This window comes from Scardinius erythrophthalmus (assembly GCF_964197995.2).
Source record: "Scardinius erythrophthalmus genome assembly, chromosome: 21".
Taxonomy (NCBI): domain Eukaryota; kingdom Metazoa; phylum Chordata; class Actinopteri; order Cypriniformes; family Leuciscidae; genus Scardinius; species Scardinius erythrophthalmus.
In genome coordinates this window covers 30,489,280-30,633,458 of record NC_138241.1, presented here as the reverse complement: position 1 = coordinate 30,633,458, position 144,179 = coordinate 30,489,280, and the positions used below count along the sequence as shown (strand labels likewise).

Below are 144,179 nucleotides of genomic sequence, written 5' to 3'. Positions count from 1 at the left end.
TTTGCACTGCTCCCTGAATCGAGGTGCTTATTCATTTGTGGATGTAAACTGAATCTGTAAGTCAGCTATGCTGTTAGTGTTTACTTCTGAATATTATATTTAGGGCCCGAGCACCGATGGTGAGAGGACCCTATTGTTTTTGCTCCGTTTATTATTATTCTTCTTCTCCAAAGTGAATCGCTTTTTAGAGGGCCTAAACATGCTCGAAAACTCATGAAACTTTGCACACGCTTCAGAAGTGGTGAAAATTTACGTGTGATATGGTTTTCAGAATTGGGGGGGGCAAATTCGGTAAATTATTGCCCCCACATTTTGCCCCGGCTCCTGGTTTCACGTACAGGTATGAAATTTGGTACATACATGTAATGACCCAATACCTACAGAAAAGTCTCTTGGAGCATAGCCCTAAACACAACAGGAAGTGAGCTATTTTGAACTTCCTCCTGGATTTTGGGCATTTTTCGTAATTTCCTGATGTTGTACTTTAACGAACTCCTCCTACAGATTTGATCTGATCCTCTTCAAATTTGGTGAGTGTAATCTTAAGGCCTTTGTGACGTTAAATTGCGAAGATCTAGAGTTTTCGTCGAAGGGTGTGCCCTCGGCGGCCTGACAAACATCTATCTATAAATTACAGGAACGTCTGTCTGTCTGTCTGTCTGTGTGTGTGTGTGTCTGTTCCTCGCATATCTCTCGAACCGTTAGTCCGATTGATTTCAAACTCGACAGGTGTCTTGCCACGGGCACGAGTAAGTGCAGTGCCAAGTTTGACATTGTTTGGATGAGAAATGCAAAAGATATCGTTAAATATATCATTTTTAGAAGGTTGTGGTTTAAAAATAAACATTCTGACATTAGAGAGTTGTATCGGTCAAAGAAGCCCCAAGAAGGCTGTGGTTTAAAAATAAACATTCTGACATAAACACTCAGTCAGCTACACTGTTTACTTCTGAATATTATAGTTTGGTTCCCGAACGTGATAAATCCATCTATCTATAAATTACAGAAACGTCCGTCTGTCTGTCTGTGTGTTATTCGCATATCTCTCGAATGTGAGATAACCACTAAATGTGTGAAAACCACTATTTTCTGTTTCAAACTTTCACATAGAATCTTTAGGTTATAACAACATTGAAAATCAAAATCTGGATTTGAATTTTTTAAGATTTATTATAAAAACGGATTATTTTTTCCCAAAAATGCAATAAATTCATGACTTTTTTTTTTTTTTTCAAAATGCTATTAATCCATTGAATCAATATAAAGTTATTTTTGATCATATTGCCATCGCAAGAAATATCTCCTGAACTTTTTTGACGGCGATCAGCTCACAAAAACTGATTTTGCACGGGCACTTTGCACTGCTCCCTGAATCGAGGTGCTTATTCATTTGTGGATGTAAACTGAATCTGTATGTCAGCTATGCTGTTAGTGTTTACTTCTGAATATTATATTTCATTCTGGTGCGCTTAACGTTGTCGCTACTGTGTAATAATAGCCTATGCTATTCACCAACTAAACATATCCTATTCAATGCGTTCACAGTCTCTTTCACGGGCATCATTTGTAGTTGCCTATTCACAAACTGTTTGCTCAAGCATAGCGTTTTCTCGGAGTTCACTGTGTGCTTTTTACCATGCACAAATAAAAATGTCACTGAACTTTTGCTGTGTAATTGTAACAATGAGCACACACCAAACCAACAATTACTAAAAACACACAAAAACTGATTTTGCACGGGCATTTTTTGCACTAGTTCACCCAATTTCGGCCTTTTGGTGATATATGCATGATCAGATAAGTTCAATATTAATGTTGCTTGCAGTTCTGATGTTGCTAGGCAACCACAGACAGCCTGCAGTAACTCAGGCATACAATTTTCAATCTGCCACAAACTTCACATGTTTGATAAGACTCCTGTCCTGAACACATGCCAATGCTCATTATGATTATAGCAATAGCACCACCTGCTGGTAGCAGGAAGTGTGGCAAATACAAAACGTGCTCGAAAAATCATGAAACTTTGCACACGCTTCAGAAGTGGTGACAATTTACGTGTGATGTGGTTTTAAAAATTGGGTGGGGCAAAATGGCTTACTTATTGCCCCTACATTTTGCCCCGGCTCGACGTTTCACGTACAGGTATGAAATTTGGTACACACATGTAAAGACCCAATACCTACAAAAAAGTCTCTTGGAGCATAGCCCTAAACACAACAGGAAGTCAGTTATTTTGAACTTCCTGTCAGATTTTGGGCAGTTTTTGCCATTTCCTGATGTTGTACTTTAACAAACTCCTCCTACAGTTTTGATCTGATCCTCTTCAAATTTGGTGAGTGTAATCTTAAGGCCTTTCCTAAAGGTGCCGGGTGGCGGTGGCAGGGGTGCGAGGGCCCTTTGCATCGCTGCTTGCAGCTTTAATTATTATTATTATTTGCTTTACAAAGATATGTAAAGGCAGTGGTTCTCAAACTGGGTTTGTGGTGGTTCTTAAACCGTGAGGTGACAGGAACGGGAACAAAATGCTGAATTTTGCCGTTCCTTAAACTGAGCATGCATTTCTGTCAGGTTAAATGCTGTAAATACATGACATCCGATCAAATTACCTCATCTTTTGCGGTCAAAACTGTATGCGTTTAAGCAGCGTGTATAGGCTATATGACAGGTCTCGTGCAGATTGCTGTCTCGGCAAATCTATACTGCCGTTCTCGACAATGTACCACGCGTTACCTTTGTAAAAGTAGGGATTTAGCACTTACTAGCATAAAGAACAAATATAGACACAGACTGTGCATGGAGATCGATATAAGATTCAAACTCTCTTCGAGACAAAGTCATACCCTGTGTGAGTTCCTGTGTTTAATGTTGATCACATTATATGAACATCCACACGATTGCAAATGTCACATTGATTTTATACAACAGTTAAACAAACGAAATATTAAAATTAAGTGATGTTCATTTTCAACCTAGTATTTTTACAATAAAATAATAGCTCCAACGAAATCCACAGCAGAACTGCAGCACACAGCAGTGTTTGTGAACGAATCTGCGGCTTTGAACGAATCATTAGAGTCAATGATTCAATGATTAATTCATAAATACTGCCACTTGCTTCATTACTGGATGACTCACCACTGGCGGTTTTAATTTAAAAACTAAAAGCATCACTTCGTTTTACCATCATTGCATATTTATCTATTTAACTTTTTTTTTATTTAAAGCATTATTTATTTTATAAAGGTCGATTTAAGGGGGCAAATTTTGTCCCTTACTAAAAAAGGTGTGACTGAAGAGTGTGGGTGCGCAGAAGGATATTAAGCATCTTGGGGTACAACTCTAAAAAGTTTGAGAACCACTGGGACTGGGTTAAGGAATAGAACAAAATAAACATCAAAGCACAATACACATAACATTACCAAGCGCAGAAAGTAGGCCTAATAGCCTACTCCCATGGTTCGAATATGACACAGCCCCACCTAAGATATTTTTCACCAGCCGCCACTGGAAATAACACAATGTTTAGAGAACATTCTCCATATCTTACTTTTACCAACTGTATAAGGTTTATTGAATAAGCTGACATGTATTTGCAGAGTTACTTGAAGTCAATCGAATGTCTTTTGGGGGACCATCAAAATTAAGTGTTACCAAATGTCTTAGCTTGAAAATGTAAACTTTCGTTTACAGCATCTGACCTCCTTGAGCAACAATGTTTCAGATCTGCAAGTTGGCTTGGCGTAATTTTACAAAACTGATTCAAGCCAATGATGTTGATAGGTTCAGAGGCACCTATTTTGAAGCACGCTATTTCCCACAAAGTAAAGAAAAGCCAAAAGAGCTGGTGACACGGTGACTTCTATGATTTGGATACAGGTCCCGGATCACATCCAGTATTTCCCTCACCTGTCGCTCTGATAACACCCCTTTCCAGCGCAGCAGACCAGGTACATACTGCTCACTGCAAAACATTCAGAAGACTTCACTGTTTGAAAACTCTCACACAATGAAAAGAGATACATTTAAAGACATGCAAATACATGTTTGAAACTGTAGTGAAGTGTTGATGACTGATCTGGGTTTACCTCTCATGTGGGAAATCTCTGAACAAAACACCACAGGTAATCTTCAGTGCATCTACATCACTGCAAAACAAAACTTCACTCATTCTCTGAAGGAGCTGGTTTTGCTGGGCAACACTGACATTCTGCATAGAGAAAACTCAAACCATGAGCTTTTTATTTATATAATGAATGTAAAAACAAACTGTTTTCTTATTTCAACAGTCAAGGATATGTGGAACAATTATGTTAAAGGGGTCCTATTATGCTTTTTTACATGATGAACTTTCTTTAGCTTGTAATGTTGCTGTTTGAGCATGAAAAAGGTCTGCAAAGTTACAAAGCACAAAGTCACTCCAAAGGGAGTTATTCTCTATATTAGTGCGCACTGTTTCTGAACTCCCAGAAATGCCTCCATCGAAGTCTTGAGTTTTCTTCTGTGAACAAACACATCACAATATTCCTCGTTTTGATAATTCCCGCCCAAGGCATACACAAACAAAAAAAAGGAGTGAGGCCTGGTTGAGTTGTGTTAATAGTGTGTTAAAACTCACAGTTATGGTAATAGGCGTGACATCTCCTAAACAAGCTCAAAACGGCTGACCAATTGGTGCATTCAAGTCCTCCTGGAAAGTTAGTATTACGAGATGTCAGGTGCATTCAAGCTGCTTTCATTGAAGCAAGACGGTGTAACGGAGGCCAGCTAGTAAGAGCTGTGCAGGTAAACCTCCCTCCTCTGATCTCAAGAGGCACACAAGCAGCTGATGCTATAGAGACCGAGGCCTTGTTGGCACACCTGCCTCCCATGACGGTGACCCGGGTTTGAGGCCCGTAGAGAGCAGGGTGAGTAGGACCTGAGGGGTTACAATGGTGGTGTACCTTCTCTTAATTAACTATGCAAAAATTCAGCAAGGTATATAAACTCTACTTCTGGAAAATGATGAACTAAGAATTTGCATCAGGTGCATTTTTTTTTTATGTTTTTAATTTATTTATGAAGCCACTGTAAACTTGACATATTATATTGTTATATTACAGTGCTATTATATTTTGTGCAGGCAATTAGCCTATTTAAAAAAATCCTGAGCTTCCCACTCTTATTTTATGACACTGTTAATGTGCGTTCAGCTCGTAAATCTTTCTGGCATGACTTCAATGCACCAAATCAAAACACACTGATCCAGCTGACCAATCAGAGCACATTGCACTTTTCAGAAGGAGAGGCTTTATAGAGCGTTACAGACAGACTGGCAGGAGAGGTGCTGCAATAATGTAAAATATGTGAAAAATAATGTTTTGTGAACATCCAAGCATGAAAGGCTATTCTAGACTCCAAAACCAAAATCAAGAAAAAGGGCATAATAGATCCCCTTTAAATATTGTTTGACCCTGATTTCCATCAGGAAATCAGCCCATAAAATAAAAAAATTCAAGTGTCATTTTCTTCACCAGTTTAGAGAATGTTTCATGAAAACGTTGAACATCCTCTTTTATCTTTTCCTCAGCATTTCCCCAAAGCTTCTCTAGCTTTCTGAACTTTTTCTTCATCAGGCATTCCAGGTACGCTTTGGAAACACAGTCGTAAGCTATTTTCACAATGATCTGTCAGAAATAAAGGAAGTATTGGAGAGAATGAGGGTGAGGTATGGAGCTTGAATCTTTTTGAATGGTTTTAAGGTCATATACAGTGCATACCATTTTGATCTCTAAGGCGGTCGGAGGCAGAGATGCACACTGCCCGTGGATTGCTTCCATCAGAATATCAATATGCACATTCTTTTTCTTGAAATAACTTTCTAAATTGGCCTACAAATGAACATTTAAAGACAAACAGGATTGCAAGATTAGTTTAAAATGTGTTAGGAAAGGTATCAGTATCCTTGGATAAATCTGGTATGAATTTATGCAGCTGAAATAACCCCAATGAGATGGATAGAGTTCATTTCTGAACAGATGATCATTAACATACTGTATATTGAAAATATTATAACATACCTGTGCTAAGCATGTCATGATCTTTTGAACAATGGATGAAGCCTTATCTTCCAGTTTCTGTAGCATGCGTATAGTGCTTGAGACATCATCTCTGTTGTTTTTATCTGGACTGATTTGTGTAGCGCAACATCTGTAGTAAAACAACACTGATTTTATAAAAGAAACTGCAGAACATTCTGTGAAATAAAGACTGTAGGGTTAAAGGAACACTCCGACTTTTTGGGACTTTAGCTTATTCACAGTATCCCCCAGAGTTAGATAAGTCCATACATACCTTTTTCATTTCTGTGCGTTCTGTAAGTGTTATTTGACGCACCCACCGCTAGCCTAGCTTAGCACAAAGACTGGATGTAAATGGATAAGGTAGCATACTAATCCCAATAAGTGACAAAATAATGCAAACATAATGCTATTTACATGTTGTGATCTGTATAGTCACAGCGTGTACAAATAACAAGGCTATATGAGACAGACCATTTTTAAATCGTATAAATACTGGGAACTATATTCTCACTTGGCGTAGGAGCACAGCTACTTGGGCGGAGTGGCTACTTGGGCGGAGTGATTAGCGCAGCACACGAGACGCCCTGTTGATGGTTCCGTAAAACAAACGTGACTAACTAGCTAGTAGCAAACTTGACTCGTGATCATGGCTGACTTTGAGGAATTGTCAGAGTAATTTTACTGGGTATCAAACCAAGATCCAGAACCATATAGTTTTGAGCCAGAATACACAGAAGAGGAGTTACAAACTTTGGAAGCTGTAAGACAAGATACAGCGAACACCCATGATTGTAAACTATAAATTTACTATCTAGTAATTGCTGACTCTATTACTCCAACTCTGAGTGAACTCTCCGCTCCTCACCACAGGGCGTCTCATGTGCTGCGCTAATCACTCCGCCCAAGTAGCTGTGCTCCTACGCCTAGTGAGAATATAGTTCCCAGTATTTATACGATTAAAAATGGTCTCTGTCTCATATAGCCTTGTTATTTGTACACGCTGTGACTATACAGATCACAACATGTAAATAGGAAAATGTTTGCATTATTTTGTCACTTATTGGGATTAGTATGCTACCTTATCCATTTACATCCAGTCTTTGTGCTAAGCTAGGCTAGCCGTGGGTGCGTCAAATAACACTTACAGAACGCACAGAAATGAAAAAGGTATGTATGGACTTATCTAACTCTGGGGGATACTGTGAATAAGCTAAAGTCCCAAAAAGTTGGAGTGTTCCTTTAACTCTTACTGTAAGCATGTGAATAAATACATTTTAGATAGGGAAAAAGCCTATTAAAAGTGCACTAAAAAGTTAACTTAAAAAGTTTTTGATTTGTCCCTAATAGTTGGCACAATGTTTTAGACAAATATGGCAGTCAAATATTAGTCACGATTAGTTTTCATGGACTTTTAGGCTTATGTAGCAGCAGGTCAGGCCAGTGCATGCCTGCACACAATGGGTATACTGCAGGTATTCTAGACCAACCGGCAAAGTCTGTTTGGAAGAGTCTGTCAGAAGAGATTCCTGAGGTCCCGTCTGATCAGGTGTGTGTACCGGCCATTAGATCCATGCCTGTGGGAGTTTTAGTGGAGCTGGAAGAGGAAGAACAGCTAATAGACAGGAATACGGAGGTAGTGCTTCCCATCCTGTCCACCCACAAACCTTCTCTGTCACTGGTCCCCTCCTGCACTAATGTCTCTTCATCACCACTGGTCCCATCCAACACAGAGTTGTCTTCATCATTGCTGCAAGTTTCGTCCAGCACAGTGTTGTCTTCATCTCCGCTGGTCCCGACCAGCACAGAGTTGTCTTCGTCACGACTGATTCTGTCCAACACAGTATTGTCTTCGTCACCATCATCCTTGTCTATCACCAAGTCTGTCTCTGTCACCAACTTTCCTCTCCTGTTCACTCCACCGAAGCCAGCCATTCCCTTGGCCCCGCCTCCACTGGATTCTTTCAGCCCTTCGGCTCCACCATGCAACCAGGATCCGCTTTGGGACTCTCAGTCACCAGCTCCGCAGAGGCATGGGGATTCCCTGGCTCCACCTCGGACCGTCGACCAGTCGGCTCAGTGGCGTGACGAGCCAACACCGGGCCCTTAAGCAGGATTATCAAGGTGGGCCCCCCTACTACAACACGTGATGACGCTACGCGCACCAAAAAACAAACAAAAAAAAAAACTGCTGGTGACGGCACAATAATAACACATTGTTACTGTTACTGTCACTGCTATATACACATAGGCCTAGGTCCAAATACATAAAAAAAAGATGCTCACTTACATTATAGCTGCATTTTCCAGGCTTTCCTCTGTGCGAAGTTGTCGATCATATCCTTAAGATCCAGATCGCTTCAGGTGCTCAATCGCTTCAGGTGCTTTACTCGCTTCATTCTCTTGCTCCATCTCAATCTCGATCTCCCACTGTGTCATCTTTTTAAAGAAGCTTCCTATTTTTGGTCATTTATTAATTAATTGATCAAATTCCTCTTCTCGTTTGCGCTTTTGAAAGCCACTTTTGTGTTTAAAATTTGACGACTCCATATCTGTCTCAAGTTCAACGTTTTTTACTGTTTTGCACGCAATGCGCATGTTCACCCGGGGATTCCCCAGTCCCAATTCGAAACAAATTACACCAAATTCATCATTGTTCGTTTCAAATATTTATTTAATGATCAGTCAAATATGTTGTTGTCATTATTTATTCAAATCAATTCGCAAAAAATGAAAATGCGATCAGACTAAAAGTAGTAAAATGCGATAGGGGGACCCGGCTATCAATCAATATCTTCCAGTAACGCGGGCGGGCCCCTGATTGGTCCGGGCCCGTAAGCAACCGCTTACCCTGCTTACCGATAGTTACGCCTGTGAGACGGCTCTGTCCTGGCTCCTCGTCCCCTCGGCTCCAACTGACACCGTCGTCCCTTCAATTCCACCGGGCTCCCTCGTCCACCGGCTCTGTCCTGGTCAGTCGTTGCTCCACCATCGCCTGGGACTTCCAGGCTGTCGGCTGCGCACCATCTCTCAGGCTCCACCGGGGTCCTTACTCACACCGTCTCAGTCCTCAGGTCCACTGGCTCCACCTCAGCTGCTCGTAGCCGGGACTCCGTCTTTATCACCAGGTCCAGCGATGGTGTCGGGTTTCTCGATCCAATGGACTTCACGCCTCAACTCCCTGTGTCACCTCAGTCGGTCACGCTCGAATTACTACTTTGGCTCCTCCCTCCATCAGTGTTTCAGTCATCATGGCCGTCTCCTGGGTCGCTCTGAAATCTCGTCAGATGTCCATTCCTCCCTGGATCCTACCACCATCCACTCTTCCATGGGTCCTTCCACCATCATCTCCTCCACATGTCATCTTTGGGCCACCTGCTCTGCCCAGGTTCCTCCCATGTGCCCCCCTATGGAAGCAGATTTCCTCAATCTAACCATCACTCTGAGAGGCCGTGCCTTCATGGGTGGGGGCGTTCTGTCACGATCTGTGTGTTTAGTTTAGTTTACATGGACTTTTAGTTTGCATTCATCAGTTACAGTGTCTCCAGTGTTTCCTTTGTACCTAGTATCCCACCAGTCATCAGTTGCCATGGAAACTCATTTAATCATCACACCTGTTCATTATGTTAAAATTATCAATGTGTATTTAAGTTCCTCTTTGTGCTCCTTTCAGTTGTCCGGTATTTTTTGTGTGTTCACTGTTATTAACTTCTACACACTGTCACGTAGCTTTTCTTCACGTGGATTACTTTAATTTGTTTGATTTCATATATCGAAACTTCTGAACTTTTCATCATTATCATCTGGACCAAATTGTTACAAATATTCCCACAATTATAATTAAACACTTTGAATAAATCAGTCAAGGGTGACAAATATGTCTTGACATTTTCATAATGCAGAATTAATTATACAATGTTAGTTTCTCAGCCATGTATACTTAATGATCATTGGTAAATACCTGAGTTGCAAACAAGTGTTGATAATCCGAAACAGATACACAGAGTTCTTCTCAGTGAACTTTAGTTTTTTTAGACGTTTATTCTCAGTATCCACATACCTAAGAAAACACATATTTATGTGTTACATTATCACAAACCTCCCCTCACACACAACCATGCACTAGTAAGATCATCATTAAATGAGAAAGGGTAATATAAGATGAGGAGAAACCTACTTCTGAGCAAAACCATGCAGCTCTTCACTACAGAGTATTTGTACTGCATGCATCAAGGTTAGACCAACTTTTTTTGCATCTAAAATAGCAAAATTCAGACACTGTGAAAGCAAAACATGAAATATGTGAGCAATATATCAAATAAATCCTCTGTACCTTTTTACATGAGAAAATAAAAATAAGTCTTGCTTTACTTTCTCTCTCCAAGACTTACCTGAGTAACATCTATGTAAAGTCTTATGAACGTTTCCTCATCCATTGAGTCCTCATTGTGTCCATGTGGCTCATCATAGTGCAGGATGTTCTGTAAAGTCCTAGAGATGTCATTCTGTTGCAATTAAAGTTGGACAGAGACATGTGTGTTACATCTCTCTTGTTTTGGGTCCATTCATGCATTATTGAGATAGTCATTATAATGAGAGTGAAATACAGTAATTAAAATAACACACAAACTGTGAAGTCGTACCTGAAGTTCTAGAAGCAGTTTCTGCTTTGCTCTCTCAAACCATCCTGTCAACAGCAGCGGGTCGTACACTCTCAGTTTTGAGTCTGAACTGAAACATACAGGAGTACATCATATGGTACGCATCAATGTTCAAAAGGTTAAGATTTTAAAAGGTTTTTCAAAGAAATCTCTTATGCTCTTCAAGGCTGTGTTTATTTGTTCAAAAACACAGTAAAAACAGGAATATTGTTAAATAATATTACAATTTTAAAGAACTGTTTATTTTAATATATTTTAAATGTAATTTCATCCTGTGATGGAAAAGCATATATTCGAAATACAATACGTGTCTTTAGTGTAATTTTAGATCAACTGAATGCATCCTTGCTGAATAAAAGTATCAATTTCTTTAAAAAAAGTGTCTCTAAACGTTTGAATGATAGTGTGCATTTCAACAGTTCAAAATTAACTTGTTTGTTTGTTATACAAATTTTACATTTACAACAAATTTGCAGTTCATACCTGAAGAAAACATCTTTTCCCCACTGTAAAAGGCAGAAGGTCTCTTTCACAGACAGATCTCTGTTTAGGAGCAGGTCCAACTTGGGAAAGAGGTGATGGCTGTAACTGTCAATCAGATGATCTAGCAGCCCAGTATCTTCCAGTACAGGTGTTAATCGAAGCACCTCATGGCGTATCATGCTCTGTGTGCTCTTTAGAAAGTGCTGTAACTGCTTTAACTGGGATCCTTGTGGTCCCTCTGCTGGCAGCGTGGGAATGTGGTTTTCCACAAACTGATCTATTTCTTGAAGATACTCACAGAGCCATTTTTGAGGGAAGCTGCCTTCTTTCTTGTCTATGGTAACACCGTTCAGTTTGCTCCATCTTTTCAACACCTCAGCTGCTTTGTCAAGGTCCTCAGGGTTTGATTGTTCACTCAGAATCGTTCTAAGAATCTCAAGCTCTTTCTTGCCACTCACTTCAACCCCTGAACCAGATGCCATTGTTAAATCAACTGTGCTTTCCTGTTCTCCTGCTGTGAATTTCTGTGCATTAATTGCTTTTGAAATTTCAAACTTGTATTTGAAACAACATGCAAAAGGAGAATAGCCTACTGCATTCTGCATTTAAAAAAAACAACAAAAAACTTTTTCTATTTAAAACTAAAATTTTGGTCAAATCATGTGGACTTATGATGACATAAATGTTTTTTATTCAGAAATTAATTGATGTTTTAGATTTATGTGGTGTTTTTGATTATATTTTGTTGTAAAAGTTGAATGATGTTTCAAGTCACCATTAGAGTGATAAGTGTTTGGTGAAGTTTCTTCCATTTAAATAAGTATAACTTGTTTTGGTGCATAATGGAAATAATTTTATCAGTTTGCTTAAAAAACCGACACTATTATGTAATTAATTAAAGGCAAATTTAAAAAAAAAATCATCATTTACTCACCCTCAAGTTGTTTCAAACCTGTATGAATTTCTTTCTTCTGCTGAACACAAAGGAAGATATTTTGAAGAATGTCAGTAACCAAACAGTTGATGGACCCATTTGACTTTCATAGTATTATTTTTCTTATTATGGAAGTCAAATGGGTCCATCAACTGTCTGGTTACTGACATTCTTCCAAATATCTTCCTTTGTTTTCAGCAGACAAAAGAAATTCATACAGGTTTGAAACAACTTGAGTAAATGTGTTTTTTACAGTGTGAATGCATTTTTTTCTCAAAGATGCTGACCATTTTATTTTACCCTCCAAAAATGTCTGACTTTACTCAATTATTTAAAAATGAAAAAGCATTATCTTACCATCGGAGGTTTCTGTGTGCTGCGTTGGCATCACAAGAGGCAACTGATCCTCTTTTTTCCTGGCTGTTTTTTTCCTCCCAAATAACCCTTTAAACATTTTTGTAGTTGTAATGTTTCTGTACATTAAGGGCTTTTAGATTCTGCAATCTGTTTGATTTAGATCTGTGAAAAAGTCAGCTGTAGTACAGGTGCTCAATAGTAAATGGTGAAATTCAACTACTGTATGTTGTTGCTGTTTCTGCTCTTACGCACAGGATATGATTGTGGTTAATTTCTTTGAAGTATCAGAGGTATGTTGCAGCAGGTTTGAGCAGAAAGTTTCCACAGTGTTTCATATTAAATTATCTATGCCATGTATGGTACCAGTCAGATGCTGGATATAAATTATTCTCTATTGTGATCAGTTGCTATTATTATTTCTCATCCATCCATTCTCTATACCTACAGCGATCTGTCACGTCATATTAAAGAGCGCCAAAACGATATTTATTGTTTGAATTTCGTAATAAAATTGACATAATTTGAAAGCTGAGACTATGTTTCATATCGAAAGGAGGGGCTTTTCTAGGTTTTAAAAACATCAGGGGCTGAGCCCGAAACGTCAGGGTCTGGGATTATAAGATAACATGATTTATCTTATGCAGGGGGGCAGACTGGTCCAAAATTCAGCCCTGGCACTGTAGCCATACCAGCCCACATTACCACACAAACACACGCATTGAAATGTGAGGTATTAAGGGGGTTCTAAAATTTGGATTTCTCGGACCTTCATATGTGCATTTTAAGGTGTTTGGAGACCAAAAAAATTGGATAACAATAGCTTTAAAAGCATGTCAGTGTGCAGCATAAATTATTTGTCAAGCAGATAACAGATTCGTAATGAGAATGAGGATAAATGTTGTAATGAATGATCCACTCTACAAAATGGAAATGCAGAATGTTTCTGCTTATTGTTGACATTACACAATCACATATTCCAAACAGGAATGGCCTTAAATGAGAAATCTTTCAAGGATTATTTTGCATAGGCCTAGATGTTACATTTCAATCAAACACCAGTGCAATATTTTTGTGTGTCCAGAGGCAAATGAGCAATTTATATATTAGCATTAAAGATTGGTTTCAGCAACTTTTTTCTTTTTAAAAGTTAGAAGTTAGAAAAAGTTGGTTTTCTTCTTTGATTAGTGCCAAAAACATTGATTGACTCAAGAAAGAAAAAAGTTGCTGAAACCAACTTCGTGGGCTGGTGTGGCTACAGTGCCAGGGCTGACGTTTCGGGCTCAGCCCCTGATGTTTTTAAAACCTAGAAACGCCCCTGCATATAGCCTGAAAACATCTCATCTGACAGAGGACTGTGCGGCGGTGCTGACTGCGTTATTTTTAAAAAAATTTAATTGCTGTGAGATTGTTTGCTGTTGCGCGCAAATGGAAATATTCTAGGATAGGCTGAAATCACTCACGTGGTGCATCTGCAGCGTCTCTGTGTGAGAGTTCTCTTACGAGAGTACTCTCGTGTTGCGTAAGTTTAGCTTACGCTACGGGAAAACTCCTTTTCTCGAGAATACTGAAGCAAAAAATGATCCTTTAATTTTTAGAATGTAAAACACATTTGCTGCAGCAGGCAGACATAGGCGAGACAGCTCGTGTGCCTATTGGCTGCTCTGCGGCAACTGCTGCAACCTATCATTGCGTCTTGGTATGACTCCAGCACCAATGGGAAGCCTTCCCGCGCTGTCGTCATAGCCCGCCAAAACAGGGTGTGGCCTTGCCTATAAAACCCCCCTGGCACAGGTTGCACAAGTGATTTCGTCTCCTTTCAGCGAAGGACTTTGCTGGATCTACGAGAGAGAAGCAACGCCGTCGAACAGCATCTCAGCGGGACGAGCTCAAGTCAAGGACCCGGCTGGATATTCGCCACCTTCGCTCTTCGTACCTGCTGCACTATCCGGCGCTCATATCCTTTTCTATCTGCGAGCTGTTCACAAAGTGTGTGCGCTGAGAGGCAGACACGTGATCTGCACTCACCACACTGCCAGCGCGCGCGCTCACACATTGAGGCTCTATGTGTGTGCGCGGCGCAGATACAGTCATATTCACAAGCGGGGGTGGGCGCTGTACAGCGGACACATCTCCTACACTCCTCATATGGAGCCAGCACAATCTGCGCTCGCTGAGAGCGGCGCACGTGCCGGGCGTCCTGAACGTGGGCCCAGATATGCTATCCAGGGCAAAGCTCTCCCCAGGAGAGTGGTCCCTGCACCCCCCCCACGGTGTGAAATATCTGGGACGTTTTCGGCAGAGCAGAGGTAGACCTGTTCGCGTCGCAAGCCAACGCTCACTGCCCAATGTTCTTCTCGAAAGAGATGGACGTGCTGGCCCAAAACTGGCCCAGACGCCCTCTGTATGCATTTCCCCCAGTCGCTCTGTTACCACAGGTAATCAAACGACTCAGGGAGAGCAAATGCTCGATACTTCTCATAGCTCCACTATGGGAGAATCAAGTCTGGTTCCAAGAACTGATAGAACAAGAGAGTGCGGCTCCATGGCCGATTCCGCTGAGGAAAGACCTGTTGTCTCAGGCCCAGGGAGCGATTTGGCACCCATACCCCGAGCTGTGGGCTCTGCATGTGTGGGCGATCAACTACCACCACTGCGCCTCCCAGAGGGAGAGCTGAACATGATCACAGAGTCAAGAGCTCCGTCTACTAGACGGCTTTACAACTCTAAATGGTCAGTGATTTAAACCCGCTTAAAGATGAGGTAACAGTGGTTCTTTCTTTCCTACAAGAGCTGTTGGACAGCAGGAGAACCCCTTCCATGCTCAAAGTGTATGTGGCGGCCATAGCAGCGGTTACAAACCCTGCAAATGGCCAGTCGCTAGGAAAGAACGACCCCATAATTCGTTTCCTCAGGGGTGCTAGGAGGATGAATCCTCCTCGGCCACCCTCGGTTCCGGTTTGGGACCTTTCCACGGTCCTCGAGGCCATGAAAGGCGAACCGTTTGAACCACTGCACACGGTAGAGTTAAAATACCTATCGTTTAAAAACGCTTTTCTGCTGGCGCTAGCCTCAGTAAAACGGGTGGGCGACCTGCACCTTCAGTAAGCGCTACGTACTTGAAATTTGGGCCAAATGAATCTAAAGTCATCCTCAAACCAAGACACGGTTATGTCCCTAAAGTGCTTACGACTCCCTTCAGAGCGCAAGTTATCTCCCTCTCGGCCCTCCCTATGTCTGATAGTGAGGCAGGGGTTAACCTTCTCAGCCCGGTGAGGGCATTAAGGATTTATGTAGAGCACTCCGCCGCTTTCAGGCAATCGGAGCAGCTTTTCGTTTCGTTTGGTGGCCGCATTAAAGGGCTAGCCATCTCGAAACAGACCCTGTCCAGATGGACGCTATCGCGTCAGCTTATGCATCCAAGGGTCTAAACTGCCCTTTGGGGGTGAGGGCCCACTCGACTAGAGGCATGGCCTCGTCGTGGGCATGGTCAAGTGGGGTTTCTATCCATGACATTTGTATGGCAGCAGGCTGGGCCTCGCTGTCTACATTTGTAAGGTTTTATAACCTGGAAGTACCGAGTACCGCGCGAGCTGTCTCGCCTATGTCTGCCTGTTGCAGCAAATGCGTTTTACATTCTAAAAATTAAAGGATAATTTTTTGCTTCAGTATTCTCGAGAAAAGGCGTTTTCGCGTAGCGTAAGCTAAACTTACGCAACATTCGTTCCCTCTCTAGAGAGAACCGAGGTTACGTTAGTAACCGAGTGTCGATTTCAACAATCACCAGTCAGAGACAGCAACAAAGCCAAAGCACAATGAAATAAGCAACTTATGATTTCGGGGGTTTACATAGGCTATTGTCCGGTTTCATATTTGTCAGTCAACTTTTCAAAATACATTCAGGGCCACACTCAAAACATTCAGGGCTGAAGCCCCGGCAAAATCGACTGACTCTGCGTCTGATCAAAAGTAACCTGCCTTGTCATGTCTGTTGGTGTCAGTGTGGCCTCTTTGCTTCTGGATTTTTCATTGCGTGAAAAAACGGAGAACAGTGTCAACACGATGCGTGAGATTTGGCAGCCCTGTCTTCACCAACAACATTTTGCATTATATTTATCAAACAACGATTTTATTATCGCACTGAGGGGGGGCCTGGGGGGGCCTACAAGTCATAATCCGTCCCTGCCTACAGCTCACTCGTACAAAAAAAAGTATAGTTTAGGGCATTTTCACACCTGAAAATCCGCACCAAGGTCCGAAGGTCATGTTTTGATACATCGTATACGTTATACGTTATTTGAAGTATGGTTGTTCAGTAGGAGAGCCAGAACTCTGATGCCCAATGCATGACAACCTACAACCAAAGGTAATTTACTCACAACAAGGGCAGATTGAAAACAGAAACTGTATAATATAACAGACATGCGAAGGACCTAGATCCTCTAAAATAGTGTTCTTCAACTCTGCTCCTGAAGGACCCCCAACACTGCACGTTTTCTTTGTCTCCTTAATCAAACACACCTGATTCAACTCATCAGCTCATTATCACATGGGTTAGACAGAGTCCATGGCTGAGTCCCAATTCGCCTACTTATACTACGACCTAAAAGTATGTACTTTTTTTGTGATGAAAAAGTACATACTTTTGAGTGTGTAGCAAAAAAGTATGCACGTTCTGGGACATACTTCGATGACGTCATGCAACGTGAACTTGAACGTGGTTGCCTAGTTACGCACACCGCGACTGTTAACAAAACATTTAACATTTCATTCATTCTTATATATGCAATATAATTTTATTTACTATTCCCATCTTTTTTTCCACAATACATTTACAAAGTGTTTACCAAATTGAGGAGTGAAGCAGGGCGTCGTCGTAGATCAACCAAACGCAGGTCGTTTGTGAGGCGGCTGGTTCTGACGTTCATGTGCAAATGTGTGTAACGAAAGCTAGCGCTACTTATTTTCTGAGTTAAAATATTTAAAGTTTATAGTGTAACTATTGTTTAACGTATTTTATACTTAATCTTATACTTATGCATAATACTTAAAAATACCCCGATGAAAATGAACCATGCTTTTACTATAGTAAAAGTGTAGTAACCATGTTTCTTTGGTTGGACTGATAAAGTTAACATATGTACAGCCACAGTATTACTACAAATAAGTCAGACACAAACATAAAAAGAAATACATAAAAAAAGACACTTGCATGACACTGTACTAGAGCCTATTTATTTATTGTTTTGTAGCCTGCAATGAGGCGCTCGGTATCTTCATCGGACCCTACAAGATAAACACGGTACTTTTTTGGCACAACAGAAACCCATTAATATTACGAGACAATAAAATATAACTTTAATTAGGGTTAAACATTTGAATTCTTACACTTAAAAACTGAGGGCGCATCTCCGTTGCTGCATCCGACTGCCAGGTTTACATCACCATCATCACCGCAAAGCTCCTCCCTCCCGCACGCAATGGGTTGTGGGCAATATTAGCCGTTAGAGTGTGCATTGATCTGCACTTCGAATTCTAACCGGAAATAGTAGACCATCCGGGTATCTTTGGAATACTCTTTTCAACATGCTACGATTTGGGACGTACTAATTCTAGTTTCACATACTATTTAGGACGGATAGTATGCGAATTGGGACTCAGCACATGTCCAGCCAGGAGAGCCTAACAAAACATGGAGAAAAGCGACAGTTGTGTAACCTGTGGACTACAGATCTTATGACGTCCAGCTTGACTCAGGGAACATTCTGAGGAGGAACCGCCGACACCTCAGGAAGGACAAGGCCACAGTAATGGAACAAACTGAGACCAGACAGCCTGCAGAAGTACACAGAGACAGGGTGACAGGCTTGAACTCAAGCAAGGACACTTCTGTTGTTTCTATTACAAAGTCTGGAAGAAAAGTGATCAGAAATTCCTACCTTAAAGACTATGTTCAGTAACCCAGTAATGCTTACCTCCAGTCCCCTGTGAGACGAAGAAGAAAAGAAAAAAAAAAAAAAAAGAGGTGGAAAAGATGACCAGTAAAGATGACACTTGACACTTTATTTTGTATATGAGTATAACACTTTATTTTGTTATAGGAGATTATAAACTGAGGGGAATATGTATTAGAATGCATTAAGGAGATATTACAAATTCAGTTAGTACAAAGTATAGTGAACGTATACATGCTGTTCTGAGTTACAGTTCAGGAAGTTCTTAAGTGATCAAATTGTCCTTAATATTGTAAGTTACTTAAAATAAAATAAAAAGGGAAAGGATGTTGGGATGGTTGTTGTTGCAGCATAGACTGTATTCAGTGTAACACCTGTTGACTTCCGTTGTTTACACCTATAGTACAGGCGGGTTTGTTGTGTTCAGATAAGTGTACATGACTATATTGCCGTTAACCATCCATTTTATGTATAGTAAAGAACAGAATGAAACACTACCCCTTTCAATAAAGGGTGTGTTAGAAGTAAGAAACTGATGACTTGCTCAAGGCTGTTGATCTGCTGAATTTCAAACAATGTTATAACTTATTGCTTCCCTATATTCTATTTCAGCTCTCTTTCCATTGCTAAACTGTATACATGTATGTGTGTGTATGTATAGTATAGTGTACTAAGCAATAAGGTACTAGAGGCTGTGCTGTACCTGAATAAGTCACAGCTGAAGGGCATTGTTAGGCACGAAGCGAAGCGCAACTCCTTAAGCCATGACTTATTCACGATACAGCACTAGCCTCGAGTACCTTATTGCTTTTATAAAACGGTTACCACACAATATAAATATTAAAGCCAAAATAATATGTATCTATACAACTTCCATGAAGTAAAATCACTAAAAGCCTTCTTGATTGAACCAAATATTTATAATTAATTATAACGAGTTGTAATTAATTATTCACATTTCCTTTGGGCTATTTTGAAGCAAGCTATTTCCCACAAAAAAAAGAAAGGCCCAAAGAACGGGTGACACGTTTATGATTTGGATACAGGTCCCGGATCACATCCAGTATTTCCCTCACCTGTCGCTCTGATAACACCCCTTTCCAGCGCAGCAGACCAGGTACATACTGCTCACTGCAAAACATTCAGAAGACTTCACTGTTTGAAAACTCTCACACAATGAAAAGGGATACATTTAAAGACATGCAAATACATGTTTGAAACTGTAGTGAAGAGCGTTAATGACTGATCTGGGTTTACCTCTCATGTGGAAAATATCTGAACAAAAAACCACAGGTAATCTTCAGTGCATTTACATCAGTGCAAAACAAAACATCACTCATTCTCTGAAGGAGCTGGTTTTGCTGGGCAACACTGCCATTCTGCAAGTAGAAAACTCAAACCATGAGCTTTTTATTTATATTATGTAATGAATGTAAAAACAAACTGTTCACATGTGTACAGTCAAGGATACAGGAACAATTATGTTAAAGGGGTCCTATTATGCTTTTTTACATGATGAACTTTCTTTAGCTTGTAATGTTGCTGTTTGAGCATGAAAAAGGTCTGCAAAGTTACAAAGCACAAAGTCACTCCAAAGGGAGTTATTCTTTATATCAGTGCGCACTGTTTCTGAACTCCCTGAAATGCCTCGATTTAAGTCTTGAGTTTTCTTCCGGGAACGAATACATCACAATATTCCTCGTTTTGATAATTCCCGCCCCAAGGCATACACAAACAAAAAAAGGAGTGAGGCCTGGTTGAGTTGCGTTAATAGTGTGTTAAAACTCACAGTTATGGTAAGCGGCGTGACATCTCCTAAACAAGCTCAAAACGGCTGACCAATTGGTGCATTCAAATCCTCCTGGGACCGTTAGTATTACGAGATGTCAGGTGCATTCAAGCTGCTTTCATTGAAGCAAGACGGTGTAACGGAGGCCAGCTAGTAAGAGCTGTGCAGGTAAACCTCCCTCCTCTGATCTCAAAAGGCACACAAGCAGCTGATGCTATAGAGACTGAGGTCTTTAGCGTCCTTGTTAGCACACCTGCCTCCCATGACGGTGACCCGGGTTTGAGGCCCGTAGAGAGAAGGACCTGAGGGGTTACAATGGTGTTTACCTTCTCTTAATTAACTATGCAAAAATTCAGAACTAAGAATTTGCATCAGGTGTATTTTGCTTTTTTATGTTTTTAATTAATTTATGAAGCCACTGTAAACTTGACATATTATATTGTTATATTACAGTGCTATTATATTTTGTGCAGGCAATTAGCTTATTTAAAAAAATCCGAGCTTCCCACTCTTATTTTATGACACTGTTAATGTGCGTTCATCTCGCCTCGTAAATCTTTATGGCATGACTTCAATGCACCAAATCAAAACACACTGATCCAGCTGACCAATCAGAGCACATTGCACTTTTCGGAAGGAGAGGCTTTATAGAGCGTTACAGACAGACTGGCAGGAGAGGTGCTGCAATAATGTAAAATATGTGAAAAATAATGTTTTGTGAACATCCAAGCATGAAAGGCTATTCTAGACTCCAAAACCAAAATCAAGAAAAAGGGCATAATAGATCCCCTTTAAATATTGTTTGACCCTGATTTCCATCAGGAAATCAGCCCATAAAAAATGAAAGTGTCATTTTCTTCACCAGTTTAGAGAATGTTTCATGAAAACGTTGAACATCCTCTTTTATCTTTTCCTCAGCATTTCCCCAAAGCTTCTCTAGCTTTCTGAACTTTGTCTTCATCAGGCATTCCAGGTACACTTTGGAAACACAGTCGTAAGCTATTTTCACAATGATCTGTCAGAAATAAAGGAAGTATTGGAGAGAATGAGGGTGAGGTATGGAGCTTGAATCTTTTTGAATGGTTTTAAGGTCATATACAGTGCATACCATTTTGATCTCTAAGGCGGTCGGAGACAGAGATGCACACTGCCCGCGGATTGCTTCCATCAGAATATCAATATGCACATTCTTTTTCTTGAAATAACTTTCTAAATTGGCCTACAAATGAACATTTAAAGACAAACAGGATTGCAAGATTGATATAAAATGTGTTAGGAAAGGTATCAGTATCCTTGGATAAATCTGGTATGAATTTATGCAGCTGAAATAACCCCAATGAGATGGATAGAGTTCATTTCAAGTGCATGATAGCAATCTTTTCTTCTGATGATCATTAACATACTGTATGTTGAAAAAATCGAGACATACCTGTGCTAAGCATGTCATGATCTTTTGAACAATGGATGAAGCCTTATCTTCCAGTTTCTGTAGCATGCTTATAGTGCTTGAGACATCATCTCTGTTGTTTTTATCTGGACTGATTTGTGTAGCGCAACATCTGTAGTAAAACAACACTGATTTTATAAAAAAACTGCAGAAAATTCTCTGAATTAAAGATTGTAGGGTTAACTCTTACTGTAAGCATGTGAATCAATAAATTTTAGATAGGGAAAAAGCTTATTAAAAGTGCACTAAAAAGTTAACTTAAAAAGTTTTTGATACAAAGAAATTAATATTTGCACTAATATCTTTTAAAATGATACACTCACAGCATATAATGACTCTAGTCATAACCTAGCCATTTTATTTTACACAAAGGCTGTCCCTAATAGTTAACACAATGTTTTAGACAAATATGGCAGTCATATTAGTCACGATCTGTGTGCTTAGTTTAGTTTTCATGGACTTTTAGGCTTATATAGCAGCAGGTCAGGCTAGTGCATGCCTGCACACAATGGGTATACTGCAGGTATTCTAGGCCAACCGGCAAAGTCTATTTGGAAGAGTCTGTCAGAAGAGATGCCTGAGGTCCCGTCTGATCAGGTGTGTGAACCGGCCATTAGATCCATGCCTGTGGGAGTTTTAGTGGAGCTGGAAGAGGAAGAACAGCTAATAGACAGGAATACGGAGGTAGTGCTTCCCACCCTGTCCACCCACAAACCTTCTCTGTCACTGGTCCCCTCCTGCACTAATGTCTCTTCATCACCACAGGTCCCATCCAACACAGAGTTGTCTTTATCATTGCTGCAAGTTTCGTCCAGCACAGAGTTGTCTTCATCATTGCTGCAAGTTTCATCCAGCACAGTATTGTCTTCATCACGACTGGTTCTGTCCAACACAGTATTGTCTTCATCACCATCATCCTTGTCTATCACCAAGTCTGTCTCTGTCACCAACTTTCCTCTCCTGTTCACTCCACCGAAGCCAGCCATTCCCTTGGCCACGCCTCCACTGGATTCTTTCAGCCCTTCGGCTCCACCATGCAACCCGGATCCGCCTTGGGACTCTCAGTCACCAGCTCCGCAGAGGCATGGGGATTCCCTGGCTCCACCTCGGACCGTCGACCAGTCGGCTCTGTCCTGGCTCCTCGTCCCCTCGGCTCCAACTGGCACCGTCGTCCCTTCAATTCCACCGGGCTCCCTCGTCCACCGGCTCTGTCCTGGTCAGTCGTTGCTTCACCATCGCCTGGGACTTCCAGGCTGTCGGCTGCGCACCATCTCTCAGGCTCCACCGGGGTCCTTACTCACACCGTCTCAGTCCTCAGGTCCACTGGCTCCACCTCAGCTGCTCGTAGCCGGGACTCCGCCTTTATCAGCAGGTCCAGTGATAGTGTTGGGTTTCTCAATCCAATGGACTTCACGCCTCATCTCCCTGTGTCACCTCAGTCGGTCATGCTCGAATTACTACTTTGGCTCCTCCCTCCATCAGTGTTTTAGTCATCATGGCCGTCTCCTGGGTCGCTCTGAAATCTCGTCAGATGTCCATTCCTCCCTGGATCCTACCACCATCCACTCTTCCATGGGTCCTTCCACCGTCATCTCCTCCACATGTCATCTTTGGGCCACCTGCTCTGCCCAGGTTCCTCCCATGTGCCCCCCCTATGGAAGCAGATTTCCTCAATCTATCCATCACTGTGCGAGGCCTGTGCTTCATGTGGATTACTTTAATTTATTTGATTTCATATATCTTAGTTTTATCGAAACTACTGAACTTTTCATCATTATCCTCTGGACCAAATCGTTACAAATATTCCCACAATTATAATTAAACACTTTGAATAAATCAGTCAAGAGGAACAAATATGTCTTGACATTTTCATAATGCAGAATTAATGTTACAGTTTCTCAGCCATGTATACTTAATGATCATTAGTAAATACCTGAGTTGCATACAAGTGTTGATAATCCGAAACAGATACACAGAGTTCTTCTCAGTGAACTTTAGTTTTTTTAGACGTATATTCTCAGTATCCACATACCTAAGAAAACACATATTTATGTTAAGTACAGGATCACAAAACTCCCCTCTCCTGCACAAAATATAATCACTGGATACTCAATAAATGAGAGTTTTAATCTGTAAACCTTGGCCAAAGGGTAATATAAGATGAGGAGAAACCTACTTCTGAGCAAAACCATGCAGCTCTTCACTACAGAGTATTTGTACTGTATGCATCAAGGTTAGACCAACTTTTTTTGCATCTAAAATAGCACAATTCAGGCACTGTGAAAGCAAAACATAAAATATGTGAGCAATATATCATATAAATCCCCTGTACCTTTTTACATGAGAAAATAAAAATAAGTCTTGCTTTACTCCACCCTCTCTCTCCAAGACTTACCTGAGTGACATCTATGTAAAGTCTTATGAACGTTTCCTCATCCATTGAGTCTTCATTATGTCCATGTTGCTCATCATAGCGCAGGATGTTCTGTAAAGTCCTAGAGATGTCATTCTGTTGCAATTAAAGTTGGACAGAGACATGTGTGTTACATCTCTCTTGTTTTGGGTCCATTCATGCATTATTGAGATAGTCAGTATAATGAGAGTGAAATACAGTAATTAAAATAACACACAAACAGTCATAAACTGTGAAGTCGTACCTGAAGTTCTGGAAGCAGTTTCTGCTTTGCTCTCTCAAACCATCCTGTCAACAGCAACGGGTCGTACACTCTCAGTTTTAAGTCTGAACTGAAACATACAGGAGTACATATAATATAAGTAGTACACATCAGTGTTCAAAAGGTTGGTAAGATTTTTTTACATTTTTTTTCACAGAAGTCTCTTACGCTCTTACGCTGCATTTATTTGTTCAAAAACACAGCAAAAACAGGAATAATGTGAATTATTACTTCAATTTAAAGAACTGTTTATTTTAATATATTTGAATGTAATTTCTGATGGAAAAGCATATATTTGAAATACAAAAAGTATTTCTATTTATTAATTTAAAGGATTAGTTCACTTTGAAATGAAAATTTACTGATAATTTACTAAAATTTACTGATAATTTGTCCATGTCTTTCTTTCTTCAGTCGAAAAGAAATTAAGGTTTTTGAGGAAAACATTCCAGGATTTTTCTCCATATAATGGACTTCAATAGCAACCAACTATTCACATGTTCAAAGAAGGTTCAAATGTCCGTCTCAATGCAGCTTCAAAGGCTTGACACGATCCTAGTCGAGAAACAAGTATCTAGTCTAGCGAAACGATCGGCCATTTTCTTAAAAAAAGATATATATACATATATATATATATATATATATATATAATATATATATAATTTTTAACCACAAATGCCCGTCTTGTACCATCTCCGAGATGCGCCACACTTTACGTCATCACATTGGAAAGGTCATGAAAAAAATAGATATATATACATTAAAATAAAGATGTCAGACGATTTTGAGGTTGCGGATAAAATAAGATTGGAGTTTTTCGATCGTTTCCGACCCTTATTTCTCGACTGGGATCATGTCGAGCCTTTGAAGCTGCATTGAGACGGACATTTGAACCTTCTTTGAACATTTGAATAGTTGGTTGCCATTGAAGTCTATTATATGGAGAAAAATGCTGGAATGTTTTCCTCAAAAACCTTAATTTCTTTTCGACTGAAGAAAGAAAGACATGGACATCTTGGATGACATGGGGGTGAGTAAATTATCAGGAAATTTTTATTTGAAAGTGAAGTAATCTTTTAATTTAATGCAACCTTGCTGAATAATAGTATCCATTTTATTTTTATCAAGTATCCAAAAAACTGTCTCCAAACGTTTGAATGATAGTGTGCATTTCAACAGTTCAAAATTAACTTGTTTGTTTGTTATACAAATTTTACATTTACAACAAACTTGCAGTTCATACCTGAAGAAAACATCTTTTCCCCACTGTAAAAGGCAGAAGGTCTCTTTCACAGACAGATCTCTGTTTAGGAGCAGGTCCAACTTGGGAAAGAGGTGATGGCTGTAACTGTCAATCAGATGATCTAGCAGCCCAGTATCTTCCAGTACAGGTGTTAATCGAAGCACCTCATGGCGTATCATGCTCTGTGTGCTCTTTAGAAAGTGCTGTAACTGCTTTAACTGAGATCCTTGTGGTCCCTCTGCTGGCAGCGTGGGAATGTGGTTTTCCACAAACTGATCTATTTCTTGAAGATACTCACAGAGCCATTTTTGAGGGAAGCTGCCTTCTTTCTTGTCTATGGTAACACCGTTCAGTTTGCTCCATCTTTTCAACACCTCAGCTGCTTTGTCAAGGTCCTCAGGGTTTGATTGTTCACTCAGAATCGTTCTGAGAATCTCAAGCTCTTTCTTTCCACTCACTTCAACCCTTGAACCAGATGCCATCGTTGAGTCAACTGTGCTTTCCTGTTCTCCTGCTGAATGGATGTGAATTTTTGTGCATTAATTGCTTTTGAAATTTTAAACTTGTATGTGAAACAACATGCAAAAGGACAGCACCAGTGTCCACATTCAAAGGAGAATAGCCTACTGCATTCTGCACTGTAAAAAAAAATCCAACTTTTTAGACAAAGTTTTGTATGAGCAACTTAAAATATTAAAAAGCAAAACCTTGAATGTCAAGTTTGGGGTAACATTTAATAACGGAATAATAGGCCTACTACTAATAATAACGTAATAATAGTAATAATAATAACGTTGTTTTAAGCCAAGTGTTAGTTAATGTTAATGATGAACTAATCATTTACAAAACATTCATAAATGATTAGCAAGTGATATACTAATATTTTATGCAGTGTTGTGCCTGAACGCGTTCATTGAACGATAGTTCATGAACTCGTTCATATTTTGGGCGAACCTGAACTGAACGTACTACTGCCTGATGACCGTTACTGTGAACTCGTTAATTCTAGTGTCTGTGAACGGCACGGTCTCTCAGTTTAACTTAGTTCAGAGTGCCAGATTTCTATAGAGCCTTCCAGGCGAAAACCCGGCTAAAACACACCGAAAACAGGCCTTAATATGTAGCGGAAAAAACACCCAATCTGGCAACACCAGCCACCAGTGTCTACTGACTCTCTTGTTCGATCTCGTTCATCAAAATGAACAAATCTTTTTTCGAGTTATTTCGTTCATTTAAGGGGCTTTAAATGTTATACTATTAACTGGCAAATTCCCAGAGCACATCCACCTACGCAATCTTGATCATATTCTGAATTAAGAAATCATTATAATGCAGTCAAAAATCTTTACAGGGAACATAAATAATTACTTTACCTTCCGAGTCTTTCGTTCATTTGTCACGTGACAGACGCAATGAACGTTCACGAACGATTCATCACTTACGTTACAAATCAAAACAAAAAGCAGGATGGAGGCGTCGTATGATCATTTAAACGAGTTTTATGACAAGGTCGGTGAGGATGGGAAAGTCTGACGCATAGCTTCAGTGTTAAAACTGCTAAAAATAATTGTCTGTGTGGTTCTATATGGGCTGTGGCATAATCATTTTGAAAAATAATATCTCGCAGCAACATATGGAAAAAAAGAACTATGAACTAGTTGGAACTGTGAACTTAGTTCAAAATTTTGAGTATGAACTATGAACTGAACTAGTTCATTTTAAAATTTGTGAACTGAACTTTGAACTAGTTCATCATGTAGAAAGTGAACTTTTCCAACACTGATTTTATGTATGTTTTGTACATTCCATTACAAGTCATTTACAGATTAGTAAATGATTGACTAATTATTTACGAAACATGACTATGCGTTCATAAATGATTAATAAGTGTGATATGTTAATTATTTTATCTATGCTTTGTATATTCAGTTATTTACAATTGATTAGTTAATGATTAACTAATCATTAACAAAACATGACTATACATTTCATAAATGTTTAATAAATTATGTTAAATGTTTTTCATTTACAACACTTTCTGCATCCCCTTGTCACGATTCATGGGTTCACTGTCTCGCCCTCGCTGTCTGTCAGTGTTTGTGTGTATTAGTGTTGTGGGCGTGTCTCGTTATCCCGGCTGATCAGCGGCAGCTGATCCTCATCGAGCACCCTATTTATTGTCTGTGATTTCTTCCTGTTTTTGTCAGCTCGTTGTGAGGCTTCACTAGGACCATTGAGCACCCGTCACTCCTGTTTCTGCTGGTTTCCTTCGAGTGGTTCGCCTTCCCGGATCTCTCGCTTCCTGTCTGGATTCTGCCTGGATTTATCTGCCCATTGCGTCCCTGCGTTGCCAGTGCCTCATCTACTCTGTTCTATCAACGCTGACCAGCTTCACTGCTTTTCCTGTTTATAATAAATATTGCTGTTTTCTCGCAATTGGATTCTACTCTCGTTCTTTCTATACAGAGTGTGACAGAACGATCTGACCATAACATGGATCCAGCGAAAGCAGCTGAGCTTCATGAATTTCTTTCTAACTACGTAGTTCGGATGGATCGTCAAGAGGAACAGATGGCTGCTACTGGATACGCGTCTTCAACAACAAGAGAGTCGATCACACCAGACCCTGATTCCAGAATTTGCTGAGTATTCCAGTATCAGAGGTTGGAACACGGTCAGCCCCCTGATCGATCAAGAACCCATGCAGGTTGGTCGAGCTCGGCTTTCCCGTGAGGAGAGGGACTGTCGGAGGACAAGAGGACTTTGCCTTTACTGTGGCACGGCTGGACACTTTCTCATTGACTGTCCAGTAAAAGACCAAGCCCGACAGTAGAACGGAGGTTACTGTCGGGTGGAATATCAGTGGCGAAATCCTCATCAGCGACTCTCCTCCCGGTAAGACTGCAATGGGCAGACCAGTTCCACATCTGCCTGGCATTGGTGGACTCAGGATCTGAGGGTAACCTCATAGACTGTTCCTTGGTCGAACATCTTCATATTCCGGTCACTTCACTTGAGCACAAGATTTCAGTCAAAGCCATTAAAGGACAGGTACTCCAAGGCATTACTCAGTCTACATGTGTTATCACTCTTATCACCTCTGGAAACCATACCGAAAAGACTTCTTTCCTCATCACCAAGTCACCATTCGCACCAGTGGTATTGGGACATCCGTGGTTGGTTCAACACCAACCCAGGGTGGAATGGGGTCAAAATACAGTTTCTGCCTGGAGTGACCGTTGTTATGCCTCTTGTCTTGTGTCTGCTTGTCCGTCTGTTTCTTGTTCTGTGTTGCAGGAGGAGCCAGTGAATCTGTCTAACGTGCCACCTAAGTATCTCGACCTGAAGTAAGTATTCAGTAAGTCCCGGGCTGCTTCTCTTCCTCCGCATTGTCCCTACAACTGTGCTATAGATTTACTGGCAGGTACGTCTCTGCCTAATGGTAGGTTATACTCGCTCTCTGTTCCTGAGAGGGAGGTCATGGAGAAATATATTTCTGATTCTCTTGCTGCCGGGATCATCCGTCCTTCTTCGTCTCCCACTGGCGCGGGGTTATTTTTGATGGGGAAGAAGGATGGCTCTCTGCGACCGTGTATTGACTACCGAGGGCTGAACAACATCACGGTAAAGAATACCTATCCTTTGCCGTTGATGTCTTCAGCCTTCGAGCGGTTGCAGGGAGCGTCTCTTTTCACGAAATTGGACCTACGTAACGCCTACCATTTGGTCCACATAAGAAGGGGGGATGAGTGGAAAACGGCTTTCAATACCCCCAGGGGACACTTTGAATACTTGGTTATGCCCTTCGGCCTGTCCAACTTTCCCGCCGTTTTCCAAGCACTCGTCAGTGATGTGTTGAGAGACATGGTTGATCAGTTCATTTATGTCTATCTGGATGACATATTGATATTTTCTTCGCCTCTCCAGGAACATGTTCAACATGTCAAACGAGTGCTTCAAAGGTTGCTAGAGAATGGGCTTTTTATCAAGGCGAAGAAGTGCGCGTTTCATGCACAGTCAGTCCCGTTTTTGGGGTACATCGTCTTGTCCGAGGGAGTGTGCATGGATCCTGACAAGGTTAAGGCTGTGGTAGATTGGCCAATTCCAGATTCCCGCAAGGCCCTGCAGAGGTTCCTGGGATTCGCCAATTTTTACTGACGTTTTATTCGTAATTTCAGCCAACTAGCCACTCCTCTGACTGCCTTGACCTCCACCAGAACGGCGTTCAGGTGGTCTAATGGTGCGGAAGTGGCATATACCAACCTCAAGAGCCGCTTCATTTCAGCTCCCATTCTTGTAGCCCCTGATCGTTCACGTCAGTTTGTGGTGGAGGTTGACGCGTCAGAGGTGGGGGTAGTTGCAGTACTTTCCCAGCGATCTTCCGCGGACGACAAGATGCACCCTTGCACGTTCTTTTCTCATTGCTTATCGACTGCTGAACGTAACTACGATATTGGTAACAGAGAGTTGTTGGCAGTCAAGTTAGCATTGGAAGAATGGCGCCACTGGTTAGAGGGAGCGGGGGAACCCTTTATCGCAGTGATCTCAAACTCAATTCCTGGAGGGCCACAGCTCTGCCCAGTTTTGCTCCAACCCTAATCAAACCCACCTGATCCAGCTAATCAAGGTCTTCAGGATTACTAGAAAATCCCTTGCAGGTGTGAGTTGGAGCTGGTTGGAGCTAAACTGTGCAGAGCTGTGGCCCTCCAGGAACTGAGTTTGAGATCACTGCTTTATCGTCTGGACCGATCATAAGAACCTAGAATACATCTGGTCTGCCAACGACTGAACTCCAGGCAGGCTCGGTGGGCACTTTTTTTCGGTCGCTTTGACTTCTTGCTTTCGTATCGTCCAGGTTCTAAGAACATCAAACCTGATGCTTTGTCTCGAATTTTTGACCGCTCCGAACGCCCGTTTACTCCCGAGTACATTCTACCTGAGAAACTCATTGTTTCTACACTCACATGGGAGGTCGAGTCGAAGGTCCGCACAGCCTTAGAAGGGGTAACACCTCCGTCCGATTGCCCACCGGGTCGGTTACTTGTGCCGGAGGGAGTCTGGTCCAACGTTATTCGGTGGGGTCATGGTTCCAATGTGGCATGTCATCCAGGAGTTAGTCGAACCAGATTTTTGGTCAAACAACAATTCTGGTGGCCTTCTATGGCTTGTGATATTCAGGAATTTGTTTTGGCCTGTTCAATTTGTGCCCGTAGCAAAACTTCCAATCGACCCCCGGATGGGTTGCTCCAACCGCTGTCTGTCCCTTCGAGACCCTGGTCCCATATCGCGCTAGATTTTGTCATGGCCCTCCCTCCCTCCCTCCCTCCCAGGGTAATACTGTTGTTTTGACGCTAGTGAACCGGTTCTCGAAGGCGGCACATTTTATTCCCTTACCCAAATTACCTTCAGCAAAGGAGACAGCGGTTACTGCTGTTAATCATGTCTTTCGCATTCATGGCCTCCCGACAGACGTGGTTTCTGCCAGGGGACCCCAGTTTATTTCCAAATTTTGGAGAGAATTTTGTCGTTTACTGGGGGCGAGTGTAAGTTTGTCGTCTGGATTTCATCCTCAAACTAACGGCAAAGCTGAGCGAGCCGACCAAGATTTAGAAAGAGTATTATGATGTCTGGTTTCTCAGAATCCTTCCTCCTGGAGCCAACAAATCTCTTGGGTTGAGTACGCTCATAACTCGTTACCAGTTTCTCCACAGGCCTCTCTCCGTTTGAGTATAGTCTAGGTTACCAGCCACCTATTTTTCCTAGTCTGGAATCTGAAGTCGCGGTTCCCTCCGCTCACGCTTTCGTCCAGAGGTGTTGCCACACATGGAGGAGAGCCCGTGAGACTCTCCTCTAGGTGGGTGCGCGCACTAAGGTTCAGGCCGATCGCCACCGGCTGAAACCTCCCGTATACGTCGTTGGTCAAAAAGTGTGGCTTTCTTCTAAGAACATTCCTCTCCGCTCCGTTAGTAATAAACTGGCTCCCAAATTTATCGGCCAGTTCACTGTCACTAAGATCCTTAGCCCAGTGGCAGTCTGCCTCAAACTCCCTCCTGCGTACAGGAGAATTCATTCCGTTTTTCACGTTTCCAAAATTAAGCCTGTGTTTCATTCTCGTATTAATCCGCCTGCTCCGGTTCCCCCCCCTCGTCGCGTCTTGTAGATGGGGAACCAACCTAACTTCCCGGTGGAGTGGAGTTGAGGCCATCAGGTAGATTAAAGGCAGCTGGCCATTGTCTCTAGATGGAATAAATCCCGCCCCTTTCTGATTGTTGGGGGGCTTGGCTGTTTGCTTCCTCCTGGTCCCCAGCACGATGGCGTTGTCCTTTGCTGTGTTTTGTTTGTTTAGTGTTTAGTTAATCTGGTATTATGTTTTGCTGGTTACGTTTGTTAAGTGTTAAAAGATATGAGTTGCTGTATTTTCATTCAATTAATTTACTTTTGTGAATAAACACCCTTTCCTGGTTATTTCTTGAGCATGGTTTCCTCTATTTGTTGTGGCTTTTGAGCCGGGCCATAACAATTGTCTGTGATTTCGTCCTGTCTTTGTCAGATCGTTGTGAGGCTTCACTAGGACCATTGAGCACCCGTCACTCCTGTTTCTGCTGGTTTCCCTCGAGTGGTTCGCCTTCCCGGATCTCTCGCTTCCTGTCTGGATTCTGCCTGGATTTATCTGCTGACCAGCTTCACTGCTTTTCCTGTTTATAATAAATATTGTTGTTTTCTCGCAATTGGATTCTACTCTCGTTCTTTCTATACAGAGTGTGACACCCCTAATCTAAAGTGTAAACTATTCATCACGTGTAAATGTGTTACACATCATTCGTAGGTAAGATTCGTAGATCTTATGCCTTATTAATTCTTGAAGTGGTAATTTACGAATGATGTGTAACACATTTACAAGTGATGAATAGTTTACACTAGATTAGGGGATGCAGAAAGTGTTGTAAATGATTTATTCATGCATTTACATATCATTGTATTGAACACTGTTACTTACCTGTTACAAATGATCTGTGCGTATATTCAAGGCATTTACAACACTTTCTGCACTCTCTAATTGCTATACAAAAACATTTAACATAATTTAGTAAACATTTATGAAACGCATAGTCATGTTTTGTAAATGATTAGTTAATCATTAACTAATCAATTGTAAATGACTTACAACTGAACGTTGTTATAAAGTGTTACCAACCGGCACTATTATATAATATTAATGCTCAGCTTAATAAGAAATGCAAGCTTATTGAACTTGGATCAATAAGTAAAAACTTTATTATTTTTTAGTTAACAAAATGTATATTATGTTTGACCAAATTCAAATAAGTTGATATAACAAGTCCTGCAGCTGGTTGCTTCAAGTTTTCCCTACTTCTGTGTTTTTTTGTTTTTGTTTTACAGTGTGAATGCATTTTCCTCAAATATGCTGACTATTTTATTGTACACTCCAAAAATGTCTGACTTTACTCAATTATTTAGAAATGAAAAAGCATGATCTTACCATCGAAGGTTTCTGCGTGCTGCATTGGCATCACAAGAGGCAACTGATCCTCTTTTTTCCTGGCTGTTTTTTTCTTCATAAAAAACTTTAAATGCTTTAAACATTTTTGTAGGTGTAATGTTTCTGTATATTAAGGGCTTTTAGATTCTGCAATCTGTTTGATTTAGCTCCGTGAAAAAGTCAGCTGTAGTACTGGTGCTCAATGGTGAAATTCAACTACTGTTGTTGTTGTTTCTGCTCTTTCCCACAGGATCAGTATCAGAGGCATGTTGCAGCAGGTTTGAGCAGAAAGTTTGCACAGTTTCAAGTCAGAAGCTGAATATAAATTATTCTCTATTGTGATCAGTTACTTTTATTATTTCTCATTCATCCATTCTCTATAGGCTACCGCTCAACATCTGTAAGGTCACGGGAAGACTGGAGCCTTTTATTATTCTTACAAAATTATGTATTCAAATATATTACAAATAATGTTAGGTGCGATATATATATATATATATATATATATATAATTTATAAATGCATTTTAAAAAATCCTTATAATAGGCCTACACTGACGTGCATAAGCTCTGAACATTTCTTATTCTCTAAAATGTTTCTGTATTGGAATCGATTAATGTTCTTTTAATTAGATTGAAATTGAACCGATGGACACGCATAATACTACGTGATCGTAATTTTACTCTTTTTTTATTTTGGAAACCTTGTTGTTGGAAACGTGTTTTTTTTTTTTTTTTGGCTTGAGTCATACTTAAATCTGCTGATGCAGTCAATGACGTGTGTAGCTGGGTCTTGATCAAGGACTTGACTCTATTTAATTATTAAATTTAGTTTGTTTTCCTTTAATAACGAATTGCAGAGAGAACATTAAAAGTAATTTATCATATTTAAAGTTTATTATATTGTAGACTAGCCACCCATAGACACTGACAAGTCTTTTTCAAATAATCAGATATGGCCAATTGTCGCCCCCTGTGCTCTGGGTCCAAAGTGAGTGTGACACTTGAGTGGCTGGCCAATTCCTCCTCCATCTCACCCACGGTAAACTAGGATCCACTCTTAATAAGTACCAGTTCTAAATACGTAAATTTCCATTGAGGACCAACCGGGCAGGGGAACAAGTTTTTTTTTTTTTTTTAGGATTTAAACCAGTCTAAAATATGAAATGAGGGTAGTGTGCAAGATAGGCAAGACCAAGAACTCACTGGTGTGGTCATCAAGGGAGCGATAATCGGTAACCTAGAAAACAGAAAGGAAGAACCAAATGGAAACCAAAAAGCAAATAAACAGTCCACAGACCATAATGTAAACCTGACATGCCACAAGTATCATTAAAGTCAATAGTCTTACATCTTCCTTTTTGTATGCCAAGTTAATGGTTTGCATGCAACCAGGGGGTAGGGGCCCACTAGGGGGGCCTCAGCAAACTTCTGGGGGCCCCAATAAGTCTTAAGATGATTTAAATTGTGTTATAATTCCGTAATCTTAATTAAAATGCAAAAAATAAAAATAAAAAAAACAGTATTGTAGTCAAAAAGGTTGAGAATCATAATCTAAGTTTTCTGATGGCATATGATACACAAAAGACATATGGAATACTTGGTGCTTTTGCATCTTTTGTGAATCTGATTTGGATGTGGTAGCCACATAAAGCCTAATTCCATATCATAGCCATTTAAGTTTTGCAATGACTATTTGGGTACAGTAGCCTAACTGCTATAGCCTGAACTCCCCTTACTATTTCTTTATTCAAAATTCTCTTTAAAAAGGACGTTGCATTTCCTTTGATGCAAAAAAGCCTAAACTAGGCTAACTTACATAACCTATATAATTCTCCATCGCGGGGTATGAGTTGCATGAGGGGGAAACGTAAAACGAAATAAATACTGATTATATATGATTCAGTGATGATTGACGTCAAAAGGAGCAAGTCAGCGTTAGGAAATTGAATACAGGAAGGGATTTTAGCCAATGAATGGCCACGGTAGGCGGGGCTATGTGGATTGCACGCGAGGTACACGCCCATCATCAGCACTCACAACTCATTCTGCCTTTGCGTGGAGCAAAGAAGGTTCTGGAAAGGTAAGACGTGACAAGAACCAATTTTATAACTACATGCTGGTAATTTAACACGTTTCCGACATATATCTGTAGTGTTTCTAATAAATGCCAAATAAGTCGTTGGAAAAAACATTTGTTTTCTTGTTATGACGAAGCGGGGAGCTGCTTAGCTTTATAAGTAGAGCATACAGCAAGTGTGTTGCCAAGTTACATTTGACAAATCTAGCTTTTTTTCTAATCCAGCTTCTCTCCGGAAATCCGATACCCCTCGACTGATCGGCTGCATCGCTCAGCACTTCCCAGGTTTTATCTCTCTGTACCGTTGTGTCGTGTTACATTCTTTGGATCACGACCCAACATATCCAGGCTTTCCACTGTCAACCCTTCACTCCGTCGGTGGACGACTAGCGTTGTGTTTATGTCTTTATTTTACGGAAACGGTGAGTATACGGCCGGTTATTTGCTTAAACTGCTTTGCAAATATTTATTACACATTTGTAAATGCGTTTTGGGTACATATGACTTGGAAACGAGTGTTTTGGTGGTTTTTATAACTAGCTAATGGGTGTGAACTAGCTTGACGGAGGGGAACAAAATGGCGTCATGGTGCTTTTGCGCACTCCGCTGCGCGCTAACCGTGACGCACTCTGCACCACCGCGACGATCACACAACTTTACGACTCTTTCTGAGGTTTGTCAAAGCAAACGAGTCTTTGCTGTGTTTAAATCATTTAGGGTGATATAATGGCAGTCGTCGATATTCGACGTGATTATTTCGATGTAAAAATAGCGTAATGGGTTTAGCTCGAGCGGGTAACCATGTGTACATCGACCTTGGGTGCAATACGTGTGACTCGGTAACGTTAGCTTGCATATCATTTATAAACGCATGTTAAAAGATCCTTATACACTGGCGTGAGCTCTAAATATTTATTCTTCTCTTAACGTTAATGTACTTTCAATGAGACTAACCGATGGACACGCGCACAATACTACGTGATCGTAATTTTACTTTTTTTGGTTTTGGTCTGTCACGTAACTTACAGCTGTAAAATTTTCCTCACCACGTGTTCATTTGGCTTGAGTCATTCTTAAACCTTCTGACGCAGTCGATGACGTGAGTATCTGGGGTCTTGATCAAGGACTCTATTTAATTATTAAAAAATATTTAATTTATAGTTTGTTTTCCTGTAATAATGGATGGCAGAGAGAATATTAAAAGTAATGTATTATATTTATTGTAAAGTTAATTATTTGTGGCCTAACCACCTTAGATGTTTTATGACTTATTTTATGCTCCTTGACTCATGAAATTAATTATTGAATGTGCCAAGACAATAAACATAACAACCTGTTTTTCTTCTTCATATATTATTAGGCGTAAGATCATTAGTCAATGTGTGTTTGTTAAAATACAGGTGTTATTGCTACACAATAAATTATATATTTTTGAAACTATTTCCTAAATTCCTAAAAATGAGAAACTAAATGGTCAAAAATGAATATGATCACAGTCTTGATTCAAGTCCTGAATTGGTTATATTGTTCAAATGTTGCACAGAAGAGAAATGATGCTGTTGTACTAAATATCTGCACAGCTGCGATTTTTATTTTTTCTTTACAAAAATTGGCCAGCTATTTTGTATATCTCTTCTGCCTACAAAATGGCTTTCAGAACAATCCAATGCATCAAGTGGAATGCCAAGTAACTTGTCTAATTAATGAAAGGAGTGGAAATAGCCTAACTGTTGTATAATAGTACATTTCACTTTGCATTTCAGAGCTGTTGCGCAGCTGTTGGAAAGCGAGCGGAGGAAACCTAGTCCACGAGCAAGGAGTTTGCAGCCACTGTGGCAAGATCTTTTTCATGTCAGAGACCGAGCACACTTGCAGTTGTTTATGTCATCCCCTCTTCTCCAGACAGAAGATACCCAAAAAATCCCATTCAAGATCTTCTTATCTTGCTGATAGTGTCTCAGATCACTCAAAATGTCGGTCAACGTCAACCGCAATGTGTCAGACCAGTTCTACCGCTACAAGATGCCCCGTTTGATTGCCAAGGTACACAAGAGACTTGTTTTGGTCTGAATGCTATATAAATATGATAGTTTCACTAATTATTTTTGCGTAGAGTAATAATAATTTATTATTGGTGTATACAGTGGCAATCTGATATTCAGTTGGAAAAGATTAAAAACATTTTTTTCCCACTGTCAATTTAATTTAATAGGTGGAAGGCAAAGGGAATGGAATCAAGACGGTCATTGTCAACATGGTTGATGTTGCAAAGGCACTGAACAGACCTCCAACCTGTAAGTTTGCTTTTACAATTAGTTATAACCTAGACATTATTCTTTCAGTAGTGTTTTATTATGAAAAAATTATGATTTTTTTTTTCTCTCTCTGTTATTTCATCAGATCCAACTAAGTTTTTTGGCTGTGAGTTGGGGGCGCAGACTCAGTTTGATGCTAAGAATGACCGCTACATCGTAAACGGATCCCATGAAGCCAACAAACTGCAGGACATGCTGGATGGATTTATCCGCAAGTTTGTGCTGTGCTCCGAGTGTGACAATCCTGAGACTGACCTGGTAAGTTGACGATCAGGGTTTTTGCTTGCTGGGAAGGTTTGTCCACTCATGGTTAAAAATTAAAGATTCTGTTTACTTTTTAGTTTTGCTGTCGGTCAGATAGTGTTTGGAGAACATTCTGAGGTGTACTTAAACTTGTTTTTGCCTTTTTGGGCAAGGGCAGTTGGTTTGTGGTGTTCTGTACACTTAACTTTGTCCTTTGACCATCATAACGCCTACACAAGTGTTGAAAAGATATCCACGGTTGTGAAAGCATTAGTTATTTGCTGTGTTCATATTCATAATTTAAAGCTCTAATTTATTTTTCTTATTGCAGTTTTAGTAATTTTAGTACTTTAACGTTTTATTTATTTTTTACTTAAACCTAATATTTCTTAGTTTTTTGTTTTACAACCTTTCATTGCTAACTTAGCTCTAATCGCATTTTAATTTACACAATTATTGGCGTTAAAAGTGTATATGTATTTTTTTTTTAGAAGCCTAAGAGAAACTACTGATTTATCTAATGTCAGTGAACACTTTAACGTCATTTCGAATAAACCATTGCAATTCCTTGTAATAGCAAGTTTCTTCCATACTTCCACATTTTCAGCTGTTATTTAAAAACACTGCAATCCAATCCTCACATGGTTTTTGAAAATCGAAACCTTTGTCAATTCAAAAATCCTTTAATTTTCAGAAATGGTCCTCATAGTATCTAATGTTTAATTTGCAGCATGTTAACCCAAAGAAGCAGACCATCGGAAGCTCTTGCAAGGCTTGCGGTAATCAGGGAATGCTGGACACTCGGCACAAACTGTGCACGTTCATCCTCAAAAACCCACCTGGTGAGTTGTGGACTGTTAAAATGCATCTGCTTCTGTTATTTACTATATTTAGTATCAGAAATGTATGCTTTGTTTGCTGTTTAAATTTCTAATTTTAGCTTTTCATTTAAGCTTTATAAACACAATTTTTAAGAGATAATCTGTTTCAAAATGCAGAGAGTGATAGCAGTTGTGTGAAAGAGAAAAAGGAGAAAGAGAAGAAAAACCGAAAGAAGGATAAGGAGAATGGCTCGGGGAGTGGTGAGGCTGGGAACCATAATGACATAGATGCACCAGATGCTGTGGTAAGAGATACCCATGGACATTTTTTTTTTTTTACTGTAATTTGTAACCAGTACATTGAAGTGTATGTTTGTGGGGATTGTGTAGGATGGTGAGGAAGATGACGATGACTGGGCAGAGGAAACCACAGAGGAGGCCCAGCGTCGGCGTATGGAGGAGATCAGTGACCATGCTAAGAACCTGACCCTCAGCGAGGACCTGGAAAAACCCCTGGAGGAGAGGGTCAACATGTTCTACAACTTTGTCAAAGTAAATAATGCCACTCTTGGTTTCCAGTGTAAAAACATTTTCTTATGATGCCCTTGCATCTGGTGAAGTTACACTACTGTTCAAAAGTTTGGGGTCGGTATGTTTTTAAAAAGATGCTTACTAAGGCTGCGCATACTTGATTTAAAATACAGTAAAATGGCAATTTTGCTAAGTATTATTACAATTTAAAATAGATATTTTCTATTTGAATTTATTTTAAAATGTAATATATTCCTGTGATGGTAAAGCTGAATTTTTAGCATCATTACTCAAGTCTTCAGTGTTACATGATCCTTCAGAAATTATTCTAATATGCTGATTTGCTGCTCAAGAGACATTTCTAATTAATGCTGAAAACAGTTCTGCTGTTTAATATTTTTATGGAAATTGTGCATTCAGCATTCTTTGATGAATAGAAAGTACAAACGAACAGCACTTATTTGAAATATAAATATTTTGTAGCATTATAAATCTCTTTACTGTCACTTTAGATCGGTGTTAAGTGTTTGTATTTTTGTAATTTCTTGTACAAAACATTTTACTGACTCCAAACTTTTCAATGGTAGTTTACCATACTTCTGTAAATTAGATTTAAATCAACATGAAGGTTTAAATAACCAAAGATCTATTAATGCTACTAGGACTCAAACATCTCTCTCTTCTCAGCAAAAGAAAGAGAGTGGAGCAATTGGCTCTGCCGATAAGGAGATTCTGGCTGAAGCAGAAAGGCTGGATGTGAGAGCCATGGGACCGCTCATCTTGAGTGAACTGCTCTTTGACGAGAACATTAGAGACCAAATCAAGAAATACAAACGTCACTTCCTGCGGGTACTTTTTCAGAACAACACCAGTTTTAATTTTAAATCTTGACAGATGGGTCGCACAGGATCTGCATGTACAAGACTAATTGGAACACCCCTGTAACTTATACATTTTTTGCCTCCATTTTAATACATTTTACCCCCAGAATTTGACTGATTTTGCCCCAAAATTACCACTTAAAATGCTAATAAAAGTTTCCATCTTGGCCTAGTGATAGATGAATATTTATAGCAGGACACTGAGACCTGCCTACAAGCTGAGATGATGGTGTAAAGCCATGCTAAAAATAAGTCTTGACTAGCAATTTAAATGACACTTTTGAATCAGCAGCTTTGATATCTACCAGTTTTCTCTTGCTTCTGAGATAAATGAAGATGAAGCTGTTTAAAACTACCTACTGGTGCAAAACAGTTTATCTTAGCTCAACAAACATGTCTGCGAAAGACTACGAACAAAGTGCTTATGTTTGATAAATGTACATAGTTTTACCACAATCACAGTGCTGAAAGTGATAGATTCTCCTTTCTTGCAGTTCTGCTTCAACGATAAGAAAGCTCAGAAGTATCTGCTGGGAGGTTTTGAGTGTCTGGTGAAGCTTTATCAAAGTCAGCTGCTGCCACGAGTGGCCGTCATTCTCAAAGATCTCTATGATGCCGACCTGCTGGAGGAGGATGTCATTCTCGCATGGGCAGAGAAGGTGTGCATTTCCCAATTTTACATACAACTTAGACTGATTGAGCATTTTATAAGATCAAGTTCTTTGAGCTATGAATCGTGATTAATATGCCTTTGTTTTAAGGTATCAAAGAAGTATGTTTCCAAGGAGCTGGCCAAGGAGATCCATGCCAAGGCGGCTCCCTTTGTCAAATGGCTGAAGGAGGCAGAGGAGGAGAGTGAGGGGAGTGAAGCAGAGGAGGAAGATGATGATGAAAATGTTGAGGTAATTTCATCCCAAATATATTTTTTTTACTATTTTTTACTTAATTTATTTATGAGCAGATTGGACAAAAGTCCCTTCTGCATAATTTTATCTCAGTCCTTGGAAGAATGAGTTGTTTCTCAAGCTTCAGCCATTTCTCAAGAATGTAGTGCAGCGGTTTTATTAACACTTGAACCTATGGAAGCTTGTTTCTGCTATACATGTAATCATGTACACGTGGCATTTCACGTCGCAAACACAAACTTAATTTGTAGTAAATAAGAGAAACAGCGTTATATTTTAACTGTCAGCAGGAGCCTTGAGACTGTAATTAATTACATTAGTCTTCTCTGGGCTAGAATTAGAGAAAGGCTTGTGTAATATTCTGATTCTTCGTCTTTCTTATTTGAACTCTCTTTGGTCTTCAGGTTGAGTACTCTCACTCTGCACGAGAGCTGAAGGTGGAGACCGTTCAGCCAAAGAAAGCAGAAGAGGATGATGACCTTGATATAGATGCCATTTAAAGAAATAAGTGAAACAGCAGCTGCCATCCTGGAACCTTGCTGCTTCCTGTTGTAATGATCAAATGGATCACAGTTGCCTCCTGTTTAGCCCCAGTCTTGTTTTGTCTCACTTTCTCCTTGGTTATATTTGATTTGCAAGAATGGTTTTAATATAGCTCTTTCATTGACTTGCTGCTAAAGTAATATAAACTTTTGAGCTTTATTGTCTATTGAGCAATTTTGTTGTATTGTGAGCTTGATTTTGATTCATGGGTTTGCTTATACTGTACATCTGATTTTTTTTTTCTTGAAATCATAAAATAAAGATTTTTGCTGTACTTTATAAGGACTATTTTGATTTCTTGATTAAATATCACTTGATTCATCACTCCCTTCAACCACATGCCTTCTCACCCAAACCCCACCCTCCAAAAAGAAGAATATCCAGAATATGCATTGCTCCTAGTCAGAGTATTTCTGATTGGCTAAAGAGAACACGGGCTGCTCCCCAGAGTCTACGGCTGTTCTTAGGACATCTATTGAGATGTGTAGTAGTAACTGCTGCCATTGTCTATTGTGGGAAATAATATGGTTGAATGTCAAGTCTAAAATGGCCACTAGATGGCAGAATACAGCAGGGGATAACTGATGATTCACAGCAGGGCATAACTGATGATTCACCTCTAATCTGACATTAGGCTGTAAATGGGTGGTTCTCACCCTTTCTTTTTTCCTCCAAGGTCCACCATTTTTTAGGGGTCTTGGCACTCCCCTTTTCCTCCAAGGTCCACCATTGTAGGAGCCCCTATTTCTTTGATGTTTACATTTGGCATTTAATTAAAATTAAAATGAATGTCAAATGCATCCAGGAAAATGTTACATCTCATTTGCATTAGGCAAATTCGATTCATAAAAGGCATATTGACACATAGGGTGTTTTGAAATGCTTTTTTGTTTATTAGCTTGTTTTTCAATGTAAATTCATGTTCCAGTTACATGTTGACATTTTTAGGCTAAATAGATAAACATTACTTACACTATAAAAAAAAAATAACACAACCGAAACATTTTTTTTGTTGCATTTTTTACATTAACATGAAATGATTGTTATATTTATTAAAACTAAGTATATTTCTCATCAAGCTTTCTCTCTTTTTCTTTTTTCTTTGTTTACATCTATCCAAAATAACAATAAGAAAGTGGTATTAAATGCTATATTTTATTTGTAAATTGATGTTCAGCTGTTCTTTTCAATAGTCCACTTATTTTCGGGATCATCAGTCATCAAAGTTTTGATGCTGGTCACATACATGGAGATGTAACTGATTGCTTAAGGCATTTATAAATTCTGTTTACTTAATTTTATAGCCTACTTATTTATTATTTACTTTGACATAACTTACAATTTTTTTTTATAATTTAAAGTATTTTTTTTAAATGATCTTGAAGCCCTCTTGGAAGCTGAATGGTTGAGAACCTGCTGTAAACTCATGACTCAGGTGGAAGAACATATTCAAAACACATTAAATTCATTCATTTTAGTCATGTTGATCAATTTCATTTTAATGTTTTGTGTTCGTGCAAGAGAGAGAGAGAGAGAGAAAAAAAAAGATTTGTAAGGAAATACTTAGCAAGGCCCCGGTTGAGTTATTTGGAAAGCAGGGTTAATCTTTCACACAGCATCCTCTATAGTGTTTCCCATGCTAGCCTATATCCAATTTAATAACGTTATAACCTTAAATGGTTAATATCATAAGGAATCTATTCCTTGAGATAAACAATTTAAGACAATTCTTTTTTTCTTTTTTTTATTGTTACCTTGCTTTTTTGTTTTTTAGATACCTGGCCACAAGGGGGCGACCCGTTCCATGTAGAACAAAACAGCTGTTTCCCCAAAACTAATAAATCTAGTTTCCATCTCACGTCGGTACACAATAGGCTACTTTTAATGCCATTTCTCAAACGTGCATCTTTGAGTAAAGCACACTGACCAATTAATTGAAAACCTTTGTCTTCTTTTGCCAAACCGGTCAAACCATATATGATGAAATTACAATTCAATTGAACAGGGTGTGTCACACAGTTGTTATGGTATGACGAAGTTTTCCCCTTTTTTCCATATGAACACCTACAGCTCCCTGAGGGATGCGGCGCTCTCCAATGAGCACAGGGATCCGTCTGTTTCCTCACTTCCTCTGTCTCGCTCAGGGCTCGGCTCGAAACTCCTGCGCTGTTGAGCAGCCATCTTGGATCTCGCTTTGAACCAGAGGCGACAGACGCGGCTGTTCGGGTGGAATGGAACCGTCAACGAGCGTGACTTCCCCGCGGACCCGACGCCTGTGATCACCCGCTTTACCTCGCTGCTGCCGTTACCACTGAATATACCGGACAGTCCGTTTGAAGGACCGTTCGATGAGCAGATTGTCTTTGGGGGGAGATCGCAGAGGAGGCCCCGTTGAAGTGCAATTTTCTCCATTCTTACCTGAACCGGACATCCGAAATATGAAGCAGACAGCGACGCCAGGCCTGAAAGTATTATGTTTTTAACAGTGCACAAGTTAACTGGTCTCGTTCGCTTTTCAGGGATCTTTTAGATGGCGTACACTCGGTAATAAAACGCAGTAACGTCCGCGAGCGTCCGGAATATTTCTCCCAAACTTTTAACAACTTTGTTACCAGCTATAGAAGCAATTCAATGATATTGACCAAGCGTGTAATCGGTCAAATATATTTCCTATTCGTTGCTCTGCAAAACCTGCTGCTCAAATTGTAACTCTGGGAAAGCAGCTTTCCATCAACACTATGTCAACAACAAGAGCCCCCCTGCCAACCGTCAACGAACGGAAGGCTGAAAACGTAAGTAACGTTAGCCTGTTTATGTTGTAGTAACTGGTTAATAGCAAATGATAACTGTCGTGAACTGACCCAATTCTGTGTTGATTATTCACTTATTAGTGTATTATTTGGTCTTGTCGCGTCGCAATGTCTCAACATCTAGTGAGAAGTTACCTAGACAGCGATTTTAGTCAAACCGATGCTGCCGTCTAAAACCATTCAGCTCATTTCCTCCAGAATTAAGGGCAGTGTCGCATTCCATACCGTGTTTTGTGTGCTTTAAGTGGATTAGCAGTATCGTGCCAGTCTTTGGACAGATGGGGCACCAGGCTGAAGTGACGCATGGGGTCTGGGGCATCGGTACTTTGGCTGCTTTTCTGCATAATGAGTGCAACATATGCTTGATTAGTTAAAGCCCTGCACACTAGTGAATGATCTTGCGTGGGTTTGCATGTTTAATGCGCCAATAGGATGCAGATATTGCGCATTGGCGTCAGTCTGTCCTATAGGTTACTGCTCATACGTCAGCAGTGAGGGAAGGTGACATGGGCACGCGCGCTTATGCAGGTCCCCCTTAAAGATCCCTGTGAATAATGAGCATTAAGTTACGGTCTTTGACTTTCCCACTGCATATATGCTGTCTGTCTGCCATTCAATCTGTTTTTCTATATGTCTGTCGTTCAGTTTGTTGTTCTGTCTCCATCTCTCAGTCTGTCTGTCTGTGTCTGTCTATGGCTCTTATTGATGTGTCTGTTGTTCTAGCTATCTAAATATGTATGAATTGAGAATATTGTGTGCACACTGTTCATATATTAAGTTAAGATTCTGTAGATGCCTCGGTGTTATCAATATCTGAGTGAATGTCATTTTTTATGGATTATGTATTGACATTTATTAATATTTATTTCTTACCAGAATGTACATATTTGAATACACAACTCTTCCTCACTTTTGAAAATTAAGTCAAATTAGGTTTCAATCACCCATCCACTCAGCCCCACCTGCCCCAAAATCTCTAACACACACACACACACACACACACACACACACACACACACACACACACACACACACACACACACACACACACACACACACACAAGCACGGTGTCAAAAAGGCTCCAGCAGTGATGCAGCTCGTCAGTATCAGTGTTGCTGGATGGGAGAGTATTGATGAGTTCTTCTAATAGAAAAGACAGGGCTGTTTGGTTCAATGCCATTTAACTTGCAAACAGAAAAATGAGAGGATCACAATCTAATATGAGGCATCGTGCAAGCTTAAGCGTAAGTGACCTTTATTCAAGATCGTTCTGTGCGTTTTATTGCAGGGGGGTCGTATAATTTCTCTGGTTGTGTTATTTAACGTTTATTATCAAGTGTTAGAGTGTTGGTGGATTTATAATCTATTAGGCTGAGCTTTGTGGATAACAGTCAAGTTGGGCGTCAGGGACAATATGCAGGATTTAGTGGGAACATTGTATAGCGCAGTGTCAGCGTACCCTTACAGAGGTGTTCGTACCACATGAGAATCACTGACTTAATAAACATCATCCTGTTGCACTCGTGACCTCTGAATGGAACAATTTGTTTATTTGTTGCCTGGTGTATGTTGCACAAAGGTCCTTTCACAAGGTTACAAGAGACCTTGAGAAATGTTAGAGTAATGGAATTAACTTATATTGTGTTTTTAATTTCAGACTTCGATTAACTGTTGTTAAACATGTTTGACATCTTTGAGAAAGTAGTAAAGGTAAATGCAGATGACTCATGATATAATTTTGTGACCGTGACGATCATTTGGGGTGATGATGGATGCGACTGTGCTAATAGAGCTCTCTGACGCTGGATGGGTGCAGTCAATATTAGTGATTTCTGCTCTGACTGGGACCTTTGTGTCTGTTGCCAAATACCTGGTCTTTGTATGACTGTCGGAAATTGTGTAAATTCCTGGAGGGCAAATGCTGGGATAAAATGAGCAAGACTGAAATTTTAATTTAGGGATTTAGTTTTTAATTTTTGTTGTTGTTATTGTTTGTAATTTACATGTGTTTTGAATTCTAACAGCATACAACGAATGGCCATGGCCGAGGGGAGGTGACCTCTCGATCTGTGAGGTCAAGTGGTCGAACCCGGAATTCTGGCTCAGGATTGGATGATGTGCACCCTCTTGTTGGAAATTACCGGCTGCTAAAAACCATTGGAAAGGGCAACTTCGCCAAGGTCAAACTGGCTCGCCATATCCTCACAGGAAGCGAGGTGAGGAATCAGAAGTCATGAGTGTGTTTCCTGATCTGTGGGCTATGGGAGTTTTCCAGAGATGGACATATTAGCTTTTCTGCTCTCATGTTTCCTTTTGGAATTTTTTTTAATTACAACACGTATACAGACATTTATAATAATGTTACAAAAGATTTCCGCTTCAAATAAATGCTGTGATGTTGTACTTTCTATTCATCAAAGAATCCTGAAAAAAAAAGTTTCACTGTTTTCACAAAAATATTATGCAGCAAAACTGTTTTCAGCTTTGATGATAAGAAATATTAGCACCATATTAGAATGATTTCTGTAGGATCATGTGACGCTGAAGACTGGAGTAATGATGCTGTGCATCGCGGGAATAAATTACATTTTTAAAATAAATGTTTTTAATAGTAATGTTTCACAATATAAATGTTTTGATTGTATTTTTTGATCAAATAAATGCAGCCTTGGTGAACATAAGAGAATTTCAGAAACATGATTTATTAAAAAAAAATTACAGACTCTAATCCTTTTTAATTGTAGTGTATATAGTCTAGGTTCTCATTTTCCTCTTTTCCTCCTTAGGTGGCTATAAAAATGATTGATAAAACCCAACTGAATCCAACAAGCCTTCAAAAGGTGAGGTTCACATTTGATATTAAAAATGCATGTGTTATACTGTATGTATTGAATGTAAAACTGTCATCATGATTCAGGTTTGTTCTTCCTCAATGCTGCTAGTGTTGTGTAATTTACCTTCAGGAAGTTCACGTTCTCTGTTTGTTCTCGACTCTGGGAAATTGTTTTTGGCTGTGCTATACTGTGTACTGGCTATTTGGTTAGTTTTGTGTTTGGTAGTGGTGCAGTTCCACATGGATTCATAGGTAATGTTGGCTTTCAACTTTCAACAATTTTAAACTGAATGCAGATTGCAGTGCTTATCTTCTATCCAGAGCGTTTATCAGAGGCTTGTGTAGAGGAAATGGAACATCCTTTCAGCTGGTGTTCTCAGTCACCCATCATCATGAGGAGTCTATTCAAACAGAAGCTCCTCCAGCAGTAACCTTCGCACTCTTGAGCACAAATACTGAAGTACACCAGCTGTGCTGCAATACTCTGCCCACCTACTGCAGGCTGCGCCGCCACTCAAGCCGCTCTCGACTGAAAACACACTTCCACACTTGTGCATTTGCAACCTTGTTTTCGGAAAGGTTTATTTCTAAATATGTACAAAGCTGTGTGGGAATGTGGAGCGAGCAAATGCTGTAATTTGTTAATGCAATTAATATAGCATGGGCAACTTGTGTTCTATATGTTAAGACATTTTGCTCCCTTAAAGCGTTAGTTCACCCAAAAATCATTTACTCAACTTCATGTCGTTCCAAACTCGTAAGACTTTCGTTCATATTCGGAACACAAATGAAGATCTTTTTTGATGAAATCTGAGAGCTTTCTGTCTCTCCATTGACGGCTACGCAACTAGTACTCAAGGGCATAAGACTAATCCATATGAACGGAGTGGTTTAGTCCAATATTTCTGAAGACTTGATCGCTTTATATGATGAACAGATTTAATTTACGGCTTTATTCACATTTAAACATTGATCAGCGAACATAAACAGAAGCTCAACCGTACTTGCTTGACTCACGAGAATGAACCTCATTGGTTCTCACACGACAAGCGAACATGCTTGAGTTTCCATTTACCACAACTGATGTGAATGTTTAAATGTGAATAAAAGCCTAAATTCAGTCTGTTCATCATATAAAGCAATTGAGTCTCTTTTCAAGCGATCCATTCATATGAATATGATAAACAGATTTAATTTAGACTTTATTCACATATAAACATTTATCAATGCACATACAGGGTATATAGAGCACATCAAATATGGTAAACACAAGCGCAAACATACTTGATTGGCGAAACCTCTTTGTTTCATGTGTGTGAGTAAATGATGACAGAATATTTAATTTGTGGTGAACTAGTCCTGTAATATCTGTATTCTTCCACTTATTTGGCCCAGACACAATCTTAAAATGATCTGTGACACTGTTATAGATTCATTCAGTATTGCTAAATCTAAAGTGCCATTTTTTTGCAAGTTTTTGGACCCCAACAAAAACATAAATGAATAAATTTTGGATTGCTCTGGTTGATTGCATGCAACAATAATCATACAGCGCGACCATTGTAGTCTGAGTCATAAACTGATGATTATTATGATTTTTAACAAACCAGAAGGACTAGTGAATCAGTTTTGACTCACGGAATAGTTTGGAGTTGGTCTTGTCTTCTTTCTGAGTCGCAAGTCATTACTTTCATCATGTCAAACTCAAAATGAATGAACTAAATTATTATTATTATTAATATTATTTTTAATTAAGGAACTGAAAATTTTCCCATTTCAAAAGTCTCTTTAATGGCATGTTCACATTTGCGAAATTTTGAAAAAGCTCAATTGTATGAGGCACTGCTCAGTGCTCACACAAAAGTCACTGTGGTCTGTTGGTCAATGCAGCAAATTGGCATGGCCAACTGAACCTGTTTCCAAATCTGCGTGGATCTTTTCATCCCCTCTGGAAATTCCCAACCATGTGGATTCTTATTGAAATTACTGGATTTTGTCTGTGAAAATATGCAGAGCAATGGTAAATTTGACAGTGCCTAAATGATGCTCCCTTAGTAGGAACTCTGGATAGTAGTTTAAATGGAATTACCCAGTGCAATGGCACAGAAATAAAAAAACAATCAACTTATATTGCTTGTTGCTTTATGCCGTTGCGCCTGGTTAGGACAGTGTTATGGTGGTGAACAGTTTGGAGTTCTTCACAACAGCCAAGATGAAGGGAGGAGGAAGAGGATATGAGGGGGAAGGACAGATGGACATTTTGGTGGGCTGACAGTGAAGTGACAGACTGGAGGGACCTCAAAATGGTATGAGATGGAAGATAAAGACTGGAAAACAGGCACAGACACAAACAGCCTGATGACAGTCTGAATGAGAGGAGTAGAAGATGTACATACAGTATGAGTGATAAATGTGAAATGAAAGGCTGGAGGGAGATGTAGGAATGGGATGATCAGAAGAATTCAAATGATAATGCTAATCAGTGCTCGCTCAGAGATACACAAGCCGAGCCGCGTCTCTCTAATTTTAGCTGGAATCTGCTCGCCGCAGCCACCATTAGTTTTTCCACAGCGACCATTGATTGGGATTCAGAGTATATCCTCTCTCTGTGGCCTGCTGGTCCTCAGCCAACACACGACTGTGACTCACGCACCGCAATAATGACAGACCGACACAACCAGGCCGTCTCTTTGGCTCTTTTTATGTTTTTGCTCTAATCCTCTATGGTGCGTGTTGTAACAATGATGTGGTTTTTTTTTTTTTATATATATGAAATTTGAGGTAGTATACATACAATACAGATCAAAAGGTTGGTGTCAGTAAGATTTTTCTCTTTTAAAGAAATTAATACTTTTATTCAGCAAGGATGCGTTAAAGTGATCAAAATTGACTTTTAAAATGCTACAAACGATTTCGGTTTCAAATTTCAAAGCATTCTTTTTATCAAAGAATCCTGAAAAAAGCATCAGGGTTTTCACAAAAAATGTACAGCTGGTAATGTTAATTATTAATGAATGATTTCTGAAGAATCATGTGACACTGTAGACCAGGGATAGACAACTCCGGTCCTGGAGGGCCACTGTCCTGCAGCGTTTAGCTCCAACCCTAATTAAACACACCTGAACAAGGCAATCAGTGTTTTCAGGATTATTAAATAGATACAGGCAGGTGAGTTTTTATCAGGGCTGAAGCTAAACTCTGCAGGACAGTGGCCCTCCAGGACTGGAGTTGTCTATCCCTGCTGTAGACTGAAGTAACGATGCTGACAATTCAGCTTTGCATGACAGGAATAAATTACATTTTAAAATATATTAAATTAGAAATGTAATTTTAAATTTAGAAATATTTCACAACAATACAGTTCTTTATTTTTTAATCAAATAATGTAATTATAGCGACTCTGGTAGTGTAGCTTCTGTAAAAGTAAAAACTTATTTGGAAATATGGCATTAAAACCCTGAACCGTACTGGAAAATCGTTGAAGGAAGTCCAATATTTCTCTTTTATTTAAATTATTTTGTGTGTGTATACAAAGTTGATGCATATTCTTTGTTTTTCACTTTGTAGAAATAGTTTAAAAACCTTGCTGTATTTTTGTGTAGTAAATTAAGAATTGCGCTCCTAATGTCGCAAACACGACTCAACTCGAAATACACAAATACGAACTTCCCAGGAGGACTTGAATGCACCATTAGTTAACAATAACAACACTTTTCTCAATGGCGTGAAAGTATGTGTCCTTTATTTCTGTTGTAGTCTGTTTGTCTTCATTTCTTTTGCCGTTGAAGCAGAGGTGCATGCGGTGATGTTTTTAGAAATTAGTTGTGTTACTCTAACCCGTGTCCTCATGATTGTGCATGTGTGTTGTGAGTCGGAGGTTGTGTAATTGCCCGTGGGCGTCTGAGCTCCACACTCGGTCTGGTTGCTCGACTGAAGTGAGATGTTCTGCTGTGGACTGGTGTTTTTTAGTCATCACAGAGGCGTTAAGATGGTGCACCAAAGGGAGGGAGAGTGTGAGAGCTCAGAGAGACCAAGGAAAATCTTAAGAAAAAGAGAGACAATCATGTGGAAAATATAAATCTGATATTAAATAAATTAAACCTGGAATAAATGATGTAAAGAATGATGTGAAAGCAGAGTTATGACAATATGAAACATGCAAGTGATTTAGATATTGTCCTTTTCATCCCCCTTTTCAATATTCTGGTAGCATTTTACAATAAGGCTCATTAGTTAACGTATTAACAAACATTAAAATTCTGCCGTTCATTGTCATGTTAGTTCACAGTGCATTAACTAATGTTAACAAAAATAATGTTCGATTTTAATAATGAATTAGTAAATGTTGAAAGTAAGAACTAAGATTAATGAATGCTGTAGAAGTTAACTAACGAAACCTCATTGTAAAGTGTTATCATAATTCCTTTATCTGAAATTTAAGAAAGCATTGTTCTTATCACAAACCACAGATCTGAATGTCTTTTCATCAAGGAGTTGATTGATTCAGACATTTTGAAAGTGCCACTGTCTAATGACAAACGAGAGACCAGGATGGCATCATTTGAGTCGTGTTATAAATCAATAGAAACACAGTCTTCTCTCAGGCCTCTGTGTTTCACCCAGCTGATAGTACTGAGACAATTCTCTATGATGTATCTTTATTGTTCCTATCTGTATTCTGATGATTTTTAGAGGGGGGCTTGTTCAGATATAATTCACCTGATTTATAATTTATTAACAATATATTCCTAAACTTTTTTTCTGACCGTTGATTAGTTTCTTATTTATGTGATAAAAAAGAGAGATCAAAAATCATCAATGTAAAAACCTTTAAAAGGTTAGTTCACCCAAAAATGAAAAATCTGTTAACATTACTCACTCTCCTGTTGTTCAAAATCCAAACCCATAAGACTTTCGATCATCTTCGAAAGACAAATTGAGTTATTTTTAACGAATTCTAAGGGATTTCTGTCCCTCCATTGAAAGTCTTTTCACTTAAAACTTTGATGGTTCATAACATTCATAAAGAGATCACAAAAGAAATCAAGCATATGAATCCAGTGGTTTAATCCAAGTCTTCTGACACAATTTGCTTTATATGATGAACAGATTTAATTTAGGCTTTTATTTACATGAGCATTGATCATCGAACATATATGGAGCTCAACCATCTTTGCTTAACGTGCGAGAACAAACCTCATTTGATTCTTGAGGAGCCTCAAACATGCTGTATAACACATGAGAATGAACCTCATTGGTTCTTGCACATAAATCACGCAAGACTGAAAACTTCTGTTTACCAAATTTTATTCCTCTGTACATTTGCTGATCAAAGTTTAATGTGAATAAAAGCTGATGTGAATGTTTATATGTGAATCAAAGCCTAAATTCAGTCTGTTCATCACATAAAGCAATCGAGTCTCTTCAGAAAATTTGGACTTAACCACTCCATTCATATGGATGATATGATGAACAGATTTAATTTAGACTTTTATTCACATAAAAACATTGATCAATGCACATACAGAGCACATCAAATATGGTAAGCGCATGTACAAACATACTTGATTGGCGAAACTTCATTGGTTCTTGTGTGTGAGTAAATGGATTTTTTTTTTTTTTTTTGTGAACTAGTCCTGTAATGTCTGTATTCTTCCACTTATTTGGCCCAGACACAATCTTAAAATGCTCTGACACTGTTATAGATTAATTCAGTATTGCTAAAGCTATAGTGCCACTTTTTTTTTTTTTTTTTTTTAAGTAAGTTGTAAAAAATTGGACACCAACAAAAACTATAAATAAATACATTTTGGATTGGATGCAACAACAATCATACAGCGCGACCATTGTAGTCTGGTTCATAAACTAATGATTTTTAACAATCCAGAAGGACTAGTGAATCAGTCTCATGATGAGAGATGTTTAACCCATAAGAACCCGGACCAATTTCTCCTTATAGGAAAATTATGGGGCATATAAAACAGACCAAATGGACCACTTATAACATGTTTTTGCAGTTGTTTTTGAAATACAACCCCTCCTTGTGAAAGATCTGTAATGTTACATATATGTAACATTGGGCGTTTATGATACATTTTTAATGTTACATATATGTCACATTGGGCATTTATTTCTCAGTTGAAAAAAATATTTTTTTCAGTTTTTTTGCTTAATAATAGTTATTTTTCTGTTTATTTTCTTTTCCACAACATATATCAAAATTATTACTTTTCTGGGAAGATAGCCGGGGTGATAGCCAGGCATTGTTTGCGAAAAATATCAAGCATGGAAGGATCTTCCAACACTTAACCCCTGCTTGCTGATTTGACGAATCATTGTTGTCAGTGAAGTGTAGACTTGCTAGCAGGGTCTGAAAACGGTTGCTTGACATGTTGTCAGCCACCATGACACCTTGTGTCATTTTCCCAGTATGCACGATTTCCTGGCATTTGGTGCAGACCCATGCACAGATGGATACCAATCAGTATTTCCTTTTCTTTAACAGTGGTGTTAACATTCTTCTGAGTTTCAGATTTTTGCACACTGTACAAATTATTTCGTTCGTCTAGTTTAGGAGCTCAAGCTTTTCTGCTGTTATGAACATTCTGAAATACTTCAGGGGTGTTGGAAGATTGTCTGGAGGTGTGATACTTGGCCCTATGAATGTGCACTCAGGGATTTCATAATGTTTATTTCTCCAAGATTTTTTTTTTTTACCCTAGCTGGTTGTATTTTGTTTCCCAGAGCAATGCTCTCATATTTTGCTTCACTTGATGCTAATGTCTGAATCAGACCCACTTGATTCATCATCCTCTCCTTTCCATCCAACATCCTTTCTTGCTAAGGGTGTAACCAGGGTCATCAATGTCTTCTTCCTATAGTCACTGTCACATCCCTTATACACATCCCTGTCATCTCCCTGGATAAGTTTCAGCACATTCTGAACATCAAGTTGTTTCCTGAATCTATTCATGTTACTCTTACAACAAAAAAGTTAAAATAACCAAAAAATAGGACCAACATATGATATCAACATCTTGTTTTAGTTACAGGTATGCAAAATAGTTTCAAAATACATTTCATTAACAATGTAGTTAATTTTGACATTATTTTTATGTTTACATTTGTTAAAATATGCTTTGAAATGAGCAGCAGAAAATATAAAACAATAAAATAATTAAATCAGATAAATTAATTGAGCAGATCATTACCATTTTTCTTAATGTGACATATACGTCACATCAAAATTCCACCTACTGTTTTAAAGTTAATAGCCCGATGTGACATATATGTCACCACAATATTTTCACAACTGGTTTTATATCAATTTGTTCAAGAAATGTATTAAAATCAGGTTAAGTGTAATCTAGGATATGTTATTAAAACATTAGAATTGTTGCATGGGTTGAAACATACCTTTAGTGACAAAAACAAGTGTTTTTAAAAATTGCTGACACTGCAACATGTGCTAACCAGACAGGCCATCATTTTGGAAATGTTGCCATGGCAACAAAAATGCACACATTGTCACATGACTGAACCTGGGTGTTCCTTGTATGTCACTAAGGGACTTCCTGACTTGAAAGTAATGGATAATGCTTTAAAAAGACCTTTCCAGATAATCACCAGTGTTTGTGACACCCGCGTCACTGTGGGTTCTTATGGGTTAAATCAGTTTGACTCACTGAATAGTTTGGAGTGCCTCTTGTCTTACTTTCTGAATCAAGTCATTACTTTCATCATATCAAACTCAAAATGAATGAACTAATTTATTATAATTATTATTATTTTTGATTAAGGAACTGGAAACGATTCCCATTTCAAATGTCTCTGTACAGGTGTGTTCACATTTGTGACAATAAAAGCTTAAATTAAATCAGTTAATCATATTAAGTAATTGTGTCTCTTCAGAAGACTTTCAAACTTCCGTTTGTTTCATATGGATTTATTTTACGATCATTATATACGTTGTGAAGCATAGTTTTGGGTGAATATGCCTTGTCTTTCGAGGATGAACAAAAGTCTAATGGGTTTGAAATTAAACGTGGGTGAGTAATTTACAAAATTTTTGGATGAACTAGTCCTTCAACTGTAATATGACAACTAAACCAAACAAGAATTTGATCCTGACTTTATCCAATGTTCAGAACTCTGTTCTGCAAATGTATACAAACTCGTGCCTATTTAATGCCTCATTCGTATATTTCAAATGGAATAGGTGGAATAGGAATAGGTGTCCTTAACAAAAAGTCTTGGGTGTCCCAGAATGTGTCTGTGAACTGAGTTTCAGCTCAAAATACAACACAGATCATTTATTATACCCTGCCCAAAATGCCCCTCTTTGGGTGGAAGCAAAAACACGCAGAACCTTTGTGTGTATCTTTAAATGCAAATGAGCTGCAGCTGCTCCCCGCCCACCTTTCTAGAAGAGGGCGGAGCCTACAGCATGTGCCACCGATACTCTGGCAACAACAAAACAGGAGAAACAAGAATGCGAATGTATCCACCGAATGCATTTTTGCATTCGACTGTGCTGCCTTTCCGTTATTTTCTAAGGGGGGGGGGGGACAAGATGTCGAGACGCATTTTTAAAAGTTAAACTTCTTTTAACTTGTGTGCTTCGTTTTTATAATACCGTTTCCTGTGCGAGACACTGTAAAGGATGCGAGCGCAACGGTCAAACAAGTCCGTCTAGCACATTTAAAAAGAAAAGCAATGGAAAACTAGTGCAAGTGAAGTGACGTAACTGACTCTGGTAGGCTTTAGCTAGGAGATAAACATGGGCTGCGTCCAAAAAGCGCATACTCTTGAGTTGGTACTTATTTTAAGTAATTACTTCACGGCCGCTAAAAAATTATGTTAGTGCATTTCATTCGCCATGCTGGCATTATCATGTGACCTACCAGTGTCAGTTACGCCACTTCACTGCCATTCACAAATCCTCTCCCGTGGCCATGGATATCATGGGATAGTAAAGAGTCCATCATATGCACACTTCAGAATCTCGGCAGAAGTATTAGGTCATACGGGTACTTTTTGCCTACTCTTTTATGAATACTGTGAATTAGGATATGTGATTACGAATGCAGCCATGGTCTAGTGTGTGTATAGCTCACTCAGGGGAGGATCTAAGCTAACAGGACAGATTCCATCACCAGTCATGGGTGGGGCTTGTTACATTGTGACAAAAAACACAATGAATAGGAAAAGTGAATGGCTTATTTTGAAAAACTGTTTATAATTTAAAGGGAATGTAAAAAGAGTAAAGGGTGGATTTTTACTATTACAAGGTGGTTGTGTACACACTGCTGACACACATTTATGTTCAAACATCATGTAAAAGTGAATTTTGCATAATAGGTCCCCTTTAATGTACTCAACTGGGGAATTATGGTGATATCTATTCGTTAATATTTACTGGATTCACCAGTGGATTCTTCCCTTAAAAGAAATCCCAGTCAAGCCAGTATATGAGGGAGGAAATCTCTTGCTGAGTTTGTATCTAAATGAACATGTTTTTATTGTATATGAGTTCTGCAGTGGCCCATGAGTGGTATAACTCAGATTGTAGTGTAGTGAGAATTGGATTGGGTTTATGCTGTACCGAAAGTGTTTCCCTGTGGTCCAGAAATCGCACTGCGTCTCTCGCACCCTCCCAGAAGCTACAGCTACACTTGTGAGATCAGGACATGGAAAGCAGAACATGCTAACGGCTCAGGAACACAGTCTGCCTACTATAGCGCTATTAAAGATGCATGACACTTCCATTCCATTGAGAGGGGAGGATTCAGCCTTTTTTTTAGAGATCAATAATGAATAGCACTTAACGGTAGTTTCCACTGAAAAGCAAGCACTCTGTTCACTATTACAATGACACAGTCCAGCTGTATTTAGCTTCCTGTTCCATGTTAATGCTGAAAGATGGTACAAAGCTTTTGTTTAACAATACAATGTGACATGTTGATTTGAATTGTTCTTCTCTTCAACAGCTTTCCAGAGAAGTCACAATCATGAAGAATTTAAACCACCCAAATATTGGTAAGTTTGTTTATTTGCGCACCCCCACACACACACACACCCCCACCACCTCCATAAGTAGAGGCTTAGATACTGTTCCTCTCATTTAGTTTAATTGATTCTTCCACATTTGTTGTTAGTTCCTGTTTGCAAACAGCATAATGTTTAGCAGAGCCAGACACGTCGTCATGTCTTCACACAGAGAGGGGCTTTATGTTTCACTAGCCTATATTTAGACACACTGTCGGTGGTACAGCATGAGAGAGCTTCATGGTGCTTCACGACCGACAGACGTTAAACAAAATGGGATGAAGTGGAACCTTCTTTTAAATGTGCAGAGGAGTATATATAAATAAGAAATGACTTCCAAAGAGATAGGAAAATAAAGCTCATCAGAGCGAGGCAGTAAAACCGCTCTTACAAAAATGATTGTGGTATTATTATGGAACAGCGACAAGAACAGTTGATAATATCACAGTAGTTTGATGTATACCAAGTGATTGCCATATTCATATGCCTTTCTTTACATCACAGTAGTTTAGTATTTTTAATATACTATATTTTTGATTATTTTGTTTATATTTCCAGTGTTTTAGTCATTTCTATTAGTTTTTATATATTTTTAGCTCTCAGTTTTCGTTTTAGTAATTTTCGTTTTAAAACTTTTGCCAAGGCAACATTTGAAAAGAATATTCATTTTATATTTGTAGTCATTAATGAAAGAGATTTAATAGTTTTAGTTAACAGTAACAACATTGTTTAGATGGTACTAAAACTTAGCATGGTACAAAAACATGTCAGTTTCATGGTAAGTTTCATTTGGTTAATTTTTTCTTTTTGTCTTTATATAAAATAACAGTAGTTATTAAATATTTGTCATTTTGTATTCCTAAACACTCCCTTCTACTGTTTAATAACACAGAATTTCACTCCAAACCAGGGATGATGTTGACTTACATGAAAAAGTGAACATAGTGTATGTGTGTGTGTATAAAAATGTATGATATATATTTCAGGCAAATACATAGAGACAACTTTTTTTTTGATAATTAGATATAAGACTGAGGTTAAATAGGTTACACTAGTGCATTTTCATTTTATTCAAATGCATAACTTTTGCTAGGGTTACGCCTGGTATCCACACTACTCCGGAGTTTTCCACCCTTTTGGAAACGCTGCAGACCCCATTTTAGTCTAAAAACACCAGGGTTGAGTTTCGGTGTAGACGGACCAAAACAGAGACTTTTGAAAACGAAGTTGTGGCTGCTCACATTCATTCCCTGATTGGGTCTTCTGGATCATTGCGTATTCTTCCTGAACACACTACCTGAAGACGACAATAACAGACCAGCCTCGACAACTTGTAAACGATAAAATGGAGACAGAACTGCATTTTAAAACACCATAATGCGAAAACGCACTAGTGTGGACATAGCCTACGTAGCCATGTTGTTTTTAAACACATATGTGAACACTCCCCTAATAAATGTCTGCTCGGGATCAGATGAACCTGTCGTTATGAACAAGTCTTAGAGATATCAAGATTTGTGCCTGATTTGACCTGAAAGAAAGCCCTTTTTCCTTTGCATCCTTTTTCTATGTGTGCATTTTCATCAAATTCTCTCTTCTCTGTAACTTTCTTTATAGTCAAACTGTTTGAGGTGATAGAGACTGAGAAGACACTGTTTCTTGTGATGGAGTATGCCAGCGGAGGTAAGTGTGTTTGTGTGTGTGTGAGAGAGAGAGTTTAATTTTGTGTTCTTGTCCACTCTTGGTCTTATCTTTGACCTCTCTGCTCTGTGTCGTGCAGGTGAGGTGTTTGACTACCTGGTGGCTCATGGGAGGATGAAAGAGAAAGAGGCCAGAGCTAAATTTAGACAGGTGCAGTTCTCTTACTGTTTTCTTTCAACATGTTAGGCAAACACATCTGATTGGTTTGCTACTCGGTGTGAGTTTAAATGAGTCTCATCAGCCAACTAGACACATGCACATCGTGACTGTTATTACATTAAATCTTACAAGTGCCCTTTGACACAAGTACGTTGAAGAATGTGAGGTTACTCAATTTCACTGCACTAAAATGTGGAGGGACTGAAGACACTGACATCATAGTTAAAGTAATTTTACGCTCAACTGTGCCGTATTATCTGCACTTGGAGTGTATTTGTTGCTTTTCAGTGTGTTGTGTAATACTTTAACTGGGGACAGAACGGTTAGTCATTATCAGCATGGTTGAGCATGGCCAATTCTGTGAAAAATAAAGAGTCAATCAATGCAAACCATTGAATTTTGGAAAAAGCTATTAATCCGAGTAGACAAGCCTGGTCTGGACCAATGTTCTTTTCCTGACATTTGTTTAGAAATATCTACGGTCTGATTGGATGCGAGCGTCAAAGTTTCCACAATATTTTTTTTTTTATATTAAGTGATCAATAGCTAAAGTAGTTACGGTTTTGCCAGTGCAAAAGTTAGGTCAGGGTGCAGGCTGTGCACTTATTTTTCGGGGGGTGTTATCATTGGCGCTAGTGGCCTAAAAAAGCTCATTAGCACAAATCAAAGTTTATTAGCGCACAGAGAAAGTTAATTAAAATTGCTTTATTTTTCAATAAAATATATATATAATAAATATTTTGTTTGGCATTCTTATGCTAATTAATTATTTGAATAAGAAAACTGTAATACTGTGAAATATTACTACAATTAAAAGCGACTCTTCTGTTTAAATACATTTTGAAATTGAATGTATTCCTTTAATTTAAAAGCTGAAATTTCTGCAGTGTGACATGATCCTTTAGAAATAAGATGCTGGTTTTCTGCTCAAGAAACATTTATTATCATCAATGTTCAGAACAGTTTTGCCGCTTAATATTTTTGTGGAAACTGCTTTTTTCATTAGCATTTTTTGTTGAATATAAAAAAACTGCTTTAATTTGAAATAGAAATCTTTCGTAGTGTATCTTTTATCAGTGTCACATTTGATCAATTTAACATGCCCTTTCTGAAAAAAAGTAATAAAAAAAAAAATCGTACTCACCCCAAACTTTTGAACTGTAGTTTATAATAAAATAAAATGCTTGTAATAGTTGAATCATTCACTCATTCGTCATTCACTCATTCATTGACCCACATGACAGAAAATCATACTGACGAATCACTTACTTTAAAGGGAAAAAAAAAGAAAAATAAATTCACCCTCATGCCGTCTCAGATGTTTATGACTGACTTTCTGCTGTGGAACATAAACAGAGATATTCTCTGTGAGTCCATATAATGCAAGTGGAGATTGGTAAAAACATAACAAAATGGACAAAAACTGTAAACCATGTTTTATAAAATGGATAGTTCCGGTCCTTGATTCTGATTGGTTGAGCCGCGTTCGAAGCCATTGTAAATTACTCAACAAACAAACAAACACCTGTGACCGCATTAGTATTACTGCGCAACTGCCATGTGTGAATTATTATTATTATTATTATTATTTTTATTTATTTCTTTTTTGCTGCATGTGTTGCTGCTCTTTGGAAACTACATTGCTTGGCGGAGGAATAAATGTGTTATATAACGTTATATTTTTTTCGTTGCTGGTGATTATTTTATGAATAAAATAAATATTAAAATGAATATTTTTTATGGAGTAACCGTTTTATAAAAGCAATAAGCCCCTTGAAGCCGTGTTTTACAGTGAATTTAGAATAGCTAAGGGTTTTTTTAACAACGCCCCTTAGCTGCTCTAAATTCACTGTAAATCACGGCTTCGCGGGGCTTATTGCTTTAAAGGGGGGGTGAAATGCTCATTTTCACTCAATCTCCTGTTAATTTTGAGTACCTATAGAGTAATATTGCATCCTTCATATCTCCAAAAAGTCTTTTGTTTTATTATATTTTTAATTGAAAGATAGGGTGTACCGAGTCTTTCCGGAAAAAAACGAGCGGCTGGGGGCGGGCCGTGTGGTTGAAGCTTAGCTGTGCTTACCCGCCGAGCTAGCAACACACAGAGACATTTGTTCAACAGTTTTACTCACAGTTCCAACGCACGACCGCGAACCTTTTTCATTGTGACTGCTCGATCCTTAAGCATTAGACGATCTGCAAATCCGACGATCTGGGCTTTGTTTATAAAACAATCATCGTCGAAATGCAGGGAACAACAGTCTTGCACAACTCCGTTTATGCTCAGGAAAACAAACTCCATCCACGGGTTCCTTAACGCTGGGTTCTTTGGGAATCTGTGCAGGGTTGTCTTGCCCTGGCAACCAAAAACACACTTCTTTGGTGACATTGACTTCCCAAAAGCCGGGCAGGGCGCTTTGATGGCGAACTGCTTTCGCTCTCTCGCTCTGGTCTACGAGTGCGCGCGCGCCCGCGATCTTACCGGAGAAGTGCCCTTAGGACCCATATAAGGAAATTCCGCTCTATCTTACGTAAGACAGAGCCATACTCGAAAAAAACTTTCCGAAACTTGTGACAAACCAGAAGGAGTATTTTTGGAACAAAAATACTCCTTCAAACGTACAACTTAGTTTTTGAAACTTTGTCCATGTTTAGCATGGGAATCCAACTCTTTACCAGTGTAAAAAACTCAGTATGCATGAAATAGCATTTCACCCCCCCTTTAAAAGCACACCGTGAAACTCATAATAAAAATAATGTTTTAATAAAGTTATAAAATACCATTTATACGCAATACAATTGATTGAATAGACTATTTGAAGACCCTAATCCTGATCATTTTTTTCCAATGATGATTTTTTTTCCTCCAAACTCCAGACAGATGATCTTATTTATTTATTGTTTTGTACAGATTGTGTCAGCTGTGCAGTATTGTCACCAAAAACACATTGTGCACCGAGACTTGAAGGTAAGCAGTTGTTGTTCGTTCATAAACAGTAAGAAAAGGGATATGACGTGATTATATTAAAGTGTATAGGTGTAAGAACTTCCAAACAAAAGACGAAAAGGATTCTACAGTGGCTCCAAAATGTATTCGGACACCTCAACAATAATTAGAAATTACATTTCATTGGAAGATGAATTATCAAACCAAGTAGCATCTTCAGAAAATGATTCTCAAAACTAATTTCACTTTTCTTATGCCTTTTGGAGTCTCTCTTTTTTCCCCCTTCTTCTTCTTACCCCTGTGTTTTTTTCCCCAGGCTGAAAACCTGCTGCTAGATGCTGATATGAACATTAAGATAGCTGATTTCGGCTTCAGTAACGAGTTCATGGTGGGAAATAAGCTTGACACGTTCTGTGGCAGCCCCCCTTACGCTGCCCCCGAGCTCTTTCAGGGTAAGAAGTATGACGGGCCGGAGGTAGATGTGTGGAGTTTGGGGGTCATACTCTACACGCTGGTCAGCGGCTCCCTGCCCTTCGATGGACAGAATCTCAAGGTTTTAACCTCCCTTTATCAATGTCTATATGTGTGTATGTGTACATCACTGTATACTTACTGCTGTTTATTACACAGGAACTGCGTGAACGTGTGTTACGTGGTAAATATAGGATCCCTTTTTACATGTCCACTGATTGTGAGAATCTTCTCAAGAGGTTCTTGGTTCTAAACCCAGCCAAGAGAGGAACGTTAGAGGTTAGTCTGTTTCCTTTCCACCTTTTTTTATCCTTAATAGCATGTCAGACATTTTTCATAATTAATGCCTGATTTGTACTGAAGAGAGGGCTGAGCAATATATTGACTATTCACTACATATTTATTCAATATATATTTTAGCAACATCATGCATTCATAACTTTAAATAATTTGTAGAATTGCTCAAAAATATGTCTTAGTGAATTTATCTGTTAATAATGTGTATTGTTATAGTGGTGCATATAAATTTTCTTGTTTGTTTGATTTTGATTTCTTTTTTTTTTTTAACTACATTTTTACCGTATTTTACTTTATCGTTTTAAACATTTGTAGTCTAATTGGCTGCAATGTCTTTTGTGTTTTGGTTGAACTGATGGTTCCCCTGAATAAAAAAATACACTTTTTAATATTTACATTACTGTTCAAAAATTTGATATCAGTAATTTTTTTAAATAAATAAATAAATTCAACGAGGATGCATTAAATTAATCAAAGGTGACAGTGAAGACATTTATAATGATATTATAAGTAATTTATAAAAATAATTTGAGTTACATTTGTAATGTGACTGGTTTGGTCGCAAGGATCATTCCTCTGTAAAAAATCACCCTTTTAATGCATTTCAGAGTAAATATATTCATATCTAGGGAACACTTTACAAAAAGGGCTCAATAAGGATAATGTAACATTAAATAACAATGAACAATACATTTGGTACAGTATTTATACATATTTATTAACATTAGTTAAATACAACTGCTCATTGTTTGTTCATGTTATTCACAGTGCATTAATGGTAACAAATACAACTTTTGATTTTAATAATGTATTAGTAAATGTTGAAATTAACATTAACTAAGATAAATAAATGCTGTAGAAGTATTGTTCATTCATAGTCCATGTTAATTAATGTAGTTAACAAATGAAACCTTATTGTAAAGTGTTTCCCATATCTAGATATACTGAATACCAAGGTTTGAAAAATAGCGAGTTATACATTTTTATCGGCCCGCCCTAGTAATGGTGACTGTCAGTCACTGCAGTGAGTCTCAAGCTGGAGATGATTGTTTCTGAACTTTCTCTTTCAGCAAATCATGAAGGAACGCTGGATCAATTCTGGCTTTGAGGACGATGAGCTCAAACCCTTCCTTGAGCCAGAAGCCGACATTTCCGACCAGAAGAGAATAGGTAAGAGGAAACCTCACTGTAATTAGTTCTTTTGCCACCATTTCAATAGTCTCGTGTAGCCAGTAACAAGGTCTGGACTCCATTGTAGCTTTCTTTGGTGAAGGACCGACCAATGTTTGACCGACATGCAAAGCGACCAATCACAGTTTGTTTTGTTCCACGTCACATTTAGGGTCCTGAAAATGCAAAGTCGATGTCCCTACGACAACAGACCGGCATGCATCTAATAAATAATTCATTCAAGAACATTGTGCAAGTTTCGTGGCGCCATTGTTGCAGTAATTTCACATACTTTTTTAAAATTCAGCGTTTAGTTGATCCTGAGAAGCGCTCATTGTCATAGTTGTAAACACAACAGCTTTCTTCATCCATGAGGAGGTTTGGCATCACAACTGCTTTGTTTAAAGGCAGACAGTTAAAGAACACAGTAGACACATCTCCTGGAAATCCTGTAGAATTCAGCCAATCAGATGACGACTTTGAACATCCTGAGGTGTTTCCACTTTTGTGTGCCTTATGCATGAGATATTCAGCCAACGGTCTGTGGGCGTGACGTCTGAGACTGAGACTACCATTTCAGAGTTCATTTGCATGCAAGAAAGGCAGCGGAAAGCATTTTGCGTAGTCAACTTTTGAGCTGCCCTTAGAGCAGGTTGAGGGAGATTTATATTTACATCCACTCTCTTATCTCAGCACTTGAGAGAAAACATCCAGAGACAGTGATATGAGGGCTTGTTAGTGTGGGGTATTGCGTAATACCCAGCAGCTGGCTCCCTCATCTATCGACGTCTCTGATGTCTACTCCTCCCTCTCCCGCTCTATCACAGCGAGGATCTCCTCATGTAGCAATGTGATATGATCACATGACTCCAAGTACTAAAGTTTAGCTTGCAGGAGCACGAGGCAGTGCGGTGCACCAGAGATTTGCACGCTTATCTGCAATCGATCTGCTGTTCCGCACATACGCTTGTCAGCCTAACCGCACACATGAGCACACACCTGGTTGCTTACAGAGGAAACTGCAGGAACAAGAACACTTGAATGTGGAAGCCAGAATTAGATGGTGACTGGTCTTTTCTAGCCTTCCGCCCCCATTTTGAGTGAAGCCTCACGTTGAGAGGAGCATGCTGGAGCTTGGCAGCCCTCAGCGGTCCTTTTGTGTGTGTGTGTGTGTGTGTGTGTGTGTGGAGAGGAGGTGAAACGGGAAGCTTTGGTTCTTTGAAAGAAAGCCCTTAAGTCAACCAGCGTATGGATTCCCATGAGCCCATTAAAAGTCAAATCTGAGAGAGGAAGAGGCTTAATTCAGGCTCATGAAATATATATTTCCATCTTGTTTCAATCTGGAACATGCATTAATAGAGAGAGCTCTCCATCACACAACATCCGACTGGCCCTTCATTCACTACACCCAGTGCCTCAACATATGGATGCCCTTTTGGAAACTCAGTCCTGAGCGTCCTGACCATTTCTTTTAGTTCTTGTTGTGTTCTGTTAAAGTTAAAATAGTGTTTAATTATCTGTCTCTGTTCAATTTCTAACTTGTTCAATGTCTTTTATACATTATCGTTGAGCTTCCATAGCATTTTAGGTTTCCTTTTTGCTTAATTGACACCTAACAATAAGATTCAGTTTATTAATATTAGTGGTTGCACTTACTTTTACAGTTTGTTACCCAAGAAAGCACAGAGTAATAGAGGGTAATGAAATGGACAATATGGGTTTAGGTTAGTTCTAGGGTAAGGTTCAGGGTAGTTCTTGTTATATATCAGTTATTGTAATTAATATAGATGCTGTCATATGTACTTGCAGAACAGGAGTGTAAAATTAGCATTAGTTAATGCATTACGTATCATGACAATGAGCAGCACTTTTTTATTATTAATTTTGCAGCATTTATGAATCTAGGCTAAATGTTCATTCATAAATATACTACTGTCCAATTGTTTATTGTCCATTATTTAATGTTTTTTTATTTACTTCAAATGTTAAAAAAAATTAGTACTACCCAGAGTGCCAGTGGAGTGCCCGTGGGTCATTAAGTCTTATTTATCATCTTAAGGGGTCTTAAATTTGGAGACAGAAGAACAAGATTCGTGATATGTCTTAATGTGTATATCCTAGTGTATATATCACTGGCAAACTCGACGTTTCAGAGAAATTCTCCATTCTCATAAGCGCAGCTGCTTTGTACTACAGGGTTTAACAGGGTATCTGTTATGCTTTTGCTGTTCCATAAGTGCCACCTACTGTCAGAGAGTGAATTTGCATTTTGATTCACCCCACAGCAAAAATGAACCCATATTTTTATGCAACATACATGTTAGTAATATATGAAGTAGTATTATAGTTTAAAATAACTTTTCATGAATACATTTTAACATTATTAATTCTTTAGTGTCACATGATCCTTCAGGAATCATTTTAATATGCTGTTTTGCTGCTCAAGAAACATTTATAAATATTAGCAATGTTAAAAATGGTTGTGCTGTTTAATAGTTGTGTGGAAACTGTGATAATCCCCCCCCCCCAAAATGTCAATTTTGTGTAACATTATAAATGTCTGTTACTTTAAATCAATTCAGTGTGTCATTGCTGAATAAAAGTATGAATTTCTTTAAAAATTAAAAATAAAAACTAATTGCCCTCTATCATTACCTAATAAATATATTTTTGCAGTTAAAACAGGGGGTACAGCTTGTTCTTTATTAAGTAACAGTGAATGGTTGGCTATTGGACAGATCTGTGTATTGTTAGCACATGTAGGTGGAACGGATGACTCCTACATTCTTACAAATAAACTGGATTTATCTCTGTATATCAACCTACTGGTTTATAGTGTGTATAACAACTGAGGGGTTGATGTGTGATATGATTATGCTAACATTTTAAATATTTAATTATCCTCAATCTCTAAAAGAGTTAAATATGGTAGTCTTCAATTAGAGTCTCCTTTGGTAGATATCACCCCTCTTTCATGTTTTAGCACAAATGGTGTGGGATCACTTGTGTGCTCAGCTTTAAAAATACTTTAATAATAAGTATCATTAAACTACTATAATTATTGCTCATGCTTAGGAATCATTTATTGGTTATGGTTGGGGCTGCTCTGTGCATTCTCAATTTTGTTTAAATTATGTCTGCTCTGACACACTTCAGCCCCTAGTACAGTTATAATTGCTGTGTAAATGCATTCATGCATCATTCAGCAGCATTAAACACGTCTTTGTAAAGATGGCTAAATTACATTTCAGAAACACTTCTATGCCACATTTGCAGTGTTAAGCTGGTATGTATTTTTTTTGTGTGTGTCCTTCTCCAGATGTGATAGTGGGCATGGGCTTCTCCAGAGAGAAGATCCAGGAGTCTTTGTCCAAAATGAACTATGACGAGGTCACAGCCATATACTTACTGCTGGGCAGGAAGACCAATGAGGTGAGCTGCTAATGAAGAGAGGTTCCTTATAATGGAGTTTATGGACCATAGTACAAGTGTGACTTGCTGTTTTTGTGTGTAGGAGGTCAGTGACTCCAGCTCCAATAGTAATCTCTCCGTGGCCAAGACCAGGCCAACCAGTGAGATGAACGGCCAATCACCATCTCACCTGAAGGTCCAGAGAAGCGTCTCCTCCAGTGAATCCAGAAAATCCAGACGCCATAGTGACCAAGGTGACTTTCTCTTTGCATACTGTCAAACATCAGATCCAAATTACACGCATAAGCACAGGCCGTAAGACGCTGTTTTCTGTGCTGTGAAAGCAAGGAATGAGGACTCAGGCTTAAATTTATATGGTAAAACCGACACCATCGTTACTGTTCATATCACTTTGTTTCAAGTGCTGAGGAAGTCTCTAGGGCTGAATAACAGATATGGTAATGGGCATTTAGTTTCCGACACGCTGTAAGCCAATTGCAACAGACTGGGCCATCTGACCAAAAAGAGCAGAGTAGACTCTGATTGGTCTCGGAAAGGAGGGGTTTAGAGAGACTGAATCCTTTTATTCAGACACTGAGAAAGGAGGCGATGCTGCAATGTATATTATGAAAAAATTAAGTGGTTTTTTTTCCTTGGATGCATGTAAATCTATTGCAGGAGACCTCCAAAACAAAATCAGGAACCTTTAAAATAGCATAATTCATACTTTGCAGTCATGTGACTACCATGGATACCTGGCGGGCAACAAACGGGTATTTTCAACGTAGAGTCCTGTAGTTCCAGGTCTTTCTAGTAGCTATCAAGTCTGTTAGCGAGCTAGCTGCTTAACTTTGGACTAGGATTAAAGGAGAACTCCGGTCAATTTTAACATTGAGCTCATTTTTGTGTAAATTTGGAGTGCTGTCAATACAGAGAACAACGACAAAAATCGGTGTTGCCTACACCGAGTTATCCTCTTTTTAAAATTTGCACCCTGTTGACTTCAATGGGGCAAGTTTTAAACCTGCGTTTAGCCTCTTAACATCCTTGATGTGTCATTACAAGTGCCCAGCTAATGTGAGTGATTCCTTCAGAGTGATCACGGGTGAATCTGACTGCAGTAGGTGTGCAAGATAAGGATAAAAATGATGTTTATTCAGCCAGCGCACATACCTGTATTTACTTCTGTTTTCGGTCGAAGTCCATAGTAATCGATTGTTGAGTTCACGCGCATGATCATAGGTAACTAAACCTATGCGTGTGAACTCGACAATTGATTACTATGGACTTCAACCGAAAACAGGATGTAAATACAGGTATGTGCGCTGGCTGAAATAACATCATTTTTATTAATATCTTTCACATCTACTGCAGTCAGATTCACCCGTGATCACTCTGTTCTCTGTACACACACGTTCTCTGTATTGACAGCACTCCAAATTTACAAAAAAATGAGCTCAATGTTAAAATTGACCGGAGTTCTCCTTTAACTCCAAGGTAGCTAAATTATGTAAAGCAGACAAGGTTTTTTACGATAATCGAGCAGTAATAATTCCTCCGTAAATAATCTAGCTCTACTGTTGGGTCATCTCTGGTTCTCACTGAAAACCATAGATATCACAAACCTCAAAACAACCTATCACACACTTTTGTTGTTAGCAAAAGACGACAGCTGTTATTACTGTGTGTTCACACCGCCACCGGCGAGAGCTTCAAAGTGCCCGGAAGTCATTCATTTTAAGTGACGTACAGTTAGCCTAGCTTAGACTCATAACACAAACAGCTGACTCTCCGAACCAGCTGGTGGTGTTGATTGACGAAACTACAGGGTAACTTAAAGACACGATAACATGTTCATACAGCCATTGTATTCAAACAAATGTTGAAATTACCTTTGATGGAGTGATGGAATGATCACTGCACAGACGTGTATACTGTGAAGGTTGATTATCTCATCTGCGGTTAGTGCATCCAATCGCACAACAACTATCTGGCATGTTGTTTACACCTCAGAACACCAACTTTTGTATAGTAAAACTGGCGACGTCCTGGCAAGATCCTTGATTAGTTTACTGGGTTTCGTTGCTGGAGAACGACGTTCTTGCCCGCCAGCTAGTACTTGTGACGTCACGTGCAAAGTATGAATAGAGGTGCTTTTATCAATATGCTTTAGGATTTGCAGAGAAAAGCCCTCAAATGTTTCACTCTCTCATTTACTGTCTTTCTCCTTCACAGTTGGTGTGGTCGCTAACTCGGCGTTGAGTAACTCCAAGAGGACTGTTCCTGTCACAGCTGACAGTGATGTCAAACAGGAAGGTGGAGTCACAGCACGCAAGGCCCCCACTCACAGCCCCCCCAGCCCACTCCAGGGTAACGCCAACAACCCCAACAAAACAGACTTACCTGACCGGAAGAGAGGCAACTCCATCACACCTAATGTAAGTTCACCCTTGCTTTTTCTGTCATTTTTTAATTTCACAATATTACTGTTCTTACTGTAGTTTCAAATCAAACAAATGCATCTTTGCAGTGTCTCAAAAACATTTTTAAAAAATCAGTTACACTTTATTTTAAGGTGTCCTTGTTACAGTTTAATTATACATTTAAGTTAGAATAATAATTAACTACATGTACCTACTATAGGGTTATAATTAGATTTGGTTTAGGGTTATTTGCATGTAATTATGAATAGTTTATAGTATTTTTTTATAGAAACTACATGTATCATGTGTAACAAGGACACTGTAAAATAAAGTGTTACCAAAAAATCTTATCCCAAACTTTTGAGCAGTATTGTACATAAATTTCCCATGATGTAATAGAGCATTACTCTTCCGTTTTTTGATGTCACACAGAATAACTCCGGATCGGGAGGCATGTCAAGGAGAAACACATACGTGTGCAGTGAGAGAAACAACACAGACCGCCTTTCTGTCATTCCTAACGGGAAAGAGAACAGGTACAGGCTGCCCTTACTGTGTCCTGAGTGATGTACAGTACCTAATATTTAACACACTTTTATGCAATTTGCTACTTTTATCCACAGCCACTTAAAGGTGCAGTAAGCGATTTCTGAGAAACACTGTTGATATTTGAAATCAACCCAAACAAACAGTGTACTTTCCCACACTTGAAAAAGGCAGTGCCCGGTTGCATAAGCACCTTAAGTTTTTCCCTTAAGTATGATACTTAAGGGGCGATTTCCCCTTACCTAAGAGAATAACTTAAGGGTGTTGCATATAATCTCTTAAACGGTTCTCTTATGTAAGGGAAACATTTACCGGTAAGTGTTTCACGACAGCGATCCTGGATTCACGTTATAAAAGTCTGTTGTTGCCATAGATACGCAAAACACTAACACGCCCGTGTCGCGTCTAGGACAACTGTATCACACACCAGACGCGCACTTTCTCAGTTTATGGCCAGCAATATTGTTATGTTTAAGGACATTATGGAATTAAGATAATGTCTGTACGTTATGTTATGACTGTACTGTACAATTAAATATAATCGTTGCTATAAGTCTGCAGTCTGAACACTTAACCTCAGAGCGTCCGTTAACTGAATGAATTGAGAATATCACTTGAAAATCTGATACACACTAATTGTAGGCTACATTTATTGAATGGTAGCCAATTTATGCACGTGTAAAACATATCCCACTACTGAAAACTCCCAGTTGCAAAAAAACGCAGTGCTATAAGCAGTTGTAACACCGCAGGTAAAGAGTGGTTGCGATGTGTGACATGGTCAAGGTCGCTCTCTAGTTTGTTAGCGATATTGCGCAAATATTGCGCGTCGATCAAATCGGTATTCTTGCAACAATTTTTCATCGCTAAAATGGTCCAAAGGGTTCTCCCTATCCCCTATCCCAAAATGTATTTCGCAGCCAGGTACGTCTAGCAACTCTCAATAAACCTTCTCGCTGCAAAAACCCAGATTGGGTCAGGCCAATCACGTTGTGTATAGAGTAGGCGGGGGCGGGCTTAACATACACGACAGAGTTGCAACGGTTACCTGGCTGCTGCTACTTAAAAACAAAGAATGGCGGCTGCTGATGGAGAACAACGGTCTTTCGAATCGGCTTTGGCCGCGACTCTGGAGGACTTGGAGTTAAGTTTTTCTTTGAGAAAAGAGCAAAGAACGGCACTTAAGTCATTCTTAAAAAATGGAAGATGTGTTCGTCGTTTTGCCGGCCAGATATGGCAAAAGTTGAATCTATCAACTAAGCTCCGCTGTTGGGAAAACGCTCTGGTTGGTTGAAGCGCTGTCCTATTGCGTGCAGAGGGAATTTGAAAGACAGCCGTTTATCCCGCCCCTCGGATTGAGCTGTGACTATGGTGAGTTTCCAGACCAAACATCTTGATGTAGGTCTGGCTTGCCAGGCTAGCATTTAAGGGAAATTCTAAGTGTTTATGATGTTTCACTTAAAGAAACCCTTAAGTAACACTTAAGGTTTTTTTCTGCAACACCCTTAGGTTTAAGGGAAACATAAGGGCGAATTTAAGGGAAAATTACACTTAAGGTGCTTTATGCAACCGGGCACAGGTTCTCACTATTTGAAGATGTAAACTGGATTCCACTCAACGATTAGGGCTTGTGAATTATTTCCATCCATTTATTTATTATAGCTTTAAGCTATGTAGGTGAAAAACCTTTGAAGAAATAAACATGCATACAGTGTAAATCACTAGCAAACCCAATAAAATGCATCTTAATTTGAACTTTTGCACAGAACTACATTGAATACATCAGTACCTTAAGTTAATGAACCATTTAAAACATGAATATTCCACCATGCCTAAAAAATATTGCATATAGGTCTGAGTTGGTAAATATTACACATTCAGTTAAAGCTTGTAGGTATTACACAGCCCAATAACAAAATGCACGAACACACAATGCAAGAGTGGATGTCTCTTTATCACAGCTGAAGCAAAGCATTTATTGCAAATGCTTTGCAAAAAATACAGTAAACGAGTGCGTATAGTACGCATATTCAAGCAAGAGTTGGTTGTCAGTCACCAGCTCCAGACGAACAATGACACTCAAACCTGTCCTGTTACTGTTGCTAACATTACAACAAAAGCATATCTTGGTTCTGTGAAACTACAAAACCAATGTTACTCACGTTATGGAGCAGAAACAACGCTGCCCTGGCTTCCGTTTCCAGACCTTGCTGCTTAGGCATGATCGTAACCCTGCTTTTCCAGTGATATTCCTATGACCTTTTCTCTTTTGCAATGTCTCTCAGCCATCTCTCTTTCTACAGTCTTTCTTCAAATCTCCCTCTTGCTCACTTCTCTCCTCCCCCCCACATGAGTGGACACACCCCCTATTGCTGATTGGCTACAAGTGTGTTGTGGTGCTCAGTCCAATCCACTTTAAAAAATATTTCTCAGAAATCGCTTACTGCACCTTTAAAATGCATTCAAGGTGTATTTTATCATTGTTGTCCAAACTGTTGCTGGCGCCTTGCACTTGCACGATCAGATTTAGTGAAACCAAGACTGATATTGTCTCTGTCTGTAGTGTGTCTTTGTCTCCTGGCTCACGCGACCCTGGTGCCTCCACTCACAGCATCAGCACTGCTGCCACACCCGATAAAACACGATTCCCACGAGGCTCCGCAAGTCGCAGCACCTTCCACGGACAGCTGAGAGATCGTCGCACGGCCACCTACAACGGCCCACCCGCCTCGCCTACGCAGCCTCGCAGCCGTGGAAACGCCAACAACTTGCTCACCAAGTTGACCTCCAAACTCACTCGCAGGTAAAGGATCGTTCACAAACGCATCATTTCTTACAGTGCCAATGCCATTAGTTCAATTTAGGCTTGACTTTTCCTTCCCGTTTCCTGACCTCTCTCTGCTTTTATTTGTATTTTTTTTCTTCTAAGGGGTCATTAGAAATGGTTTAATTTTGTCCATCTATGTAATGTCTATCCTTTTTTTTTTTCATTCTTGTGTTGTAGAAATATGTCATTCAGGTTTTCCAAAAGGTAGGCCATTGAGTTCATGGGGTGTAAATCTGTCTTTAACGTAATGAGAAGAGTCCAGGGGCTGACGCACTAACCCATAGAGATTTGATTGCAGTGATTTGGAGTTTAATGCTCTCTCAGTGGTTGATTACAGCATGCTTTAAAACACTGCCTGCATCCTAGTGTGGCCGAATCAAATCTATCTACCGCTCTTTAACTGATTGCTACTAATCAAAATGTTTGCATGACACAAGCTGATTGTGCAAAACAATGTGTATAACTTAATCTGACATTATAAAAAACACTTCATTTAAATGATTCAACTGATTCCACAAAGGCGTTGGTACATTCTCAGCTGGACGGTGTGTTGAGAGATCAGATTCAGTAGCTCTGAATGATTCCTAGACAAAAAAGACAGCATTTTTTATTTTATTTTTCCCCAGTTTTCTTTTACTTTTGTAGAACAGGGATTGATTTGCACTAATGTTCAAAAAGTTGGGATCAGTGAGATTTATTTGTGTATTTTTATGGTGTAGTGATGCTGAAAAATTCAGCTGTGCCACAATAGGAAAATTACATTTTAAAACAAATGTATATAAATGTTTTAAAATGTAATTTATTCCTGTTGTGGAATTAATAGATTATTTAGTAGTTAAAGTAGTTAGGAGTAGTTACAAAAGTCTTTATGTGAAAACTACAAAACAAAACAAAAAGAGAGAGAGATGATCCTACTGCTCATAAAACATTCACTACTGGCCTTAAGAGATATAACTATAGATGGAAAGGATCTCAAGCTGACTAGCTGAAGACGTTACTGTAGCTTTATCCATTAACAGATGGTACTTCCTTGAAAATAAATCCCAACACAGCGCTACAACAACCATAATGACCCTTCACAATAGATGTTTTAAAATGAACTGTGATAGAGCTACATATGGCAATTTATCTGTTCAATAAAATTCCTTACTCACCTGTTGAGCAATAAAAACAGCATATCCTCGTAGGTTTAACAACATTTCAAATCCCACAATTCTCGCCATCTCCGAAAAGCCAAGCTAATGTTGATTCTTGTTTTATTACAAGCTCTGTTGCGTTCTCTTTTTGCCAACAGATTCTCCAACTCTTTGTCGTTTTTTTAAAAAATGGGTGATTCCCGGAGATTTGAGATTTAGCTGCTCCATGTCAACCTTTCTCGCTCTTTGTAACAACTAACCTGTCACTCCCACACCATACACAAAGTGGCCAGAGCAACTTTTCTATATTTACGGATATGACGCACGGGTGAGGGACGTATGAACACAAATCCCCCCGTAAAGCATCCTGACAGGTCTAAAATATAAACACTCATAATAGGCTTACCATAATGAATCAGGGGAAGACAAAAACGCATTTTGGAAGAAAGATTCATGTATTGACTCATTTAAATTTTGTACATTTTGAGCTAAAAGTTACATAGTGTAGTTTTAAAATCTTGTGAAATGAAAATTTGATGGTTGAATTTGAAGGCCTTTTGATGCTGTGGCAAAGTGAAGAAATTACAACAGAGCTGGTTGTACTATCAATTAAATGTATTTAATTAAATATAATGTTTATTATTATTATTATTATTAGGTGAAAAGAGCTTGAGTAGTGTGAACTGAGATCTGAGTCCAATTTTAGGGCCAGAGACAGTACAAACTGGGTTTACATTTTGGTTCTCTATAAAGGAACCGTTTGTCCCTGCAAACACAAAAAAATTGGTAATGTCCATAAGGAGGATTTCTGGTGTTAGAAGCCAGTGCTGATTATAGACGTTAGTGATGACCAGTGACCACCCAAGTGGCCTTGGATTTGGATGCGTTTTCCCTTTTATAGGCATTTCAATCATTTATTTAATAAAGAGTTCAAACCAACCACAAATCAACCACCAATCACAATATAAAATCTTAGATTTTTGATTTCTGGAAAAAGTACAAGACTGTGTACTTAATTATTATGAAGTATTGATCTAATGCAGTTTGTAAGTCAATAATGCTGAGTATAAAAGATAATATATTTGAAAGGTGTTACAAAATATTTGTTTAAGTAGGTTGAGAGTGTAAGGAGACAGAAATATGGGAGGCTGAGCTAAATTTGTTTCTCTGGTAATAGCGATTTGGTTCATCTCTGATTGGTGGATCTCTTCAGATTTATGGGTACTGCTGTTCTTCACCAGATACATTAATACATATACATCAAAAGTTTGGGGTCTGTAAGATTTGCTTTGTTTTTGAAAAGTCTCTTATGCTTACCAAGACACTATTATTTGATCAGAATTACAGTGAAAACTTTACAATTTAAAATGACACTTCTCAATTTGAACATATATTTTAAAATGTCAGTTTTAAATGACAGTTCACTACTGCTTAATATTTTTCTGGAAATGATGATACACCATTTAATTTAAATATATATATTTTTAAAAGCATTATTAATGTTTGTTTTTTTGTTTCTTTTGTTCAATTTAATGCGTCCTTACTAACCCCAAACTTTTGAACAGCAGTATATGCGCACCGGAGGCCTGTGTCCCTGCAAACAGAAGTCTGTAAGAGCATATGTTCACATCCTAAAGCAGGGATCAGGTGGGAGGAGCCTGTTCTGGCTCATAGAGAGGATTGTAAGTAAACTGCACTGTAAGCTGCAGCCGACTCCATGTTGAATGACCTTGAGGAGTCACCTTCAGATGATCAGATTTGTGCTATAGAATATAACTGAACAGATCACACACTTTCTCTAATAAACTTCTAACAATACGAAATGCTCTAATGTTGAAACTGTCTCTATCTATCCCTCTCTTCCCTGTGTTTCCTCCCTCCCTTCCTTCCTTCCCTTCCTCCCTTTCTCTCTTTCTCTGTCTGCCTTCCTCCCCCAGGGTCACTCTTGACCCGAGCAAACGGCAGTCTGCCGTCAAATCAGGGCCGGCTGCCCCCTCTGTGCCCCCCACCCTCACAGTCCCCTCCAACCCTGCGGCAAAGACTCTTAGTAAGTCTGCGCTCCACTCGTTTACATTCTTCCTCTTTCTTTATCATCCCCCTCTCCTCCAGCCTCTGCCCTTTCCACCACACCGCAGGGTTCCCACAGCATAGAAAACCTGGAAATATCAGGAAATTTTAAAATTGTGTTTTCCAGGAGTAATTTTTATTATGGAAACACTTAGTGTATATAAAGCACAAGTGTGTATAATAATATGAACATGCGCGCACACGCACACACTCAGAGTACACCCAGAGTACACCCCTCACATTTCAGCAAACATTTTAGTATATCTTCCCAAGGGACAATACCAACTTGGAATATATTTTAGAGTAGTCAGTGTGCTGCTTGTATAGCAGTATATATTTACTGTCCTCTGAAAATAACTCAACATACAGCCATTATTGTCAAAATAGCTGGCAACAAAAGTGAGTACACCCTAAGTGATAATAGCTGTACGTCGTTTAACCAAGCAAAGCCACATGTCCTATTCATCTTCATCATGTTTTTGTCTGCTTGACAGGACCATACAAATTTGTATATCTTGAATTAGAGCAGTTGAAATTTGTGCTTCTTAGTACAATTCTCTCATACTGACCACTGGATGTTCAACATGGCACCTCTTGGCAAAGAACTCTCTAAGGATTTGAGAATTAGAATTGTTGCTCTCCACAAAGATGGCCTAGGCATTAAGAAGATTGGTAACACCCTGAAACTGAGTCACAGTACAGGCCAGGGTCCATACAGAGGTTTTCCAAGACGGGTTCCGCTTGGAACAGGCCTCGCAAGGGTCAATCAAAGAAGTTGAGTCCTCGTGCTGTGTGTCAGGTGCAGAAGCTGGCTTCAAAAAACAGACACATGAGTGCTGCCAGCATTGCTTTAGAGGTTGCAGGAGCGGAAGGTCAGCTTGTCAGTGCTCAGACCATACACCGCACACTACAAGAAGTCGGATTGCTTGGCCGTCGTCTCAGAAGGAAGCCTCTTCTGAAGCTGGCTCACAAGAAAGCCTGCAACAGTTTGCTTAAAGCTATCTGTCCAAGAGCATGAATTACTGGAACCATGTCCCGTGGTCTGATGAGACTAAGATAAACTTGTTTGGCTAAGATGGTGTCCAGAATGTGTGGTGACGCCCTGGTGAGGAGTACCAAGAAAATTGTCTTGCCTACAGTTGAGCATGGTGGTGGTAGCATCATGGTCTGGGGCTGCATGAGTGCTGCTGGTACTGGGGAGATGAGCTTCATCGAGGGAAACATGGATTCCAACATGTACTGTGACATTATGAAGCAAAACTTGATGCCCTCCCTTCAGAAACTGGTCCGAACCGCATGATAACAACCCCAAACACACCGTCAAGATGACAACTGCCTTGTTGAGGAAGCTGAAGGTGATGGAATGGCCAAGTATGTCTCCAGACCTGAACCCTATTGAGCACCTGTGGGGAATCTTCAAACAGAAGGTGGAGAAGCGACATTTGTCTAACATCCAGCAGCTCCGTGATGTCACTATGGAGGAGAGGAGTGGAAGAGGATCCCAGCAACAACCTGTGCAGCTCTGGTGAACTCTCAAAATGTTGACACTTTGGACACAGTTTTGACATGTTCACTTAGGGTGTACTCAATTTTCAGAGAACAGTAAATATAAGCAGCACATTGACTACTCTAAAATCTATCCAAGTTTCATTTCTATAGTATTGTCCCTTGAGAAGATATACTAAAATGTTTGCTGAAATGTGAGGGGTGTACTCACTTTTGTGAGATACTGTACATACATGCATACATACATACATACCTGCATACATTCATACACAAATTATATTTAATAAAAATGTATATAACAAAATATATAATAAAAATTACCATTATAATAAAAATATATAATTACCTGTCAAAAGTTTGGAAACATTAATGTTTTTGAAAATAGTCTCTTAATCTCATGGCTGCATTTATTTGATCAATAATACAGTTAAACTGTGGTACTGTGAAATATTATTACAATTTAAATGAACTAGTTTGTGTTGTAATATATTTTAAAATGTAATTTATTCATGTGATGGCAAAGCATTTTTAGCGTTATTACTCGTCTTCAGTGTCACATGATCTTCGTCTAATAAAAATTATCATTATCATTAAAAATATTAGCATTTTTGATAGAGAGATGTAAATAAATAAATTTAGTTTTTCTGTTTTCATCATTTTTTCCAGTAGGGTATGCTTTGCTCAAAGATATTTCACACCATACTGATGTCAAGGATATAAACACATTTGAAACGAATCTTGCCAATATATCAGTCAAACCAATTCACAAATTGGGTTTAAATGATTCATTAGCGAATCAGTTTTCATTAGTGAATTTGAATGAGTGGGAACCCTGTCTCTAAACATGTGGCTCTGTATTGGCTTTTTGTTTTAGCTCCGTCCACCAGTTTAATTTTTTTTCTTTTTTGTGGGCTTTGAACTGCTCTTTTCTTCCAGATTCAGCAGCTCTGGCTATAGGCAGTTGTAAGAATTCGCAGATGAAGAGTGTCTAGAGTAAGGGCTCGTTTAAACACACAAACAACAGCTACAACCACACATTGTGTTTAATGGAGAGCGAAAGGCTGTGTGTGTGAGAGTGAGAAGGCGAACGACTGTTTTGTCTGTCGATTTTAGTCCGACACGATGGTGTATCCATAAGGACGACGCACCCTCTGGCATGCGAAGAGCACAGTATATGTACAGACACGTCCTCTATATCTGTATATGCGTCTGATGTCAGGTCTCAGCCAATGTCTCACATCCAGCGCTCAGAATAGGCTTTTACCCATCATGCACTCTTTCAGTGAACTTCTAGATGTATATTGTTCTTTGAAGGAAGCAGCATGGCAGTTCAATTGAGTGCATGGTGAAAAATTGTTGATTGTAAGAGTCTTGTTCAAGTTGTTTTTGTGTTTGTCTGATCCAGCGTACTGGTGCTATTGAGTCTATGGGAGGTTAACTTTTTCTGCTTACCTCTTTTTTTTTTGCTATCTCTTTCACTCTCTCTTTCTATCTATCTCATTGTGTGTGTAGTGATTTGCTCTAAAATAACTAAAAATTATTTCCTTTTCCTTTTTCTCTCTATCCATTCCTTTTTTGCTGCATTGTGATCTCTAACTTTTCGACAAATTAACAATAAAAGAGTCTCAACCGAGTTTGAGAGAAGCGGGAGATTTGAGGGCTCAAGGTGAGGTGTCGTGACTTTGGAAACCCTTATTTCCTCTCCTGGCTCATTATTTTAGTGTGTTGTGGATGTATACTTCCTGTCTCCCACTGTATGAGATATCCGAGTGTATTTTAGTGTAGTGTGTACAGCACGAGGGCCATTAGTCTGCTTTAATAATGAATGCTCGAGTGATGTGTTTTTTGTTGTTGTTTTTTCATTTACATTAGGGCTGGGCGATACTTAATATTGAATATTCACTGTACTTTCACATTGATTCAGCTGGTTATTTGAAATTAATTAACACTAGCTATGTTTCCAACCACCTATTTTTATGCGCATTTTGGGATATCGCATAAAAAACAGCTGGATGAATACACCAAGATGCGCATAAATTCTAAAAACGCGCGTAAAAAACGAATGCGCTCGTTTGAGTCGGATACATGTTTTAGCCGACAAGAAAACATGCGCATAAACTACTATGGAAACACATTTACTGAATAATTTCCTCAATGCGCATCAAAAAAATCATGTGACTTTGCGAGATGGGACGACATAACTGGAATAACCAGCGGACTGATCTTTTTGCATCTGACATGCTGTTTTGGTTGTTCTGAAATGCCTGAGCAAAGTCTGTCGTCAAAAGTTAAATTCACAACACTGGATGGAAACATAGCTACTGTGTGTCACAATGATTTTAATGCACTTTATTTGGCCAGAGAGCATCATTAGACTAGTTTTGCTGAGTGTAATAATTCTCTAGTTTCGAATGTTACATCATAGTCTGATTATAATATCCATAGCAAATATGGCATCTTGTTGAGTTTGAGTTCAGTTCATATCTGCGAATCAGTTCAACCTGTTTATTTGATACATTTGACAACAATTATTCAGTTTTCACTGAAGTGCCAGTGTGACTTTGGTGTATTTTTAAATATTAACATGCAGAAAAATACTGACTTGCCCAGCCCTAATTCATGTTATATAGCATTAAAAAGGAGCTGCTTCTATGCATGACTTAGTTTGCTGTGCATTTGATTGCCATTAATTCCCATGTGTGCTGATAACCCATGCATGCATCCGCTGCAGTGATTCATCTCTACCATTGTGATTCAAGTCTTCGTGTACAAGTAACCTCAGTATATAAAATAATCTTTATCCATTGCCTTAACCTTACCTTTCTCTCTTTCCATTCCCGTTCCGCTCTGTCTCGCAGTCGCCATGTATCTGGGGATCAGCAGAAAGATGAAGGGAAAGATGGAAAAGACGGGAAACCCCGCTCTCTCCGTTTCACCTGGAGTATGAACACCACCAGCACCTTGGAGCCAGCCGACATCATAAATGAGATCCGCAAAGTTCTTGACGCCAACAGCTGCAGTTACCAGCAGCGTGAATGCTTTCTGCTTCTCTGTACCCATGGGGACAGCCGCTCCGACAGCCTCGTCCAATGGGAGATGGAGGTTTGCAAACTGCCCCGGCTCTCACTTAATGGTGTCCGTTTTAAGAGGATATCTGGCAACTCCATCGCTTTTAAAAACATTGCTTCCAAAGTTGCAGGCGAACTCAAGCTATGAATATCTTTAATCTTACTACATAGAGGAATTTATGAAATTGTTCAGTTCAATATAGACAAACAAATTAAGATACAATCGTTAAGTAGCAGTTCCCAATTTTTTTTTTTTTTTTTTAATAAACCACTTAACATGTATTTGAAAAAATGTATATACTGTAACATTGCTTAAAGCAATAATTTCTTTAACATTGGTCACAATTATCGTATTATTGCGCAAGTTGTTAAATGCTGTAAAAAGAACAGGTTTGAACCTTTCAGTGTTACGCTTGTATGCACATTGAGAATGTTCAGCGATGAACCAACTCATTACCATCACCGCCACTTCAGACTGATGAGTTGAGGCTGATCATTCAGGAAATGGACACTAGATGGAGATTTGTGGGGTTTTGTTTTATTTTAGCTTTTAAACGGGCACTATTCTGTGGTGGTTTTAAGTATTGCGTGTTTTGGGGCGGCTCTTGTGTAAAGGGTTCACCCGAATCTGGACTTTTTGAAAATTTGCTCTGCACCTCTGTGTATTGAGGGTGCTCGTCTGTGAAAACGGCTGCAGTAAACCTGATTTGAGCTCAGTTTCACTGTTTGAATGTTATTAAGAGCAACATTTAGATGTTTTATAATTTATTTCACGTTATTGCCCACTCAAGTGTATTTTTTGTGTAAATATTGTACTTTATGCGGTAATTACACATTTTCATACTGTTTTGTTGGATTTCTTTGAAACCAAGAGGGCATCTTGTAATCTTTCACTTAAAAGACTCACCACAGATTCCATTAAACTCTCTGTAACTCGTCACGGTGTTCATAGCAGAGATCTAATACAGCTACAAAATGATCTCAATATTTGTATTGTCTCTTTTTTTTATCTTTGTTAACTCGTCTTTTTTTTCTGACTATGGATCACGTGAGCTGCAGGTCCACAACTTGGAGATCAAAGAAAATGGTAGGAGTTTTCAAGAGTTTGGGGTTGGCTTGAAGTCTTTTATGATCACCAAAGCCGCATTTATTTGATCAAAAAATACAGTAAAACTAATGCTTTAAAATAGTATTACAACTTGAAATATATTACAATTAAAAAAAAAACTGTTAATTTAAAATGCAATTTATTCCTGTAATGGTAAAGCTGAATTTTCAGCATCATTACCCCAGTCTTCAGTGTCACATAATCCTTCAAAAATCATTCTATGCTGATCTGGTGCTACTTGTATGTATAAATAAATGTCTTCAACGTTAATAATAAGAAATGTTGCTTAAACAACACACACTTTGTATATCTTTAACCGTGTTCAGTTCTGAACCTTTACATTTGGTAGAAATTGCAGTTTGTGAATGATTTCTATAAAACTTTGATTATGATTCTATAAAACATTTAGTCCTTGACTAATTCTTAAATCATGAATAACTGTAAAACTTAACAGGTAAAAGTTAAATTAATGTGGGAATTGTAAACAGGATAGAACAGGGAATTAAGACAAAAAGCAAGACATCAGCTTGATCATCAGCTTGACTCCATCCACCACCATCTGCACCAGCTCCACCTCAGAGAAGCCCAGGCGGTCAGCGTTGGAGATGTCAAAAATACCACCCACAGCTGCAGTGTCCACGCCACCTAATGAACAGAGGCACCACTTTATTATTGCCATCAGTTTACATGATGTATCTCTGTTCTCGATGCCCGGTAGTAATAGTAATTACTATTTTCTGAACACTTTCTCACACTTCAGAAAGTGGATCAAATCAAATTCATGTTTTGTGACTGACTGTTCACTGCAGATGTCACACTTTCATGTGGATGTGCTCCAGAGTGAATTAGAGAGTTAACAAATCATCAGTCATCAAACCTAACCTCTCTTTCACACTGCAAGCGTGAGTGGCGCAACTACATGGTCACTACAGCAGTGGACTCGTGCGAGTATTCACACTGGAAGTGTTTGTACAGCGTCACAGCAGTGGCTCCCAGGCAGGCTACATATAAGCAAACATTTCTTTACAAAGACAACAGTAAATTTGTTTTTAGAAGTTGGTCATCAATAAACTTGATAGACTTGAAGTTTGTTTAGATGGGGAGGTGTACTATTCAGGGTTCCCACGGGTCCTTGAAATCCTTGAAAGTTTGTGAATCTGAAAAAATGTTTTCAAGGCCCTGGAAAGTTTTTGAAAATAAACATACATAGAGACAGGTCCTTGAAAGTGCTTGAATTTATTTTGATGGTCAGATACACTTTTTCCACCGTAATGGTTCTGTTGTTACCACTTGTGTCTATTCTCAAACTGTATAGTGTTTCGCGGATCGCGGCTAATCGCGGGTCGGGCGGGCCAAGGAATACAAACATTCCATTCCAATAAATCGAGGGTGGATGACAGATAAATCATTATAGCCTAATGTGTTGAGTTTAATAAAGACACGGAACTCTCATCACGGTAAAATGCAATGAACGAACGTGAACGTTTACTTTCGTTTTCAACAACGTAATTCTCTTCAGGGAAAACCAATCAAGGAAAACATATCAGGGCTCGACAATAACGCTTGTCCGGGACACGTGTATTTTTTTATTTTTTTGAAGGGGAAAGTGAGAGAATTGTAGGCCTACTACTTGTCCCTACCAGACAAATGTCCTGATTAAAACAATTTTTAGTATAATAATACAAAATAAATAATTCTGTTTTATTTAATTTAATGTAAGTGGCGATTGATAGCCTATAGTTGATAATAATATAGGCCTATAATGTAGGCTACTGATGGTAACAATGTTGCGCTGTTGAGGCTTGCGCAGTTATTTATAACACTATAGTTAAGAAACAATATTTTGTATAGCCTAGGCTACACACGACCAGAGAGCCATCAAGATTGAAACCGAGACTGATTTCATAACAGTTCAATAAAAAAAGTTAAAATTAAGTCACTTACATTTGGAACGCAATGACTGTTTTTGTTCTGTTTCAGCAGCGAAAAGTTCCAAAGATCACAGCAGAACCATTGCGCATCTCACAGCTATACTGAATGATACTGAATGATTCAGCATTTTGAGCGAAGTGGTTGAGTCAAAGATTCAGTTACCCATTCATAAACTGCCTCATTCTGAATATCAGCCGTTTGTTCGAATCGTTTGAATGAATGACTCAATGACTCGCTCATTAAGACGGTCGCCTGCCGCCTCCTACTGGCGGTTTAGTTTCATAAAGTATCATTCTTTTCAACATTCCTTATTTGTATATTCAAAAATATTTTAAATAATCTAATTTAATACAGTTAAAATTTTTCAATGTAAATTATTTAATTTGATTGGTAACAGCATAGTGTCTTATTATTTTAATTGAATATATTGACCAAATTTAAGAATTTGAAATGAAAGATGGAGCAAACATTTAATAAAATTAGGGGAAAAATGCCCTTTATAAAAGGTACAAAAAAATTAGTGTTTTCAAACAGTGATGTAATGAAACTTTGACAATTTAAGTTTGAAGGGAGTAAAGCCTCTGTTTAGGCTATTAAGGAAATGTAATTTTGCCAAAAGAAAAACTTTTATTTTAAATAAATGTTAATTTTTAATCAGCCTACTTCAGTGTGATATGTTACCATATCATTCTTAACACTGAGAATTTGAATAATTGTAATGTGATGATCAGATGCAGATATCTAAATCAAAGTATATGGGCGGTTTGCGGGTGGATTATTTATTTTAAACAGTGGATTCGGGTGACTCAAAGTGCACCAAATTAATGAATTTATCTTTAAAATGTACAAAATTTTCTTACCGGGGGGGCATACCCCCGGACCCCCCTAGGGGTACCAGGCTCCACCCACAAAAATAATGTGGGAAACACATTAGGCTATATGATGATCTACAAAAAATACTAATTTAATTATCTTATTATTAAAATACATTATTAGGATTTTACCACCTCCGCCTTATTTTGAGCCAGGAAAAACCCTGGATACCTTAAGTTGAGTACCATGGTACCTCAATGTTTGTTGTTGGACACAACAAATGTGTCCCCACATTAAGTCCTTGAATTTGAGGGTATTGGACATGGAAAGTCCTTGAAAGGTCCTTGAATTTGAAGTTAACCAAGGTGTGGGAACCCTGACTATTGTATTGATGCAAACAAAAACATCCAAGAAAACAGCTCTGATCTTGTCGTTTCGTCATACTTCGATATGTTTACGAGACAGCAAATATTAAAAAATAGTATTGATAAAAAAACCTACACTCAGGTTTGATTTAGGTAGTGCTATAGGCTATGTACCTGTCTGTGTATTACATAAACTAAAAGAAAGCTTATATATATATATACACACATAAACCAACAATTTTCTCAGCACATTTGATGCTGCATGGTTTTAGTGCAAGACTGCTAAAAATATGCAGATCAAACTGCTGTTGCTGCATGTATTTCTTCTACTTCACTGATGTTTCGCTCCATTAATCCCAGAACATCTCGTGTGGTGGAGCAACGGCAGGAACGTCTCCCTGCCAACCCCTGCAGCTGACCCTAGGACCCTTGCTTTCCCCACGCCTGGTCCTTCCTACTTAACCAAAGCAAAAAGCTTCCCTGCTTTGTCTCTGCCATGTCTTTCAAAGCCTTTCTGATGTTGGGCCCAGTGACTCCCATGCTCTTCAGGAAGCGCTGGGTGGATGCTCCCACGAACCCCCTACAGCCGACTTCCACCAGGTAGCTGACAGCTGACCACCCAGCCTCTCTGCATTCGGCTGTGAGGTCGAGGTACCAATCTTTTTCCTCGCAAAGGTTGCCTCCATTCCTCCCTCCCATGGGACAGTGAGCTCTGCTAAAATTACTGTCCGGGCTGTGGGAGACCTGACAATAATGTCTGGTCGAAGGTTGGTTGTGGTGATCTCTGTTGGAAACCTGAGCTGGCGATCGAGGTCCACTCCAAGGTTCCACTCACAACTGCCAGCCAGGGCTGATCTCTGTGGCTGCGTGATGTTGGGGGCACCTCCTCCCTCTCTGACGAAGTGGATCGGCCGCCTTGATGTCGGTGGTAGGCGCTCACAGGCTGATTCCGCCCTGCGCTCCTCAAGGATCTCTGCCAGCTTCCGCAGGACTCTGTCATGGCGCCACCTGTACTGTCCCAGGGTCAGTGCTTTTTTGCAGCTTGACAGGATGTGCTGTAGTTGTGCCAAAGTTGGCAACTCTCCTCTGAGCCATACCACAGACAGCGGTTGCTGGGGCTTGGGAGGGTGTCGTAGGTGGACCTTATGAGGAAACTCAGCCTGGCTTGGGAGATCTTCCACATGTCGGCCCAACCTACGGTCCTGCTTTTTACTCCTTCCCAGGTCGTCCAGTGTCCTTGCTGGCACTTGCTAAGGGCTTTGATCTGGTAAATAATAAATAATACAAATAATAAATACACATCCTAGACGACAGATTAAAATTTCTATGTAAGGAATATTTATGTTGGTCCAATCACACATGATGATACTCATCACCACTAGAGGGAGTAACATGACCAAGTTTCAGGAACATAAATTCTGAATGCTAATTTGCTATGCTATGCCCTAAAATAATGTACTTTGTCTGTGAAGAAAAAGTAAACACTTTGAAAACAGAAGTTTTGGGACATACTACCACATAACTGCATCTTTATTAGACCAGGTTGAAGCACAGTTACATGCATCCTGTCACAGTAAACTCACCTGTCAATCATCTTGTCACTGTAATGATAGTGGCTGATTTTATAGAGTAGTGGCAGCCCTGTCTAGTATATGTTTGCACATGTGCAGAGAGTGGGTGTGGGCCTAAAGAGTTTGGCATAGTGTGCGCCACTGTGAAAGATACTAATAAATGTAAACGTTACTCTTCAACCGATCTGGAGTTTGTGTGTATTGATAAAGGAGCATCTCGACCAAAACAGTCACGTTACCATTCTCATATAGCCTACACACTCTACATTTCAATTCATTTGATTTATGCTACTCAATTCTTCCTACCAGATTGGAGAGAAAAGAGGCATTACATTGATCTGCTAGTTATGGGTCTTTCATGCACAAAGCTCTCAAGGCAAATCTTAAAAAAATAAAGAAAAACGTTCACTGTTTTTCATCAGGTTAGATAATGATTATTAAAATCACTCAAACCCCTTTAAAGCCTCAACTGATTAGGCTTATCTGTCTCGCACTTTCACCATGTTTTTTGGTTTAACACTTTAGGTCAATGTTGCAGTGATATTTTAGTATCAATGGGATACTATTATAGTTTTTATTCATATTTTAAATTAGTTTTCATTTTTATTTTAAAGATTTTGTAATTTTGTTGTGCGTCATAATAGTTTTAAAATGGGGTTTGTTATAGTTAACTCAGGGGTTTTCAAAGTGTGGGGTGCGCCTCCCTAGGGGGGCGCCAGAGCATTGCCTACAACCCATTGTGCTTTGGAGGAGGATTCGGTTTGGTTCAATCCAAAAGTTCAATCACATACCAGGGTGTTAACTCCGGGGCAGGGTTTTCAAAGAAGTAAGTGATAACTTATCCCGCCGCTATACAGTTTGATTGACAGGCGATCTGACCAATCATAGCGCCGATATTATGTGCCCACCCCGTTCCCAGGATGGTAGGGGAAGACTCATGAATATTCATTGAGGAAGTCATCCCTGATTGGTCTGATGACCTACCCCTAACCCCGCCCTAAACCTACCGTCACTGGGGTTAAGACCAATCAGGGATGACTTCCCTAATGAATATTCATGAGTCTTCCCCTGCCATCCTGGGAAAAAAAAGCCCGTACCTATCCGCCATTTTGTCCGACAAACAAACCAGTCCGACAAACCAGGCGTAGTAGACTAGCATCGGCGATTAACTTAGAAAATGGTGAAACGGTGCTCGTATGGGACTTGCAACGCAGACAGCAGGTACCCAGAAAGGCTGGGCACTGTACAATTTCATCCGTTCCCTAAACCTATCAGAAATCTGGAGAAGTGTATGAAATGGATACGTTTGTGTGGACGGCCTCACCAGCAACTGAGTTTGGACAAGCTGAGAAATCATTCCACAGCCAAACACATCTATGTGTGTTCAAAGGTAACGTTAACTCAATTATACTCACTGCACATTTCCACAGCCAAACACATCTGTGTGTGTTCAAAGGTAACGTTAACTCAATTATACTCACTGCACATTTCCACAGCCAAACACATCTGTGTGTGTTCAAAGGTAACGTTTACTCAATTATACTCACTGCACCTTTTTAACTGCGTAGCACAGTCTTTGTTTTATTTTGAACATGTTTTACAATTTGTCGTCACCGGAGTAATATATTGTTAAAAGCTTAACGTAGCTACGGTAGCTAACAGTTAAACATCAGCGAGCCTAACGAAGTTTTACCTGACATTTCTGACCTTTTGTCTGTACTGTATGAATCTCCTTTTAAGATACTTAAGACGTAATTTAGGATGACTAAGTCCATTCCTCTGTCATCAAACTCCAGCACTTCGTTGACGGCCGGCCGACACCCGCTCACCCTGATCCTCTGCCAGCATTGACTCATGACGTTAAACCTGCGAGACGTCCCGGTCCGCCAAAGTTGCGACCAGAGTCAGTGCCAGCGAGGAAAAGACTACGAGTTGACAGGATACTGGATAATACTGAAAACATCAGGTGATTCTCTTATATTCTCTCTTTTTTTTTTTGGTCATTCATATAAAGAAAAAGCAAATAATTACAATATTTATTTTATACATATGACATTACAAATTACATTCACATCAGATGTTATATAGCCTGCTAAGCATATTATTTTGGAAATATCAAATGTGTATAAATTATATTAACAGTGTCGGGGGTGATCTACAAGACATGGGTACTACAGGAGAGATGGCAACAGAATCATTAATGGAGGATACCACTAAAGAGGAGAGCACTCTGGTCACCAAAATTGGTATGTATTTTATTTTTTGCTAGTGATGTCTAACTGCACAGGGCTGGTAGGAAATGCTCAACAAAAGAACCAGTCTAGTTTAGATTGAATTTTCCCCCACATTTCTGCATCAAATTTAATGCGTTCCAGATGGTAGTCATTGTCACATTTCACGAAAAAGTCACACCATGGCATCCCAGTAATTCCCATCTGTCCCATAACTTGGTAATTGTATTCATGATTACGTTTGAGACTGAATGTGTCACCACTGTGCTTTTGGAGGTATTTACAAACTGTAGCTGTACTGGTCTGGGCACTTTAGTTCTAAAAGTCCATAGCTTTTGTCGCAGTCACAATGAAGGACTTTCCTGTCAGGAGATGTGCCTAAATGGCGGGTGTTGGGATTGACGACAAAGCCACACATGTACACTTTATTTTCTTGTTACCTATTGGGCTGCAGCAACTGGCTCTCTTCATTGCTGAGGTTTGCAGTGTCTTCTTCCTTGGCATGCTGGTGGCAAGCTGCTTATAGTCTGGATGAAGTAAGACGAGGAGAGTGTACACAATGCCAGATGTTGCTGATGCTCTGTTGTCTGGTTTGTTTCTCCAGTGCCTCAGATTCAGACCTTGAGACCATCATGGCATTATAGCATTTCATCTGATCTGAAAGAAGAACAAAAAATATTGCAATGTTATTTACATTTTATGTATGTCCTGTGTTAATAAAACACTAGTTCTAATCATTTCATTCTTATTCTTACAGAGTGCACAGATTACCAACCCCAGATGAAAGAAGAACAGGAGGAACTGGAACGACTGAAGACTCTTCTTGCTCAAAAAGAAAAGGAAAATGACTTGCTAAGGGCGAAAATACGAACTTGTCAGACTCCTTACCCACTAACAGCCGAGGTGATAAATAACAGCAGTGTCCCTAACTACTTCCGATACTGCACTGGGTTCACTTACGATGAGTTTAACAAACTGTGTGGATTTTTCACACTACCAGATAACGACACAGTACCACAAACACACATCCCCTTGACATATGAGAAATTAAACAGGCATATCCAGCATATGCCTTTGCGTCAACAATTTCTACTTGTACTTCTGAGACTAAGACAAAACTTTGACCTTAAAGAGCTAGCTTTCAAATTTCAAATTGATATGCAAAGTGTTAGCACTTTATTTAGTTCATGGATTGACTTCATGTATGATTGGCTAGGTAATGTGATGGTTTGGCCACACAGGGACATCATCACAGAAAACATGCCAGGCAACTACAAATCAGAGTTTGCAACAACTTTTGCAATTCTGGATTGCACAGAGATAAAGATAGAGAAACCCAGCTCACTGTTAGTGCAAAGTCAGTCTTGCTCTAAATACAACTCTACTAACACACTTAAGTCTCTCATAGTCTGTGATCCTCGTGGCTCCATTATGTTTGCATCTACACTTTACCCAGGATCCATTTCTGACCAAGACTTATTCAGACAGTGCAAAATCAAAGAGTTACTGAAAGGTCTTCTTCAGTGTGGCTACCTTAAGAAAGGTGATGGGCTCATGGTGGATAAGGGGTTTCTCATTGAGAAAGATGTGAAGGAGCTTGGCCTTAATCTAAACATTCCTCCGTTTGCAAAGTCAAATCTTCAAATGCCAGTCCCAGATGTTGAGATGACAAAGAAAATAGACAAATACAGAGTGCATGTAGAAAGAGCAATAGCCAAAGTCAAAAAATTTAAGATTGTATCTTGTAGGATCCCTAATACCATGCTAGAAAATATAAACCAGATATGGTTTGTGGTGTGCATGTTGTCTAATTTCCAGCAGCACATTATTCAGGCAAAGGCTGATGAAGAAACCACATAGGGACAGCAAAGTGCTGCAGTTAACTCATGTGGCCTTGGTTTCTGTCTGCCTGTCACACAAGTTATTAGAATGAATATAATGTATTAACTAACATGAACTAACAATAAGCAGTACATTTGTTACTGTATTAGTTCATCTTTGTTAATTTTAGTTAATAAAAATGCAGCTATTCATTGTTTGTTCGTGTTAGTTTATGAATACAAATCTTGATTTTAATAATGTATTAGTAAATGTTGAAAGTAACATTTAACTAAGATTAATAAATGCTGTAGAAGTATTGGTCATTCTTAGTCCATGGTAACTTAGGTTGTTAACTAATGGACCTTATTGTAAAGTGTTACTGAATGAATTTGCATTTTGTATCTTAAAAGTTTCTTCAAATTAAAACAAACAATGGCTATTTGTGGCCACTGGTATTTTGCCTAGCTGTTGTTCTTTGCTAAGCCAGTAGGCTACACTGTTGGTTCCATTTAAGGCTTTGGTAATCCTGAAATTTGGTATTTGGATCACAGTGATCCAATCCAATGTTTCTTTACTGACATAAAAGTAAGATGGATCAGGTGATTCTGGATAGCAAAACACGGGATTTCCAAATCCGGATCAATTTGATCCAGATTACATTTTTTTAAACTGGGCCCAGGTGATGCGGTACTTTACTTTTTCCCTGTTTTTTTTCTTTCATTTCGAATCACGTTCACAGCCTGAATATATCCTCGAACGCATATTGCAGACCTTTCTGTCTGAAATCAGCAAATCATTTTTCCTGAAATGATTCACTATTTCCCCAGGAAGTGCACAAATTGATTGACAGTGCAAGAATCGGATAATGACGCGAGAGACCATGATGACCTCGCGATATTACGATTGCGTTCTCAAATGTGATGCTGCCATCCAGTGACCATTGAAATCCATTTAGATAAAATCGATTAAACTAAATTTCTGAGATTTTAATAGCCTACACTTCGAGTACACGGGATACAGTGCCCCCTTCAGAAAATTGTACATTTATTAATAATTTTTAACTATTTAATGTACGAGTTTAGCATGTAAAGGACGATACATCATCCAATGTGTTACCTATATATATATATATATATATATATATATATATACATTTTTTAATAAACTGAAACATATGCTAATGTAGTACGATCCACTAATTTTGACAAGCATGAATGGACAAGTAAAAAACAAATCAAAATTTAAAGTAACTGTCTCATAAGTCGTTTTATTTATGTTTTTGTTTTGTTTTATATTGTCTCAATTAGTGCCATATTTATTTTATAAATTGTAAATTGTTTACAATTTTGTTTTGCTTAATCCCATTTATTCACATGAATGTGATATATTAAAATAAAAATTACTTTTGGAATCAATGGTGTCTTGTATAATAATAATGATGCTAATAATATATGGTTACAAACCTAGAAATGAAGTTCAACAAAAAAACTATTTTCAACCACTGGTCATTCTATATAGATCAGTGTTTTCAACTAAAAATAAAACAGTACAGGTCACACGACTTTTATTTTGACATGACGTACTGACATGCTTGCCCGATGTTGACATTAAACGGCGAAGTTCTCTGCTTTTGAGCGTATGTAATTGATTTATGTGGTTAAATACAAGTTTATATGAAAATCTTCCAAGACTGGTCTGTCTGGTAAAATCATAGACAGTATAAGAAAGGGTAAAATCCGGAAGTTTAGATCTGCGATTAGAGGAAGTAGCGTCACAAATTGCGTCGTCATCACGTCACATTTTTGTCTCAGCGCTGTACAGCTGGCAAAACAATTCACACTAACCATTTTTAATATCAAACTAAAATGAGCACCAGAACCAAACTATAGATTGTAGCGTTTTAATGTTCTAGCTGCTAAAGTTTCTGCTTATATTCGTGATAGTGCAAAACAATGTCTGCATCACAAGGAAGCAAAAACACGAATACGGAACCATGGGGTGGTTTTGATGACAACATTATCCAGGTAATTTACCTTAACTCAACTCAGCATTATACAGCCACATAAACACTCGATTTTTCTGTTAAACAAGCCGTTTGCTTAGTCTGACCTCACCGTATTGGTACTATCTTTATTTCTATTGGATCTTGCTCACTAATTACCATATTCATGCACCATTTGTGTACTATTCAAAGCTGCTCGAGATACAGTAAGCGAAACTGTGATGTAAACAATTAGGTACATATAGGTTTGTATAAGTGGAGGAGATAAATGAGCGCCATTTTATTGTTATTACCATGTTACATGCTCAGAAACATGCTAGCTTGTCATATGTACAAATAACCATGGTTTTAGCATTGTACCATGTCCAAAAACATTATTATTTCATTTTAGCATCCACAATCATTTGCCTACCCAGCTTTGTAAGATAAAATCCTTCTTTGCTAGACCTGATAATTATTTTTGGTATATATTCATATCAATATAAAAAAAGTAGCATTAAAAAGTTAATTTTAGGCTAACTAATTGTCTAAATTTCTACCATATACAATGAATAAAGTTAGCTAATAAATTAGTAGCTAGATAGCAACTTGCTTTGCACTTTTTTCTGGTTTCACCTCACTCCGGTCTAAACTAAATGATTTTTTTTTTGTAATTTTTCTACACATTGTCATATAAATAACCTGATAATACTATAGTTTATTAAGGTTAATATCTTGCTTACCACTCTTACTAAAGCACACTTACATTTTCATTGTGTTCTGAGTAAATAATTTGTTTGTAACACTTTACAATATGGTTTGATTTATTAACATTAATTAATGTATTAGGCTAACTAATATGAACTAACCATGAGCAAAACATGTGTTACTGTATTTATTCATCTTTGTTAATCTTAGTTATATATATATATATACAACTTTTCATTGTTTGTTCATGTTACTTCACAGTGCATTAACTAATGTTAACAAATACAACTTTTTTTTTTGAACAAGGTCTGTTTATTCAAGATTTTACAACATACAAAAAAACAAAGGAGAACTAAAACAGTACAGTGTACAACAAAACCCCGACACAACCCATCCCTATACCCATCAGACAAAAAAAAAAAAAAAAAAAAAAACACTTGTAAAGATTATTAGAAAAGGATACATAAATATACATACATAGACATAAAATAGATAAAAATACATATATAGATAAAAATAATTTTGGGACTGTATTCTCTACTTGATTTTTTCAACAAATGTCAAGAAGGGTTGCCAGATTGCATAAAATCTCTGGACAGACCCTTGAAGAGAGTATCTTATTTTCTCTAGTTTAAGATACTGCATAATCTCCTTAATCCAATGAGAAAAAGTGGGAGGAAGAGAGTCTTTCCATTTAAACAATATTAATCTTCTGGCAAGAAGTGTGCAAAAGGCCACCATTTTACAATTATAGCTGCTCAGGTGCATGTTCTGTGGTGTAACACCAAATAAAGCAAGAAAAGGAGATGGTTCTACTGGGACTCCTATTGTTTCTGAGAATGCGTCAAAAATCAATTTCCAAAAGTTATACAAACTTGGGCATGTCCAGAACATGTGTAAAAGGCTAGCAGGAGCTTGCCTACATCTATCACAAATAGGATCTAGTTCTGGTCTGAATTTAGATAACCTAACCTTCGACCAATGGAGCCGGTGTAACAAATACAACTTTTGATTTCAATAATGTAGGCTACTTGTAAATAGTGAAATTAACATTAACAAAGATTAAATGCTGTAGAAGTGCAATTTATTAATAGTTAATGTTAAAATCTAGTTCCATTCGCGCCGATTATAGAGCCAGGATATTTTTTAATATAGCCTAACTCTGATTGTGTTTGGCTGAAAGAAGAAAGTCATAAACGCATAGGATGGCTTGAACGTGAGTAAATTATGGGATTATTTTCATTTTTGGGTGAACTGACCCTTTAATAATTTCTATATATTTGCAGTATTCAGAAAACTTTAGCAAATTATACAAAAATAAAGGGAAAATATTCCACCTCCATCAAATTCTCTAACTTATTTGGAGTGTGAAAATTGGCTGTATTTGTGACAGAACTTTCTCTCTTTCTCGTGACCGACCCCAGGGCAGCGGCTCGGCTGTGGTGGACATGGAGAATATGGACGACACCTCGGGCTCCAGCTTCGAGGATATGGGGGAGATGCATCAGCGCATGAAGGAGGAGGAGGAGGTGACGGAAGAGGCAGCCGCTACGGAGGAGGACAACGGAGAATATGGAGAGTTCCTCGGGATGAAGGGCTTGAAGGGACAGTTGGGCAGACAGGTCGCTGATGAGGTGAGCCAGAGGGAGGGCTAGGAACCTGACTGACATGTGAGGCCTGTTTACACCTGGTGTTAAGATGCGTTTTCGTCGATCAGATCACAAGTGGACGACGCTAAATACAGGTGTAAACGGGGTCTAAAATGTTTTGAGCTTGTCCAGAGGTAGAATACACATTTGACCAGATTGTTTTTGTAATGTAAACGCTCATGTGATCAAATAAATATCTACACTCCGCCTAATGAATAAACATTATGGAAAGCACACTAGCCAGACGAGAGTCAAACTTTACCGGCTGAAGATCCAAGTTTGGTTTGAAGATGAAAAATATATCAAGCACAATGTTCTCTCACCATTTCCTGATTTCTAACACACACTCACAGCGTTCGGTTGGTCTTGTGGCTGTCAGAGCAGAAACTAAAGCTCCTGCTCTTCGTGTGTTTTTCCGTCATATCCGGTCACGTTCATATGTAAATTGTGTGAGCTTATTTTGTCCATTAGATTGAAAGATCTGAAAAAGCCTATAGATTTACCTGCCCTCCATAGACCCTCAAAGAAATCAGGACAGAAGTGGTCAAAAGTGGACGAAAGAGACGGATTAAAACACCAGGTGTAAACAGGAACGTGTCTCCCTCGTCTACTTGTGACCCGATCGACCAAAACACTTAATATTAACACCTTAATCTTAATACCAGGTGTAAACAGGGCCTAAGTCACATGTGCATGAAATGAGGTAGAATGTCTGAGCTGCTCTTTTCCATTCAACAGGTGTAAATCATTTATACTGAAAAAAAAACGTATCTCTATAGATTTCTGTTGAGCTGTGTGTAGAAAAGATTGTTACTAATATAGCGTGTATCTACACAGGTATGGCAAGCAGGAAAGCGACAGGCCTCAAAAGCTTTTAACCTCTACGCCAATATTGACATTCTCCGGCCGTACTTTGATGTGGAACCCATTCAAGTCAGAAACAGGTAAGATCCATGTCAAGCATTCTAGCAGCGCTTTCACAGTATCTACTGCAGCTTCACTGCTTCAGACTCAATGACCAACTGCTTAATACACAGGTTGGTGGAATCCCTGATCCCAGTCCGAATGATCAACTTTCCACAGGTAAGGCATTCGATCATTTTAGCCTTGCGCAATAAACAATAGAAAGCAAGTCTAATTGTAATGATAAGAGCCGGGGTTTGGCAACCCTGAGCGAGAGATTAATATTATCAACCCTATAAAGTCTACCGTATCATGATTGATATGCAAATTTCTAAGCCCTCTAAATTATCAACATGATCAATACCTGTTGCACACTATCTACTACATTGCCTTCTGACATCAGATTGATAGTTTGATTATCCATACATCAAAAGTCACGTTAAAATGTGAGTATCAAATATGATCCATCTGGCTTTTGAGTTTATTTGTTCATATCTCAGTCATTATTGTATTGCATTGCATTATATTTTTTACCCCCTACAATAAAAACTACTGAGCTTTGATCATAAAAGCATTTAAATATCATCTTGCTAAGACACATTTTTGGGAGATATAGAGTGACACTGATATTTATATGCACTTTATGTAAGCATCTGTTATAAAGATCTCAGAATTTCATCTTACTTTTTGACATTATAAATATCAGTAAATGCACCAAATTACACATTTTTGCTCAGTTTGGGCCTCTGAATAAAATGTAGGTGTTTTTTTAATATAAATATATTTAATAAGAGCTTTGAATATACTCTTTATATTCACCAATATCATAGTATATGCACCATAAAAGCCTGAAGTATGAAATATGAGATATGAAATATGAAAAATCTTGTTTGTTTGTTTAAAGGCTCAGTAAACCATTCCAATTTAAATTAAAATAGTTTTTTCTGACTTATTTCTTGTCAGACTCTACAGGGTTAATTCATTTTAATGTATTTACTTTTTTTATTTTGCATTTCTTTTCCTCGCTGTCACACAGCACATTTTATTTAGTTTTGAGCATTGCGGAAAGCCAAAAGTGGGACGAAACCGTGTTACTCATTTCACTGGACACGACAGCGCAGACTTATAACGGCAGATGTTTTGAGCTCTTTTTGCTTCATTAGCTTCTTATTTTTTCTTCTAAACCCAGAAAGTTGCAGGAGAACTGTATGGACCAATGATGCTGGTGTTCACACTGGTGGCTATTCTGCTCCATGGCATGAAGACATCAGGAACCGTCATCGTAAGCAATGTTCCATACATTTGTCAGTGAGAAATTTAATCCAAAATGAAACTCGGGCTTTCTTCATCAGAAGTCTGTCGTTCTTGACTGGTGTTTGTTTGTTGAAACAGAGAGAGGGAACGCTGATGGGCACTGCCATTGGAACCTGTTTTGGATACTGGCTAGGAGTGTCTTCCTTCATCTATTTCCTTGCTTACCTGTGCAACGCTCAGATTACCATGCTGCAGATGTTGTCTTTGCTAGTAAGTAGCTCCCATTACCCCTGGAAAGAGTGCATGATGTGCCCAATTCACACTGCGATAAAGTGTCTTATTATCTTTGTTCTCAGGGTTATGGTCTCTTTGGCCACTGTGTGGTCCTTTTCATCACGTACAATGTCCACTTCCACTCGCTCTTCTACATTCTCTGGCTGGTGATTGGAGGACTCTCTACTCTACGCATGGTAAAGCAAAATGAACAAGGGCCAAAATCATGCATGTATCACTGTAAGATGTGTATTCACATTCCTTGCGTTCGTGTCCTCCTCTCAGGTGGCTGTGCTCATCTCTCGAGCTGTTGGCCAGACTCCTCGCCTCATACTGTGTGGCACACTGGCTGCTCTTCACATGCTCTTTCTGCTCTACCTGCACTTCGCTTACCATAAGATGGTTGAAGGTAAGACATGAGTCCGAGAGCAAGGAGAGCTGGGCGATTAAGCTAAAAATTAATGTATTTTGTTTAATATATATATTTAATACCCTGAAAAACTGTTAACAGTAAAAAAAAAAAGATAGATATTTCCTTACAGCACAGAACACACATGCTTTGTAGTCTTTGTGGCCTGTTCAAGCGCAGGTTTTTTTCCTCAGCCGATGTGAGGCGACAACACAATCAGCGCTAGTTCTTTGACGTTGGCTTAGTTTGTCAATGTTACGCTCTTTACAGGCCTTACATTGCCATTTTGTCATTGTTGTGTTTTTCTGTTTGCAGGTATTCTGGATACTTTGGAAGGACCCAATATTCCACCCATCCAGAGAGTGGCCAGAGATGTTCCTGTTGTTGCAAATGCTGTTGTAAATGCAACCATCAATTCAATAGCTGCAATTGTACAGTCACAGTGATCATATTGGGCTTCTGGGTTGGTCTGACAGGCCAGTGAGACTGGTGTACATATATAGGGTCAGAGAAAAACAAAATCATGAAGCAGTCTCCATTGAGCTCAGTTTGTATCTTGTATATTGTTCCTGATGCTGTCAAACAGACCTAAAAGGATGCTTTTAGGTCAAAATGGCTTCACTTCATTTTGGCTCATTAATATAATAATGAGCAATAATAATGACAATAATTTTGGCACACTATCCCATTCACTGTATGCTTGTCTTAACCATTTTTGTTGCTAAAAGTTACAGTACCTATGACCTGCTAATGTTAGAATGATTTGGTTTATTACGATGTGTGTGGATTCCTTAAGGATGCTGATACTAATAACTGAAATTATTCTTAAATGTTTTGTAAAACCCAGCTGGATGTTTGCGCTGTTTGAGAGTCCACTGATTGTCCTCACAAACCATCTCAGTTACTGAGACAGCTAATGACATCACACAACACTTGTGTTTTTAAACCTTGTTGCATAATTTCACAGTTGAGAAGGAAGTCTTCGTCAAGACTCGTTAAAGAAGTCTGTCTCAGTCGGAAGGCAAAATGCATAATGCAGAAATGCAATGATATTTTATTTGAAGAGGAGAAAGATTGTGATGGTACATGGAGTCTTTTTTTCTGGTCCATATTTAACCAGCCATTGTGTTGCAGTCTGATTCCTGCTATTTAAAGCTATGGTTGGGTGTGAGGGTTTTCTGGGCTCTCTCTCATTATGTTGACTTTTACATGTGAGCTTATTTAAAGGATTCTTGTAAAGAGAAAATAAAGAAACGCTGTTGTCCTTATTTGTGATCAGAAGCGTCATGGTGTTCATAGCAGAGATCTAATACAGCTACAAAATGATCTAAAAATGTATTACTTTCTTTTTTTTAAATCTTTAACTCGTCTTTTTTTCCCCTGACTCTGGATCACGTGAGCTGCAGGTCCACAACTTGGAGATCAAAGAAAGTGGTAGGAATTTCAAAAGTTTGTGGTTGGTATGATTTAAAAAAAAAAAAAAAAAAAAGTTGAAGTGTTTTATGCTCACTAAAGCTGCATTTATTTTATGGAGAGAGAAAAAAAATACAGTAAAAACAAGTTGTAATACTATTTTACAACATTAAAATATATTCCAATAGAAAAGTTTATTTAAAATGCGATTTATTTCTGTGCTGGTAAAAGTGAAATTTTTAGCATCATTACTCCAATCTTCAGTGTCACATGATCCTTCAGAAATCATTCTAAGTGTTTTGTTTAAGCAACATTTTTTATTATTAATGTTGAAGAAATAATAAATAAATGTCTTCATTAAAAAGAAATGTTGCTTAAACAACAAATCAGCAAACACACTGTGTGTGATGTATATATTTAATCGTATTCATTTCTGAACCTTTGCATTAGGTAGAAATTGCAGATTGTGATTTCTATAAAACAATTTCTACAAATTCTTGAAAAATTAAATCATGAATAACTATAAAACTTAACAGGTAAAAGTTAAATTAATGTGGGAACCCTAGAATTGTAAACAGGATAGAACAGGGAATAAAGACAAAAGGCAAGACATCATGGGCCAAATTTTATTTTCAGATATTCTCATCCATGTTTTGCCCTGAGACATCTATATGTGTAACAAGAACTGACCAGAGCAGAGGATCCTTAAATAAAACGTGTCTTCCAAGAACAAGTCAACAAACATTCAAATCAATCGGTTAACAAAGGTGAGGGGAGGTGGAGAGAGAAGAATGTGTGAAGTGAGGTTGAAATGCAGTCTACTTTTGGGCAGGCATAAGGTCATCAATGGACTGGCCTTTCTCCAGCCGCTTCTCCATCTCGATCATCAGCTTGACTCCATCCACCACCATCTGCACCAGCTCCACCTCAGAGAAGCCCAGGCGGTCAGCGTTGGAGATGTCAAAAATACCACCCACAGCTGCAGTGTCCACACCACCTAATGAACAGAGGCACCACTTTATTATTGCCATCAGTTTACATGATGATGTATCTCTGTTCTCGATGCCCGGTAGTAATAGTAATGTTCTCCAGCTGAAATCAGTTCTTACCTGTTCCACGTTTCTGCAGCCTCAGTCTCTTAAGGATCTCTTCAAACTGGCGGTACTTGCTGAGATTAGGCAGTTTGACATGCACTCCTGCACGCAGGCCTGTGCCGAGGTTGGATGGGCAGGTGAGGACGTAGCCAAGGTGTTCATTCCACATGAACGAGTGACCCTTGTTTTTGAACAAATCCTCAATCTGAAAGAACAAGAGTTTTTACAGCTCTGTTCAAGCCATTATTTATCTAAAGTGTCTTGCGTACACCAGAAATAATTTAATTTACAAGATAAAGCACATTTATTAGGAAGACGTTTCAGGATATTCAAAATATCTGTAATTAGTGTGTTTCAATACAAGATGCTAAATACAGTGGTTATTTAAACTTTGACAAGATGGTCTCCACAAGGGTTCTTCTTAAAGTGGTTTCAAAAGAATGTATTGGCAATAAAAAATTATTTGCAATGCGAAAAGCAAAAAACAAACAAAATGGATAAAGTTTTAATAATCCATCTATAAATTACAGGAACGTCTGTCTGTCATTTGCATATCTGCCGAAGAGATTTCCTGTCTTGCTACGGGCACGAGTAAGTGCAATGCCAAGTTTGACGTTGTTTGGCTTAGAAATGCAAAAGATATCGTTAAATATATAGCACACATTGGCTTTTGCCGCTCTAGCCGCTGGCCACTCCCCCTCTCACACTGCACACCGAGTGAGCACAGAGACAGAGAGGGTCGAAGAAAGTAGCGGAGCTTAAGTGGCGTTTTCTCAGAGTTCACTGTGTAGCCTGCTCCCTGAATCATCACGCTTATTCAGTTGTGGATGTTAACTGAATCTGTAAGTCAGCTACACGGTTTACTTCTGAATATTATACATTTTATTCTGGTGCGCTTAAAGTTATCGCTACTGTGTAATAGTAGCCTATGCTATTTACCAACTAAACATATCCTATTCAATGCGTTCACAGTCTCTTTCACAGCCATCATTTGTAGTAGCCTATTCACAAACTGTTTGCTCAAGCATAGCCTGGTCTCAATGCTATAGATGCTAAGATATAGTTCTAAATGTAAAAGAATAGCTGAGTCCACATCACAACTATAACGGCACTGAGGAAAGATATCATTGTAATCAATTTCAGCTAAAAAAAAATTAAGTTGATGAACGATAAAAACTTTGACAGCCAATCAGAATCCATCCTGCTTTAAAGAGCTCAAGAATTTAAAACGGCATATGACTAAACTTCAGCACACGCTTAAAACAAACAATGTCGCGGTCCGCTGATGTGGATCCATAGTGTGAATGGGCCTCTAGAGATTGCAAACTAAAACTGCATCAATCAGCTATGAGTAGTCAGATACTTTCTTTAAACTGCCTTCTCAAACTTTAGTGGCAACAGCTGTTTTTCCTGCCTGGTAAATGTTTCAGTTTATTATATTTAATATAACGATCACTCAATTTTATTTCTCAAATTTATGTTTTGTGATTGGCTGTTCGCTGCAGATGTCACATTCATGTGGATGTGCTCCAGAGTGAATTAGTCAGCGAGTTAACAAATCATCAGTCATCAAACCCTAAGTGTTGTGAACACGCTGAACCTGACCTACACTGGGTTGAATTTGTTTGGTTTTGTCAACTCTAAACCTATTCTGAAACTCAAAATTTGTTCAACTAGCAACAGGACAATAGTTGCAATCACTTTCAGAACGAGTTTTTCCAGCTGATGAATGATAAAAACATTGACAGCCAATCAGAATCCACCCAGCTTTAAGGAGCTCATGCAGCACGCTTATAACAAACGTTATTGTGCGTTGGTGTGGGCACTGATATAGTGGTCATTCTTGGTGTGAACGGGCTTTTAGGATTACAGGGATGTAATACCTTAGTGAGACCTGTGCAGAAACGGGTGAAGACCTCTTTCATGTTGCCACCTTTCTGCATGGAGATGACACGTAGGTGATCCTCCTCATTCACCCACACAAGGAATGTCTTGGTATCATTGTGCCTGGAAACAAGGAGAAGATGAGTGAGGGAACGTCTTCTAAATCCAGCACAGAAATGCAATGGTTAAGCCAGAATGAAATGATTTCCCAGTAAAGAACGATTGCCAGAGTATGGTGTCTGATATATAAACACAGATTTCTATAAATATAAATTAACAAATAAATATAAAAACTGGATACAAATTAGGGGTGGTGAAAAAAATCGATTATTGATTAATCGCGAGTATGTTATGGACGAGTATGAATCGATTATCAAATTTTCAAAAATCGATTTTTTATAAAAAAAAAAAAAAAAAAAAAAATCCACTCTGCGTGCATTTAGAGCATGTTATGTTATGAGAGGCGAATCACAACTACTTCAGAAAACCCAGCACAGTATAGGAACTACCAGGCAGTGACGTATGTGTACGCTGAAATAAAAAGTATTTCACCTCAGAAAAACGGACGTTCCTGTCCTGTCAGCCGTTATACTGTACTCGTAGCGCACACTCTTCAATTGCACGCGCAAATGCGGAGGGGCGCGCCGTGTATCGCTTCACTGTATAGTGCAAAGTGCAAAGGAAACTACGAGCATGCAACGTTGTTACGTTGTAAATTAGTAAGTCATGAAATAAAAGTAAAATACCAATAAATCACGTTACTGGTACGTCGTGTGTTAGCTGAGAAGGATTTGCATGCAGGCATGATTTTCATTCTATTCACCAGGAGCAGTTTCCATGTTTCATTAACAGTTCTTGTTAGTATTGTGTATTCACCATGGTAACTGTCGTTTCAATATTAACGCCAAAATGCCACTTTATTTTCACTTTGTGTTATTTTTTATATTTGTAAAATACTGTGGTGGCTCATACCAACATTGTATTAAAAGCTAGTTTGGTTCAACTTGATGAGTCACAACACAATGTGATGTATTCATTTCTGTGTTCTACAGAACATAAGCTACATACAAATAATTCTGAAGTTATAACTACACGACACAGAAAGTGCTTTGAGTTGTTACTCAATAAAAGAGTTAAGTAATTCAGCAGCTGACTTTTTTTAATACTGCAATCACTTAGTGTATTTTTGTTTACTGTTGTGAACTGGAAAATCAATAATCGCTAATCGAAAATCGTTAATAATCGAAAATCGACTGTAATCGAATCGGGACTTCAATAATCGTAATCGAATCGAATCGGGAAATCAGACAGATTAACCACCCCTAATACAAATGTATCCGATAAAAATAATCATCATATTTTTATAAAACTGAAATAGGACAATCTAGAACACTGACCAGATGCCCCTGGCGTCGGGCCAATCACGAGCCATCCCTGAGGCCAGCAGCAGGGGAGACACAGGCTTATCGAACAGGAAATGGTCATCGATGAGCTGCTGCTGCTCGGCATCTGTCATGTTCTTCAGAGCGTAGTATTTCCCTTTGAGATCCCCAGACAGGACAGCCAGAGCTACAGCAGACAGATCAACAAATCGGTTATTAATTCCTTTCTTTTTTTTTAAATAAATGATTTCTTAAAGAAACATCCTAGACTACAGATAAAAATGTCTATGTAAGGAGTGTTTAGGCTTGTTCGACTTGAACCGGCGCTGCACAGACCGATCGGTTCATGACATCAAAGTACAGCGAGAGCGATTCAAAAGCATAAGGAGCTGTCTGCTCTCTAATTGCTCACAGTACTTTGATGTCATAAACCAATCGGTCTGTGCAGCGCCGGTTCAAGTCGAACAAGCCTTTTATGTTGGTCCAATCACACATGATGATACTAAATCACCACTAGAGGGAGTCAAAAGACCGAGTTTCAGTAAGTGCTGAATGCTAATTCCCAATGCTATGGCCTAAAAGAATGCTTTGTCTGTGAAGAAAAAGTAAACACTTTGAGTGTGTAGCAGGAGAAAACAGAAGTTTTGGGACATACTACCACATAACTGCAGCTTTATCAGACCAGATTGTAGCACAGTTACATGCATCCTGTCACAGTTAACTCGCCTGTCAATCATCTTGTCACAGTTACCATTCTCATATACACACACACACTCTACATTTCAATTCATTTGATTTATGCTAACTCAATTCTTCCTACCAGATTGGAGAGAAAAGAGGCATTACATTGATCTGCCAATCATGTTTTTGCATAATGATGCAATTGGCAAATCTAAAAAATAAATTAAACAAAGTTCACACTGTTTTTCATCAGGTTAGATAATAATTATTAAAATCACTCAAACCCCTTTATATAAGCCTCAACTTGATTATCAGTCTTGCACTTTCACCATGTTTTTTAGTTTAACACTAGGTTAATGTTGCAGTGATATTTTAATATACTATTTAGATTCTATTATAGTTTTTATTCATATTTTAAATGAGTTTTAATTTTTATTTTAAAGTTTTAGTAATTTTGTTGTGCTTCATAGTAGTTTGAGTTAATTTTTTTTTTGTGGTTTTCGTTTTAGTTAACTAAAGTAACCGTGGTATGTAGTATGTAGTTGAATCCTCCAAAGCACAATGGGTTGTAGGCAATATTAGCTGTTAAAGTGTGCATGGACTTGTAATTTCTACAAATAGTAGACCATCCAAATTGGGATGCAGCAGATCTTTTTTGTCATGTTTCAAATAAACCGATGTGGGGCTGCAGTGATGTACCTTCCACAGAGAGCTTCTCAACGGCTCTTCTCTCTCCACGACTGCAGTGGGGAGGCAGACAGAATCCGCGGATGCTCCTGCCTGTTCTGACGCGAGAGCTCAGCACGTAATTGGAGTCCAGGTCATCACCACCCTGCAGGAACAAAGAGTTTTAGTCATTTGAATAAGCAATATCACTGTATCAGTGATTAAGTACAACAACAAAAAACTCATCAGAAGGTTGTATTTTGAAAATGTCTCAGCGGTTTTGTCTGTACAATGAAAGTGAGTAATGTAGTTTTGGACAAAAACATTCTTAAAACACCTTTTGTTGTGTGTGTTTGAAATAACATTAGGGTGAGTAAATGACAGAATCATTTCTGGGTGATCTATCACTTCATCTTCATACCTTGAGGTTACTGGGGTTGAGGTCAGTCTTGTGTTTGTCTGTAGGCTTGTATCCTCCATGTCTGTCCTGAATAATAGGGTCCAGTAGGTCCTTGAACACCACATAGGTCTCCTCATCCCCAGCCACACAACCCACAGTCATAATGAAGGGGTGGCCTGAGATGGGGAAAAAGGTTCATGTACACAAATTAGGAACCATGCACCTTAGAGCCCGGCATTGCTAACTAAAAACATCCATTCTTAACATCAAGTGCTTTCTCTTAAGACCATCTTAAAAATGTCTACATGATCTACATCCTCAGCTGGCTGTTGCTTGATGACCAGCAACACATGACAACATGGGGTCAAAAAAAAATGAAGAAAATACTACACTTTGCTGCCAAAGGATGAAGTCACCTGTTGGGTTCTGAATAGGTTTAGCACAATTTGTCTCAACAAATACTCTGAGCATTCTTTCCTTTCGGAAAAGTGTTCATGACCTGTTTTCAGGCCAATTGTATTTTATTATCCATGCCAGGCAGGTTGCTCTTATCTATACAGGAAAACATTGTATTCGATGCCCTCTGCACTGAAACACGTGTCAGCAAGGTCACTGACTAACACACTACTATATTAACACTTCTTTCTGATTGTAGTGTAATGTTGTTCTAAAAATATAATATGTTCTAAAAGTGCACGAGAGGTGGTCTTTGGAGGACTTTGAGTTGCTTCAGGACTTTACCTGGGTTGTCTATCCCGGTCTGGATTACATCATCCAGTGTAAATCCGCTGGGTGTCTGCTTGGAGCGCAACTTCTCATAAAGCACAGGTGTGAGGACCTTGGCCATATGGTTGTTGTGCTTGCTGAGGTCAGGGTATTCCTGCTCACAGGTGTTCTTCATCTTCAACTGGTTGTGACTGTTCCCAAAAGGCATGGCTGCTGTTCGCTGAGCGCGGTGGGATTGGGATGGAAAATAACTGTGGTTACACTGAATGTGAAATAAAGCCAAGAGGCATCCTTGGCTTTTCATGGAGAAATATGCATACAGTTGAAGTAGTATCTATACAAGATGGAAACTGTTTTTGAGACTAACTACTTTTATGCACGTGATTAGCGTTACATTTACACAAGTAAAAGTGGCAAATGAGAAGTCTGACCAACATATGCTATGGTTCAACAGAAATACTCATATAGGGTAGAGACGTTGTACTAAAATAATGAATAATTTGTACATTTACAAAAAATACTGTACAAATTTGTAACAATTTAAAAATACTGTAAAATGTTGCAAATTGCAATACTCATGTCTCAAATGAATCCATAGCGTGACGAATGACTCTTATGAACCGATTCTTTTTTTTTAGTGAACCAAACGCGGCCAGTGAAGTACGATGCCCGAATGAATAACTCATGTGCCGATTCTTTTTAGTGAATCAAGGACGAAACACTCGGACCGCTTACAGATTTAATCTGACATATAAATAAACCGAAAGTTAATTTTGTCATGTCCGACTGGACTAATGTTAATACAAATTATTAAAACGTCTATGTACCTGTAAAATGGCAATTTAAATAATTGTACATAATGAACTTCTGATTTTATAAATTATGCATCTTTTAAAAACATTAACGAAACTCGTCAGATCAGATGATTCAGGTCTACATCTAGTCATCGTTGCGTTGTAAACTAAAATGCACAAACTTTCATGCAGAAATATGATCGATGCGATCGATGACTTAAAACTGGGCGTCCACTGGACGGGAACACTTCAACGAAAGAGAGAAAGGTTGAGCTGTCATTGTGGACGCTTTCATCCACAAGAAGGCTAGAAATGTTCAGAAAATGCATAATAGAAGACCTCCACGATGCATTAAAAATAAAAAGCAAGTCTTTCTGATCAGAAGGCTTAAATCGCCGTTTATAGCGTAGTTGCAATACTTTTTTTAAATTGCGATCTAGCTTAAGCTCCCACATTAACAAGAGACGAAAACTTCTTAATGAACACTCTTACCGTGGGTTGTGGATTACTAGAGCTAGGGGAAGACTGAGCTGAGACAAAGATCCCTATGTTTACGGTTGGAGTATGAACTCTGCGTGGCGTCCGTCTGTTCTTCTCCAGCGCCAGATAATGATGGAGCGTTTGTTTTATAGTAGCAGTTCCGCATCACAATCCGTACACTAAATCTCGCTTCCGGGCACGTAAAAACGTCAGAGCGACCCTTAACGGATTAGACCAATGAACTTTTGATGTGTCATTTACTGGGGGAGGGTCTTGTCTTCGTTTCTTAGCTTTGATTGGTTTATTTTTGGCCTATGAAATGCTCGTAAATGGCGATTTGCTTGAGGCGGCGCTGTGTGGGGAACTATGTTACGCGTCACAAGATTCCGTACAGTCATGTTGGGAGCGTAACATGAAACCGTACAACGGGGCGTCATGATTTCAACGACGTGAAGGTATCGTTTCTATATAAATTTATGTGAATTACCTTAACTTTTGCTGTTTGTTACTTCATATGCTATGTATATTATCTGTTGTCAGGCCGAAAAAAACGTTTTGAATGTGTATTTAGTTTCAGTATAAACGTGCACGTGTTTTCAACGGTGCGTAGGTAGCTGTTAATGTTTTATTTGACAAACTTAGCTTCTGCTGTTTATTATTTGATAGGCTGTGTGTATTATGAAAGCTTGTATCCTCCACCAAAAGTCCTTCATTAGATCATCATTTAGTTTCAGTAGTTGCTATATATATTTTTCTGAGGTAAACCCGTCAATAACCCGTCAATAACGGTCACTGTTTCAAACATGGCTTTAGGTTTTAGGAAACTGTGTGCTACAAGAAAACACTGAAGCACTTTTGATTTTGAAAAATGTTTTAGGAACATGAACACATTTATTAAAACACATAAACAAAGAATGCAGTATATATATATATATATATATATATATATATATATATATATATATATATATATATATATATATATAAAATAAAACAAAATATGTAATTGATATATGCTATATAACAAAACTATATACAAAACTATTATTAAAACAAAGAATGCAGTATATATATATATATATATATCAAATAAAACATGCAATTGATATATGCTATATAACAAAACTATATACAAAACTATTTACAAACACATTTACAAATCCCGACTCGTGGCACACTCCCTGCACAGCCATGCCTCCTCTGGTACCACATGAGTGACACACTCAGTGTGGTACCAGAGGGTGCAATTTTCGCATTGCACCCACTCCAGTATTTCTTCTGTTCCAGATCCTGGGGGGCTTGGGTGCTTGCACGAGGCACAGATGTCATTTTGGAGCCGCTCCTGCTCCCTCTCTCTCCGTAGTCTTTCTCTCTCTTGTTCCCTCTCCCTCTGCTTCTCTCTCTCTCTCTGCTCCTTCCCCCTCTCTCTCTCCCTCTCTCTCTCCAACTTCTCCCTCTCTCTCTGCGCCTTCTCCCTCTCTCTCTGCTCCTTCTCTCTCTGCTTCCTCTTCTTCTCTTCCTCCATCAATGCTCTCCTTTCCTTGACTTCCTCCATCCTCCTTCTCTTCGCCTCCTGCTTCTCCCTCTCTTCCCTCTCCTTCTCAGCTTGGTGAGATGCGAACTCGTCACTGGTTATGCAGCGTGCTCCAGCAGGAACCTGCTGCCGCCGCCTCCTCCGGGCCGACTGGTCAAATCGTGGCGGGACCAGGATGTGGGCGAGCCCCGCCGGGATAATTCCAGCCGCGACCAACGGATTTGGCGGGCGATGGCAGGTGGGGCACTCTACACAGCCAGCAACAACTGGCACTGATATGATGTCGGGAGGGGCTGGGTGGACCTGGGCCGTGGAGATGGTGGTGCTAGGAGGGGCTGGGTGGATCTGGGCCAGGGCGATGGTGGTGCTAGGAGGGGCTGGGTGGATCTGGGCCAGGGTGATGGTGGTGCTAGGAGGGGCTGGGTGGATCTGGGCCAGGGTGATGGTGGTGCTAGGAGGGGCTGGCTGGACCTGGGCCGTGGAGATGGTGGTGCCAAGAGGGGCTGGCTGGACTGCCACTGGAGGGATGATCATCATCTGAAATGTAAATTAGTGAGATAAAGATATTAGTATATCTGGGCCTATTTATATAATATAAAGATATATTATCTGTAATATTAAATGATTAAAATATTAAATATGTATTTCCATATTAAATATTATTATTTACCTGCCAAATATTAAAATATATTTAATATCCTTACATTATATCTAATATAAAGATATTAGTAAATTATTGTTTGCATTGTTTCTATTGCATTTATGCAGTGTCTATTTTTGGTTGTTGTGTTTGTAGCTACCTGATCACTGTCCTCCAGTGCGTGCCTGCTCAGGGGGAACAAGCCTGGCTGGACCTCGGAGAGGGTGGTGCCAAGAGGGGCTGGCTGGACCTGGGCCGTGGAGATGGTGGTGCCAAGAAGGGCTGGCTGGACCTCGGAGAGGGTGGTGCCAAGAGGGGCTGGCTGGACCTGGGCCGTGGAGATGGTGGTGCCAAGAAGGGCTGGCTGGACCTCGGAGAGGGTGGTGCCAAGAGGGGCTGGCTGGACTGCCACTGGAGGGATGATCATCATCTGAAATGTAAATTAGTGAGATAAAGATATTAGTATATCTGGGCCTATTTATATAATATAAAGATATATTATCTGTAATATTAAATGATTAAAATATTAAATATGTATTTCCATATTAAATATTATTATTTACCTGCCAAATATTAAAATATATTTAATATCCTTACATTATATCTAATATAAAGATATTAGTAAATTATTGTTTGCATTGTTTCTATTGCATTTATGCAGTGTCTATTTTTGGTTGTTGTGTTTGTAGCTACCTGATCACTGTCCTCCAGTGCGTGCCTGTTCAGGGGGAACAAGCCTGTCAACCGGAACCCCTTCTTTATGTTCTCCACGGTGGCCGCCTTTGGGTAAGCAAATTTTAATATCGAGGAAAAATGCTTTTTCCCCAGGACAAGGTCTCCCCTAACCAGGCCCATATTTGTTGCCAGCTTGGTGAAGGCCTCTTTCAGTGGCCCGAAGAGGGACACATCGAGGGGCTGAAGGGCATGGGTGGTGTGGCTTGGCAGGCACACCACCTCCACACCATTGCCCCGACAGAGGTCCACCACGTCCTTGGACATATGGGTCTCGTGTTGGTCGCAAGTAAGCAGGAGTGGACGCTCTGCCGGAGCATGTTTCAAGAAATGTTCAATCCACCTCACAAACAGGGGCCCATCCATGTAGCCCTTTTCACTGATGGCGTACAGGGCGTTTGGGGGGCCATCTAGCGCATAGCTGTTACTAGGCAGGCATTGAGCATATATTATCATGGGAGGGATGCTCACACCTGCCGCGCTAGCACAGCAGTGGACACTGATGTGCTCCCTAGTAACCACAGTTTGCCGATACACATGTTTTTGTCCCCTCTGTGCATAAACTTTCTCCTTTCTGCTTTTTTGTTTGTCCCCAAAACCTGTTTCATCACAGTTGAATACCAGGTGAGGACAATCATGCCAGCTCTTCTCTGCGAACATGGGCTCCAAAATGTTGAAGAGTGCCTCCACCCGAGGCACCGTCACACCAAAGACCCTCTGCCGGTCCAGGGGGTCGGGGGTCCTGGCCGACAGCTCCGGATGGCGTTCCCGGAAACGGCACCACCACATACGGCTCAGACCATGTTCGAAGTTCACCATTGTCTGGCGTCCTGAGGCCTTCACAATGCCAGTGGCCATCAGCGTTGCTACGGCCCTTGTCACGGGGAAGCCGTGCCTGCCCATCCATATGATATAAGCAACTAAAGATGCCTCTTCCTCCGGGAGGAGGGCACGGCTGGGGTGGGGCTGGTAGGTGTAGCGGCCTCGTCGATGGTCCTGAAGAGTGTTGTGGGGGATGCCGTAGCGGGCCCCCACCGTTCTCAAGCTCCCCCCTGCTTCCAGCTCCTCCAGGGCCGCCTTCATGTCCTCTTCGGACCATTTTTTATAACCTTTGTTTTGTTTTGGCATTTTCTAAAACACAAACGTTTTTTAGTTTTCTGTTTTGTTTGATTTAAAAAAATGATTAATAAATGGTTCATTCATTCACCTGTGCATTAAGTTCTTTGCTATCAAAATGTTTACATTTGTCTTGGGTGGCTTACATTATAGCTATGTATATAAACTTAATAAAATGGGTATAACAATGTTTATTCATGTATTCATTAGTTAGTTCTTTGAGATCACTGAGTTGAAGCAAAATGTATGTGTTAAAAGCATTTAGCTGCTAGCAGCGCTGTTCATTGAAGTGTACAAAAGCTGTTTCTAGCGCACGTCAAAGTGCACGCCAAAGTGCAGTTTCTTCTGCTTAAGCTAGCTTGCTACTTACTTCGTTTATGGACACTCTGCCTCATCGTGCAGGGTGTCTTATAGTAGTTAGATTTCATTATGACACAATTTACTTCACATTTGACTCTTTGGTTCACTTTAAAGACCTTATATCGCTGATCTGCAAAATATTGTTCATTACAAAAATGGCGCGTTCAGTCACCTCAGGTCGTTTACAAGACCTTGTGAGCATAGTTTTTAAACCGCCGTTTAAAATGGGATTTTTTATCCTTATAACACACATTTTAGGTTACAAATGTTAAATACCCAATAGCCATTACATTTAAATTCAGTACTATAGACCACATGACCAAAACTTCATTCATTTCATTCGCGGACTCTCTTCCCTCCTTCGCCGGAGTCAACGCGAGATCCCCGCCCACTGCCATTTTAAAATGCCCCTCGGGTGTCATTGTACTTACCGGTCAAATGCCGTCTTCAAAGGGCGTGGACTTCAACGATGCGTGAAGAAGATTAAAGAGGACAAAACACAGTTTCCAGAGGTATTTATAACTTTATTTGACCTGGAAGTGATTCATTGTACATTTGATTCAAAGCGTCACTGTACGGATTCATGTTACGGAAGAGCCGCTGTACGGATTGTGATGCGGAACTGCTACATGAAAGCCGCTCCTATTGGCTGCTATTTGCAATCCATTCATCCCATTGGAAGAATCTGACACTGGAATAGTTTGACTGCTCTCAACAAATATGTAATATAGGCTATAAGATGTGCAAAAATGTAATGTAATGTTAAGATTCCCTTGCATGGTTAAACGTAAAAAATAAATTGGTCACCAGCAACTGTTTCCTTACTAATAACATTCTTCGAAATCTCTTCTTTTGTGTCCAATGGAAGAAAGAAGTCCATAAAGGTTTAGAATAACTAGAGGGTGAGTAAATAATGACATGTGAACTGACGTTATCCCTTTAACAGGAGAGCATTTCTGGTTTGAAGGGAAAACGTTACTTCAGTCTGAGTAAGTTAGAGTTGTGGGGCTGTGAAACACCGTCCTGAAACCACCACGCACATTTCTGTTTGGTTTATCTTGACGTTAAAACAGATACTGTTCCTTTAAAATACTCTTACATCATTTTCCTGAGACTGGTTGTGTCGTGAGAAGTAGACGTTTTGCGACAAGTTGTAGATTTGTATATGGCGAGCAACGCGTTCACATGCGTTTGAGTCTATCCAGATGAGGTAAAGAGCCGCTTTGTAGGACGGACCGCGTCTGCATGCATGCGGTTTATCAAGCAAACTAGCCGCACACACGTGTTGTACTGTCTTTCTGCTCTCTCCCTAATATAAAATTATAGAAACGGTGAGTTTTTGAGTCGTTCTTTATGTTAAACATATCTTTATGTCGAACGATGTGAGTTACGGGGTCGTTAAGACATGTCAGTCAGACGCTTCCTTTCCAGCAATGCGTGTAACGGTTAACGTTAACGTTACTCTGTTTACGCTTTGAAAAACACTTCAGTTTGTACTCGATGTAAGTTAGCCTAATGAATGGTCTTTTTAAAAAGTGTTAGTTCACATTCAGTTTAGCCCTCTTGTTAAAACGATCATTTAAAAATATTTATATTTCTTAGTAGTCGATGGTTTGTAACGTAATGAAACCGGTGGTCGCTGTTTCCGTTCATCCTGGTCACCTTGCTGAGCTTGCTGAATCAAATAACGTTACCTAAAATAACAAAAATGTTCACAGATATCAACAAGTGCGTTATTGTCAGATTAACTTACAATATTGTTGCCCATTTTGATTTTCTGTTCTGAACTGTCTCCGGACTGCGGTTACACAGAAGGTGCTGGCAAGTTTGACAGGTTGCGGTCACTAACGGTTTATTACTACTAACGTTATTTAAATCAAAATACGCACTGACTGGATTTTGAGTAACGTTAAGTTAGATGACGTTCGTGTTTTTATTTGAAATTATGGGCTATGCGTATCTTAATATATTGGATAAAATATTAAACGTTTACATTTGTAAACCGTTACAATATTAGATTTATTTTTATTTTAACTTAATTTTAATTTATTATTACTTTTAATTCCAAGTGTCTTTATTTTTACGTTTCTATTTAATATAAAAAAACTGCTTTCTTGGCATTATTGCATTAATTGCTTTAAACAAAAGCCATAATAGACAATTAGACATAAATAATCTTCCAAGAAGTGTCAACAGTGGAATTTTTGGTCCATCTCTCTAAAAGTACAGAAATTAGTTTTACAGGATTTTAAAAACATGACAGCATAGCTCTTTATTGCCATGCTGTTTATAATCAAGTTAAAATTAATAGTGTCTGAGTCTGTTTTATGCTTTTTTTTATCAACACAAATATATATTTTTTAAAAATGGGAATATCCTAAATATTCAATTTAGTCTATGAAGTAATATGATAGAATATAAATATTAATGTAAATGTTTTGTCCATTAACTTATGAGAATAATGTGTTTGTGTGTTTTCATTTATGACAGACCAGTGTAATTTAATCATCCAAGGCCACACTTTTCACTGAAGTTGAAACCCAGCTGTGCCTCATGAGTTTTGTGGAATACTCCGAGCTCATCCAAGACGGGGATGTTGTCATTATCTTCCTGGGTCATGATTCCATGATGCCTATCAAAGTTCAGTCCGGAGCTCAGACGCAGACCCGCTATGGGGCTATCCGCCACTCCAGCGACCTGATTGGACAGCGCTTTGGTACCAAAGTGACTTGCAGTAAGGGTGGTTGGGTTTATGTGCTGCACCCCACACCAGAACTGTGGACTGTTAACCTTCCCCACCGAACACAGATCCTCTACACGACAGACATTGCCAACATCACACTGATGCTGGACCTCAAACCGGGCTCCGTCGTCTGCGAGTCAGGTAAGAATGAGAACCATCAAAGGATTTTGGTCTTCTGAATTTTTAGATATCTTCTATACAGTCTTATCCTTGCTGTAGCAAGGAGATACTTGACTTTTAAGTGTCAAGCAGGTGAACTCAAGATACACAGTCATACACAGAAGGATTTTTCTGATGGAGGTTTGATCAATGAAAGTGCTCCATATTGCCTGACAGGCAATATAACCCTAATGCAATGTAACTTTACTCTTACGAGGCTCAAAAACAGCTCAGCCTGTCAGATTAAATGCAGCCCACTTTTCTCTAGTGTACTTCTGAAATCCACCCTGCTGCAAAGTTCATTCTAAAAATGGGAGTAAAGCAAGTCTGAATGAAGATTTGTTCAGATGCTTTATTTAAAATATTGAATAATTTCTGTTCAACACAATAACAAAAGTATATTGTCCCTGCAGGTCCTTAAAAAGTCTTAAATGCAGTTTTATCAAATTGAAGGCCATAAATTATCTTTAATGTTTCACACAGTATATGAAAGTCTTAATGATCATTTCAAGATGCCTTACATTTGGGTACAGAAAACAGGAATTGCGACACGGTTTAATGTGAATACTTCAAAAGGCTATGATTTAATTTATAGCGCAATTAATGAGCACACACATTTCAAAGTACAAACACAGCGCTTTTGTGGGTTCCACAAGCTTTTGGTTTCATTGATATATATATATATATATATATATATATATATATATATATATATATATATATATATAAAAAAATATATATATATATATATATATAAAAAAAAAAATATATATATATATATATATATATATATATATATATATATATATATATATATATATAAATCTGTACATCGAGACTGTACATGGGTGGTTGACATATTTGGCTAAAAAAAAAAGTTTTTTTAAAAAATCTCAAATGTAAGTCATGGAACTCATTGGGTTATATTCTACCAACTCTTATATTTCCAAATATATATGTGGTCTTGAAGATTTTGTCCTAAAATTTACATTTATTCACTAGTTTACTGTCTTAGTGACTAAAAATGTCATATGGTGTGACTTGAATGTTATTGTGTATTAAATTAAAAAGGGGTATAATGTGATAATGTAAGTAAATTTATCCTGATTCTTTATCATTACTATATAAAAGTATAGCAATTCTTATGTGCAAATATGTTACATTTTGCATTATTTTACTTTATCATCACTCATAAACAGACGTTTACTTGTAATCTTTCAATATACTTCAAATTAATTTGGGAATACCTTGCTATAAAAGTACCAAAATGCTTGTAACCTTTGCTGGCACTATTCCCCATCTGTCACATTGATGATTTTATGATTAATAACCAAAAAGCCTTAATATCTTTCAAAATTCTGAATGTCACACCAACTGACATGGTGTCACGCCATATGATGTCACACCACACAACAATCTGTATGCAAAAATCTGTATTCGCTGCATTTAACAAACAACCCAACTTAGTTTGACAAGTGAATCATTGTTTCAGTTACAGCAAAAATCACAAAATTGTTTAAAACAGTGAGTTCTGCTCAAAGTAGCAAAGAATCATATGTTTATAACACATGCATTAATCCACTTACTGTATTCATTTGATGTTGCACTTTTTATTTTAATCTGCTGAATATTAACTACATGAATTATAATAATCTTTATAGTAAATCATTGAACATTTTTTTTTATTTAATGCATAAATTCATTTCAAAATGAGGATGAGTAAAACAATGACCGAACAGCAAGCTGATGTATCATTTTGTTGTTCTTTCTTTATTCGCATTATCTCGCCATCTACTAAAATCTATGGAAGCTTGTTTCCGCCACAAAATAAAAAAAATAAAAGATAATTGCGACTTTTTATCTCACAATTGCGAGTTTACTTCTCGCAATTCTGACTTTATTTCTCAGAATTGCGAGATATAAAGTCAGAATTGCGTGAAATAAAGTCAGAATTCTGAGATATAAAGTCAGAATTGCGTGATATAAAGTCAGAATTCTGAGATATAAAGTCAGAATTGCGAGATATAAAGTCGCAATTGCGTCTTATAAAGTCAGAATTCTGACTTTTTTTCTCGCAATTGCGACTTTATATCACGCAATTCTGACTTTATATCTCAGAATTCTGACTTTATATCACGCAATTCTGACTTTATAACACATCATTGCGAGTTTATATCTCGCAATTCTGACATCTTTTCTCAGAATTGTGAGATATAAAGTCCAATTCTAAGGGGGGGAAAAAAGACGGACTTTTTTTTTTTTTTACCTCAGAATAGTTTATATCTCACAATTCTGACTTTATAACACGCAATTGCGACTTTATATCATGCAATTCTGACTTTATATCTCCCAATTGCGTGATATAAAGTCAGAATTCTGAGATATAAAGTCAGAATTCTGAGATATAAAGTCAGAATTGCGTGATATAAAGTCGCAATTGCGAGAAAAAAAGTCAGAATTCTGACTTTATAACACGCAATTCTGACTTTATATCTCAGAATTCTGACTTTATAACACGCAATTGCGACTTTATATCATGCAATTCTGACTTTATATCTCCCAATTGCGTGATATAAAGTCAGAATTCTGAGATATAAAGTCAGAATGCTGAGATATAAAGTCAGAATTGCGTGATATAAAGTCGCAATTGCGAGAAAAAAAGTCAGAATTCTGACTTTATAACATGCAATTCTGACTTTATATCTCAGAATTCTGACTTTATAACACGCAATTGCGACTTTAAAACACGCAATTCTGACTTTATATCTCGCAATTCTGAGAAATAAAGTCAGAATTGCGAGATGTAAACTCGCAATTGTGAGATAAAAAGTCGCAATTATCTTTTAAAATGTTTTATTCAGTGGCGGAAACAAGCTTCCATAGAAATCTACCTCAAACTGAAAAAAAAAAATAAATAAAGGGAAACATTTGAGTGACAAAATGCTGTAGTTTAACATGGATCCAGCTTGAAAATGGGATAGTAGGGATTCACCAAATTGAGTTGGTGTATAGATATTAAATGTGTACATAATATAGTATCAAAATGTGTTAAAAGGTCAAAATATTCAATAAACTTAACTATTAGTTATAAAATATGTATCTAAGAACAATATTTACGTATTTAAATGCAATTCATATCATATAGTGTGACAAAATAATCATATGGTGTGACAAGAAAACCCTGTCACACCTTATGATTTTGTGTCACACCATATGAGGTTTCATGTACTTAGCATGACATTAAGCAATGTGCTTTTATGCTAACATGCTAAAACCATGCTAACTACAATATGACAATATAGTTTTGAAGGTAATTTTGACTGAAAAGTAATTTCATTTGGGCATTTTTGTGTAAAATGTGTCACACCAAAAGACAGCGCAAAAGAGAACTGAAGCAGGAGTGCCGGATATACTTGATTTTTTTTAAACCATGAAGAGAGAAAACTCTAATTGTAACTTTCATTGTCCTTCTGAGGTGTTGTTCTTCCTCCTGAAAGAAGGAGGACCCCCACACCCCAAAGATCTCCAAACAATTGCCCTTTTAAAAAAGGGAATATGGCGTCACACCTAATGATATCCATTTCCGGGACAAAACGTTTTAGTTAAGGGCTGATTCAAAATATTATGCCTGAACTTTTAGTCAAGCAGACTCACAAGTAGACATCTGGGATATTAATATATGATTTAATAAACAGAAAATGAATTAATTTTCTTGTTTTTATTCAGAATCAAAATTTGTGAGATGTGCTTGGGACAGTCACGCCATATGAGTTTATTCTGGTTTGCCTGAAAATTGTGAAAAAATGGAAGATTAAACCCATGAATGCTCTGTATGTCCATATAAAACAGCACTTTCTGAACAATATCATCAGAGTTTTTGATATATTTTTCTATAATTTACTTAACATTGACACATTGGACCAAAAAAAGGCCATGTCATGTCAACCACCCACATGCGGTCTGTACATTTGATCCATTTGAAATAGACTACTTAATCTATGAACAGTAAAATCCCATACTGAATGCTGCAAAAATAGGCCAGATACATGCAATTGTGCTTGGCCTGCATTTTGATCATCATATATTAAACTTAAGCAACCTAAGCCATATATACAGCCATTATATAGCCTACATATTTATTCAAATCAACTGAATCAATAGGACTTAATAGGACTGTAATTGATACTTTGTTGATATAAATGTAATTGATACTTTGCACGTGACGTCAGTTGTACTGGCTGGCGGGCAAGAACGTCATTCTCTAGCAACGAAAACCAGTAAACTAATCAAGGATCTTGCCAAGACGTTGCCAGTTTTAATATACAAAAGTTTGTGTTTTGAGGTGTACACGACATGTCAGATAGTTGTTGTGCGATTGGATGCACTAACCGCGTTTGTCGCCCGCCAGATATCACGTGACTGCAAAGTATCAATAGCCTATTATAAACAGATTTCCTCAAATCAAGCCTCAACAATGTGAGTAAATCACTCGCATGTGCGACAGAATTTCACACTGGCCGACTAAAAAAATAATTTAATTACCCAATGGCTAGTAAATTGTACGATTTCTTTCGCCTGATTGAGTTGGAGGCAAAAAATAAGTCTAGTAGATTGCCTACTGAGCTTTACGCACTGTCGCTTGGCTGAAAGCGCCCTCTGTCGTTTTCTCGCACACTCTGCACTATCGTACTCACCTTGAGAAAGGGAGAGGCTGTTACACATGCCACGAAAAGAGAATTGACGCTGTCTCGATCTCAGGCAAGTACTGCATCATCATTAAGTTTATCATTTGCATGTTTTAAAGCCTAATTCATTTGAACATTGAAGCGCAAGAAGATGTGAAAATAACTCAATAGCCAAAGCTGTGTCTGACAGCACTCAAATCACTGAATTGAGCTCTATTTCACGTCTTCATACAAAATTGTCAACATGCCTGTCTTGGCGAGTATCCTAGTAAACATATTAGTCAGTTATTTCTTAATTGAACATAAACAGTCGAGAAAGAAAACGCATGTGTGCAGTATCAGTATAATGGATCCGTGCATTGTCTTACACCGACGATACTATCTTAGACACGCGACGATACTATTTTAGACGGCACTATTCTATTTTTCTGCGACGTCGCGGCTGGAACAACAAAGTGTGGCAATGATAATCTCAGGTACTGTTTATGTACTTTATTTAGCTGCGCTATGCAGGTTTGCCAATTTCTTCGCTGTTTTCTCACTTTTTGCTTGCGGGTTTCTCTATAGAGCTCCCCCTACAGCTTCAGAATAGATATGACAACACTGTCATAAAAACTCGTTGGCGACTCTCCCCCCTCCCATCACGTTATATGCCCACCAGCCCAAAGTTGCAAGGGTGTTTTTTTCGCCTACAGGCGCTAGGGGGAAGCGAGACGGCCACCATTCAACCTGAAAAAAGTAATACAACCATTCCAATGACTCTGAAGCTGTTCAGTTAATGTAAATGAAACAAATGGAACGTTCAAACTATGAACAAACAAGTGTATTCTTTGACAAAGATTGTATTAGTAACTCAGCCTATGTATTTTTAATAATGGTGTAATATTTGTGAATTTGATTATGGAGCCTACTTATCCATTTTCTTGTGAGTGCCGTCAAGATTACTCTCTGGTGCTGTGCACTTGCCGTGAGACTCCGTCCATATGCTGTTCTGATTGGCTGTGGGTTTTGATTGATTTTGACACATCTCACAGTCGTGTCGCGTCTAGTGTGGACAGACAAATTATTTGTCGCTGGAATCTCATCGCATCGCGTCTGGTTAGGACACAGTGTTAAAGTGACATCAGCCTAATATTCCTGCTTCTGTCTGTTTTTAAATGTTAATCAAACAACAAAAGACTCACTGCAAAAAATCACTCAATGCTCTTGTTAGTATAACTTTTGTAACTTTAAAGGTGCTGTAAGTGATGCAACGCATTTTTTAGGCCAAAACATTTTTTGTCACATACAGCAAACATCTCCTCACTATCCGCTAGCTGCCTGTCCCCTGAACACACTGTAAAAAACCGCGGTCTCTCTAGACACCACAGGCTCCACAAACAGCAACAAAAACGAACTGGGCTCACCCGCACCACGAAACATAACAAACAGTGCTCCAGCCAATCACCGACAAGAAGTATTTGAGGGTGGGGTCTGGGGGGTTGTGCGCGTACACATGAAGGGGGTGTGGAGGAGAGAGAAGCATGAAGAGGGAAGATTGAATTATGGCCGAAACACGACCAAAGAGACGACGTTCCGATGAACAAATTGCAAAGAAGCGGGACAAGGATAAGGAACGCACGAAGTCCCGAATTTACATCGGAAAAACCTTTAAAAGGTGGCGAGAACTCCGCCGGCAGAAGGGCTTCCAATCCGACACAGTTGCTCTGTTTTTGCAGAACAGGTAAATTCATTTTTCTTTCTAAACTGACGTTCATGTTCGCTAAACCAACACAACACAAGGATGTAATTAGCTAGATCTATGCAGTCAGCATTAACTTTGGTAAATACAACATGTATGTTTCTAGCAGCGATCAATCTCTATTGTAAATGATCAAGCAAATTCACAGTAGGGCGACAATTTGTGTGAATGATTGTTTTCATCCACTGTTTATGAATTTGAATGTTCATTTATAGGCTATTGACAACTGAACTGACTAAATTTGTTTACGCCGCCGCCGTTGTTTATGCTCACTGGGAAACGCGAACGTTATCATGCTATTATTGCGTCCTTGTATGGGAGCTATTTATAACCTCAGGTGGCGAGATGATTTTAAGATAATGTTTCTCTTTTTCTGCATTCTGTTCTGCAATAATATATAAAAGCATTTATCTAACTTGGCGACATTACTCATTGAATGAAGTATCAGTAAAACTTAACTTTGTTTGTAATGACTATTTGGACTTTCCTTTATGTCGGAAGGGAGGGGAGGAGACGGGATGAGGAGGAGGGAGGGTCTAGCTAGCATCCGTTTTGTTTGACAACAATTCAAATGTCAACAAGAAGTAACGTCTCCCAGGATCGCTTACAGCACCTTTAATAAGGATCCATCTATTTAATTAAATACAGTGAAGACTGCAGTGTTTTTACATTTGATTATTCAATTTCTGTGCCTAATCTACCTAATCTGTATCTAACTACTGTTAGATTTATCTGAAAAAAAATGAAAAGCACTGTTTAATTAGCCTAATTTGCATCTCTGTTCTATTGTGTTTATTTGTGCTATTGGTTGTAGTTTGTTTTTATTTTATTACAGACTGTTAATTTGTCTTTAATAGTGTTTGAAATTTATATTTTATACTATATTTATGTAGAATTTTTTTTTTATTTGCTTTGTTCTTGTTCTTGATCATTCCATATAAAAAGTCTGGTGAGTAAAATGAAAAATGTACTAGCCAATGACGACTCAAGCTTCAGTGTGTCCATAGAGGGTTGCAAATAAAAGTTAGTCCACATAAGGTTAAGGTATTGTTGTTCGTTACAGTGGTAACCACTTGCGTGTCCGGGTTTGAATGCACTTCTCGTGTATGAAAAGTATCTGTACACATGACGGGTGCCAAAATCACAAGAAACCTTGATGTGTACTGACAACAATACATTATGTAAGCGTGCTCTCTTTGTTAGGATGTTGATATAGCAACTGTTCAAGTTTCAGTTAAGTTTCATTCTTCCTGTTTCTCCTTTAAGCCGATATAAAATTTCATACCGTATTGTCCATACATAACCGTATAACAATCCTATAAGCAAGCTTAATTATATGCTAGTTCAACATGATGTAGAAGAAAATAGAAAAGTTTTGGCTGTCAAAATACTCCCTCACCTTGCTCATCATCCGAGTGGACATTTCTCTGAACTCGGGTGATTTTTGTTTTCTGCTCCAGATATACACTTTTCAAAATAGTATATATTAATTTTAAAATGTAACATTAATATGACGGTAATTTAAACGTAGCTTTGGTAAATAAAAGCAAAACATTAAACGTGTAAAAAAAGTATATGTGTGTATGTGGTGTCACCAACCATTCCCATGTTATTACGGTGTATCCATATAAATGGCTCACCCTGTATATTTAAACGACTAGTAGTTTCAGGTCGACTAGCAGCAGCAGTATTGTTTAATCGACTATTCAACTAGTCTCGCACATCTCTTTTATAGATGGATGGATGGATAGATTTTTTTTTTCTGAGCTCACTTGGCAGATATTTGTTGTTGTTCATCTTGAAACAAGGTGTTTTGTGAAAAGTGCAATACAAATAAAATTGACTTGTCTAGTTGGAGTGGGCAGAGTAGGCTCAGCAGAGATGAGTTGGAGACGAGACTCTTTTCAATTTGGCTCATTCAACTTGTTGGTCCTCTTGTATTCTGAATGAATCCATTAAAGGCTGTTGAGCGTGCACACACAAAACACACACTCTGTCCTTGGTGCCCTCCACACGCATTGAGCTGGACAAGCATTTAACACTTAGATATCAGTGCAGTGTTCAGGTGAGTGTGACTGTCCCACAAAATTGGCACATGTGCAGGCTGAAGTTTGTTTTTCATCATTCAAGGATACTATTAGATATTTCTTTTGGAATAATTCGGTGTGTTCTTTCTCCCCTGCTGAGCCTCTCGTCCTTACGTCATTCACTGTTGTCTCTGAATGCAACGCTGTGGACTAAACATTGACCCTATTGTTGCTATGAGAACAAAAGCATACTAATGGGTTCTTGAAGAGGAAGATGGGCCATTAACACCAGAGCTTGCTCACATGCACGTGTATCACAATGTACATGTTCATGCACACGTTATTACTGTGTTTAACTCTTATTTTCTGATTAAGGTCAATATTCATCTAATAAGATATTTTTTTGTTTTTGTAATATTCCACATATTAGTGGCCCAAATACTAAAATAAAATATGCATGTACTTTTCTTGCTATTCTCTTGTGGAAATACTGGAGAGGCTTGCTTTTGCCATTTATTGCGGTGCGTGATTTTCTGCACAGCAACTTAATCAACTCATTAATTCTCATTCATGTCATAGACAAAAGCACACAACAGTGCAGTGAATTGTAAAATGTAGAGCATGAGAATGTGCAAGACACTATGGAGTTGTCAGTCCCTCTTATTTCTTATTCAATTACTTATATCTCCCTAGTATTGTCTTAATCACATTGAGCAGATTCTCCTCTTAATCTGAATCCTGGTACATGTAAAGGTAGTCTAGTTAGTATGAACTCTGAAGGCTCTTGTCCACATTTACATGCACAATTTTCCAATTAAGGACTTTATTATGAAAGTGACATATAGTACAGGAATATTACAATTGAAATTAAACATGTAATCACCCAGAATTGCAATTTGCACATATTTAAAGACACTTCATTATGGTGCATATTCTGATCCAAATATGGAGCATAACGTTATGGTGCATATTCTGGCTTATTCCAGTCTTATTCTAGAAAATTAAATATTGGAATAGTTACATAGAATAGTTCACCGAAAATTCAATCCAAGCCCATACGTTTTGTTAATCTTTGAAACATGCATGAAGAGATTTTTAATGAGATTTCTGTCTCTCAATTGAAAGTCCATGCAACCAAAACTTTGATGCATTAAAAAGTTCATAAAAACATTGTGAAAGTCATTTAGGTTTTTATTCACATAGAAACTAAACACGAGATCACATCAAACATGGTAAACAGAAGCTCAAGCTCAAGCTCAAAAATGTTCCTTTTGGGGTGAACTATCCCTAAAATTGAAATTAAATAATAATTTACTCACCCTGGTGTTGTTCTAATGCAATATGCCAATCTTTCTTTTTTGGAACTCAAAAAGTCTTTTTTTAATTTTTTTTTATGTCCCGCTCTCGCTCATGCGACCAGCATCAAGCTAGCAAAAGCGAAAGTAGAAAATAAAGTATTACAGAATGATCCTATGCGACACGTGCCATATATTTTTTAAGTGTTCTGGGTGTGTGCGATAGGGTTTGGTGAAAAAACAAAATTTAATGTATTATTTAATGAAAATCCTGATCTTGGCCATTGGTCTTCTGTGCACAGCTATGCAATGTGTGTGTTTGTGAGTCTATTAGCACCACATTTCACTCTGACTCACCCAGAAAAACACACAAGTTGTGAGCAATCAAGATTAGCCTAACAAAAACGCAACATGAAATACAATCCATGTACTTTCTTTGAGGTTAATATCTGTTGTGTTTGTCGCAACAAAAAGTGATCACATCTCTGTCAACTATCATTCTGGCTGTCATCAGACAAACACTTCTGGAGATATTCAACTCGGTGAAGAAAGTACAAGTATACTGTTTTGGGATTTCTAGGCACTGTATTTTATGACGCATATTTATTAATCTTGATTTCTCACAACTTGTGTGCTTTTTCTGGGTGAGTCGGAGTGAACTGCGGTTCACGAATGCGCACGTTGAGAAGAGGTCACATCGAGGTCAGGATTTTGGTTAAATAACACATTTCGTTTTGTTTTTCACCTAACCCGCTTGTTTATCATTTTGTGATACTTTTGCATCTTTTTTAAAAAGCGTGATTCTGGTCGCTATTCACTGCCATTATATGGACGAGCCCGAGCAGGACATTTTTTAAAAATTCCCCTTTTGTCGTCTGAACAAAGAAAGAATTGCATACAGCGTTAGAACAACAGCAGGGTCAGTAAATGATCATTTTAATTTTAGGGTGAACTATCCTGTTAATGTGGTTATAGCAATGAGGTGAATGTGTTTACATTTATTTTATTTAGTGTCTGAAACTGTTGCATTCCGAAAAAGTGTAATTTGATAAGGTATCTCAAACTCAGACCACTTATTCCCAGTGGTGGGCTTGTTATAACAGCAGATTTTGTGTCTGTTTTCCAGGTACAGGCAGCGGCTCTCTGTCTCACTCTATTTTGCGGACCATTGCTCCCACCGGTCACCTGCACACAGTCGAGTTCCACGCTCAGCGAGCCGAGAAGGCCGTCCAGGAGTTCAAGGAGCACAAGGTGTCTCACCTGGTTACTGTTAGAAACCAGGATGTGTGCGCGGAGGGCTTCGGCATCACAGGAGTAGCTGATGCGGTCTTTTTAGACATCCCTTCTCCGTGGGAGGCAGTCACACATGCCAAGAGGGCCATGAAACGCAAGGGTGAGATCTCAGTACACAACTGAAACAACAGAAATTATTACCATATTAATGCTAAATGGCATGTGGTTCTCTGTCGCCATGACTAATGTATGAAGCCACTAAAGTGAGTCTTCAAATCACAAGATATAAATGCTACTGAATACTACAGTGACCTTTATGAACACAACTTTACAGGCATATAAATGGTTCCGTTTTAAAGTTATCAATATGCACACACTTACCTTAAGTACTTTCTATATATGGGACTTTGATATACAGTATATACCATGGCATTTTCCTGGTTAACCAAGGTAGTTTTAAGAATACCATAGGGGGGACATCAATCAAGGGACATTTCCAAAAAAAAAAAGAAAAAAAGATGTGTAATATAAGCCTAAACTACCCTCATCTGCCATTGACCTCAATGAAATGCCCAAATAACCTCTATGGAATGGGAAGTTTGGGGTGAGATTCCTAATTAAATTGTGAATTTCTTGTTTACATTTGTTAAGGTTTTCATCTCAGTTATTGAGGCAGCTTCTGTGAATCATAGACAGAGGCCTCTTGTTCTGCATAATTACATCTTAGTTTTGTACCAAAATGATGTCACACCAGTAACTTTAATTAATCATGAAGACTTTGGCTTGAGTTTGCCCAGCTCGAACAGATTTCATAGTTGTTTTGTCTGTGGTTTCTCTGATCATTCTGTTGGAACAACTATTCGTTTTTTTATCGAGTGGGCATGTCAGGAATGGTTTCTTCAGAAGTGACCAGACCACTTGGCAAGAGGCTGTTTCCATGGGAACTACAACTCACTTTGCCCTACTGGGCAGGCCTAGACTAGTCAGTGTCCCAGTAAGGGGTCAGCAGTCCTTGTGTATGAATTATTCCCCTGTGTCAATAGGATACTGAAAGAGGAATTTTCATAAACATACATAGCCCTTGGCTTTTAACCCATCACTCTCCTGCCTTTGTAAAGGTTGAAGCTGAGATGTAGTTGAATGTTTTTTTGTTTTTTGGTTGGTTGGTTCTGTAATTTAATGAATTTTTGATAAATAGATGAAAAAACAAACCAAAATGTTTTTTCATCTAATCTAATTGTTATTTGGGTAAAATTTTAAATAAATTAATTGAAAACACGTACAATAATTTTACAAGATAAAGGTCAAATAATTAATTTAAAACCATTTCGGTTGAAGTAACGTCATACAGTGACAGACACTGCTGCAATTTCATAACTACCCAAATACTTTGAATTTGTCTACATGCGTGTAAAGATCTGCCTTGGCGGAGTATAAGATTAGAGAGGATCTCATGGAGGAAATCGAGTCTCTGTCTCATTATAGTGGAATTTCTGCAGCGCTCTACGTTACACCCCCTTTTAGAGACTCTGATTTATATACACACATGCAGAATGTTTTGCTGGCTGGGTAATAATGACCATAAAGGGGCATGTGGTGAGACTTAAGTGAGCATGGGCAAGGCTCTGGAATTCTCAACATTAGCTGGTCTCTTCCTGATCTTGTGCAATACTTATCAGGAGTTCAGTGCAGAAAACTTTAGCATGGCTCTGACTATTAAACTTTGGTTAACTCCAAGCCAGTTGTCCTTGACTACTAACATGTTTCTCACAACATGTACATTTTATTGCTATTATGCAACAGTCAGAGTGTGTAGTGATTTGAGCTGATTCTTTACCCGGCCTGTTTCTTTATTCCTTCTCATTTTTGGCCTTTCAGTCTTGTTACTCAGTTTAAGTGCTCAGAGAATCCGAGCTGTTGGTGTAACTCATTTCTTAGTCAGACCCCTGTTGCCAGGAGACCTTATGTCTCTGTTTATGACTGCGTTTTCATGCAAAGGCCTTATTTGTCAATGGAATTGCACAATCAACTGCACAATCTCTCTGTCTCTGTCTCTCTCTCTCTGCACAAACCAACTGAGGATCACATACTACCACACTTTTATGTCGTCCTAAACAAAACAAATTTATACAGAAACATCACTCAAACTATCAAACATGTTTGACATTTTCCAATCAATGCCATCCAATAAATCTAATCCATATAAATGTAATCCATCTAAAATCCAATAATTTCCCCCCGATTTGCAGTCTGGAGTCAATGCTAGTTGCCAAAAATCAAAGCTTTTCTACAGATTTTGGGCATTTAGAGTTGACAGATTTCACAGAAATCACGTAGTGTATGATGTTCACAGACTACGATTTGATTTGTGTGAAAAAGTAAAAATGTTTAGGGGGGAAAAATTAGGTCCACTCTAAACCTAAACTTTAGTGGGGCATAAGCACATTGTACAAATTTGCCACCAATTCGGTAAAATGAAAAATAGTTAAAAATTCCTTTGAGAGTGTTTAAGGACAACAAACGTGTTTTATGTTTTGAGACGATTTTAGAACACCAGGGAACACCATTGTCATGTAGGGGTGTACTTGGTCTGCAACAGTGTTTAGGTAGGTGGCAAGTGTCAAATTTACATCCACATGAATGGACGGACCAAGGGTTTCCAAGCAGAATATTGCCCAGTGCATCAAACTCCCTCCACTGGCTTGTCATTGTCCCACAGCACATCCTGGTGCCATCACTTCCCCAGGTAAACAGAGCACATGTACACAGCCGGCCACATGATGTAAAAGAAGACGGGACTCATCGGACCAGGAAACATTATTCCACTGCTCTAAGATCCAATTCCCATGCTCGCGAGCCCATTGTAGGCGCTTTTCGACAGTGGACAGGGGTCAAATGCGCACAGCCCCATACGCAGCAGAGTGCGATGCACTGTGTGTTGTGACATTCCTCCCATAACCATCATTAAAATTGTGTGTGCTTGAGCCACAGTAGACTTCTGTTGGCTTGGACCAGACAGAATAGCCTTTTTTGCCCTCGTGCATCGGTGAGCCTTGGGTGGCAAACACCCTGTTGCCAGTTTGTGGTTTGTCCCTCCTCGGACCACTGTTGGTAAATTTTCATCACTGCTGACCGGGAGCAACCCACAAGCCTTGCTGTTTCAGAGAAACTTTGATTCAGTGGCCTTGCCATAACAATTTGGACCTTGTCAAAGTCGCTCAGTCCTTTACTCCTATTTCTCCTGCATCCAACACATTGATAATGAGAACTGATTGTTTGCTTGCCATCTGATCTACCCACAAGTAGAATCACAATTAGACAGCAGGGTAGCAACAGAGTTGGGTTACACTTTATTTTTAAGGTGTAATTATTAAGTATAAATTTTAAATAATTATAAAATAATTGTAAGTACTGAGTAATATCCTTTAACAATATGCACTTACTATAGGATTAGGGTTTGGTTGAGGGTTAGTTGCATGTAATTATGCATACTTAACTGTTATTACTATAGTAAGTACATGTAACATGTAACAAGGACACTGTAAAAAAAATAAAAATTGTTACCCAGAGTTGATATTTAAGCAATTAGTTATAAGAGGCTTTATTGTGATTTAGAATTATATCTGGATACATTAGATCGGTCTTGGGCCCTGTCTCACACCTGGTTGCCCGTTGACGGCAACATTGGCCAGCAACAAAGTTGCCCCGTATATCATCGCCTTTACTGTATTGCAGATTTTAGGATGGCCGGAACGCTGTATTGACCAATCAGCATTGAGGGCCTGAACTATTTGTGTTTTATAAAAGTATTTTTTTAGGCACCAAGTGACTTTGGATCCCTGATGCATCCCTGTGAAAATTGTCAGGCTCAAGAGAAGAGAGTGAGACAGTTCTGCGTTGCTTTCCTACAGTGGTTCCCATTCATTATATTTCTATCGCGAATGATGAGAGTGAAGGATGGGGTCATGCTGGATTAGGTGAATGTGATTGGATTGAGTCTAAAGACAGATTCAAAGAGTAAACTATACCCATTAATGTCTCTTACTCATACTTCTCTCCTCACATAACCCTTTCTATCTTCTTACTCTGATCAGCAGTGGCTATTTTTGTGCATGTTAGTAATACCACCTTAAGCCCAAATTCCCTCCAATCGTGTTAGTGGAGCAAGATGGCAAAGGAGTGGAAGAGATTGCTGTTTCAGCTTTACTCCTCTATTTATCATGTTATTATGAAACCGTTTAACAGTAAGGCAACAATATGCAAACATGTGCATGTCGACCGCTCTCTAACCCTTAACAGCTTAGTGAGTTATTGGTTGCTTCCAGTAAGCCTGTGGAGGAACCATATTCTTTACGACATCACTTCCTGATTATTCTCAGCAGGCCTGCATGAAATCTGCACCCACAGAACTGTATTTGTTGAACAGCCTACTGGGTGTGATGAGACTATCTCCTCGGCCAATTATGTGATTTTGGGGTGGGGCTACCTACAATGGTGGATTGGTGGATGGGTGGGGGTGTACTCACACTAGGCACGGTTGCCTTGTACCGTGCCCTGCCGTGATTGTCCCCTATTTTCACTTGATTGTGCTGCACGTATCAAAAGATTATTACAGAGGCAGCTGACTTTAATGGAGGAATTTGCAGCTTTACTTGCAAACTTACAATTCAGGTTCATCAATAAGGTGAGAACCAGACCCTTTATAAACCTAAATATACTTGAATTAATTGAATTAATTCAAGTGTACTATCCCAGTAGTAATAGAAGATGTTTGCTGTCGTAATGACAGTAGCGCACACAAAAGTAGCAGCTGTTCCATGGTCCGGCGCGGTTAGCGATCACACTACATGCTCTGGCCCAGCTCTTCCAAGCGGGCCAGGGATGGTTAAACAAACCGTGCCCGTGCACAGTACAGAGAGATCACACTAGTCAAACGAACCAGACTTTAGGGGTCAGCTGTGCTCGGGCACAGTTCAGATTGCCCAGTGTGAGTACACCCTTAGACTTGTTTTAAAATGGTCATCTGTTCTGCAGTTCCGTTTGATACCCCTAGAGACACTTCAGCTTTACATCCACTATACAAGATTTTGTAGACTTGCACCTGAAATAAGTGCAGAAATCGTGTAAAATATCTTCTTCTTCTTTTTTTCTTTCTTTTTTTGAGTCTGCCCCTCAGTTTACAGCAATAATTACTGCATGAAATGTTTGGATCTACTGAGGAACACTGTCGCGGTCAAATGGCCATTTCTTTTAAAAGAGAACTGAGCAAAAATATTTCTGTTCCTCATTGCTTTTCAAATAGTTTCAGGTTTGATTTGACGTCAGACACAAGTGTGGTCTTGTCTGGTATTTGATAAGGTTTTACAAATAGTAATTCTTGTTGCTGTCAAACAGGGAGGTTCATTTAAACTGCTAGTAAACAGCTATTCATGTTTGCACAGAGTGTAGCACAAGTGCTGGAGACTTGTGTATCTGCTCAGTGGTTTGATAAAGAACAGATGCAAACTTGTAGACAGACATGGTGAGTCACAGAGATCCAAAATCTCTAAATCTAAAAGAGATCTAAATCATAGAATGAGAGGCATTTTCCAGTCTCAGGAGACCATGGATCACGCTGGATGAGGAACACCAGTGCAGCGTCAGTTGTGACTCAACAGTCCAATTAGAGAGTGACTGTCTCTGCCACAAAACCTGCAGTTGAAAAATGCATTGAATTTTTTTGCATTAGTTTGTCAGCAAGTTGGCAACACTGGCCCAGTCTGTTGTTTTACACTGTTGTGATGAACTTTTGAGTTAGTTAAGAGAGACATGCCACTCTAGTTTATACTGAATGCAAAAAAACGCAGACACACTGGACAAAGATGAAACTTTATAGTGTGAGTGGCCTTGTTTGCGATATCAAATGAAGTATACTTTGAAAGGCAATGCGTTTGACTGTACGCATATGCTATGTGTTCGTGTCAAAAATGAAGTATACACTCTTAAAGGATTAGTTCACTTTCAAATGAAAATTAGCCCATGATTTACTCACCCTCAAGCCATCTTTAGTGTATATGACTTTCTTCTTTCAGACGAAAACAATCAGAGTTATATTAAAAAATATCCTGGCTCTTCCAAGTTTTATAATGGCAGTGGATTGCAACCAACAGATTTGAAGCTCAAAAACCTGCATCCATCGTAAACTCCAAACGGCTCCTGTGGGTTAATAAAGGCCTTCTGAAGCAAGTTTGTGTAAGAAAAATATTCATAATTAACACATTACAAAATAAATGTCTAGCTTCCGGCCAAGCGGTCATACTTGCCCCTAATGCACAACTTACAAAATGTATGACGTCAGAAGTAGCGTAGTGCGTCATGGCATAGCGTAAATATCAGCAGTACGTCACATTACTCGCATAAGTTGCGCTTTACAACTCAATCCGTATGTTTGTTTGGTCGGAAGCTAGTTATTTTACTTTATAAAGTTTTAAATATTAATATTTTTCTTACACAAACTCATCGTTTTCAGAAGGCCTTTATTAACCCCCTGGAGCCGTTTCGAGTTCGTTTACAATGGATGGATGCATGTTTTTGAGCTTTAATCTGTTGGTTGCAATCCACTGCCATTATAAAATTAATTTTTGAGCGTCGGTCGGCATAGGAGGCCGTCTGGATTTTAACTTAGCGAATGAGTCGTACGAGAATAAAAGTGAAAGTGATGAAGGCGAACAAAGAAGTCAAGACTGTACAGACAGAAGGCTGACCTGAGCATTCGAATGAACAAATATTTTCATAATTACATGAGCCGACTGGAATGAAGAAAGTGATCTACATGATTTATATTCAAAATCGTAAGCAAGCACTGCTTTGTTTTACAGTTTTTATATCTGCAGTCTTAGTTTTAGTTTCCCTTTTTGATGAAAATAGACTATAGATACCTGCTGATATAGTTGGATAATTCTTACATGCAGGCGCAGGACATACATGCTAGTTAACGGTCGCCTTTAGTCATTTTGGTGTGTTCAAGCGCAGCTTTTTGGCCGAGACGCAGCCGACGAGAGGCAACAACATAGTAAGCTTTCGTCGCCGCTAGTTTCTTTGACTTCCGCTTGGTGTGTCCTGGAATTTTTTTTTCTTAGTATGAAGAACATTTTATAATCTAAATGAGATGACACATTTTCCAGTATAAAGAACCTTATTTTTTCAGTATAAAGAAGCTTTTGTGCATTGAAAAGTTTCCATGGATGTTAAAATTTCTTCATGGAACCATAGATGCCAATAAAGAACCTTTATTTTTAATAGTGCACTTGAGGCTTTAGTATGATAATTAGCTAATATGCTACTAATACAAAAAAAATATATATTTTTCACTGTCTTCAGGAGGTCGTCTCTGCTCCTTCTCACCGTGTATAGAGCAGGTCCAGAGGACTTGTGAGGCTTTATTGAACCATGGCTTTGAGGAGATCTGCACACTGGAGGTTCTGCTGCGGGTGCATGACGTTCGTTCTGTCACTCTGCCCTTACCTGACTTTGGACCAGAGGAGTGCTGCACTAACAGCACACAGATGGCTTCAGATCTTAATCAAGAGGAAGTCCCAAACACTGGGAACACCTCTGTAATCTGCAGGACTGCCACACCACCAAGAGAAATGGCAGGACACACTGGATACCTCACCTTTGCTACCAAACCACGCGACTAGAAGCATTGCTGAAGCTGACCACAGAGGAGACTGTTGTAGACTGTGAGTAACGCAGACTCGCTAAATGTCATGCTATGACGTCACCTGTACACACCCTCAATATTCGGGATGCCCAATCTTGTTCCTGGAGATCTTCCTTCCTGCAAAGTCAGCTCCAGCCCTGATCAAACACAACTGAACCAGCTAATTAAGATCTTCAGGAGGACTTGATAATAGACAAGTGTGTTTGATCAGGGTTGGATTTGAACTCTGCATGTGGGTGGATCTCCAGGAACAGGACTGGGCACCCCTGCGTTCTTGTTTAGCTTCATTTAGATATAAAAGATTGGTTTACAGCTAGATGGGCTTTTACATCAATGTAACCGTTCAGTGGAGTACACATTGATGTTCACGTTTTATTTTTGTGCTTTTTTTTTAAAACTGGTAGATCTTTTATTACAATAAAATATATTGAGATGGAAAAAACATTGTAGTTTTTGTATTTCTTTCTCGTGCTGTGGCAGGTTTGCATGACTGTCATCTGCTGTGTGCAAATACGGCACACGTATTTGACCTTTCAGGGAAAGTGGCTTGGAAATGTGCTGTCCATGACGTTTATGTCATGATAAAATTTAGACCAGACAACATCATATAAAGCTTTAAGTGTGAGGTTTTTATTTGTGCTCATCAATGTGATATCAGCAGTTTCTCACCACTAGCTCTCTAAATTCAAGGTTGTTACGGTCTGTTCTGTATTTGTGTATGTTACTTTCTTGCATGTGGAATGCAAGATACTGAAGAAGAACTAGATGCGCTAACATCTGGTAAATGTTATATCTGAAACAAACTGCTGAGAGCTCCTCTATCCACGAGTCCAAAAAAGGCCGTCCCTCTGCAATCTGATGCCTTCATAGATGCTGTATAACGGTGAAATTATTTTATTATTCTCTCTCTTGCTCATTGTGTTAAACCTTTTGTGCTCTATTTTGGGAAACACAGAGGATCGATTTTATAGTTGGAGACAGTCATAATCTGAGTTTGGAATAAGATTGTACTGTACATGATATACTTCACACTGCCATTAGGCAATAGATAATGCTTTTAAACAGTCATAAGTGACTTTGTTACATGATCATCACATGCACAATGTAGTTCAGTGTTAGTTACCATCGTGGAAACCAAATTTTTACTTTTTGTGTGCAAATTTTTCTTTTTTAATTCAACGATATTACATTTCTGGCTCATACCATATAATACTATATTTATTTTCATTATGACATCTAACAGATAAATGGACAATATTAAAAAATATATATTCTTCGAGTGAATTTTGGCATCACATAATGAATGAAAAATTTATATTAATTTTTATATTTAACTGGTATTAATGAACTATTAAAAAACAACAACTTTTAAGTGTGCATTATATGACAGCAAATCTAAATGTAAAACTAGGTTTAAAAAAGCTTGAAATTGACGTTGTTATTAGTGTTTTCTTTGTGACGTATATCTGGGTCAAATGGCTTCTCGATTAAGAAAAAATGTAGGATGGGATTATATTTTGTCCATAAGGAATTGATTGAATCTTTTGTAGTTAAAAAAAAAAAGTGGTTTATTCATCACACTGGCACGTGTGCTCTGTATACTAAACAAGTGCAGATCAGCGTACACTGAATACAGAAATGTTGTGACTGCATACATTATAGTGCAGAAATGGTAAGAATAATATGCAGTTCCTCTCAGGGTTCCATTGTGGGTTATGCAATGTTGGAACTCAATTGTAAAAGGCTCCTCTTCCCATATCTGTTTATTAATTGCATCCATATGTGGGGGATGGAGACTTGATGATGTAACAGAAGAATGGGTGTGTGTTACATTTAAGCCATCTGCTTTCTGCTAACACATTATATACAGTGAGGAATGAGAACAGAGAGTGGTCCCCCCCCCCCCCACATCTGATGATCTAAACCTTTGCACAAGTCTCTAGAATAGCAGCTCTTAGTGCCTACAAATACTCACTTTAATCAGCTTGACAGCAAGGCCTCGATTGTAGGTTCCTGAAACAGACTCCGGGTGATAATGATAATGATGTGGTGGGTGCAAAGTGTGTGTTATTTCTCTGATAAAGTGAGAAGCAAGACAAATAATACAGGAATGGACAGAATCAATAATAGAATCAATTGGAGCCAATCCAAAAAGTATCACATAAGTAAACATTATGCATCAAATAAAATCCTATTGGATTGACAAAAAATCCTATTTTTATTTATCAAGTTGGATATCTGTAGATTGCTTTCCCCTTTTGAGTAGGGATATACTTCGAGTTTTAATAAACTAACAAGCACAAATTTGGGGGTTTTATTTTAATATAATATAAATAAAATGTAATTTATTTCTGTGATGGCCATTACTCCAGTCTTCAGTGTTACATGATCCTTCAGAAATCATTCTAATATGCTGATTTGCTGCTCAAGAAACATTTCTTACACTGTAAAAATAAAAGGTGCCTGGAGGAACCTTTTGGGGTTCTTCACTTCGCCACACCGGCGGAACCGTCTGTAGATCCTCTAGGCACCCTTTAAAAAGGGCCGGTTCTCTGAGGAACCACACAGGTTTCCTGAGGAACTCTGATATTAGGCACTGTGTGGAACCACTTTGGGTGCCTCCAGGAACCAAATTTCATTTTTTTTAAATATTTAATTTCATATTGTTACTATGGTTACCTTTGACATCTATTATAATAAACAAATTGAACCAAATACAAAATAAGAATTGTTTATTGATATCCATTTTTATACATACACTTCCATGCACATGGGGAAAAAAGCTAACTACAGATTAATATCAATGAATACACAAAAAAATAGTATAATACATAAGCAACATGAATAATCAACCATGTATATACAATAGATAAACAAGAAAAGACATCTCAACAAAATGCATGGAAACACATGTTCCACGAAATAAATCAATGTAAATAAAATTACATTTGAACTAATTAAAAATGTCCATCATACTTAACTTTAACACATTTGTGTTTCAGTCCGATGGTAAGTCTAACATCACTGTTTCCAAGTCCAAAAGCTCTATCAGATGCCAAAAACAAACAACAGTGCTAATATACACTCATTGTGCTGTAACCTTTATCTCTATACTGAAATCTCAGATTGTTAGTTATTCAGCTATTTTGAATCATAAAATGTTTAAGTCTGGGATGCCGTTAGACTGGAGTCTATAATGTACACTATGGCTTTTGAAAATCTTAAATGTGTGACTTGAATCAACAGTGTTCATAAATGGTTGTTGAGTATTCTCATGAAACAAGATAGAGGAAGTAGAGGCTTCGACCCGGAAACAGTATTAAGGTGCAGTAAAATTATCTGTTGTTCTGTGAATGTTCACTGGGGAATTCCAGTCATTTTACTAAGAATCCACACGATCAGCAATTTCGTTTGTGGTCAAAAATGTCACTGTGGGACCAAGTTGGTGTGAGGTACTTAACGAGTTAGAAAAGTGAAAAGGTACAGCATCGTTTTCCGTTTGTTTTTCCTCTGTTCTGGTGGATAGTCCAGGCACTTCAATGATTTTCAGGTCTACAGGAGGATTTTTATTCTTGATCAAACTTGTATTTCAGCTTATTTCAGATCCCTGCAAAGTACAAAATTTACTGTTAGTAATGTTATTAAAGTGATAGTTGTGAAATTTAAATAATTTCCTCAGCCTTGTGACGTTCCAAACCTGTTTGACTTTCTGTCTGTGGAACCCAAAAGCAGATCTCAGGCATAATGCAACCCCAGTCACCGTTCAATTTCACTGCATGAAACACAAGCAGAAAAAAAATGTGTAAATCATTCATGAAACCATTCTTATGTACACTTGTCTAGTTCAATTCAATACAACACTTTATGTAAAAATGGTTAAGATCCAAAAATGTCCCAGAAAAGATCCTAAAAATAATCAATGAGTTCACAACTCATGTGTTATGGGTTGTGTTGCAAGTCTTCTGAAGCCTAATAGCTTTTTCCTTTTTTTTTTTTTTTTTTTTTTGTCGAAAAAGACTAAACTTGAAGTTATAATTCAGAGTTAAAATGTCTATAGCATTTTTTGTGAATCAAACCTGTGATATTATTTTTCTGAGTAACATGAATGAGATTTGAGATCATGAGAAAAGATTTTCAGAGAATAACTGATTTAAAAAACACAAGTACACAGTCAAACAATACAATTGCACACAGAGAAAGTTCATAGTAATAAAGTACAGCATGTGGTGCAGGTAACTTACTGTAATTCAATGTTGCCACTGAAATGTTCAGATTATTTTAGAAATGTAATGGTTGTTCTGGGGAAACAAAAGAACAAAGCTGATTATTCACAACATAATATTTATTGACCAGTAAATGGCTTTAAAATGGTATTTGAGAGAATGAGGGCACCTGTAACGTTAGTAAGTAAAGTTAACGTTAGGCTAAACAAAAACAGAGCAAACTATAACCTGTTTTTGTTATTCATAACAATCAGAGAATTTTCTAAATTAGTTAGGCAATTTGAAGACACAGTTGTATAAAATATGTTGAATTGAATGACTAAATCAATCTAAGACAATAAGTCAATCATTTCCATTTGTTCATTAGATCAACGTAGTTAGCATCGCGGCTAAAAACAGATACTGTGCAATAAACGAGTGGTAAACACTGTAAAAACGTAGTAATGTATAATAAATTTAGTTTATATATATGTGTGTTTAAATATATAGTGAGTAGACTCTGTATTTATATTTATTTGGCGAGTTTACAAACCTTGTAATGGAGAGCCGAACAAACGGCGGAAGCTTTGATGAGAGGAGCCGTTACTTTCAAACCGATGACGTCGATCAGCTGAGCTTTGTTGCGCGCGAGCAGCGCGAGGATCACTGAAGCGACGACAGCAGAGGAATAGCAGCAGTTTCGTGACTGAATAAAACTTCTCTCCTCCTGCTTCTTCTTCTTCATATAATATTATTATTATTTAGTGTTGTTGTTTAAGGTTTAAATGACTTAATAAAATAGGCCTATACTAAATATATGTAATCTACCCAAGTGAAAAAGACTAGGTTACTGTTAAATGTATTAAAATGCATTAAAGTATATTTGTATTGTAGGTCTACTAAAAACACACTCAAGTAAATTTTTAATACATTTAATAGTACGTCTTTTTCACCTGGGTATGTATACTGAATCAAACTTAAGTAGCCTATAATAATAATAATAATAGGATAATAATAATAATAATAGAATAATAATCTAATTCTGGCCTCACTGAACCATTGGGTTCCTCCAGATGCTGGCTTTAACTTAAGAGATCTTCCAGGAACCACTTAAATGTTAAAAGATCTTCCAATAACCCTTCTATCGCATTCAAGTTCCTCTATTTTCCCCCAAAGCACTTCGAGGTCTCATAGTAATGAAAAGGTGACTCCAGAACCTCTGAAGTAAATACAAAGTGCTTAAAGGATCCCATAAGTTCCAGCAAGAACCTCAAAGATTGTCAATGCTCTTCCAGTAACCCTTCTATAGGAAAAAGAGCTTTGAGGCACCAAAATTACATTTTGAAGTTCCTTGAGTATCCAACAGGATACTTGAGGCTCCTTTAGTTTTTACAGTGTATTATCTATGTTGAAACTTGTGCTGCTTCATTTCTTTGGGAACTGTGATGCTTTTCCCCAAGAATTCTTTCATGAGAAATTGTTTGTAATATTAAAAAGGTCACCAATTTAATGTCATTGTTGAATAAAAATGTACTTACTGTAGTAATAACAGTAAATAGGCTATTATGTCTAATTACATGCAAGGAACTAAAGCAAATGAGTATTGACCCACCACCATCTTACTATTAACAACTTTATACTTTTGAGCACAGTGACTGGCATCTATTCTTGACACACAAAGGTGCTTGTGAGCTATAAATACCCAGCCACCCTTTCTAGCACATTCTCTATATAAGCATCTCTCTCTCTCTCTCTCTCTCTCTCTCTCTCTCTCTCTCTCTCTCTCTCTCTCTCTCTCTCTCTCTCTCTCTCTCTCTCTCTCTCTCTCTCTCTCTCTCTCTCTCTCTCTCTCTCTCTCTCTCTCTCTCTCTCTCTCTCTCTCTCTCTCTCTCTCTCTCTCTCTCTCTCTCTCTCTCTCTCTCTATCAGTCATGAGCTAAAGCGCAGCAACTTGAGCGCAAAGGAGGCTTGTGCTGGTGATACTTTAGGCCGTTAAAACACTTACACAAGCTCAGATTAGAGGTTAGGAACGCCTCGCCGTCACTGTGTTTACGCAAGTTACGTAATCAGATTACTTTTTCCCAAGTAACTAGAAAAGTAACACATTACTTTTAAAATTACAACAAAATTTGTTACTTTTTTTTCAAGATTCTTTTCCCATTTATTGACTGACACCTTTTCTGTCCCCATGTTGAGAGTAATCTAGAGTAAGTGCTGAGGTGTTGTGTGCGCTGTGTAAACATGATGGTTATTGTAGTTCTCGACTAAATGTGAGCATGCAGTTACTCATCTCACTTGCACAAAGACAGATTTAGTATTCCTCAAAATGAATAATAAGAGTGAAATGCAAACCCAGAACATTACGCAAAGTTGCAAAAATTAAACATTAAATAACACCCATATACTTTATGTATTTAATCTCACTTTATTAATCAATGTCTTTGCTGCTGATCTTTGATCCAATTCAACCATAAGAACAAGTATAATGATTTTAGTTAAACATCACATTTGTTTTTTTATTGCTGAAGTATTAGTGTTGAACTTTCTTCTCTTGCATCCTGTTCCTCTGCAATCCAGAATGGCAGCAGGGCTGAAAGGTTTGTTTGAGCTGCACCTTCTACACGCATGCAGTTACTTTTCCTTCAGCCTGAGGCTTATTCATTGCACTTTTGTCATGAAAGGGCCTTTACAATTACCAAACATTTAACTGGAGTAACGTAAAAGTAATGTAACATTACCTTCCATAAAAAGTAACTAACTTAATTAGTTACTTTTGATGGGAGTAACGCAATTACTTTCAATAACTTTCCCCAACATTGCTTGCTTTATGCAGATACAAAACCAAGTACAATTCTAACATTATTAGAGAGACAAACTGTTTGAAGTTTTTGAACTCCATTTGAATTCTGAATAATGTGAACATTTTAGAATAGATCATTAGCTCAGTAAAACGATAGCAGTCAATGGAAGGTCTCCGCCTTGACAGGAAAACAAAGGCGTGTGTGTGTTTGATCCATGTGTCTTTGGTGGATATCATGAGCTCACAGGGAACATATTGTTCTTTAAAAGGGAAGCAGGATGATGCTTTTCCATGACTGATGTTATTAATAGTAAAGGCTCTGGTGTGTAATGTCAACATCAGGTTAAAATGAACTACAGTGTGCATTGTATGATTTTATTGTGGAGTGCTATAACATTTCTGCAGCTTGTAACTTTTGTTAACAAAAAAACAACATAATGAGATGAGGATAAACCTTGGCATTCTGTTTGGCACAATTATGATAAACTCATAAGCCGAGTCGTGTCTCCAGGTTAGAAGTTATGATTTTATATCCGTGAGAATCTCATTGTTCAGCTTGCTTTTGGTTTGTTTGGTTTAAAAGGCCTCAAGCCACTTCAGATATCAGATTTTAAGGGAAAAAAATGTGCATGCTTTGTCTGATTCACAGGTTTTCCATGGAGACCGCAGAGCTAAAAAGAGTGAACGGAATGATTTCCATTTGTTTCTCATTTAACGATGCATTTACACTGCAGGTCTGGTTTGTTGACTGTGTCCAACAACCAGCTTACATCTTCTTTTAAAAGTGACCCATATCCGGTATATGTATTTACGCTATACACTTGGCAAAACAACCCAAAGTAAACGTACTGACCCAGAAAAGCTTAGGCCGGAAAGGAAGTAAAATCAGCACGATTTGCAATGGACGCAGACGAAATGATAAAAAATGATAATTGCTTTAAAGTTCAGCAAAACATTGGGTTGAGCCTTCGTCCTCCATTGCGCCACTGAAAAGAGTCATGTGATCGCGGTTGGTGTCCACCTGAACATGATGTTCATCCACCATCCAATCTGTCTGCTTACATGTCAGACGCAAATCCAATTCTTGTTACATTTATTCCCACATATGAATGAGGACTGAAACCGATCTTAAACTATCAGAATCCATGTGTTTTTTTTCCTGCTTACACATTCATAGGTCATATCTGATCTGTGCCACATGGGAGGAAAAAATTGGGATTGGGTCGCTTGAACTATATAATGTCAATGCGGCAAAAAGTGGCGGTTTTTTTACACCCAATATTTACTATAGTGCTATTAAGTGTACAATAGTACACTTTTTGCCCCATGTCTCTTTCAAATTGAAAGGAATAGTTCACTCAAAAATGAAAAAGTTCACTGCCCCTTATGATATTAGAAAATGTGCATATTCTGCCAACTATTTTTGTTTTCCATGGAAAAAATGAGGGTTTGAGTAAATATTTTTGGGTGAACTATTGCTGTCATTTTCCTGCAGTTTACTGTCTTTCTGAAGTCTTTGATGCTCTGTTGTATTATTTATTGGTTCGAAGCTTCATAGCTCAGTGCCATTTTTGATTTACATTGTTTAATGTGAATTTTTGCAAAGATATGTACAGAAATAGGAAGTTGCATTCAGATTTGTTATCTTCCCCTTAATGCCCTGAGAGTTTCAGATTCAGTCCAGATCTGGAGTGCTGCCTCGCTCCTCGGGTCACTCTTCAAGAGCTCCTTTCAGCTCGTAGTAATTGAACATTGAGATGGATGCTGCAGTTTGATAACAAATCACAATTCAATTGAATTCCTCCCTGTTTCTGAGATATCATTGAGAAATTCCAATTGTATTTCATTTACTGCTCAGAGAGGGAGGATGAACAATCAGTTATGTCAATAAAAGGTCAGTCAGCTGTTCTCAGCACTCCCACAAACCCACAGTTTGTTCACGGATTGTCTGATCATATTCCATGCAGAAATGGCAAGAGCTGAAATCGCACTTGGTTTGATGCAGGTCTTGGATTATTGGGTTAAGCTGATACAAAAAGCATTTGTTTGATGAAGGATTATCATCGTAACTAAACTAAATGTAAACAAACTATTAAAAACTGTTTAATTAAAATAGAGCTGAAGTTATAATTATAGATGGAAAAACTAAATATTGCCTTGGTAACTTACTGAAATAATTTAAGTTTATAACTTTCAAATTGTCTTCTTTAGTATTTTGTTAGTGGCAGTTTAGCCATATTAGTGGCTTCTTATGATATATAGATCTATATATTCACTTATATCACTCAATAAGTACCATAATTAAAGTGGATATAACTTTCACTTTAGAACAGGGGGTCAAATTGTCTTTATTACACTAATTTAGCTATTTATAAATGTAAAACCAGCATTAATTAAACATAGTTGTTTCAAATTGTTCAATTAACTTAATAGATGGTGGATCACTGAAATATAAGTACATTACACAAAAATAATATATAGTTTGCTAAGATGTAAATAATGGCTAAAAGGCGTTTACTGTACATTCAGTTGATTATTAATTGCTTATTTATCGCATTAATGTGAATCCTTAAATGGCTAATATGTCCAAACTATATCCAAAACAGTTATGCCAACTCCTATCCAAACAGACTGAATGTTGTAATAAAATCAAAGTATTAGTTCAGGGATGTGAACACTTATGCAGTTGTGTCTTTTTAGATCCACTGGTACATCATTATTCAGTTTTTTTTTTTTCTTTTCTCTTACTGATGCATGTAGTATCGTGGTATATCATCTATTTGAGAGAAAATCACTATTGGCAGGTTTTTGCGGTTGCTTTACATATGAGTCAGAAGGTCTCTTTCTGTGAATCTCTTCCCGTTTGTGTGAGTTCCACATTGGGACAGTTTTAGTTCCCAGTTTGGTCTGAACTGAGACATGCTCATGTGTATATGAACCATATGGACTTAAAATAAGTGGCACTTTTATCAAACTCCTCAACATATGCTGATGACCAGTAACACTTCAGATGGTGACTGACTGCTTCTCTGTTTTGCTATCTAGTAACAGGCTACTCTGTCAAAAAGTACAGCTTAGCACAGCTAGGTTATCGAAAGTGTATTTGAGCAAACTTTTGATGATATGATCTGAGGTGAAAAGTAAAAAGTCTGAGTTGTTCATTTTGAGGTGACAAAGCACAACCACAAACACAGACAATATCCAAACCGACGGCCATAAAAAAGCCTGGTGCATTGTAAAAAGCACAAGGAAAGATGCAATAAACGTGCTTTTATGGGTCAGAATGAAGGATGATGCAGACGTGTGCAGAGGTGCACGTATACTTGTTGCTGGCCAAAGTACATGAGAGCAGAAAAACCTGCTGTTCCTGTTTTACTGTGATAGTGTTATAATCATATAAAAAATCCATTGTCAATAGAGTGGTGCAGGTATAACTTCAGAACCCGGAAGACTAATTTGAGCTACTTCTAATAAGTAACTGAGAACGTTTGGGGCGTGAGTGTGTGTTTTACGTGGCCAGTTCGCATGAGATCACAACAATAGCAAAGCACAACAATCCAACCATCCAATCAATTCCCAATGATTTGAGTCCCGCCCTACATGTATTTCTTGTTTCAGAAGTTGTTTCACTCAGATATGCCACAATAAGGAAGAAACACCTTTTTTTTTTTATGTCTGGAATATTGGGATGAATGTCCCAGTGTCCACTGGCATGTGGCTGTAGTTCTGTGCTTTGAATCATGGGTCATTTGAAAGTGAGTCACTCTGCTGTGCCATTTCACAACATAATGAAGGACATTTTGTTTCAGTTCTCCTTACAAATAGTACAGTGGCAGTA

General features: G+C 38.6%; 7 protein-coding genes and 1 long non-coding RNA gene across 21 annotated transcripts in view; 5 read left to right on the top strand and 3 right to left on the bottom strand.

The window, feature by feature from the left end:
- Positions 1-13,036, bottom strand: part of LOC308681457 (tumor necrosis factor alpha-induced protein 2) — a 23,652-nt gene extending 10,616 nt beyond the window's left edge. Inside the window, exons 1-11 of one of the 5 annotated variants that reach the window (XM_081350374.1) lie at positions 12,492-13,036; positions 11,201-11,711; positions 10,700-10,787; positions 10,448-10,561; positions 10,234-10,334; positions 10,018-10,116; positions 6,057-6,186; positions 5,757-5,867; positions 5,511-5,663; positions 4,086-4,207; positions 1-3,961 (exon numbers count right to left, since the gene is read on the bottom strand). The exon at positions 1-3,961 is cut by the window's left edge and continues 123 nt beyond it. In XM_081350374.1, the coding sequence (XP_081206500.1) occupies positions 3,808-3,961; positions 4,086-4,207; positions 5,511-5,663; positions 5,757-5,867; positions 6,057-6,186; positions 10,018-10,116; positions 10,234-10,334; positions 10,448-10,561; positions 10,700-10,787; positions 11,201-11,711; positions 12,492-12,615 (1,707 nt within the window). In that variant the 5' untranslated portion in view covers positions 12,616-13,036 and the 3' untranslated portion in view covers positions 1-3,807. Of the gene's footprint in view, positions 3,962-4,085; positions 4,208-5,510; positions 5,664-5,756; positions 5,868-6,056; positions 6,187-10,017; positions 10,117-10,233; positions 10,335-10,447; positions 10,562-10,699; positions 10,788-11,200; positions 11,715-12,491 lie in introns of all 5 variants that reach the window. The other 4 variants (XM_081350372.1, XM_081350375.1, XM_081350373.1 and 1 more) reach the window with 4 other exon arrangements.
- A 22,051-nt stretch (positions 13,037-35,087) lies between these two features.
- Positions 35,088-41,694, top strand: LOC308681411 (eukaryotic translation initiation factor 5-like). Its single transcript, XM_081350276.1, has 12 exons — positions 35,088-35,179; positions 35,402-35,598; positions 36,940-37,219; positions 37,389-37,470; positions 37,577-37,749; positions 38,465-38,576; positions 38,733-38,860; positions 38,946-39,107; positions 39,774-39,935; positions 40,462-40,626; positions 40,729-40,869; positions 41,277-41,694. The coding sequence occupies exons 3-12, from the start codon at positions 37,148-37,150 to the stop codon at positions 41,370-41,372; spliced, it is 1,293 nt and encodes a 430-aa protein (XP_081206402.1). The 5' UTR covers positions 35,088-35,179; positions 35,402-35,598; positions 36,940-37,147; the 3' UTR covers positions 41,373-41,694.
- A 1,586-nt stretch (positions 41,695-43,280) lies between these two features.
- Positions 43,281-82,341, top strand: mark3a (MAP/microtubule affinity-regulating kinase 3a). 3 transcript variants are annotated; one of them, XM_081350947.1, is made up of 18 exons: positions 43,281-44,207; positions 46,251-46,442; positions 47,013-47,066; positions 57,049-57,097; positions 58,724-58,789; positions 58,887-58,957; positions 61,878-61,934; positions 62,230-62,466; positions 62,544-62,663; positions 63,752-63,851; positions 67,171-67,283; positions 67,366-67,516; positions 69,498-69,700; positions 70,118-70,221; positions 72,795-73,034; positions 73,236-73,262; positions 76,132-76,241; positions 80,626-81,818. In XM_081350947.1, the coding sequence occupies exons 1-18, from the start codon at positions 44,154-44,156 to the stop codon at positions 80,712-80,714; spliced, it is 2,037 nt and encodes a 678-aa protein (XP_081207073.1). In that variant the 5' UTR covers positions 43,281-44,153; the 3' UTR covers positions 80,715-81,818. The 3 variants fall into 3 exon arrangements, with proteins under 3 accessions (XP_081207073.1, XP_081207071.1, XP_081207072.1); XM_081350945.1 differs by lacking the exon at positions 76,132-76,241 and having other exon boundaries at positions 80,626-82,341; XM_081350946.1 differs by lacking the exons at positions 73,236-73,262; positions 76,132-76,241 and having other exon boundaries at positions 80,626-82,341.
- Positions 82,342-87,702: 5,361 nt separating this feature from the next.
- On the top strand, positions 87,703-91,130 carry LOC308681800 (uncharacterized protein). The gene is made up of 4 exons (XM_081350935.1): positions 87,703-88,014; positions 88,421-88,590; positions 88,767-88,870; positions 89,613-91,130. Exons 1-4 carry the CDS (start codon positions 87,802-87,804, stop codon positions 90,713-90,715), a joined length of 1,590 nt encoding a protein of 529 aa, XP_081207061.1. The 5' UTR covers positions 87,703-87,801; the 3' UTR covers positions 90,716-91,130.
- A 1,101-nt stretch (positions 91,131-92,231) lies between these two features.
- On the top strand, positions 92,232-99,121 carry yipf3 (Yip1 domain family, member 3). Its single transcript, XM_081350657.1, has 9 exons — positions 92,232-92,700; positions 94,790-94,999; positions 95,852-95,958; positions 96,052-96,097; positions 97,107-97,199; positions 97,310-97,441; positions 97,528-97,641; positions 97,730-97,853; positions 98,169-99,121. Exons 1-9 carry the CDS (start codon positions 92,629-92,631, stop codon positions 98,297-98,299), a joined length of 1,029 nt encoding a protein of 342 aa, XP_081206783.1. The 5' UTR covers positions 92,232-92,628; the 3' UTR covers positions 98,300-99,121.
- Positions 99,122-99,878: 757 nt separating this feature from the next.
- ckba (creatine kinase, brain a) lies at positions 99,879-107,593 on the bottom strand. Its single transcript, XM_081351100.1, has 8 exons — positions 107,386-107,593; positions 106,115-106,319; positions 105,395-105,549; positions 105,007-105,139; positions 103,642-103,813; positions 102,244-102,367; positions 100,376-100,565; positions 99,879-100,263 (listed from the first exon to the last, which is right to left on the bottom strand). Exons 2-8 carry the CDS (start codon positions 106,305-106,307, stop codon positions 100,085-100,087), a joined length of 1,146 nt encoding a protein of 381 aa, XP_081207226.1. The 5' UTR covers positions 106,308-106,319; positions 107,386-107,593; the 3' UTR covers positions 99,879-100,084.
- Positions 107,594-112,161: 4,568 nt separating this feature from the next.
- Positions 112,162-133,777, top strand: trmt61a (tRNA methyltransferase 61A). 8 transcript variants are annotated; one of them, XR_014029076.1, is made up of 5 exons: positions 112,185-112,267; positions 114,246-114,639; positions 125,532-125,798; positions 132,998-133,403; positions 133,595-133,776. XR_014029076.1 is itself a non-coding variant. In XM_081351098.1 (4 exons), exons 2-4 carry the CDS (start codon positions 114,309-114,311, stop codon positions 133,315-133,317), a joined length of 918 nt encoding a protein of 305 aa, XP_081207224.1. In that variant the 5' UTR covers positions 112,162-112,267; positions 114,246-114,308; the 3' UTR covers positions 133,318-133,776. The 8 variants fall into 8 exon arrangements, 4 of the variants coding, with proteins under 4 accessions (XP_081207224.1, XP_081207223.1, XP_081207222.1 ...); XR_014029077.1 differs by lacking the exon at positions 112,185-112,267 and adding an exon at positions 112,610-112,657; XR_014029078.1 differs by lacking the exon at positions 112,185-112,267 and adding an exon at positions 112,912-112,965.
- Positions 133,778-137,036: 3,259 nt separating this feature from the next.
- LOC308681887 lies at positions 137,037-138,160 on the bottom strand. The gene is made up of 3 exons (XR_014029082.1): positions 138,096-138,160; positions 137,582-137,638; positions 137,037-137,112 (listed from the first exon to the last, which is right to left on the bottom strand). It is a non-coding gene; the product is annotated as an uncharacterized lncRNA (long non-coding RNA).
- Positions 138,161-144,179: the final 6,019 nt, after the last annotated feature.

Bases quoted from the DNA above. Each gene is read 5' to 3' on its own strand.
- LOC308681411 (XM_081350276.1), top strand. From the start codon at position 37,148: ATGTCGGTCAACGTCAACCGCAATGTGTCAGACCAGTTCTACCGCTAC. The intron at 40,627-40,728 runs GTGTGCATTTCC...CTTTGTTTTAAG, and splicing joins TTCTCGCATGGGCAGAGAAG to GTATCAAAGAAGTATGTTTC. The intron at 40,870-41,276 runs GTAATTTCATCC...TTTGGTCTTCAG, and splicing joins ATGATGATGAAAATGTTGAG to GTTGAGTACTCTCACTCTGC.
- mark3a (XM_081350945.1), top strand. From the start codon at position 44,154: ATGTCAACAACAAGAGCCCCCCTGCCAACCGTCAACGAACGGAAGGCT. The intron at 57,098-58,723 runs GTAAGTTTGTTT...CTTTCTTTATAG, and splicing joins TTTAAACCACCCAAATATTG to TCAAACTGTTTGAGGTGATA. The intron at 58,958-61,877 runs GTGCAGTTCTCT...TGTTTTGTACAG, and splicing joins CCAGAGCTAAATTTAGACAG to ATTGTGTCAGCTGTGCAGTA.
- LOC308681800 (XM_081350935.1), top strand. From the start codon at position 87,802: ATGGTGAAACGGTGCTCGTATGGGACTTGCAACGCAGACAGCAGGTAC. The intron at 88,015-88,420 runs GTAACGTTAACT...ATCAAACTCCAG, and splicing joins ACATCTATGTGTGTTCAAAG to CACTTCGTTGACGGCCGGCC. The intron at 88,871-89,612 runs GTATGTATTTTA...TTATTCTTACAG, and splicing joins CACTCTGGTCACCAAAATTG to AGTGCACAGATTACCAACCC.
- yipf3 (XM_081350657.1), top strand. From the start codon at position 92,629: ATGTCTGCATCACAAGGAAGCAAAAACACGAATACGGAACCATGGGGT. The intron at 97,442-97,527 runs GTAAGTAGCTCC...CTTTGTTCTCAG, and splicing joins TGCAGATGTTGTCTTTGCTA to GGTTATGGTCTCTTTGGCCA. The intron at 97,854-98,168 runs GTAAGACATGAG...TTCTGTTTGCAG, and splicing joins TTACCATAAGATGGTTGAAG to GTATTCTGGATACTTTGGAA.
- ckba (XM_081351100.1), bottom strand. From the start codon at position 106,307: ATGCCTTTTGGGAACAGTCACAACCAGTTGAAGATGAAGAACACCTGT. The intron at 105,550-106,114 runs GTAAAGTCCTGA...TCCCCATCTCAG, and splicing joins GACCGGGATAGACAACCCAG to GCCACCCCTTCATTATGACT. The intron at 102,368-103,641 runs GTCAGTGTTCTA...CCTTGTTTCCAG, and splicing joins CCCGACGCCAGGGGCATCTG to GCACAATGATACCAAGACAT.
- trmt61a (XM_081351097.1), top strand. From the start codon at position 114,309: ATGAGTTTTGTGGAATACTCCGAGCTCATCCAAGACGGGGATGTTGTC. The intron at 114,640-125,531 runs GTAAGAATGAGA...TCTGTTTTCCAG, and splicing joins CTCCGTCGTCTGCGAGTCAG to GTACAGGCAGCGGCTCTCTG. The intron at 125,799-132,997 runs GTGAGATCTCAG...CACTGTCTTCAG, and splicing joins GAGGGCCATGAAACGCAAGG to GAGGTCGTCTCTGCTCCTTC.